At 43.0% G+C, this 144,179-nt stretch overlaps 1 protein-coding gene across 1 annotated transcript; it reads left to right on the top strand.

Moving 5' to 3' along the window:
* The first annotated feature begins 32,619 nt into the window (after positions 1-32,619).
* On the top strand, positions 32,620-108,451 carry LOC126207568 (CLIP domain-containing serine protease HP8-like). The gene is made up of 7 exons (XM_049938883.1): positions 32,620-32,624; positions 38,651-38,865; positions 60,925-61,047; positions 70,819-70,921; positions 87,579-87,784; positions 96,226-96,324; positions 107,926-108,451. Exons 1-7 carry the CDS (start codon positions 32,620-32,622, stop codon positions 108,318-108,320), a joined length of 1,146 nt encoding a protein of 381 aa, XP_049794840.1. The 3' UTR covers positions 108,321-108,451.
* The last annotated feature ends 35,728 nt before the right edge of the window (positions 108,452-144,179 follow it).

A 144,179-nucleotide genomic window follows, 5' to 3' on the forward strand; every position in this document is an offset into this window, starting at 1 on the left:
TGCATCTTCATTGGTCACTGTATCTACCCATCTAATATTCAGCATTCTTCTGCACCACCATATTTCAAAACATTTTTCTGTGCTCTTGTCTTCATTCCAGAGCTATTAACATTTCAGTCTATATTCATATTAATAAATCTGTCTTCTTCAAAAGCTCTTTTCTTGCTACTGCCATTCGACATTGTAATCCTCTCTTCTTCTTCCATCATCAGTTATTTTGTTGCCCAAATACCAAAACTCATTTACCACTTTTAATGTCTCGTCTTCTAATCTAATTCCCTCAGCTTCACCTGACTTACTTCGACTGCATTCCATCATCCTTGTTTTGCTTTTGTTGATGTTCATCTTATATGCTCCTTTAAAGACACTGTCCGTTCAGTTCAACTGCACTTCCATACTCTTTGCTGTCTCTGACAGAATGTCATAGGCAAATCTCAAGGTTTTTATTTCTTCTCACTGGACTCTAATCCCTACTCCAAATTTTTCTTTGGTTTCTTTTACTGTTTGCTCAATTTCAGATTGAATTACACCGGCCCAAACCTTGTCTCACTCCCTTTTCAACTACTACTTCCCTTTCACGCCCCTCGACTCTCATAACTGCCGTCTGGTTTCTGTACAAGTTATAAATAGCCTTTCGTTCCCTGTATTTTACCCCTAGTACCTTCATAACTTCAAAGAAAGTATACCAGTTGTCGTTGTGAAAAGCTTTCTCCGAATCTACAAAGCTATAAACGTACGTTTGCCTTTCCTTAACCTACCTTCTGAGATAAGTCGTAGGGTCATTATTGCCTCGCATGTTCCAACATTTCTCCGAAATCCCAGCTTATCTCCCCGAGGACAGTTACCACTAGCTTTTACATTGTTCCGTAAATAATTCCTATCAATATTTTGCAAACTGATAGTTCGGTGTTATTCACGCCTGTCAATACCTGCTTTCTTTGGAACTGGAATTATTAGATTCTTCTTGAAGTCTGACGGGATTTCGCTTTCTCATACATCTCGTATACCAGATGGAATAGTTTAATTATGACTGGCTCTCGCAAGGATATCATCAGTTCAGAGGGAATCTCGTCCACTCTGGGGGCCTTGTTTCTACTTATGTTTTTCAGTCAAATTCTTCTCGAAGTATATCACCGGACTCATTTTCATCTACGTCCTCTCCTCTTTCTATAACATTGACTACAAATGAATTCCCCTTGCACAATCCTTCTATATGCTCCTTGTACCTATCTGATTTCTGTTCTTTCTTAGTAATGGATTTATATCTGAGCTCTTGTATTCATGGCTGCTTTCTTTTTTCTAAACATCTCTTTAATTTTCCAGCAGCAGTATCTATCTTTCCCCTAATTATATACGCTTCTATACCCTTAGGTATGTCCTCTACACATTCCTGCTTACCCATTTGGCATTCCCTGCGAACCTCATTTTTAGCAGTTTGTGTTTTTTTTCTTTCGCCTGCCGCATTTGTTACATTTTTATATTTTCTCCTTTCCTCAGTTAAATTCGATGTGTCCCTTAATATCCAAAGATTTATACTAGACCTTTACTATATCATCTCTCAAAGTTACCCATTAGTATTCTACTGTATTCCTTTCCCTTGTTTCAGTCAATCGTTGCCTAATGCTGCTTCTGAAACTTTCAACACCCTTTGGTTCTTTCAGCCTATTCAGGCCCCATGTCCTTAATTTCCTACCATTTTGTAATTCGTTCAGTTATAATATACAGTTCATAATCTGTAAATTCTGCTCAGTATCCACATCTGCCTCTGGAAATATGACGCAGTTTAAAATCTGGTCCTATAACAAATCGCTGTGTTCACAGTTGGGCGTTCGGATCATTTTGAATTTATAGTAGAACTTACATCTTTTGCTTTTGCCATGAAAATCTTTCATTACACTGCAGTTTAATATAATTACGATCGTACATTACCAAGATACACCGCTGTCTAGCGACGATTTCTATGCCCGACTTTCATCAGAGTAGGAAAATTGAGGTAATCATCTGTACTCAACAAGGCGGGAAGTTTATTTTAATCATTAACATACAGCTCTGTGTTATTCTTATCCTATCCTGCTGCCGTCAACGCGATGTTGTACTCCTGGACAACCAACATTCAAAATTTCATTTTATCATTTTATTTATTTTGTGGGATACATTACATTCCGAAATCTCTGTCTTACCGTTATACACTCCTGGAAATTGAAATAAGAACACCGTGAATTCATTGTCCCAGGAAGGGGAAACTTTATTGACACATTCCTGGGGTCAGATACATCACATGATCACACTGACAGAACCACAGGCACATAGACACAGGCAACAGAGCATGCACAATGTCGGCACTAGTACAGTGTATATCCACCTTTCACAGCAATGCAGGCTGCTATTCTCCCATGGAGACGATCGTAGAGATGCTGGATGTAGTCCTGTGGAACGGCTTGCCATGCCATTTCCACCTGGCGCCTCAGTTGGACCAGCGTTCGTGCTGGACGTGCAGACCGCGTGAGACGACGCTTCATCCAGTCCCACACATGCTCAATGGGGGACAGATCCGGAGATCTTGCTGGCCAGGGTAGTTGACTTACACCTTCTAGAGCACGTTGGGTGGCACGGGATACATGCGGACGTGCATTGTCCTGTTGGAACAGCAAGTTCCCTTGCCGGTCTAGGAATGGTAGAACGATGGGTTCGATGACGGTTTGGATGTACCGTGCACTATTCAGTGTCCCCTCGACGATCACCAGTGGTGTACGGCCAGTGTAGGAGATCGCTCCCCACACCATGATGCCGGGTGTTGGCCCTGTGTGCCTCGGTCGTATGCAGTCCTGATTGTGGCGCTCACCTGCACGGCGCCAAACACGCATACGACCATCATTGGCACCAAGGCAGAAGCGACTCTCATCGCTGAAGACGACACGTCTCCATTCGTCCCTCCATTCACGCCTGTCGCGACACCACTGGAGGCGGGCTGCACGATGTTGGGGCGTGAGCGGAAGACGGCCTAACGGTGTGCGGGACCGTAGCCCAGCTTCATGGAGACGGTTGCGAATGGTCCTCGCCGATACCCCAGGAGCAACAGTGTCCCTAATTTGCTGGGAAGTGGCGGTGCGGTCCCCTACGGCACTGCGTAGGATCCTACGGTCTTGGCGTGCATCCGTGCGTCGCTGCGGTCCGGTCCCAGGTCGACGGGCACGTGCACCTTCCGCCAACCACTGGCAACAACACCGATGTACTGTAGAGACCTCACGCCCCACGTGTTGAGTAATTCGGCGGTACGTCCACCCGGCCTCCCGCATGCCCACTATACGCCCTCGCTCAAAGTCCGTCAACTGCACATACGGTTCACGTCCACGCTGTCGCGGCATGCTACCAGTGTTAAAGACTGCGATGGAGCTCCGTATGCCACGGCAAACTGGCTGACACTGACGGCGGCGGTGCACAAATGCTGCGCAGCTAGCGCCATTCGACGGCCAACACCGCGGTTCCTGGTGTGTCCGCTGTGCCGTGCGTGTGATCATTGCTTGTACAGCCCTCTCGCAGTGTCAGGAGCAAGTATGGTGGGTCTGACACACCGGTGTCAATGTGTTCATTTTTCCATTTCCAGGAGTGTATAATCAGTCTGGCGCGATCTGGTGTCTCCATCTCTCTTCAACGTACACAACATTTTTTGTGGTTCCTCAGCCAAGTTTTGCGATGATTAAATTATGCTCTTTGCAAAATTCTACCAGGCAGTTTCCTCTGCCATTCTTTCCTCCAGTCCCTATTCACCAACTATTTCTCCTTCTCTTCCTTTACCTAACATCGAATTCCACTCCGCCAACACAATTAAATTTTAGTCCCCGTTAACTGTCTCAATAATTCCTTTTATCTCGTCACACATTTCTTGAATCTGCACATCATCTGTGCAACTTAGCATATCAACTTGTACTTCTGTGGTGAGTTTTGGCTTCATGTCTGTGTTGGTTACGATAGTACAATCACTGTGATATTCGCAGTAGCTTACCCGCATTCCTATTTTTCTTATTCATTATCATAACTACAATTATATGTCGAAACATTATGACCACTGCCCACAGCGGCGCTGGATGATGCCTGGTGACGTTCAGGCACGTGACCCGGTATGAAAAGTATGTAAGCGTAGCAGAGACAGGTGCGGGATCATCCTAGAGAAGACAAGGGCTGCAAACGTCGAAGGACAGATTAATATTACGCAAAGACTGTGATCAGGAATCTCGAAAATGGTGAAGCTGGTAGAACGTTGACATGATACTAACTTGAGCATCTACGGAAAGAGGTAGAAGGACAGTGAAACTACCACTAGCGCTAAATGGTTGGACTTCCACAGCTTTTCACAGAAAATGGTTTCTGTGGTTGTCTGCTCTTTAAAGTAAGATAGATGGTGATCTGTGGCACCTCTGCTGAAAAAGCACAATTCTGGTGCCCGCATATGTGTTTCAAAGCATACCATTCATCGTACATTGTTGAACATGGAGCTCCGCTGCAGACCACCCCTAAGTGTTCTGACCGTCACCGCCCTCTTGTAGTCCAAAGTGATTTATTAATTTTGAGTGAAGTTGCGACTGGTCACATTTTCACAGCACTTGGCACACTGAGATAGTGACACACTGCCGAGAGAGGTAGCGACGGTAGAATTTGAATGAACAGTTTTCATAATACGCATCTTTTATTTTCTTCTTTGTTGTAAGTTGAAGGTTCGTAGTCCATTCTAAAGTATAACTTTTTATACTGCTCTAGAGTATATTTGGGTTCATTCTATTGAATAAAATGAACACTGGTGGACTTTCTGGTGTTGAACACTTATATTTTCGGTCATTTCACTTCATAATTCAACTCAGTACTTCTAACTACTCAGAGACAAAGATTTACCTCTAACAACATGTAGCAAAGACAGTACTGTCGTATATCGGACTATTTGGATCGCATCATCATCGTTTAAGACTGATTATGCCTTTCAGCGTTCAGTCTGTAGCATAATCCCCCTTGTAAAATTCCTCCATGATCCCCTATTCAGTGCTAACATTGGTGCCTCTTCTGATGATAAGCCTATTACTTCAAAATCATTTTTAACCGAGTCTAGGTATCTTCTCCTTGGTCTACCCCGACTCCTCCTACCCTCTACTGCAGAACCCATTAGTCTCTTGGGTAACCTTACTTCTCCCATGCGTGTAACATGGTAACCAGGTAACCAGAATCCACCCAGCTTTCGCTCCCATACAACAAAGTTGGTCGAAAGATTGAACGGTGCACAGATAACTTAGTCTTGGTACTGACTTCCTTCTTGCAGAAGAGAATAGATCGTAGCTGAGCGCTCACTGCATTAGCTTTGCTACACCGCGTTTCCAGTTCTTTCACTATGTTTCCATCCTGTGAGAATACGCATCCTATTTGGATCTATTTGTGTAAAATCATCTTCGGAACATACATTTCATAAATAAAATACAAATAATTCGTTATCTTATTAAGCTGTCCATAATCACGATCATAATTACATTAAGTGTTTATACATGTTGACGATTATACGTTTTGTATAGTTATGTGGTAGTGGATTTCTGAGTTTGGAGTCTTCAATTTGGAATCGGTCATTTCAAACAATCCAAGATCGGTTAGTACATTTATTTCATCATTTTTATTACAAGTACCTTCAAAATTTTTTAAAAGCGTAAAATCCTAGAAATATTTTGATACAAGATAATAGAACTGGTTATGGCAACAAGATATGGGGTATAACAAAGCAATATTCATAAATTATTCATTACATGATACACAACATTTTGATTACCTTTACTTCATTACTTCATTCAAATGAGGACAAGAGCATAATTTCACTTTACAGAATTCTATTATCGCCAATTTTCTGAACAATTTCAAAGTCTGCCCTTTTACCTACTCTGTAGCTCTCAGATTATTTCCAAATATCATATAACAAATATGGGATAAGCAAAAGATGGTACACTTATCAGAAGTGTCTACTTGTACCTTTGCTCTTTGACATAAAGCCACATTCATTGATTTTTTTTCATATTGTCATGACAGTAGAACCTGTGTTTCATGAAAATATCTGTAAGCATTTTGAGAAACCCAAAAATACTATGATCAACAAATGTCTATTAGTAACCACTACACAAAAACATTTTCCTTATAGTCCCTCCTATCACCACAGTACACATTCATATTACCAAACTCAACAGTCGGCTCTAATTTATTATCCATAAAAGATACAAGATTCTTCTTACTTCCAAATTTAACTTTCACGCAGAACATTGAATTCTCAACACATAAAAATATGCTAAACAAAATTTATTATAAGAGCTACTTTGCAGGAAACTTTTTTATGCTTGATATGGTGCATTTGGAAGGATATAACTGTTAGTTCACCTCATTCACAGAAATTGTGGTGACATAAAATACAATAGAACCCAGACAGAAAAGATTTGAAAAAATAATTGAAGAGCACAGGGGGAGCAGAAACTGGTTAGGAAATAGAATAGAGTGCAGCAGAAATTAAGAATCAAGCTAGGAAATGCACCACTCGCAAAGTGGTGTGCCTAGAAAAGTCAGTAGACCCTCTACCTTAATTCTGGGTGCAAGACCATCAATTTTACCACTCATTTTCTTCTGTAGTCTCTAATTGGTACAATAATTTTGCATTCATTAGTTTTCATGCAACATAATAGATTGTACAATAAATTACTAAAAATTGCGTTTCAAATCTTTGAAATTATGTTACAAGATGAGACAACTAGCTTATTCTTACATGTTTTCCTGAAAACTGAATTATTTAGTTACTTATGTAAAAAAAATTGGCCATATTTTATGCCAAAAACGTCAATAACACTGAAATTTGCTTAGCTGTTCATTAACTATTTGTCACTGTCATATTTAAATTCTTCTTTCACGTCTACTTAAAGTACACGGATTCAATGGGGCAATATTAAAGTTCAATACACATACAAAAATAATATTAAACGTCAAAAAATATATATCATAGTAAACAAAAATTATATACAGCACAATAAATTGCAATTATGTTGTGAGAAATAGTGTGGCGCTTTCCACACACCTTCCAGAAACTAGTACACAATAAATGTCAAAGTTTCATTAGATGACAAATAATTATACCAGGAAAAAATGCTCAAATCGACATTTCTCAAATCTCAGAGCCTTTTAACACAAATATCATGACTAAAAATAACATGGAAATGTCACAAGCATTAATTCATTATATACCACAAAGAAAGTCATATTAAGAACTGAATAAATGCTCAGAAACTAACTGAGATTTGTACTTAAGGCTTCAGCTTCTGAAATGATTAGTTAGTTAAAATATTATTCTAAACACCAACAAATAACACAGTATAAGAACTAATTTCTCATGCAAGAACAGAATAAAATACAAGTCTTGGCTTATTTACAACCTGAAACACAGAACAAGCAAAAATTATATGTTAACCCTTTTGAGTTGTTAGCTCAAAAATTTATGAAAAACTGTAATTTCCTAGTTCTTTGTACATGGTAGATAATATTTTGATTCTACAAATTTTTAGGATGTGAATTATGAAAATTGTTTATTCAAGTTCTGCTGTCACAGTCTCTGTCTGCAGTGTACCAAATGCTTTGAAAATGTGACCAGCTGACAAAATCAGTTAGTTGCTTCAAAATTAATAAATCATCTTTGGGCTAAAAAGCGCCGTGAAAGTCTGTAAATGGTACCATCGTCCAGTATTTTCTGAAAGTGAAGTGTGAACACTAGGTTGGGCTATTTTTCTTGTTACAGATTAAATAAGTGTATGGTGTGAAAATCTTATACGAACAGTCAGATAAGTTATGAGCAACTGTTACAAAACAATAATAATAAAAGAAAAAGGAGATCGCAATTATCAAGAAGAAAAGGATGAAAAACGAAGAGTGAGGTGTATAATTAACAATGGCGACGTCTAACAACAAAGTTATATACTAGAAACATTTTCTTCAATTTCTCATCTTCATTTCTTTTAGTAGTGAAGTGGTTCATTGAATAATTATTAACAATGACAGTCATTGAACAGGAATCTGAAATAATGGAGGCTAATACAGACTAATCTAGCCTTGTAACGCTAACCAAAGCAGCCTTGCTGTGCTGGTACTGCAAACGGCTGAAAGCAACAGCCATAATTTTTCTCGAGGGCATGCAGCTTTACTGCATGGTTAAATGATGATGGCATCTTCTTGCGTAAAATATTCCGGAGGTAAAATAATCCTCCATTCCGATCTCCGGGCGGGGACTACTCAGGAGGACGTCGTTCTCAGGAGAAAGAAAACTGGCGTTCTACGGATCAAATCCCTTAATAGGGCAGGTAGGTTAGAAAATATTAAAAGGGAAATGGATATGTTAAAGTTAGATAGAGTGGGAATTAGTGAAGTTCGGTGGCAGGAGGAACAAGACTGCTGGTCAGGAGAATACAGGGTTATAAATACAAAATCAAATAGAGGTAATGCAGAAGTAGGTTTAATAATAAGCAAAAAAAATAGGAGTGCGGGTAAGCTACTACAAACAGCATAGAGAATACATTACTGTGACCAAGATAGACACGAAGCTCACACCTACTACAGTAGTGCAAGTTTATATGCCAACTAGCCTCGCAGATGACGAAGAGACTGATGAAATGTATGACGAGATGGTGAAAGGAGACGAAAGTTTAACAGTCATGGGGGACTGGAATTCGATAGTAGGTAAAGGAAGAGACCAAAAAGTTGTAGGTGAATGTGGAATGGGGGTTAGAAATGAAAGAGGAAGCCACCTGGCAGAATTTTGCACAATCAAAGCTATCACTTGGGTCAAGGATCAGGAAGGAAGGTTGTATACATGGAAAAGGCCTGGAGATACTGGAAGGATTCAGATAGACTATATAATGGTAAGACAAAGATTCAGGAACCAGGTTTTAAATTGTAAGACATTTCCAGGGGCAGATGTGGACTCTGACCACAATCTATAGGTTATGAACTGTAGATTAAAACTGAAGAAACTGCAAAAAGGTGGGAATTTAAGGAAATGGGACCTGGATAAACTGACAGAACCAGACGTTGTAAAGAGTTTCAGGGAGAGCGTTAGGCAACGATTGACAAGAATGGGGGAAAGAAATATAATAGAAGAAGAATGGGTATCTTTGAGGGATGAAATAGTTAAGGCAGCAGAGTCAAATAGCTAAAAATACGAGGGCTAGTAGAAATCCTTGGGTAACAGAAGATACATTGAATTCAATCGATGGAAGGAGGGAATATAAAAATTCAGTAAATGAAGCAGGCAAAAAGGAATACAAGCGTCTCAAAAATGAGATCGACAGGAAGTGCAAAATGGCTAAGCAGAGATGGCTAGAAGACAAATGTAAGGATGTAGAGGCATATCTCACTAGTGGTAAGATAGATACTGCCTACAGGAAAATTAAAGAGATCTTTGGAGAAAATAGAACCGCTTGTATGAATATCAAGAGCTCAGGTGGAAACCCAGTTCTCAGCAAAGAAAGGAAAGCAGAAAAGTGGAAGGAGTGTATAAGGGGTCTATACAAGGGCGATGTACTTGAGGACAATATAATGGAAATGGAAGAGAATGTAGATGAAGATGAAATGGGAGATATGATACTGCGTGAAGAGTTTGACAGAGCACTGAAAGACATAAGTTGAAACAAGGCCCCAGGAGTAGACGTCATTCCATTCGAACTACTGACAGCCTTGGGAGAAACAGCCGTGACAAAACTCTACCATTTCGTGAGCAAGATGTATGAAACAGGCGAAATACCATCATACTTCAAGAAGAATATAAAATTACAATCCCAAAGAAAGCAGGCGTTGAGAGACATGAAAATTGCCGAACTCATTAAAAAGTCACAGCTCCAAAATAGTAACGCTAAAGCTTTACAGACGAATGGAAAAACTATTAGAAGCCAACCTCAGGGAAGATCAGTTTGGATTCCGTAGAAATGTTGGAATATGTGAGGCAATACTGACCCTACGACTTATCTTAGAAGATATATTAAGGAAAGGCAAGCCTACGTCTCTAGCATTTGTAGACTTAGAGAAAGATTTTGACAGTGTTGACTGGAATACTGTCTTTCAAATTCTGAAGGTGGCAGGGGTAAAATACAGGGATCGAAAGGCTATTTACAATTTGTACAGAAAACAGAGTGCATTTATAACAGTCGAGGGCCATGAAAGGGAAGCAGTGGTTGGGAAGGGAGTGAGACAGGGTTGTAGCCTCTCCCTGATGTTATTCAATCTGTATATTAAGCAAGCAGTAAAGGAAACAAAAGAAAAGTTCGGAGTAGGTATTAACTTTTATTAAGAGAGGAGAATTTTACAGCTATGTAAAATGAACTGGGCGGACCTCACTATAGCAAACAGGAATGTGCCGTACACGCGTTAAGCCTATTGAAGGCCACAAAAATAATGGCAATAAAACACTGACCAAATTAAGAAATATACGAGTACATGTATGGCGTACAGTAATCAGCCACCAGAAAGAGAAGGAAATGACGCTGGACGCTGCTTCAAACGAGAACAGTTATTCAACAGGACTGCGTGCTTAAGAGCAGTTTGGTCGTTCAAAATGCCAGAAGGATCACGGCAAATTTTGCGCATGTTTTCTGTTTCCTCTATAATGTTTAAAACCGGGCCTAGACGTTGAATATGTAGAATGCTGCAGTTTGTGTTTATATTTGAAATGGAATGGTTATGATACTTCAGGTGGTTAGTGAGAGCGGATTTGGAATTGCTAAGATCCTGATTTCCACTGAACCGTATGTTAAAGGAGCGGCCAGTTTGGCCTGTGTATGCGGAAGGGCACTCACTACACTGAAAGTGATAGACGCCCGATTGTGCGTAGCGATTGTCTTCTCTGGTTTCGTGGTGTTTCAATAGGTGCCCGACCATATGCGCGGTGTAGAAGGCGGGTATAACCCCCTCTTTTCTAAGCCCTTTTCCAATCCTGTGAGATGTAACACCTACATAAGGGATCCTACAAAAAATTTTTAGAGTTATCATTATTAGTAGATGACAGGGTAATTCCATACAGATCGTTGGAAGCGGCTTTCGATTGCATTTGCTGATGAAGAACATCAACAACATTTATCTGGTAGCCATTAGCATGTGCTACGAATTTTATGGTATTCAACTCGCACTGGTAATTTTCTTTTGAGAGTGGGACTCTGGCCGCGCGGTAAAGCTTAGCACGAAGAGCTGCCATTTTTTGCTGCTTTGGATGAACTGAAGAGTAATGAATTATAGAACTAGTCGTAGTTGGTTTCATAAATATGTTAAAGTGAACTTTATTGTCCTGTAACGATATTTCCAGATATAAAAATCGATTGTAAAACCAAAGTGGTATTCTATCGTACACTCAATCTTGAGTTGCATTTTGTTAAAGTTGCAGCTGGGCGTCGGTCAAGTTATACAAAAGTATGATGACATGACGTATCTTTTGTAGCATACTACTCTTGGTGTTGTGAGTGGGTTGAAAACAACTGACGTTCAATGTGATGTAAATATTAACTATTATACTGGCAATGGTGGATCCCATGGCTAAAAAGTTGGATTCACTAATAGAAATCACCTCTTTAATAGGAATATTCGTGTACATGCTTAAGATTTCGAGACTTGCTACATTCGTATCACTGGTTACACTTACACGACTGAGGTGTGTAATTAACTCCTCTCTGTTCTTGATGGCATGATCATAGTGGAAAAAAGTAGTGCTTAATGAGGAAACTTTGCAATTCCTTAGCCTATAAGTAATCTGGGGCATTAATAGCATCGATAATTGGCCTTAAAGCAGCCTGTGGCTTATGAAATTTCCCAACGTCCCTGAAAGTGGACGTTCTCGAATTCAGCGGTATTGAAGTTTTTTAAGAAATTGGGTGAATAATGTGTCTGTTTCTTTAATTTCTGCTACGAACTTGGCTGTGGGGTTAAATGAGTAAGTTTTGAACATAGTGCTAGAGAGGAAGTCCTGTGCTTTTCGTACGTAGTCGGCCTGGGATAGGACTACTGATGTGTGGCCTTCGTACGCCCCCACAATTTTGTCTTGCTTCTTCTGAAGCTTCCTGTTAATGTCGCGCAAAATGTATTGACCCGCGCATAGACATACTTCTTGTGGGGATTCCCGTGTTTCTGATTTTTATGATTTACTGTGGCAAGTTGTATTGCAATGGCTTTCTTCAGTTTTTGACAGACGGAGATTTTTGTGGGGTTATCCGATTTAGCCTGATCCAGGTTAGCCCTTTGTTTAGAAAACACATTTCCTCGAGATTAAAAACGATGCTAGTTTGGTTCCCAAACATGTGGTAAAAACTAAAATTACATTTAGGAGCTACTTCCAGAGCCGAGTCAAACCTCACACCTAATCTTTCCAGCTTCCTGATATGAGAACTAGAATATTATCCTTCAGACAATTAATGATATACGTAAAATGCGCATATGCGTCGTCAAGGACATCATATATGGACAATCTGACGGTTTAACCAGGGGATCCCCCATTGCCAGCACAATAGCTAATGTTTACGTCACATTGAACATCAGTTATTTTCAACCCACCCACAACACTTTCAAAGAGCAGTATGCTACAAAAGATACATCGATAACATCATACTTTTGTACAACGGGACCGACGCAGAGCTGCAGCTTTTTCAACATGACTTTAATAAAATGCACCTCAAGATTGAGTGTACAATAGAATACCACTTTGGTTTTGCAATCGATTTTTATACCTGGAAATATCGTTACAGGACAATAAAGTTCACTTTAACATATTTATGAAACCAACTACGACTAGTTCTATAATTCATTACTCGTCAGTTCATCCAAAGCAGCAAAAAATGGCAGCTCTTCGTGCTATGCTTTACCGCGCGGCCAGAGTCCCACTCTCAAAAGAAAATTACCAGCGCGAGTTGGATACCATAAAATTCGTAGCACATGCTAATGGCTACCAGATATATGTTGTTGATGTTCTTCATCAGCAAATGCAATCGAAAGCCGCTTCAAACGATTTGTATGGAATGACCCTGTCATCTACTAGTAATAATAACTCTAAAAATATTTTGTAGGATTGGAAAAGGGCTTAGAAAAGAGGGGGTTATACCCGCCTTCTACACCGCGCATATGGTCGGGCACCTATTGAAACACCACGAAACCAGAGAAGATAATCGCTACGCACAATCGGGCGTCTATCACTTCCAGTGTAGTGAGCGCCCTTCCACATACACAGGCCAAACTGGCCGCTCCTTTAACATACGGTTCAGTGAAAATCAGGACTTAGCAATTCCAAATCCGCTCTCACTAACCACCTGAAGTATCATAACCATTCCATTTCAAATATAAACACAAATTGCAGCATTCTACATGTTCAACGTAAAGGCCCGGTTTTAAACATTTTATAGGAAATAGGAATCATCCACAGCATTTGCCGTGATCCGTTTGGCATTTTGAACGACCAAACTGCTCTTAAGCACGCAGTCCTGTTGAATAACCGTTCTCGTTTGAAGCAGCGTCCAGCCTCATTTCCTTCTCTTTCTGGTGGCTGATTACTGTACGCCATACGTGTACTCGTATATTTCTTAATTTGGTCAGTGTTTTATTGCCATTATTTTTGTGGCCTTCAATAGGCTTAACGCGTGTACGGCACATTCCTGTTTGCTATAGTGAGGTCCGCCCAGTTCATTTTACATAGCTGTAAAATTGTCCTCTCTTAATAAAAGTTCGCATGTTTTACGTTTTATCCTAAGACTATGGCGCATTATTGTGCTGCGTCATTATCTGTGCCCTCACTAATTAAAAATGTACCTGCCTTACATGATGTAAAATGCGTCTCAGGCATCATCTTATGTAAGCCTCGATTACTAGTCGGCTGTTGGTTAGCAGGTTTTAAATTGACCCCACTTTTAATGTGTTCTTTTAATGCTGTTGCTGCTAGCCATTAATTGGCATATTACTTTCTGACAGTATAAACTCTAAGGTTTCGCTACTTTCCCTGTTGATCGGTAACGAGAACTTGTACATAGGAGTGGCACATGCGTATGTTCTTTTAACTGATGACTGTGGCACGTTGTTTCACGTTGCCACTTACATCTACCAACCAAATTAAAAACTTGTTTGCCACTCATGTAAAAGAAAAGTTTCATTGCGCTTTATGGTTCACTTAATAAGTTCATGTCGCAGCTTTCACTCAGTTTTACCGCAGTTCTGTACTGACCTGTTCAATACGCTCTTTTACTACGCATAATGCACTTTTAACTTATTTCGTGCATTTTTGGTAATTTTTTGTTTTTTCTTCATTTTAAATGTAAACCACTATTTCAAATTGTAAACGGCCGGGCTAGTGGCCCCGAGTTCTTCCCTCCGTCTATACATGGCAGCACTTTTGCCACTCTGATTTACCAGTTTGCTTCATCTTTCGCATCCGCTACTCCCTGTTCTGCGTTCATGGTAGCACACCGCGCCTAGTACACGTCCACTGCGGCGCTCGGGGGCGACTGCACCAAATGTAAGTGTCCTGCTATTATTTGTATACTTCCCTACCCAGGCAGTCGACTGTTCTACTGTCTGGAGTCACTTTCGCACTGACATGGGTTCACAGCACCTAGCCCGACCGGCAGTTCTGAAATGTTTCTTAAAATATTTTAAAACTTTTTATGGAATTATTTGTTTTTTGTGGGTGTTGCTGCGTGTGAAAATTATCTCCCGTATCTTGCTGTTTCCAGTACGACACGTGAAGATGGGCTTAGAAGAGACCGAAACCGGTCGTGTGATAACAAAAGAACTTTACAACTGAAGCGGTATCTTCAACCTCTGGTGTAATGCTCAGTTGCGGATGTTCCTCCAACAGCATTGTTTAAACACACGCCAATTGTATGCATAACTGTTGTGCAAGACAAAAATTACTTTAGTTTCAAATCTGAGTGCTATTAGGGAGGTGAAGTTTTAGGTGGAGAATAACAAAACATATAATGGTGCATGGGATTACGCCTATTGGGAAGCATGAGTTTCACTAAGGATGCAGATAGGACATGATGGCGACCGCTTTCAGAGACATATAACAAACACGTCTAAAATTACATCTCCTGTTATTGAGGAGAACCACGGACATAATATGTGGGTAAAATTACATACTAACAAAGTGTGAAAGAAATTACACAGATTTGTTTTTCATCCAACTTAAAAGTAATTTCGCATCTTCGTTAGCACACAGGACACTATTTTCAAACATATTCTTTTTCTTCTTCTTATGGATAGGACGTTTTCAATAGCAGCAAACTTGCTAAACTCATGCATCCATGTGATTTTCCCCTTGCCTTTGACGTAGATGATGGTATCGATGTGATCAAATAATCGAAGCAACGTCACCATAGTTTTGTAGCGTATACCAGGATAATGCCAGTGACTTCCACGGTAGTAACGCCTTACCCACTTTTCACTCTTATGTGTTTTAGCGCACATCATCTTGTTGAAGGACCACAAAGATGCAGTGCTTTCTGACAATGTCTCTATTACACCAGCATCTTCTGTGTATGCTATGAATACAACCTCTTTAGAGAAGAAGCTCATCGTCATAGAAAATCTGAGCATTTGCAATAGTGATCACACCTTGAGATGACATTGTGAAATGCTCTTAGTATAGCACACCACATGTTTCTTTATACAGCTTATTGCACAACACCAGTGAGTGAGCAGTAGTTAATCACACGGTCATGTAGAACTAGAGCATATGCTGCAGTGTGTTCGGGGAAATTTACTGAAGATTCAAATTCAATTTATACATCTATCGGCCCTGATTTAATTATTTCAATCTCCTTTGAGCAGTATATTACGATGATGGGCACCAGCTCCTTGAATTTCCTTGGACTTAGTAGACACTCTTCCTCTTCACAGTAAGAAGCACGGAACGCTGCATACACGTCAAATGCTAGACTATATACATATCCATCCCACAGCGGATGTAGATTATCATAAGGGTCAACTTCTTAACTCAGGTAGACTCTGGCATTAATTAACCTGCAACTGTCAAATTTGGTGCACTCATTTCCTATATTCCCTCTTCTACTGGTCTGAAACGCAAGTATGATGAAATTAGGCATCTCCAGTCGAACAGAAGTTTTAATAGCCCGCATTTGTCCGCTAGGAGTCGGTAATACTGGGTACTCAAAAACCTCCCATGAACGGGATGTTAATAGTAGAAATACAAGAGCAATCAGAACTCTTAAAACCTTTAAATGCTACTCATATGATACAGTGATTTGTGGTATTTCCCATACTATTTTATTTTTGGCGGCCCTGTTTTCTTCTTGAGCTCTTTGAATGTATGGTTTGTTATCCATTACACACTGTGCAAGAATAAGTTCCTATTTAGCATTCACAACAATGCCCATAAGCAATTTTAGAGATATACATGCAGTAGATCTCTTGTACTATTCTACTACCCACTGGCTCGTCTATAAACCACCCACCATTTTCTAAATCGTTCAAATCCGAGGGAGAAGCAGAGACATATGTTCTAAGAGTTGATGCTATGCCTACACTGCGTGTATGGTCAATCTCAATCCCATTAAGGTCGTATCATATCTCCTGAAAAGCGTAAGGTTCGATGCCACTCTAGCAGAACAATCTCTTATCATAAATGATCATCAAGAACTATGAAACTCTTGTATGGAAGGGTGAATTTCATCGTTCTTGTAAATTGTGCCTGAATGGTAAGTTTTATGTGAGAGGTACTCCTACATATAATTCACTCATCATATTCTGTGAGTTACTTGTGTTGAATGATGTCATTGTGAGGTTTCACACCTACTGCTTTAAGAAACTTGTAGTCTGCAATTGGTATAACATTTTTGTTCTATTCTGAAGTATCATGCTGTGAGTTCTTTGAGGTGGTTTTATACCTTATTTTATACGTTACACTCAGCCTGTTTTCATTGACAGTACGGTGCACAGACAGAGGGATTCTGCAGGCTGCTGTGAGTTCCAGCTGGTTGAAGGCCACCACTGCTTCTGGTCCAGTAAGTTGAGGGTCGTTGTCGTCGCTTCTGCCTTCGACATTTCGTGACTGGCTGACGCTCATTCCCGCTTCCTATCCTGACTGGTTGAACTTCGTTGCAACCTCTGTCAGGTTCCCGTACGTTTGAGGTCACTGCTGGTTCCACTTTAGATGTGGTCGTACAACGATTTCCTCACCATGAAAGTCGATTATCCTCCTCCACAGTACGCTGCTCCAGATAGTCCAATGCCTGAACTGTTACTGAGAGATGTATAGCGTTGGTAGGAGTCTCAACGATCATATACCCAGTTCCGACTGATGAGAAGAATCCGTAAATTGTATGTATCGATCTATTGTTGAAATCGAAGATTGTTGCAATGTTACAGTCGACACGGATTGTACTGACAGGAAGTATATCCACTGACTGGTCAGGTCTGTAAAATTTATTAGGGTCCTTCTTCAAAACCTGACCGTTGTGAAACCATGTAGTCATCGCACTGAATCTTTCTGGTTAAAGTCAGTCGCTGCATTCGCTGTATTTATTTCAGTTTTAAGTGTATTCATGTTTGCATGTAGCAGCATGTAGCACAATCCAGACCGTCTTAGAACGTCATTTAAATCGCCAGTATTTTATGCGCAAGGTTCTATTTCTACAATTTTTTTTCTACCATTAATATCCAGATGAAGTTTATTGTTTGCCTCTGTGACATTCAGCATGCTGTTGTTTGTCTCCAGTCCAATCAGGGCAATACACTACTCTCCACTTCTTACATCAATCGGTCGGAAGTAATTCGCAAGTAATACTGACGTTCGATCTTCTACAGCTAGAATACACAACATCACATTTGAATCACAACTGACGAGTGGATACTTCATACACCTCCTTATTTTTTCTTCTTCATAAACATTAGGAGGAACGTGATATGCAGATATCCGCACAGGTGAGTAATAAAGTCTTCGTAGTAATGAAAATTGTAGAACACGTTTCTTCTATCGGGGAAGTATCGTTGTAACTCTTATGGTGGTTGCATGTCTGGTTCCCCAGCAACATCTAAATCCACATTTCGACATAGTCTTCGGTAATGTGTCCCGCATACACACAGCGTAGAATCTTGAAACGCTGATTTTTTTTTTCCTGGCGAACTTGAGCAGATCTCTATTTGTATCCGGTAGGGTAATTGACCTTTTTTTTATTTATGAAGAGACCTAGTCCCTTCTTCTATGGTTTCACGTGTACTCCTTTCCTAGTGGCAGCTGCTTCCATCATGTGGTTATGTCTCCTTGCTCCCTCTAGCTGCTCCTGGGAGTTCTATGTTTTCTTGATTGCTATGGCAATAGCCGCAAAGCCGCAACACCACCAACCAGTGAATCCTCTGCGACGGCTAGAATGAGAAAGGAGATGATTCCAAATCCGCCTGATGGCTTGGGTATCGGGAGAACCACGGTGCTTTAACCAATCCTTTATGCGTCAGGGTACTTTTAATAGCTTACATCGCTGTCAGGATACAGATTTTTAAACACTCCTGCCCTGGCTTCTTCGTCTACATCTACATAGATACTCTGTAAGCTACCGTAAGGTGCGTGGCCGAGGGTACCCTGTTCCACTACTTGTCATTTCCCCTCCTGCTCCACTCACAAATACAGCGAGGGAAAACGGCTGTCTTTATGCCTCCGTATGAGCCCTAATTTCTCGTAACTTAGCTTCTGGTCCTTACGTGCGATTTATATTGTCGCGAGCAAAATCGTCCAGCAGTCAGCTTCAAATGTCGATCCTCTAAATTTTCTCAGTAGTGTTTTCCGAAAAGAACGCCACCTTCCCACCAGGGATTCCATTGGAGTTCCCGAAGCATCCCCGTAACACTTAAGTTTTCTTCGAAATTACTGATTAAAAATCTAGCAGTCCTCTGAATTGTTTCAATGTCTTTCTTCAGTCCGACCTGGTATGGATCCCAAACACTCGTGCAATTCATCATTGTTGTCTTCTTCTTCTTCCGCAGTGACCGACGTGTGGCGTTCATAATTTGCTTGAAATTCACACCCGTGCCCAGATTATTTTCATCATGCATGGTTTTATGAACTATAAATGCTCCAATGCGCTGCCCTATGCCAATACCCTTTCGAATACGTATTGCCTCAACTTCATCAGCTAAAACTCGATCTATAGTATGACATCCTGGAAGATACTTACGTTTTGCGTTTTCGAATACACCTCGTCAAACGGGTTAATCTCTTCTCACCACAAGCTAAGGCTCGTAGCAATTATACCCTGCAATGTGCAATTCGACTAGAAGTTTGTCGAGAATACCACGACCTCCTATGATGTATCTCTTATCGTGCATGTTATGCTACTGTGTTGATTGTGCTCTGTGCACCCCATTAGATAGCAAATCGTCACCATCAATCCCTCTGTTTTCTGTTGCAGGAAAACCAAGTCATTTAATTAGTGCTCTATTCCCTCGATGTCTTCCGACACGTTCTATGAGAAACACATGTCGTTCTGAGCTCTTTCTACAATTCCTCTGTGGAAAATTATCATAATATTTCAGTGCCCCTGCTATCCTTTAAGATATAAGTTTGGGAGTTTGTTCTTTGCATTTTGGAAACTGCAAATGTCTCGTTCGTCCTGTTTGGGAGGTGTGTCTTCTCGAATGCTATCTTGTGTTTTTAGATATGCATCAAATGACCCACATAAATTTCTGTTTATGTGAGTCCAACATTTCAATTCAACAGTATACCGTATCCATGAATCCATTATCACGAACATTGATTGCTCTCATTTTTATTATCCTATGACTGATACGATTATACTGTGGAGTTATTCCTGTGAAGATTAAAATCGATCCACATTTGAGTTTTTATTGTCCTGTTCAGACATTCCATGATACTCATATTCGGGTGGGTGAAGGTTGGATGATGCTGATGTATTCCATACCGCTGCGTCACAGTCTTGAAATACCTATAGTAAAACTCTCCACTATGATCGGTTTTGAGTTTTTTTGGCCATAGATTTATCCCTGGCCACAGCAAACGCTCGAACACATCTGCGATATCTCTCCCCATTTTTGTTTTAAGGGGGTTATGCACAGACAAATTTATAGCATGTATCAGTGACCATAAAAGTATGTTTGAATCCATTATTCGCCTGTGAATATTTCTGTATATCTATAAGATCAGTCTGCCATAAGTCATCTAAACCTTTACTCATAACATGCTTATGAGGGTATGTTTTGCTTGATGGTTTGTGCAGTTCCTGAACTATACTCTCTATCCTTATTCGATTATATGTCTCTCTCTAAGTTCGGAGACAACTGAAACAGCCTCATTCGGATGAGCAGTATTATCAGCAGCAGCTGATCCCATGAGAAGTCATAGTCCATCTATTAAGTCACTGGGATCGTCGTATTATATATATTTCGTGGGTCGATTGCTGACTATTTTATGCTGGATGTCGATACCATGACCAATGCTATATCGAGAATATAATACAGGTTTTATAATGGTTCTGTATTTTGCACTGCACCAATTTCCTGCCTTCCTGTGTAATTAGTCAAATATAGTGTTTGAACATACATGTCCAGATCCTTGGGTGAATAATTCACTGTTTATCTGGGATTTAGAAAAATCATATTCATTAGACCAGTTATTTTTGAAATTCCATGTAACCTATCTTTACCGTTTTTTCTTTTAAAATTATAAGCTGCAAGCACAACATGTATGGGTTTTCACCACTGTTTTGCCTATCTGAGCATTGCTATGATGGTTAATGAAATCAGCAAAGCCGTTATGGTTTCGTAATTTCGCTGAGAGCTCATCAAGACAGTCAGTAGCTGGTTTACAGGTTTCTCTGAGCGTCTGCTCTCGGTCCCAATGTCCTAACCTTAGCAGCCGTTACTTCTCTTCATCAGCCGTCCATGCTGCAATGACCTTACACTTAGCCGACAACTTGTTATATACCAAGTGAACTCCTTCAAGGGATTCACCTTATACACATTACGTCATTCCTATCAGCCTTTACAGTTAAGTCTCTTGCATTCTTTTCAAGAGAATTAACCCTAGCAGCTAATTCGTTGATCTGTCTCAGAAGGGTACACAAGGGTATCAAAAAACATTGATCGGCCAGAACATTATGACCACCTACTAACTGCCAATATGTCCATCTTTGGCACAGATAACAGCAACGACGCATCGTGGCATGGAAGCAATGAGGCCTTGGTAGGTCGCTGGAGGGAACTGGCACCGCATCTGCACACACAAGTCACCTAATTCCCCTAGATTCTAAGGACGGGGGGGGGGGGCAATGGGCAATGAACTCTGACGCCATATTTAACCATATGTGCTTGATTGGGTTCAGATCTGGCGAGATGGGGTGTCAACACTCCAATTGGAACTCGCCACTGTGTTCCTCAAACCACTCAATTACATCCTGGTCTTGTGACATGGCGCATTGTCATGCTGAAAAATGTCACTGTTGTCGGGAGACACGATCGTCATGAAGGGGCGCACGTGGTCCGCAACCAGCATATGATACACATTGGTTGGGATGGTGCCTTGGAAGAGCTCCACTGGCCTCATGGATGCCCACCTGAATGTTGCCCAGAACATAATGGATATCAAGGAGCCGTTTCCTTGGAAGACGACGGATTCGCGATATCCCATCAGCATGATGAAGAAGGTGTCGGGATTCGTCAGACCACACAACGTTCTGCCACTCTGTCAGTGTCCAGCTCCAATGTTCATGTACCAATTTCAGTCATAATTACCGATGTCACGGTGTTAACATTGACACATGCATGGCTCATGAGCTGCGGTGCCCATCGTTAGGAGTCTTCGGTGGACTATATGTTCAGGCACACTTGTAGTCTGCCAAGTATTAATGTCTAATGTTAGTTCTGCCACATTTCGCCATCTGTCATGTTTTACCAGTCTTCCCACCCTATGTCATCTGACATCTGCAATGAATGGTGGCCGCCCAACCCCATGACATCTAGACATGGTTTCATCTTGGTTTCACTGTTTGTTGAAGAGACTCACCACAACACTCCTCGAACGACCGAAAACTTGTGCAGTTTCCGAAGAACACATGCTAAGCCTCTGAGCCATCATAATTTGCACTCGGTCAAACTGAGATAGATCACGTGCCTTCTCCATTCTGCACACACACCGACAGCACGCTCACTGATACTACATGCAGTATGCATGTGACTGAATAGCAGTCATTCCTCGCCATTTGATGCTGCTATCGCCTGGGCGAGATTATATTGTTAGCAGGTCGGTGGTCATAATGTTCTGCCTGATCAGTGCACATCTCTAGATACCCAACTTCAGATTAGAGAGACTCAAACTTTCCATCTATGTATAGACGAATTGTCTGTCCGTGTATACCCATTGCCTTCGTTGGAGTGCCTTGGATACAAACAAATTGGTACTTATCTCTTTTGTAGATGTATAAATACAAACACCTGGAAGTTGTATCTATTCCTACCATCATTTAGTTTTCTTATTTTATCAATAACAAGAAACCAGTACAGAGTATTAGTCCAGCAATCTACACATATCTTTACAAATTCATTGAATGACAATGTCAGTTCCACGTGAGCTTGGTAAATGAGCTTTAAATTCAAACTGTCTTGTTTGATGGCTATAATAAGGCTTCCATTATCCCTCACAAACTGTTTCAGGATTCTGGAATATGTTTTACTCAAATAAAATATGTCAGCACCCACATGACGACCAAAACAGAGATATGATAGAATTTGATCCTTGTTTTTCACAGCGACATCATCAAATATGAACTCAGTGTTTGGCTTTACTTTTTCTGGAAAAGGAGATTTCACTGCTTTGACTCAATGTCGTGTATATTACGCCATCTACATTTTGCAGTCTCTTTTGCAACAGCTGGTACTTGGGCTGAAACAGCGTTTTTGAAAATATACACACATTCTCTTAATGTGTTAGCAGTGGCACAGGAACATCTGTCTTGCCACAGCTGGATGAACCCACAGTTATCACCCTATATTATCAGGTAGGAGTGTCCCATTCTTCTTCTTCTTCTTCTTCTTCTTCTTCTTCTTCCGGTCTTCTTGCGCACCATCAAAGGACCAGTTGTTTATAAGAAAGTCATTGTGTTGAGAATGCTTCACCCATCCCACCAAGATACTGACTACATCAGGTTTTGATGTGCAATGGACTTTTATGGAATATTCCCTTCTCCCAGTGCATATTTATCTACGATTTTTCCTTCTCTTCCTGTTCCTACTATAAAATTCCAGTCCCCCATGACTATTAAATTTCCATCCCCCTTAACTATCTGAATAATTTCTTTTATCTCGCCATACATTTCCCCATCTCCTCCTCATCTGTGGAGCTAGCTGGCTTATAAGCTTGTACTACTGTGGTGGGTGTGGGCTAAAATGGCTGCAATAATGCGTTCACTATGCTGTTCGTAATAGCTTATCCGCGTCCCTATTTTTAATTCATTATTAAACTTACTCCTGCATTACTCCTATTTGATTTTGTGTTTATAGCCCTGCATTCACATGACCAGAAGTCCTGTTCCTCCTGCCACTGAACTTCACTGTATCTAACTTTAACCTATGCGTTTCCCTTTTTTCTAACCTACCTGGCCGATTAAGGGATCTGACATTCCACACTCCGATCCGTAGAACGCCAGTTTTGTTTCTCCTGATAACGATTTTCCTCAGTAGTCCCCTTCCGCAGATCCGAATGGAGACTATTTTAAGTCTGGAGCATTTTACCCAAGAGGATGTCATCATCATCTAACCATACAGTAGAGCTACATGCCCTCGGGAACAATACGGCTGTAGTTTCCCCTTGCTTTCAGCCGATCACAGTACCAGCACGGCAAGTCCGTTTTGGTGATGCTACAAGGTCGGATCAGCCAGTCATCCAGACAGTTGCCCCTGCAACTTCTGAAAAGGCTGCTGCCCATCTTCAGGAACCACGCATTTGTCTGGCCTGTCAACAGATACCCCTTCGTTGTGGTTGCACCTAAAGTACGACTATCTGTATCGCTGAGGCACGTACTCCTCCCCACCAACGGCAAGGTCTATGTTTCATGGGGGGAGGAGACGAGGGATAATGGGTAATAATTGTAGAGGGATAGAAATCTCGACTACAGAGTGCCCTATTAAAGTGTTTGCAGGTTGCAAAAATTAAACAGGAATGAAGGAACTGGCACAGGACAGGCTAGCGTGCAAGAGCTGCGACAAACCCATCTTCAGAATGAATACCTCGACAACATGGCACTCTAAGCGAAAACGATAGTTCTCGTTGTATTATATTACATTTCACAGACTATCGTGGTCTATAGAAGTATGAATTAAGTGAAGTATTTGACAATGAACTAGAGAAAGAGACGAATTTATTCAGACATTCACAACACACGTGAAATAGTTCACAGCCTGTCCATACCTAGTTAACATCCATTAGAGCCCTAAACAAGCAAGATATTTTCAACAGAATGTCCAAGGATCCAAAGCCAAATCGTCGTACGCAATAGCAATGCCCTCTAATGTAGTAATGCGGCACGTATCCAAGTTCAGGTTTCCTCGATCAAACCAGGCGATGTCACTAGCTGCTTTATGGTCTGAAGTGCTTTTCCACAGCCGATACTTGTAACTAGGGCTGCGATGGGTGCTAGCATCTGCTAGCGCTTATAGTTCAAATGGCTCTGAGCACTATTGGACTTAACATCTGGGGTCATTGGTCCCCTAGAACTTCGAACCACTTAAAACTAACTAACCTAAGGACATCACACACATCCATTCCCGAGGCAGGATTCGAACCTGTGACCGTAGCGGTCGCGCGGTTCCAGACTGAAGCGCCTAGAACCGCTCGGTCACTTCGGCCGGCTTGCTAGCGCTTATGTCTGTAATTGTGCTGCATCGATAATGATGTCTGCGTCGGAGCCTGAGTTGCCGTCAGGCCGGGATAGAATATTATTCAAATTTTTGTGGGTATTGAACACACATTAATCAACATTTTATGCCAAGTTTTGAATGAAATTAGCTGCTAAGTATTCGTTAGTTTTGAGTTGCCATTTTGCTGCCCTCTCACATAAACTGAGAACAGAGCGTCGAACTATATCAATCCCCATTAACTTGGCTGCCGGGATATATACTTTGTTTAATGATATTAATTGTTTTTGTTTTCAGTTTTCAAATAAGATTGCAGTATGGCATTAAGACCAAGTGTACTTACGGTGCCATGTCCCTCAGGAAAATGAACACACAAAGTTACAGGATTCTTAGTGGCAACTGAAGGCAGGTGGTAGAAACTTGCCACCTCTTTCCGCTTAAAAAAGCTGAGAGCCTGGCATGGGTGATGTTCCTGGGTATATCGCTTGACATGTTGGTCACGACAAGTAGAAAAGTGTTCCTGACTGTGTGCTGTTTCCTTACAACCTCAAGACATGTAAGGGACTGGTACAGTCTCTTCTCTCTCATTTCCATCCCTCGTCTGATGCTGCCATACTCCCTTATAAAGTAAATTCGTTACGCTGATCTCATACTCACTGTGATTTACAGTCTCAGTTCTTTTCCCAAGTTTCTTCTTTAATTAACTGTTCGGTTTATCACAGTCAATCATGGTTTCGGGAGCGAAGATGATGCAGTCCGTTCACACATGTCGACCAATATCACACTGAAATTGGCCAGACAACTTAAAATTTGACCTATTCCACGAAAAACTCATATTATTATTTGAAAATAGCTTTCCACAAAATCTAATCAGAAATGAGATCAAACAGCCTTGTAAACACGATGGACTACTAGACTGATTAAAGTATCTTGTGAACGGAAAAGAGAACTCTATTTACTGTAAAAATAGAGATCCTGCACTAGTTGCACGCTACAAAAACTACTCTAAATTACTAATAAAAGTTATTAAAAAGTCAAGGAACATGCATATTACGCAAGGAATCAGCAATTCCAACAACAGACTTACGGCTGTGTGGAATGTAGTGAAATGATACAGGACAACCAGCCATCTCTATTGTACTAAATGATGAAACACCTGTAACAAATACATTTAATAATCATTTGTTGAATATAGTAGAAAGTATAGGAAGAAACATTTCAAGAGAAAAATCAGAGCAGTTTGTTGAAAAAGCAACTCTCGTTGAATTGAGTCAAATGAATATATCAAAAACTTCTCCTTCTGAAATTAACAAAATTATACATTCTCTCAAAAATTAGTGTTTGTCTGGTTTTGGTAATGTTTCCAATAGAGTACTAACGATTTGTTGCCATATAATAAGGCCTCTGAAATATGTAATCCATCGCTAAGACAAGGCGTTTTTCGAGATAGGTTGAAATGTGCCCTTGTCAAATCCATCCATAAGGAGGACGTCAATAACTACTGATCTGTTTCATTGCAGCCATTACTTTCCAAAATTTTTGAGAAGGTGATGTGTTCTAAAATCGTACCTCACTTGAGCAACAATAATATCCTCAGTAAACCATACTTTGGATTTCAGAAGAGTTGTTCTACTGAAAATGCCATTTGAATGTTCACTCTCCAAATTTGCAAGCATTAAATAAAAAAATAGCGCCAGTTGGTATTTTCTGCGGCCTATCTAAGGTATATGACTGCGTGAATCACAATACTCTCCTAGATACATTGAAGTTTATGGGATTGATGGTATAGCCAATCAGTGGCTAATGTCATATATGACAAAAATAATGCAAAAAGTTGCACTTAGAAATTCGACCAATGTAGAATGGAGACATTATCCTGATTGGAGAGATATCAGGTTTAGGGTTCTGTAAGGCTCAATCTTTGGTCCACTGTTATTCCTCATTTATATAAACGATCTTCCGTCTAATATACAACAAGCAGAATTAGTTATTTTTGCAGATGACAATAGTTCTGTAATCAATACAAGCAAACACACAGAAACAGAGGAAATAGTGAACAATGTTCTTAAAAATGTCGTTGACTGGAATAGTTTCACCATCAGCCTAAAAAAAAGAAAAAAAAAACGTATTCATTTCTGCACATCTAGGGTACACACCAATGGTAAGTGTAACACATGGTGAGCAAATAATAAATAGGTTGGAAACTTCAAAATTCTAAGGTTTCCATATTGATGAGAATTTAAAATCGAAATAGCGCACTTTGGAACTCCTGAAACAACTTAGTCCAGCCACGTTTGCCTTAGAATCGTTTCAAATCTTGGGGAGAGACAAAGAAGTAAGTTGATATATTTTGCATATTTTCATTCAATAATGTCACAGGGCATAATGTTCTGAGGTACATCATCTTTAAGAAGGAAAGTCTCCATTGTTCAAAAATGTGCAGTAAGAACAGTATGTGATGCTCAGCCACGATCATCTTGTAGAGATCTGTTCAAGAATTTGGTCATTTTAACTGCTGTTTCTAAGTATATTTTCCCCTCATGAAATCTGTTGTAAATAATCCACTACAGAGCAACAGGAGCAATGAGCTATACTTACAGTACAAGAAAGAAAAAGGACGTTCATCACTCCACATCAAAGTTGTCTTTAGCACAAGAAGGGGTGTACAATGCTGCAGCTAAAATTTTTCATAATTTAGTCAGTGATATCAAACGTCTGACAGAAAAAAAGTAAAAATTTTAAAACAATCTGAAAAAGTTTGTCCTTGACAACTTCTCGTATTTCTTGGAATAATTTCTATTATTGCAGTGCGTAAAAGGTGGTGGGAAAGAATTACTAACTCACATCTGTATATTAAAATATATGTTTAGTATGCAGCTATGTTTAAAAATTAATTTGGGATTTGCATGTAAAATGACTCGTTCCACATCATTACAGTTTATATTACAAATGATGCATGGAACATGAAACTAGGAGAGGGGCATGCAACCGCCAGCATGGTCGGCATAGGTGCAGCTCCTGCACTCCTGTAGTCAGTGGACAGTGCATGCTGTGCAGTCATGAGTGCATGTGACTGGAAGTTTTTTTTCACCAGATATGTTTAGTGGAAACGGTAGTGGGGAGCGTGCTTGTGTTCTCAACTATCGGTACGTACAAGCCCTCAGATATATTTAACACTACAGTCTATTTGTGGCGGAAATTTAATTACTTGATTTGCAAAATGTATGATTGTGATTCATATATGTATTGATATGAAGAAGAATCATTGTAAGGTGGTTGTGAGTGTTTTAAGCGATCTATTTGACTCCTGTAAATTGTTAAGCAATTAATTTGATAGAATAGCTCAAATGGACAATTCATAGCCATTTTTGATATCGCAGTTGTACCAGCTCTCCCTATTGCCCCGTTGCATCATAGGAGTGTACAATTTTTCCCCACCCAAACAAAGAGAACCACAGCTCAGCGTTTCCCACCAGTTTAATTAATTGATCTGATTAGTGTTTAAATGAATAAACAATATATTACTCAAATTTACCACCCATTTCGTGTCTTGATATCCTCCTAGTCCAGCTTCTCAACACAGACTGAGCTTTTCCCACCAGTTCACAGGTGACAAAGGGGGAGGTGACAAACAGGAAGTAACCACTTGAGTGAGAGAGAGAGAAAGACAGAGAGAGAGAGAGATGGACAGACAGAAAGTGAGCCACCTGAGAAAGGCCCTCGTGTAATCACCTTTTATGTACGTCGTGTAATCACCTGTTATGTACTTATAAAGAAATTTACCTAGATCTCTTTGTGTACTATCAGTGACAAGCTAGAACAGGCTTGTAAAACCAGTATCCCTCCCTCTGGGAGGAGGAGAGAGAGGAAGGAAGGAAGGAAAGGGAGGTAGGAGGAAGATAAGACTGGTTCTAAGCTGGTTAGTCTGTATCTGAACATCATGGTGAGCACATACGTAGCACAACCACTCTCTCCTGTCGAGGGCCAGTTCTTGCAGAAGCTGTATTATTACAATGATTTTTCTCAATTCCCAGTGTGTGTTTTACGTTATGATACATTTTTTATGAGTTGTGGTTCTTTTTCATGACAACTTCGATGTGTAATTAGAGCAGTGAAGCATTTTCTATCAGTTGTGGTAGCATGTATTGGCCTTCCTAGACTCACTGATAGTTTTCTATCCTGTCCCTTCTTACCATATATATATATATATATATATATATATGTATATGTGTGTGTGTGTATATATATATATATATATATATATATATATATATATATATGGGGGGGTGAATGGGTAGATGGGTGTGTGTGTGTGTGTGTGTGTGTGTGTGTGTGTGCGCGTGTCTGTGTGTTTGGGGGGGGGGGGGGGGGGGTCGGTGGTTGGGTTGGTGGGTGGGTGGGTGTGGATGTGCAACTTCTTCAACAGCTACTTCCCTTATAGGTCAAGATGAAGTAATTTTCTGGCAGTGGCTGTAGAACAGTTCCCCGCCAATTCCAAGTGGTATTGTGGACTAGAGCAAACATCAAGGTGAACATATACACACAAGTGATTGGAATGGATAGCAAAACCCGTTTCAAGCGCCCTCATTAGAGCCCCCTACACAAGGCGAGCACCTCTGGTTCACTCAGTCTGGGGTAGTTGGATAGAACAAAGTTGTCTCCTGCACTGTGGACTGACTGGCCACTTCAGAAAACACAAACAGCTCCAGCACACACAGTAGTCCCTATGAGGTGTGAAATGCATCCTACTGCATCGCTATTATTTGCTGAAAATTACTGGCCCCCGCGAGATGCATGTGCTCAGCGCTCCACCTGGGCCCAGCAGTACTCACCTCATACATACAATCCAATCTCTGTGGTGCATAGATACACACACTTAGCGCTCCATGACCTGGCTGGTAGACACATACATGCAGACGACCCAAAACTGTGGCTAACAGATCGCACTTTGCTCCATTTCTCGGTGCTTACAGCTATTACATGATGGAAAGTGGAGGTGTGGGGTGTGCAGATGTGAGCTCTATTGAAGTGGGGGAGCCTTGTCTCCCACTAACTGATTAAATAAAGAATATGCGAGTTGAATTGAACAGTACATTATCATGCCAACTGACATTGATTTGAATCTCGTGTTGTGAGATTCTACTTCTCCCGCAGCTCAGTGCAGATTGAGTCTTTTTCCTGTCGGTTTATAGATGAGGATGGAGGGGGAAGTGCAGAAGGGGAGGGGAGGGTTGGAGGATTTCGCAAATGGGGAGGCGGTAAATTATTGATCAACTTAATTAATTAGTCAATTGATATCAAAAGTAGGGTTGTATTGGCAAAGGAAAGAAGAGACTGGACAATTTCCAGAGGGGTGGGGGTTTCTTATAAAGAGGGTTTATCCTCTGGGGGATCACAAATCAACCCCCAGGGAGTCATAAATTAAGTAGTGCAACAAAAGTTCAAGTGGAGGGAGTGGGCAGTAATTTGCCCCTGAATGTATACTTGTCCTGAATGTATGCAACTGGCACAAAACTTAATCCTCCAGACACTTCTTTGCCTCACAACTGACTTGCATCTCTATCCAGTGCTCAGTCGAGCTCGATGCCAAGGTGTGTTGCAAGCTGTTGTTTGCTGATAGAGGTGGCAGCTCTGTGTACCTATTTTGCTCCCGGTGTTCCCCCAAATCGCCTACAAATTACAAATTTAATGACTTTGTCTTCCTGATATGTGGTACTGCATAACCCACAACAAATAAAATTTCGGTATTTGCTATTCTTCTTGATGTTGCAATTTTAATGGACAGCAGTATTCTGTAGCTGTAAGACAAGACTTAATACATCCCAAAGCTTGGCTGCATCTAAGCACAAATCCCAACTTTTCTCTCTCTCCTCTTCAATTTCAACTTTTCGTTTGTGGAACAAACTACCCGTTACTCTACATGCGTTTGCACAAAAGCCGCTTTTAAGGGAAGCCGAAAAATTCAGCGTATATTTACTCTCAGTATACACCAGATGTTTTCTCCTGACCAAGAGAAAACCAACACTTTTCTTAGAGTTCCAGCACTTCTATCAGCTTGCGTTATCCCTATCTCTTGCTCTGTCTTTATATTCTGACCCCACTGCTTTCTCTTTCATTACCTCTTCTATTGACACTCTCCTAGCCTTTTTCTCTCCGCCACTGAGCAAGTAAATCCATTTGTATTCCTTCTGTACCACTGTTTATTTCATTACTCCTAGTTGATAGAGACCTTATGTTACAATAAATCAAAAGTGTTGCAATAATAAAGTGATTTTATATTGAAAGGCCGCCACTTAAGAAAGAACATCTTATCATTCCTGCTGAAACTACAATTCGCATTGTATTTGTCACTTGTTTGGTCCGGCTGTCAATAAGTGTGTCTACTACAAAACGCTGGAGTGATTCATCTTCCCTTGTCCGAAAAAGTTTGTAAATTTGTGATAAGGACTATGGGACCAAAAACCTGAGGCTATCGGTCCTTAGGCTTACGCACTACTTAATCTAACTTAAACTAACTTAGGCTAAGGATAACACACACACACCCATGCCCACTCGAACCTCCGACAGGGACAGCTGAGCGAAACGCGACAAGACGTCCTAGGCCACACGGCTACCCATCGCGGCTGCTTGTCCGAGAATACGGTGATCTCTTCTGAGACGTTAAGGCATTTATAACCCGAGAAAGCCAGTAGGTTTACTAGGCGGTAGTTTTCGCTTGTCCCAGCCACGCGGTTCGCAATGTACAAAGCTGCTACTTCTTGTCTGGTCTTCATTCGGTGCGGACTCTGACCTCGTCGCCATTTTCAGCACGTCATATCAAGCTCTTATTCAGTTTTTTGTCTACTGGACAAGATGGAGCTTTTAAGCAAAACATTTCGATGTAATATGGTGAGACGCATATCGCTGCGAGCATTGCATTTAGCTTCCTTTCAACAAAGATTTACAGGTTTACGGCGATTGTAATTTCGTGTGCTAAATGTGGGTCTTTGTTCGAGTTAGCACTTCTTCTGTACAACATGTGATACGAAGTCCATTTTAATGATAAGCATCCTAAACCTCAAGTCACTTAGACTTACACGCATCTGTCTCACTTAAAATGATTCGTTTCTTCCATGTGGAATATTATTGTTGTAATGTAGTTTTGAGATACTGTTCAGGAAGCCTCAATCTATCTCACCGTGTGAACGCAGCCACCAGAACTGAACTGCATATTTGATTCCTTATTCAGTTGTAGTATTAGTCAAATTAATTTGCCTACTTTGATTGATTTACTTCACCTTTTCCTTTGAAGCACGAACTTACCACGTGACACAGCATCCATATTACTCGTATAATTTTGAATGATTACGCTCAGCGAACTCATATAATGCGTAGAACATAATATATAAGGGACACTTTGTACTATCGTGTTGCCTTTGATCTTATCTTTCGTTAATGATTTTCAGATCGTAAGATAAGTTTGAGGCTCCTGCAGCTTCTCCGAGATCTTCAGGCGGTGGAGACGAACGACTTGCACTTATTAATACTGGTCAAATAGCGTAGACCTTCAGGTTGTTAACTATCAGTTGCTAACTGATTTTAAAGCATGTTTACAGAGTTTACAGAATCCAGTTTTGTGCTATTCGTTATGCTTTGAGATGTAGAAAGTAGGAGCTCACACTTCATAATTCATGTTTAATGACCAAAAAGACATTACTAATAAATGATTTCCCCTGCTGCTGTTATGCTATGGCGTAAGCTTGCTCCCACTGCCACTCTCACTATAACTACTTAACTTCGCGTCCTTTAAAATGGTTTCTTCTATTTGGGACCATATTTCAGAGCAAAGTTAATTATTGTTGGTACCAAAATTTCTCCACACTGACGCACTCCTACTGACAGAGAGCTCTTGTTGTTCAGTTTCGAGCACTTGAAAGTGACCTAAGGGCCTAATGGATTGTGGAGAAATTTTTCATGCAAGTGGCACAGCGTTTCAATCTAAATTTATGAGCTACTAAAATCAAAGGCAGATTATTTTCAGTTTTAATCTCCGCTTCCAACAAATTTCCTCTCTGTTTTTATTGTGGCAACTACCATAGCCATCTGCAAGACTTTCCATAGTTCTGCTGACATTCCTTTGTTCCTTTTTGCATTTATAATGACTATTGGTATTGTATGAACACAAACAGGACGCCACTGTCATTCTCATAGTTCTGTCAGTTGAACAAAATTAATTCGCCAGAATCTTTAGACGTGAGGTGTCGCCCAAGGGGATTGCCTTGTCAACAACCCTTGCGCTGTAGCTAGTATGAAGATGCACGCTGTCAGGACAACTCGCTGACGTTGTATCATGTAGAACGCATTGTCCACTAGCCATTCTCTAGCATTAAAAAACTAAACTCCATCCCAACAGGCCTTGGAAGGCCCAACGGCACCGACCGGCCGTCGTGTCTTCCTCAGACCACAGGCGTCACTGGATGCGGATATGGAGGGGCATGTGGTCAGCACACCGCTCTCCCGGCCGTATGTCAGTTTACGAGACCGGAGCCGCTACTTCTCAATCAAATAGCTCCTCAGTTTGCCTCACAAGGGCTGAGTGCACCCCGCTTGCCAACAGCGCTCGGCAGACCGGATGGTGACCCATCCAAGTGCTAGCCCAGCCAGACAGCGCTTAACTTCGGTGTTCTGACGGGAACCGTGTTCCCACTGCGGCAAGGCCGTTGGCATTTTCTAGCGTATTTTGAGCTATATATTTGTAATGCGATTGTTTGTCGACAGATATCAAATGAAGTACCAGTGGTCTTTCAGCCATTGAGCCACGTCCGATCTTCTGATCATGCCTTATTCTTGCAATCTTCTATTATGTACGTCATAGACTCTACTGCCTGGAGCCCTATCACACTTGCAGTTAACAACGAAAGACCCTCACATAGTTTTTTGTCTCGGCAGTTGATCTTGGAACCCTCACTGCTTAGAGATCTCCAATAGTACGATATTTCTGCGACGGCTCCGTTGACATCGTGCGCTTATACAAAAAACGTGGAGTTTAATATTAAAATACGGACTTTTAATGGTGATAATAAAAATAAAAGAACGAGAAATTAACCAAACCTAGTGTTGCAAAGCCCAGTTTGCATAACAGTACCAGAATACAACAATAAACAACAGAAAATGTAGAAGTGATGCTATAAACAAAATTACATGGTTAGTCAGTAACAACTTCTACATATGACTTCACAAGCTTCTGAGTTTTACCTGGGTCGTTGTTTTATTTTTCACGATATTTGCCAACTTCTCTTGTGGTCTTCGTCAGGCGTCGAGAGCAGAGTGGTTCGAGTCAAAACTTAATTTTTTACTTTATCAAAGTCTTTTTCCTTTATTCCCAGATTTCGAACTGAACAAGATGCATTCGTCACGTCGAAATCTGTAATAAAAGTAATAAATACACTATTTGATCAAAAGTATCCGGATACATATTCTTGGGCATTAATATGAGATTTGTCCACCTCTCGCCTTTATGACGACTTGAACTCTGCTGGGGGACTTTCAATAACCTGTCTGAATGTCTGTGGAGGAATGGCAGCCCACTCTTCCTCAAGAGCCAAAGAGTGTGGAGAAGGAAGTGATGTCGGACGCTGGGGCCTGGGGCAAAGTTTACGTTCTAACTCATCCCAAACGTGTTCCACTGGGTTCAGGTCAGGACTCGGGCAGGCCAGTCCATTTCACGAATGTCAAGAAAGCACTGCCTCCAAAATTCTGCTTTATCGTAGGGTTCACTGTCATTCTGATCTGAACAATCATCATGTCCGAGCTGTTTCCCTACTGCACGCAGCACACAATGCTGTAAAATGTGTTCACATCCTTCCACATTTGGGTTTTTCTTACTCCAAAATAAGGGGACCACACCCTAACTACGAAAAACACCCCCACACCATAACACCACCTTCTACATAGTTCACATGATGCCAGACACCAAACCCATCCATCGGGTTGCCACAGGCATTTGCGTGATTCATCGCTCCAAATCACTCGTTTCGAGTCATCCACTGTCCAGTGGCGTCGCTCTCTGCACCACCTCAAACGTCGCTTACCGCTGACTACAAAAATGTGTGGCCTTTGAGGAGCTGCCCGACCACTGTACCACATTCATGTTAACTCCCTAAGCACAATCATTGTGCTAGCTGGGCTGCTGGTAGCACTTTGGAACTCACGAATAATTCCTTCCATTGATTTTATGATCATTGGTTTTATGATCACCCTCCGCAGTGCTCAATGGTCCCTGTGCGTTAGTACATGAGGTCTGGCTGGTCTTGCTTTGGCTATAATTCTTCCTTCATGTTTCCTCTTCACAGTCACATCACGGAGGTCTCCTTGGCAGTTGTAGGAAGGTTGTAATGTACCTGCTGGATCTGTTACTCAGGTGACATCCAGTGACTAGTCCACATTCGAAGTCAGTAAGCTCTCCTGACCGATCCTTTCTTCTACTATTGCTTCTCTACTGACAACACACCACTCTTTGCCTCCTTTTATACTGGGCTCTCATGATATCTACAAGCCAATTCCGCATTAATAGGGGTGATTAAAGAGATTGTAAGGACCCAGACTATGTTTTCTGTAGTTATTGAAATGCAGCACACTGCACAGTAACGTTCTTTTATGTGCAGCACAGTCGCTGAAACACGTCATGCTATGCATGAAAAAATGTATCTGATAGAGTGTTTTACATTTAAATGATTAATGACACAAATGCGTGCCTTTTAAAACCTCATTGTAATGAATAAAATTAAGATGTTTTCCTTCATTAGATCCTAATATTAATTGTCAGGTAAAACAAATTTACAGGGGCAGAAATATGTAAGATCGAATCTGGTTCAAAATGGTTCAAATGGCTCTGAGCACTATGGGACTCAACTTCTGTGGTCATCAGTCCCCTAGAACTTAGAACTACTTAAACCTAACTAACTTAAGGACATCACACACATCCATGCCCGAGGCAGGATTCGAACCTGCGACCGTAGCAGTCGCACGGTTCCGGACTGCGCGCCTAGAACCGCGAGACCACCGCGGCCGGCTCGAATCTGGTAGTATCTATCTCACAGAGGACTGCAAAATGTGGTATAGAAATTTTACTGATTACTAATATAACAGTAAGTCGTCGTCCCTACGCTGGACTATGAATAAAACAGGTTTGCTAGTGTTCTTTGTAATGTTATGCTATGTGATATAAAATGGCATAAACAGAGGACCCGATAGGTTATCTACGACATGTACAGTCACAAGAGTCGGAGGGCATGAAAGGGAGCCAGTAGTAGAGAAGGGAGTGAGACACGATTGCAACCTTTTCCCCTAGTTATTCAAACTTTACATTGAGCAAGCAACAGACAAAACCAAAGAAAACACAGAAAGAGAATTAGAAGTCACAAAGAAGAAATAAAGCTTTGAATTTTGTCAGTGACATTAATTCTGTCAGAGACAGCAGAGCACTTGGAAGGTCAGTTGAATGAAGTAGATAGCGTTTCGGAAAGAAATTATAAGATGAACATCAACAGAACCGAAACAAGATTTAGAGTGAAGTCGAATTAAATTGTACGATGCTAAGGGATCTGGATAATTAAGAAATGAGATGTGATTCTTGAGTTTCTCCCGGCGTATTTGATAATCAAAATATTAACGGGTGTACTGCCGGTCTACATTGCCCAACGGGCACAATATTTCGGTGATCATACATGTCGCGATCATCAGGTGAACTGACGGACTGAGCTCCTGTGAACGTGCCGGCACGCAGATCCGTACGCTATGGCTGCTCAGAGGGAACTGGGTTCGGTCGCGGCGGCGGCCGATTTAAATACCCTCCGCCCGCGGCGTGCTCCCTCCGCCGTCCGCGCCCCGCGCCCCGCGCCACGGTCGCGCGGTGGAATAGATTGCGACGGCGTCTGAGATGACGTCTGTGTGATGGCTCTGTCCCCCGTGGTCGTCACAACTATACGTTTGCTCGATTTACTCTTGATTAACCCAATCGCTGGTTCCCAAGCCTTGCTAAGATTATAGCCACAGTCACGGTTTATGAGGTCGTCATTGGTGCGAATTTCGATGGCCTCTCTAACAACGCTGTCCCAGTATCTCGACGTCTGTACCAGAATCCTCGTGCGGTCATACTCCATGGCGTGATTTTCCGACAAACAATGTTCAGCGACCGCCGACTTGCTCGGATACATCAGTCGAGTGTGCCTCTGGTGTTCACGGCATCGATCCTCGACGGTACGCATAGTCTGACCAATATACGACTTGCCACATTGACACGGAATCTGGTACACGCCGGCCTTCCTCAAACCGAGGTCATCTTTGGCGCTCCCCACCAGTGCACGATTTTTATTCGGAGGACAAAACACAGTTCCGACCCGGTGTTTCTGCAGAATGCGGGCGATTTTCCCCGAGAGTGCGCCTGTATATGGAATAACCGCAGTGCCTACCTCCTCCCTCGTGATTTCATCCATCTCCACAGGTTGTGCTGTAGTGGTTGGGCGGAGAGCACGTTGAATCTGCCACTCTGAGTACCCACTTTTTCGAAATACAGTTCTCAGATTTTCCAATTCCTGGGCTAGACTCTCTGCGTCAGAGATAGTGCGCGCCCCATGTACTAGAGTTTTAAGTACCCCATTCCTCTGTGAAGGGTGGTGACAGCTCTCTGCGTGCAAATACAGATCAGTGTGCGTTGTCTTCCGATACACCCCATGACCTAGGGTGCCGTCAGCCCTTCTTTTGACCAAGACGTCAAGGAAAGGTAATTTACCCTCCGTTTCAGTCTCCATAGTGAATTTGATGTTGGGGTGTATGGAGTTTAGATGTGTAAGGAAGTCAAGGAGTTTATCCATACCATGTGGCCAGATGACGAACGTGTCGTCCATGTAACGGAAAAAGCAAGTAGGTTTCCATTCGGATGACGACAGGGCTTCCTCCTCGAAGTCAGCACACATCCTGAGGATTTAACGAATACTTAATTTGATAGTGTTGGGAAGTGTGTGTGTTGGGGGTGGGGGAAGGAGGAAGAATAGAAATTGTAAAGGAAGATCGCTTGACCAAAGTGAGCAAGTACTTTGTGATTGTAATTAAATTGCAGCTATGCATGGGAGTCCAGTGTGAATTAGAATTATCGCATGGCAGTGAAACCTGGTACATATTCTGATGTGTTAATGTGGAACCGACTTCTGCTACTAAAAATATGTTCCAAAGTGGGTCACCAGGTGCAAATCTACGCTGTGAATGCAAGAAAGACGTAAAGAATGTTTCCATATGTAACGGATTGGCAATAGGACAAGTGGGAAAAGATTTGCTTACACCTGTGACAAAAATGGGAACTAATATTTTTTACAGCGGAAATCCGTCCCGCATTAACGCATTCGAATATCTAGCAAGTTTCGCTCCCATACGATACCTGCAGCCAACACTGGATCTCTGTTTTTTTTTTTCCTTTATTGTGATTTTGGTACCCGTACAACAGGTAGGCTGGCACCAGCACCTTACGCCGCTCTTCAGCCGCAGAGTTAACAATGATAAAACATACGGAAGACACATGAGAATTGGATCTCTGTGGGTAGCTGCACTTTAATTGTAACCACTTGGTACAAGTGGGTGTGGGTTGCAGTATTTATGAAGACTTGAAGAGGCTTGAACAGGACGTGGAAAACCGCGGACCGAAGACGCAACAGCAGCGGTGTACGGGAGTTCGTTCTTGCTGCGGTGAGAGTTTAGCACGCGTTGAGGTTACCGTAATTCCCCGCAGCGCTCCTGTCTCGGCCAGCGGCTGCTGCTACGGAACCACACTGCCAACTGCCGGCTGTCAGCTGTCAGCCGGGGGACTCACCGGCAGAGGGCAGGGCGGGCGCGCCGGCGGCCGCAGCCGCGCCGCCGGTCCAGTGTGCGGCAGCATGGCGGCCGGCGCGCCGCGGCTACTGTGCGTCTGCGTCTGGCTGCTGCTCGCGCCGGGCTCGCTAGCGCGTAAGTACAGCTACCCGCCGGCGCTCTGCGTGCGTGCTAGGAACGTCACAGTCCAACAACTCGTCGAGAAACTGGACTTTTATTCTAATTCGATAAGGAAGGCGATACAGGAATCATCCTTGTTTTAGGATGAGCCATATTCCTTGACTTCCGGAAAGCGTTTGGCTCGGTACCCCACTGCAGACTCCTAACTAAGGTACGAGCATACGGGATTGGTTCCCAAATATGTGAGTGGCTCGAAGACTTCTTAAGTAATAGAACCCAGTACGTAGTCCTCGATGGTGAGTGTTCATCGGAGGTGAGGGTGTCATCTGGAGTGCCCACGGAAGTGTGGTAGGTCCGCTGTTGTTTTCTATCTACATAAATGATCTTTTGGATAGGGTGGATAGCAATGTGATTGCTGATGATGCTGTGGTGTACGGGAAGGTGTCGTCGTTGATTGACTGTAGGAGGATACAAGATGATTGGCCAGGATTTATGATTGGTGTAAAGAATGGCAGCTAACTCTAAATATAGATAAATGTAAATTAATGCAGATGAATAGGAAAAATAATCCCGTAATGTTTGAATACTTCAGTAGTAGTGTAGCTCTTTACACAGTCACGTCGATTAAATATTTGGGCGTAACATTGCAGAGCGATATGAAGTGGGACAAGCATGTAATGGCAGTTGTGGAGAAGGCGGATAGTCGTCTTCGGTTCATTGGTAGAATTTTGGGAAGATGTGGTTCATCTGTAAAGGAGACCGCTTATAGAACACTAATACGACCTATTCTTGAGTACTGCTCGAGCGTTTGGGATCCCTATCAGGTCGGATTGAGGGAGGACGTAGAAGCAATTCAGAGGCGGGCTGCTAGATTTGTTACTGTTAGGTTTGATCATCGCGCGAGTGTTACGGAAATGCTACAGGAACTCGGGTGGGTGTCTCTAGAGGAACGGAGGCGTTCTTTTCGTGAATCGCTACTGAGGAAATTTAGAGAACCAGCATTTGAGGCTGACTGCAGTACAATTTTACAGCAGCCTACTTATATTTCGCGGAAAGACCACAAAGATAAGATAAGAGAGATTAGGGCTCATACAGAGGCATATAGGCAGTCATTTTTCCCTCGTTCTGTTTGGGAGTGGAACAGGGAGAGAAGATGCTAGTTGTGGTACGAGGTACCCTCCGCCACGCACCGTATGGTGGATTGCGGAGTATGTATGTAGATGTAGGTCTTTTATGACCTAGGAAAGACTACGGAAAACCTAACCCAGAGTAGCCAGATAGTGGTTTGAACCTTTTCCCTTTTGAACACAAGTCCAGTGCTCCACCAGGAAGCAGAATTCACTGTTGACTGACTGGATATTTATTACACCACCTGCCATTTTTAACTATAAAAAGACTGGCTACGATACATTAGAATTCGAAGCGCTTTGTGTGAGTTCAACTCATCGTCGTGTGTGAGAAGTACATTAAATTAAATATTTCACTGAAACTGAATCTTCATAATAAAATCGCCCAGCCCACACATCTGTATATAGTTCGTTAACACTACCACATTATCACCCATGCAGGCCGCACTGTGGCAGCCAGAAAGAAAAATACGCTGTGCCAGTATCTGGAATCGTGGAACTCCTAACCACTCAGGCCCCCAGACCTCCTTCCTCCCTCCTCTACACCCGTTATAGCTCCTCCAATCAGTGATTTGCTACAAAGTTTTAGTTTCAGCTGTGTCATTTTTGTGCATTATACACCTTATAATCGCCGTTCAGTGTGGCCGAGCGGTTCTAGGCGCTTCCGTCTGGAACCGCGCGGCCGCTACGGTCACAGGTTCGAATCCTGACTCGGGCATGGATGTGTGTGATGTTCTTAGGTTAGTTAGGTTTAAGTAGTTCTAAGTTCTAGGGGACTGATGAACTCAGATGTTAAGCCCCATAGTGCTCAGAGCCATTTTTTGAACACCTTGCAATCAGGCAGAACTCTGACTCCAGCATGACTCACGTTTTCGCGTTATTATTAATCCAGTGTTATCACAATGGTGGTATAACGAATAAAAAACCTTTTAATTAAAACAGTTCACTTGTGGAGCTCATATTCTGCCGAAATAGTGTAACATCGTAGATAATCCAGTATTTTACAAGGGAACCAGAATCATCAAAAACGAACCTGGAAAGTATACGGGCATCTCCGGTGTTCGCACACTGTACAGACGAGCCATTAGGTAACGTAGAGTTGTTTCTGATCTTGATAACTGTAAATAAATACATAATAGTCGAGAAAAACATAGGAACACACACAGGAGATAATACAAAAAAAAACATATACATAAAACTGGTGATCGGTTTCGTCATAATGAAGTCAATTTTATATTCTGCCATACTAGAAAGCTCTGTTGACTGGAATAGGATAGCGTATTACTGAAACATTGTCTACAACGTTTGTGAACGACCAGTTTTGTAAGTACTATCCGGGTGCCTGCCTCAGTCTTGTCATCACAGAGAAAGAGACTAGAGAATTTACAAACAAGCTGTTGTATTTGTAACTGGTCTCTTTTTCTCGGAAGTGATGTATAATTCTCGGTAATTTTTGGAGAGCAATGGTTAGAGGGAAAATTCAGAGCTCGGTTAACTGACGTAAACTTGACGACATTGTTCGCCTTACCATCACCAGATATGTCACTATTGTCTGAGGTAGGCATTTTACAATGTGTGTGAAGATTCTTTCAGCTGCGTTCATACAGTGCTACGCCTCCCACTTTTAAAGGTCAGGAGCCACAAATGATGTATCAACCAGGCGCTAATGTGTTGTGACTCTAATTCCCAGAAGATACGAAGTTATCGAAAGCGAGGAATAACAGCGTTCAACGTGCTCGTACAATTGGACGATCACACTCAGCGACCTTCTGAAATGCCTAGGAAATGATTTCCTTTCCATATATGCGATACGTAGGTTATACAGGGTGAGTCACCTAACGTTACCGCTGGATATATTTCGTAAACCACATCAAATACTGACGAACCGATTCCACAGACCGAACTTGAGGAGAGGGGCTAGTGTAATTGTTTAATACAAACCATACAAAAATGCACGGAAGTATGTTTTTTAACACAAACCTACGTTTTTTTTAAATGGAACCACGTTAGTTTTGTTAGCACATCTGAACATATAAACAAATACGTAATCAGTGCCGTTTGTTGCATTATAAATGTTAATTACATCCGGAGATATTGTAACCTAAAGTTGACGCTTGAAGCCTCCCACGTTCAGTTGCCTGTTGTAACAAACAAGGGCCACGGTCGGCGAGCAGCATCTGCAGGGACATGTTTACGATGACGACCGTGTTTACGAGTGTGGCTGTAGTGCACTGTTGTGTTTTGGTCTAGCTGTCGCAGTGTCCGCATGTAGCGCTTACTGCTATTGTTATTCTGCATTCGTCTCCGCACGCAGACCAACTGTAGTACACCGTGTAACCAGACGTCTGTGATAGTGTAGTGTTGTAGGAACTGTGACCATGGTGTATTCGAACTCTGAAAACGCGGAGATGATACTCATCTATGACGAGTGTCGACGAAAAGCAGCTGAAGCCTGCAGTGTGTATGCAGAACGGTACCCGGAAAGAGAGCATCCAACGTGCAGCACATTGCAAAACATCTACCGCCAACTGTATGCAACAGGTATGGTCGTAGCACGCAAACGGGTCCGTAACAGGCCCGTCACAGGAGAAGCGGGTGCAGTTGGTTTGTAGCTGCTGTTTCCATGAACCCACACATGAGAGTACACGGGACATTGCAAGAGCCGGTGGGCTGAGTCAAAGTAGTGTCATGCGCATACTGCATCGTCACCGCTTTCACGCGTTTCATGTGTCGCTCCATCAGCAATTACATGGTGATGACTTTAATCATCGAGTGCAATTCTGTCAATGTGCATTAACAGAGAATGCGTTGCGTTTCTACCTGTTTACCGATGAAGCGGGTTTCACAAACCACGGGGCAGTGAATCTGCGGAACATGCATTACTGGTCCGTGGACAATCCTCGCTGGCTCAGACAGGTAGAGCGACAGCGTCCGTGGACTGTAAATGTATGGTGCGGAATCATTGGCAACCACCTCATTGGTCCTCACTTCATTGCAGGGGCCCAAACAGCTGCAACATACATCGCGTTTCTACAGAATGATCTGCCAACGTTGCTCGAAAATGTCCCACTGGAAATGTGGTATCAGCATGATGGTGCACCTGCACATTCCGCAATTAACACTAGGCTGACCCTTGACAGGATGTTCGACGGACGTTTCATAGGACGTAGAGGACGCATAAATTGGCCAGCCCGTCCTCCTGATCTTACACCTCTGGACTTCTTTCTGTGGGGTACGTTAAAGGAGAATGTGTACCGTGATGTGCCTACAACCCCAGAGGATATGAAACAACGTATTGTGGCAGCCTGCGGCGACATTACACCAGATGTACTGCGGCGTGTACGACATTCATTACGCCAGAGATTGCAATTGTGTGCAGCAAATGATGGCCACCACATTGAACATCTATTGGCCTGACATGTCGGGACACACTCTATTCCACTCCGTAATTGAAAACGGAAACCACGTGTGTACGTGTACCTCACCCCTCATGGTAATGTACATGTGCGTCAGTGAAAAAGACCAATAAAAAGGTGTTAGCATGTGGACGTAATGTGCTGTTCCAGTCTCTTCTGTACCTAAGGTCCATCACCGTTCCCTTTGGATCCCTACGTAATTCGGTGCTCTCCGATACACACGATCGAACAGCGGAGGAGTGGTACTCAAGCGTCAACTTTAGGTTACAATATCTCCGGATGTAATTAACATTTTACAATGCAACAAACGGCACTGATTACCTATTTGTTCATATGTTCAGATGGGCTAACAAAACTAACGGGGTTCCATTTAAAAAAACGTAGGTTTGTGTTAAAAAACATACTTCCGTGCATTTTTTTATGGTTTGTATTAACCAATTACACTAGCCCCTCTCCTCACGTTCGGTCTGTGGAATCGATTCGTCAGTGTTTGATGTGGTTTACGAAACATATCCAGCGGTAATGTTAGGTGACTCACCCTGTATATGTATCGTTGATTTAGTACCGTAGGGCTACTACGCTTAGCAACTAAACAAATGCAGCAGAATGCAACTTTTAAAAAACTCTCAGTTTTAATTATTCTATTTTATTCCACTGTGCAACGTTTTAATGAGACAAGAGCATACAGCTCGTCATTATAAATCTTGAACTCTTTGAAAGAAAAGTCAGAAATTGCAAAACGTTAAACCAGTGGTAGCAAACCTGGTACCCACCGCCCAGTAGTACACGTTCCAGTTTTTATGGTGGGTGGCAGGCAGTTTGGGATTAAAGATATTTTCATTTGGTTTTCATAAAATTTTGACGTAATTGTGATATGATTTAATTTGCTGCAACTCAGCTTTATAAATTTTATAAAGTAAAGTTACTTTCATACTTTATAAATCACCATTACTATGGAACTGATGGGCGGTAAGGAACTTCTACTACTAACACAGATACAGAATTGAGGGTACTTAAAAGAAGTTGAGTATCCCTGCGTTAGACTATGAAAAGCCGAAACGAGTCCATTTGTTGGCCTGGAACAGGATGGCGAAACCACGCAAAAGTCCAAAGCAGTAGGCCCAGTCAACTGAACAGGCCTGAACCTTATTTACATAAGCAATTATTTCTTACTTTTCAAAATAATTTAGTAAGCTACGGTTGCAGTTACACTGTAAAGTGGACCTGAAGTGTTCTTGAAGGGCATAGTTTGCCGGAAAAAAGCCCTTGACTCTGGATGTGAAGATCTACGGCTTGTCACAGCATTCAACTCTTGTGGAAGTCAACTGAAAATTTACTCCTCAGAGTACTGCACACTGCTTCGGATGGTGCTTGTAATACAACTATTGTTCCTCCGTTTTGTGTTCACGGAATGGATACTGTTATTTTTAAGACAACGGATTTATGTTTTTAACCTTCTGTCTATTAAGCTGTGCTTCGTCGTCAGTGTAGAAATTCTCACCCTATTAGACATCTACTAAAGCTCAGAGGATGAATAGACCAACTATGGCGGGTGGCTGACTTTGTGGCTAAAAATATTCTTCCTGCCTAAGATGAGTTGCTCCGAGACATTACTCTGTGTGACAGAAAGGTATAAAGTTTTCAGTGTACCACTATGGGATGACTGTGGACAATATTCTAATCGAAAATGTATCCACATTCAGTCTGTTTGGGAGATCGTGAATATTGTTTTACCATCTACCCACAGTTTCAGAGACCCGGTCACTTTTGTTTCACTACTGGTATCATCAATGTAAGAGAATTGCATCTCTGTGCAAACAGAATTATGTGACAGAAACAGCACGTATTGTGTTTCATTGCCGCTGAGTCACCTTACTAAAACAACGCAGACAGCATGATTGCTTCCCGTAGGTCAAATGTTATTTGCTTACGGTAGTGGAAGCAGGGAACCACTGAAAATATCAGAAATGTGCCGAAGTCAGTTATGGCTACCAGCAAAATAAAACAAAGGTGTTCAGTGGTAACAATAAAGTGTTAGATTTTAATTTTCTAAATGCTATTCTGTTATAATTATAAAAGGCCTCAGTTATCTGCATATCACCAATATTAGCTGCTTTCATGTTGTTGAAGTTGATACTTATAATGAAAGACGATGACATCATCAGATACCTAACCTTTTCTCTAGTATTGTTATATGAAATTTGCTGTGGTCTGACAAGGAAGACGCGAAAGATTAGAGTTTGCCATGTAGGTCATTGGAGACAGAACACAAACTCACATTCCTCAGGAGTTTATTAGGGAAATCACAGTAAACCTGCATTACAATGGCTGGGAGGAGATTTGAATCAAGACAAGATCGTCGTGTTAATCACTATACACTTGAGTTATTAATCAAAATATCCACGGGTGTGCTGCCGGTCTATAGTGTCCAACGGGCACAATATTTCGGCGATCATATATGTCGCCATCATCAGGTGAACTGACGGACTGAGCTCCTGTGAACGTGCCGGCACGGAGATCCGTACGCTATGACTGCTCAGAGGGAACTGGGTTCGGTCGCGGCGGCGGCATATTTAAATACCCTCCGCCCGTGGCGCGCTCCCTCCGCCGTTCGCGCCCCGCGCCACGGTCGCGCGGTGGAACAGATTGCGACGGCGTCTGAGATGACGTCGGTGTGATGGCTCTGTCCGCCGTGGTCGTCACAACTATACGTTTGCTCGATTTACTCTTGATTAGCCCAATCGCTGGTTCCCAAGCCTTGCTAAGATTATAGCCACAGTCGCGGTTTATGAGGTCGTCATTGGTGCGAATTTCGATGGCCTCTCTAACAACGCTGTCCCAGTATCTCGACGTCTGTACCAGAATCCTCGTGCGGTCATACTCCATAGCGTGATTTTCCGACAAACAATGTTCAGCGACCGCCGACTTGCTCGGATACATCAGTCGAGTGTGCCTCTGGTGTTCACGGCATCGATCCTCGACGGTACGCATAGTCTGACCAATATACGACTTGCCACATTGACACGGAATCTGGTACACGCCGGCCTTCCTCAAACCGAGGTCATCTTTGGCGCTCCCCACCAGTGCACGATTTTTATTCGGAGGACAAAACACAGTTCCGACCCGGTGTTTCTGCAGAATGCGGGCGATTTTCCCCGAGAGTGCGCCTGTGTATGGAATAAATGCAGTGCCTACCTCCTCCCTCGTGACTTCATCCAGCTCAACAGGTTGTGCTGCAGTGGTTGGGTGGAGAGCACGTTGAATCTGCCACTCTGAGTACCCACTTTTTCGAAATACAGATCTCAGATGTTCCAATTCCTGGGGTAGACTCTCTGTGTCAGAGATAGTGCGCGCCCTATGTACTAGAGTTTTAAGTACCCCATTCCTCTGTGAAGGGTGGTGGCAGCTGTCTGCGTGCAAATACAGATCCTCCGAATAAAACTCGTGCACTGGTGGGGAGCGCCAAAGATGACCTCGGTTTGAGGAAAGCCGGCGTGTACCAGATTCCGTGTCAATGTTGCAAGTCGTATATTGGTCAGACGATGCGTACCGTCGAGGATCGATGCTGTGAACACCAGAGGCACACTCGACTGATGTATCCGAGCAAGTCGGCGGTCGCTGAACATTGTTTGTCAGAAAATCACGCCATGGAGTATGACCGCACGAGGATTCTGGTACAGACGTCGAGATACTGGGACAGAGTTGTTAGAGAGGCCATCGAAATTCGCACCAATGACGACCTCATAAACCGTGACTGTGGCTATAATCTTAGCAAGGCTTGGGAACCAGCGATGGGGCTAATCAAGAGTAAATCGAGCAAACGTATAGTTGTGACGACCACGGCGGACAGAGCCATCACACCGACGTCATCTCAGACGCCGTCGCAATCTGTTCTACCGCGCGACCGTAGCGCGGGGCGCGGACGGCGGAGGGAGCGCGCCGCGGGCGGAGGGTATCTAAATCTGCCGCCGCCGCGACCGAACCCAGTTCCCTCTGAGCAGCCATAGCGTACGGATCTCCGTGCCGGCACGTTCACAGGAGCTCAGTCCGTCAGTTCACCTGATGATGGCGACATGTATGATCGCCGAAATATTGTGCCCGTTGGACACTATAGACCGGCAGCACATCCGTGGATATTTTGATGATCAAATACGCCGGGAGAAACTCAAGAATCACACTTGGGTTATTGATATGGTGTAAACGTTTAATCGTAGATTAAATCATATGCACTGTTGTTTCTCTAGACACAATGAGGAGACCCTCGAGGATGTGGAGGATGTCAGAAAAATAAAAATACAGAATGCTTATTTATAAGAGAACCGACATGCTAACGTTACTTCCAAAAACGTTAACTGAGGTGGTCCTCAGGGACCTTGAAACAGTCACACATTTTACGCATTTTTTTTCTTTTACACGTTAAAAAGTCAACAAACACATTTCGGTGTATATGCATGTAAAAGCAGAAGATAACTTCTAGATTATTGCAGCAAAGCATTGTCAAAAATAAATAAGACGTATAGCTAACATTACTGCACTCAATCTGGGTGAAAATCAGGTATTACATAGCATTTCTTTTAACTATTAGGTCTATAATTAATTATTCATTTGTTTGCTCTGCTTCGAAATTCATGATCTCGCCACAAACATATGCGCTTTAGGTCCCTCTCATACTATACAAGTAGCTAAACTTTTTAAGCTTTTTGAAAAATCATTGAACATTTGTTCCTGAAAAATGGACAATTTTCTGGACTCCTGACTTTAATAACTCTTCATTAAGACCGTTCTTATTCCTTCCACTGACTCCATTTTGCGAGAGATATACATCATTTATGACAGTTTCCATTAAGCAGTAAATGTACGAAGAAGCACTAGTCAATAGGCCACGTCTTTCAAGAGTGTTCTACAAGAAGTTCTTGAATACATACCATAAATTACTCGCATTACCCCAGAGAGGGCACAAAAAGCTTGAGCTTGTCTAACTTGTATAATGTCATGGAGTGAAAGCAAGCAAAGTAAGTCAGCTCTTTAATGTTTATACTACTTATGTTTGAGACACAAATAAGTTTTTTAGGCGTTTTGCCAGTTATACATTATGCTCCTCTCAACTGAATTCATTATCAAATGGTTATTTGAGTTCATTATCAAGTGATAATTTCGAGATATCAGCTCTGGCACACTCTTGTATCCTCATATTTTATGTGCACTACTGGCCATTAAAATTGCTACACCACGAAGATGACGTGCTACAGACGTGAAATTTAGCCTACAGGAAGAAAATACTGTGATATGCAAATGATTAGCTTTTCAGAGCATTCACACAAGGTTGGCGCCGGTGGCGACACCTACAACGTGCTGACATGAGGAAAGTATGTTTCCAACCGATTTCTCATACACAAACACCAGTTGACCGGCGTTGCCTGGAGAAATGTTGTTGTGATGCCTCGTGTAAGGAGGAGAAATGCGCACCATCACGTTTCCGACTTTGATAAAGGTCGGATTGTAGGCTATCGCGATTGCGGTTTATCGTATCGCGACATTGCTGCTCGCGTTCGTCGAGATCCAATAACTGTTAGCAGAATATGGAATCGTTGGTTTCAGGACGGTAATACGGAACGTCGTGCTGGAAACCAACGGCCTCGTATCACTAGCAGTCGAGATGACAGGCATCTTATCCGCATGGCTGTAACGGATCGTGCAGCCACGTCTCGATCCCTGAGTCAACAGATGGGGACGTTTACAAGACAACAACCACCTGCACGAACAGTTCAACGACGTTTGCAGCAGCGTGGACTATCAGCTCGGAGACCATGGCTGCTGTTACCCTTGACGCTCGTTCACAGACAGGAATGCCTGCGATGGTGTACTCAACGACGAACCTGGGTGCACGAATGGCAAAACTTCATTTTTTCGGGCGAATCCAGGTTCTGATTACAGTATCATAATGGTCGCATCCGTGTTTGGCGACATCGCCGTGAACGCACATTGGAAGCGTGTATTCGTGATCGCCATACTGGCGTATCACCCGGCGTGATGGTATGGGGTGCCATTGGTTACATGTCTCGGTCACCGCTTGTTCGCATTGACGGCACTTTGAACAGTGGACGTTACATTTCAGATGTGTTACGACCCGTGGCTCTACCCTTCATTCGATTCCTGCGAAACCCTACATTTCAGCAGGATAATGCACGTCCGCATGTTGCAGGTCCTGTACGGGCCTTTCTGGGTACAGGAAATGTTTGACTGCTGCCCTGTCCAACACATTCTCCAGATCTCTGAGCAATTGAAAACGTTTGGTCAATGGTGGCCTAGCAACTGGCTCGTCACAATACGCCAGTCACTACTCTTGATGAACTGTGGTATCGTGTTGAAGCTGCATGGGCAGCTGTACCTGCACATGCCATCCAAGCTCTTTTTGACTCAATGCCCAGGCGTATCAAGGCCGTTATCACGGCCAAAGGTGGTTGTACTGGGTACTGATTTCTCAGGATCTATGCACCCAAATTGCGTGGAAGTGTAATCACATGTCACTTCTAGTATAATATATTTGTCCAATGAATATCCGTTTATCATCTGCATTTCTTCTTGGTGTAGCAATTTTAATGGCCGGTAGTGTATATATTGGACGGAAATTTCTTGCAGGTCCTGAGCTTCATATAGAAAGCTTTTTCTTTTAAAAAACAGTTTAATGCCATTAAGTTAGTTAGAAACCACGTGTTACTGATCAACATAATTTCATAAACCCTTCTTTCTGAAACTAGTCTTGGTTTACTACTTATTTCTCTTTGTATCATCTGAAATGCAAACAGACATAGCCTCTGGTAATGTTTTCGTTGAAAAGTCATTAATGCAAAAACGTAAGGGCCCTAAGATGGAAGCTTGTGGGACACTACATGTAATTGGTTCGCATTCATATGAAGATCAACACCGTATATCAGAACTCTTCGTTATTGACATCTTGTGTTCCATGCTAGAAACGGTGTGAACCATTTAAGAGAATTTTCTGCGGCACCAAGACCTAATTTATTTAAAGGGATGTTGTGAAACTGAAGCGATCCTTCCGGCTCGTCCACGGAAGTTCAGTGGTCACGGTCGGAATCAGCGCCGGGCGTCACGCGAGACAGCTCTGCCTGCCGAAGACGTGTCCGCCACCTAAACTGCAACACAGGCACCTTAAGAAGAATACCACATCTGCACACAGGAACGCACTTGCAGGCTCTTTTAAAGCTTAACGTACTGACAAATCAACTATATTGATCACACGTGATACAATCGAGACACTTTAATCAATCAGCTACGCCCCGCATAGCCCACGACTCACCGTCCGTCCTCGCGAAAAATGTGGACAGACTCTCGATTTAGGGAGCTCCAAGAAATTGTCTTACATCCAGGCTTTCCTGTCAGTCAGACTCAGGATTAACATGCAGGCAATTTCATTCGCGGTGTAAAACACTTGCCGTTTTAGAACACTCTACCTTAAAACAATATAGTAGGCGCCAGTCACAACCCGTTTAGAAGTATTACGGGAAGGCCGGCTCAGCATCTCGAACCTGGACAAAGTCTCCTTCTACCGGATACCATCTAGGGCATTCACAACTGCCGACGACGCAGCCTGCCGACACGGCAGCCAATATGTTACAAAATGTTACTGACAGATAAAAGAGTATTCTGGTCACGTATCACTTATTGTCTAATGAAGCAAGTACTTTCTCAATCGACATGTAAGGAGCCTGCTCAATATCAGAACCCTTTAAATTCAGTGACTCTGACATTTTGTTATTCGTAATTAGAGGTTACTGGAAAACTATTATATTGACGATCCTAAGCATTTTGTGAGTGCTGACAAAAGTAGAAAAATAGGGAAGTTTGATGAAGTGTGATCAAACGAATACCGACGCCTGTCAGTGTATATTAGTATGGGAAGTGTCCACCCTTCACATGTGTGACGGCCTGAATTCTGGTGCGGCACTTTCCGTGAGGTGTCTGAATCTCTGTGGACGAGTGACAGCTGATTCTTTCTCAAGAACCGAAACCAGAGAAGATGTGATGTTGAACGCTGGGATCTGGAGCGAATCCACGTTCTAACTAATCCCAAAGGTTTAGAAAAGGTACCCAGTGTTGTTCAGTTTCAGGAATGTCACCGTCTACAAACCACTGCATCACAGATGCTGCTTTATGACAGGGTGTATTGTCATAGTGATAGGCCTACAGCCTGTCATCGTCTTCGAACTGTTCCTCTGCTATATGCAGCACACAACGTTGTGAAATGTCCTGGTATCCTTCCGCATGTAGCGTCTTCTTTAATCCAGTAGGCGACCACTCCTAGCCGCTACAGACACCCACAACCGTATCTCCGTACTTCAGTATTGGCGCTATCCTTAATGGCAGATAACGTTCTTCCAGCATTCGCCAAATCCGAACCCTTGAGTCAGATTACCGCACGTTGTAGCACGTTTCATCAGCTCAAATCACTAGTTTCCAGTCATCCACTGTCCAGTGGAGTCGCCGTTTACAGCACCTCAAGCTCCGTGTTAGCGTGCACTTCAGAAATGTGTGTCTTATGAGGAGCTGCTCCACCACTGTACTCCACTGTTTGTAATTCCCTACACACAATCATTGCGCAAGATGGACTGCTAATAGCTCTTCGGAACCTTTCTGTTGTTACTACTTCTCTCCTGACAACAAAATACTATCCGCCTCCTTTTATAAGGAAAAGTCCGCCACTTGTGACATCTGGAGGTCAATTCTGCTCTGGTTCAAATGGCTCTGAGCACTATGGGACTCAACTGCTGAGGTCATTAGTCCCCTAGAACTTAGAACTAGTTAAACCTAACTAACCTAAGGACATCACAAACATCCATGCCCGAGGCAGGAGTCGAACCTGCGACCGTAGCGGTCTTGCGGTTCCAGACTGCAGCGCCTTTAACCGCACGGCCACTTCGGCCGGCGTCAATTCTGCATTACATGCTTTTAACCAGACAGTATGTCCATTTTTTCACTTTCTTAGAAGGGGGCACTCATTGTCGAGTCACGATGTATTAACTATTACACTGAGTCAGTTTTCGCCTATAGCTCCGAATGTAAAATAATCGTATTGTGATGAGATAAGAAAGATTTTTTTGGCGTCATTCAACATTTCGCCACCTTTCTCTTAAGTGCCAACATGGTGAATGTGTGACTGAACCGAGAGCTGAGGAATGGTGACTTTGTTAATGTACGTTCGCCGGCCGAAGAGGCCTTGCGGTTAAAGGCGCTGCAGTCTGGAACCGCAAGACCGCTACGGTCGCAGGTTCGAATCCTGCCTCGGGCATGGATGTTTGTGATGTCCTTAGGTTAGTTCGGTTTAACTAGTTCTAAGTTCTAGGGGACTAATGACCTCAGCAGTTGAGTCCCATAGTGCTCAGAGCCATTTTTTAATGTACGTTCACAGTATATTGTCACTGACTAATTGTATAACAGCTCTTGAAGTGAAAGTTTATTTTCTTCTATTTTTAGACCTGTGTTGTGTTTACTGACTTATACTGAATCCATGATCCACAGCCCATGCCCATAATGTCGCTTTTAGTTAAGAGGCTCCACCGTGCTGCTCTATTGAAGGTAGTATGTATCAAATTGGGCAATAGGGGGGGGGGGGGGGGGGGGACTGTGCCCGGTGTTCGGAATGACGTCTCACATGTTCAATTATTTCAGTCGTTATGGAAACATATGCTGTATATACAGGAAAACACAGGCTAAAGTTACCGCTGTACCATCCGTAAGCGCAGTGCAGCAGCAGATTAAGAAACAAATGTTTCGCAAGCAATCAGACTGCTGTAAAACACCGTCTCGACGCGTTGCGCAGCGCAGGTTCTGCCATGGAACGGCGCCTCTCGAGTAACAGCTGAAAGTTCAATTCTACATATGTAATGTACCTTATAGACATTTGCCCATCCACTCATTACTCGCGCACGCTTTGGCGATTCCCGTAAGAGTTTGGGCAACCTGTGCTCATTCGCACAAACGAAGGTCGATGGCTGGGTAGCCTTTAACTATATATGTGAAGACAGTAACTGTTCTGTAAAGAACAGAATACTGTTGATGACCGTGCAGCTATTCCTTGGAACAAATGATGACTAACTGAAACCCTCAGCTGCCGACAGGTGGACAGTTGGGAATGTGTCTGCTGGGAAGCGTGCAAGGGATAAGTCCCTGCAGTCGCGCTATTCATCTGTGTCCTCGGTGGCTCAGATGGACAGAGCGTCTGTCATGTAAGCAGGAGATCCCGGGTTCGAGTCCCGGTCGGGGCACACATTTTCAACTGTCCACATCGAGGTATATCAACAACACCTGTCGGCAGCTGAGGGTTTCAGTTAGTCATCATTTGTTCCAAGGAAGCGCTGCACGGTCATCAACAGTATTCTGTTCTTTCGAGAACAGTTACTGTCTTCACATATAAAGGCACATTAAGTAAAATAAAACAAAAATTAGGCTAAGTTTTCAAATATTTTTGCTCTTACAGGGCCTTCAGTTCGTTCCTGCTTTGTTCACATTTTAAAAACGAACTTACAGCTTCTGAAAATACATAGTTATCCCATATAACTTTTTGCTACGGGTTTCAGAGTGTTCTGTGTCATCTCTATATGTAGAAGGGCAGTAAAACAGATTCCTCATAGAAGAGTTGTGAGTAGAAGCACTTCCATATGATTCTGTAATCACTGAAGTAGTAGTATGACGTAACTTACACTATTACTAGGTAAATGATTATCAACTTCTAGTGTATTTATAATGTTTATAATCATTATTTTCTTTTTTCCATAACCTCCAAACATTTTCTTGAAAACTTTGAAGGTCGGTCTAGGCATCTCTTTGCTCAGAATCAAAAAACACACGTGCTGAGTTATTACTGTAGGAAACAACTGAATGCAAGACAAGAAAATATATAGCCAATAGCTGGATGCTCAAAACAATGGAAAAAAAATTCCTCAAGGATAATGAACTCAAAGATCATAGCAAGAGAAGTCACAGAGCAAAAGTGGGTGCGCCTCATTCTGGAATCTGCCATTTAAAGCGACATTCACGACCTTTATCTATGGATTTGGCCTAAAATTCTTTTATACTCGCACAAAGCATACTACAAACCATCATAATAACAAATAACAAAATTACGTATTTTCATCATTTCCAAGGTACCTTTTGCCCTGAACTCTAACTCTTAGTCCTGGCTGCTAGTGAGAGGACAGCCTTCAGGATTCGACCATTCTCAGGTCGGGAGCGAGATCGCATGTTCAGCCCTGGGGAAAGTAGGGGGATGTGAGACTGCCCCACTCACCGGCCTGATCTTTCCAGTTTTTCTCATTTTTTATTATCTTCTAAGTATTTTTTCAGATATTCGCTCAACTATTAGTTGTCAAGTCGCTTTTATTTGTACTGACGTCTCCTTTGTCTGTTTACAAGGGAGATGATACTGTACCATTGCTCTATAAACGTCTAGTGTTGGTTGGATGTCGGGCATGATGGCTGGGTGTTGAGCGTGTGACTCTTCGCAGATGAGCCTGAAGGAACCTCTTTTTACATCTTCTAAAACTGCTTTTAATTCTTAGTAATGTCAACGTTCAGGGCGTCTCTGTCGTATTTTGCGCCGGACATCGTAGCCCCTTAGTTGGGATTTACTTTTGGTTTGCAGTGCCGTTCTCCATGGATTTGTTTCTTGATTGAGGGACTGATTACTTCGTAGTTTGACTCCATAAACATCACATGCCCAACCAACCACATTTACCTTCTTACCCATCGTCATCTCCATCTTATTACGTTGAATATATGGTGTCATATCAAAATTTGTGCCAGACTTCGGCTCGAATCAAGATTTACAGCTTATCTCTGACAGTCACGTTAACTAATACACTATCTAAGCACGCAGTCATGGAGGCCCCGGTGCACAAACCAAAAGTGTCCCCCCACCTCGAGCCTAACTCTCCCACGTTCACGTTCCTAGCTAAGCAAAAGACAGCCCATACTTAAGCTCTCACACTCAGGTCCCTCAACCACTGCCGACCCCCCCCCCCCCCCAACTCACATTTACTCATCAACCCATCACTGTCCTACTATCTTCTATTAACAAAAAAACGCTTTCAAAAAATAGCAATTGACCTTTAATAGTTTAATAGAGTAGAATATAATATCAATATTTTCTCTGATATATCAGCACATGAAACAGCTATACTTTCCGATATCTTTGCACGTAACAAATACTGCCCTCCGCCTAAGGACCATTTTAATATAAGATAAAGGTAGTTGTTTTATAGAATTTCTTTAACCTTGTAGGAAACCTTTCTTAAATTCAAAATAAAAATATTAAAAACTAATCAATTGTAACACACAATAATATCACAAAAAAGGCAAGTAATACAGCATTATAAGACAAAACATAAGGAAAAAGTTAACCGAATGAATAAGCACGACCAGGTAAACGATCCTGCAGCATTATAGAAAAGAGCAGTTTTATTTACCTTTTTTTTAACTTGGAAAAATAAAGCTTTGCTTTTGCAATGGATACTGTTAGATGCATCAAGATGGCTTTATTTACGTCACGTTATTCGATACCAATGACCTATGTTTTACCTACAACACCTCTGCTAACTTTTGTACACCAGACGGTTTCGATACTTGTATTTTAAATGAAGTTCTTATCAGAATAAGATGTGCTGGAAACAGAGGAGAAATGTCGTCAACGCATGCCATTATAAACACAAATGATACATTTTCAAGATCGTCCTCACAGGCGATAGATATGAACAATGGTGGTATCGTTCTATACGTGTGTATAACTTCTTTCATTCCTTAAAATACCGTATTTTGTTACAAGAAAATGATGTCCTCATTAGGCAGGAAAGTGACACTCCAAATAGTTGCCGGCTCTGTCAGACTCGATCTCGTAAAGCTCGACGAAGTGCTTCTTTACTGCTTTTTATTTCTTTGTTCGAACATTTACTCATGCGTTCGATATTTCACATAAGTTGAAGGCTTCCTCAAGCAGTCTGTCCAATGATCCTTTGATTTTTGTCAGCTCCATTCCTAAGAGGTAATAGGCCTATGCAGCTGCGCCGTCCATAGTCTTAGAATATATTGCTTTAGATGCTATACTGTTTTTTATCTGGAACTTTAGACTACGAACATAAGACAGCTGTAGTATTACGTTTTCTTTTTAAGACCTATGTCTACAATTCCGTAATAAAATTTCTTGCCGCGCGGGGCAGCCACGTGGCCTGAGGCGCCTTGTGTCACGGTCCGTGCGGTTCCCTACGTCGGAGGATCGAGTCCTCCCTCGGGCATGGGTGTGTGTGATGTCCGTAGCGTAAGTTAAAGTTAGATTCAGTAGTGTGTAGGCTTTGAGACCGATGAGTTCAGCAGTTTGGTCCCATAAGATCTTACCACAACTTAAATTTAAATTTCTTACTTGAAAGAATTATACTTGTCAAAGCCTTAAGAAAGTCAACGAATCTGTAAGAGCATGGATGCGCCGTACCATCTCGCTCAACGTGTCTGGTTCAGCTGCTTTAGCTTTAGCTCGGCAGTACCCCGCGGAACAATTTTTTAAATCCCGACTCTAAACGCATTGTTGCTAAAAAATTAGTAGATGTTCTCAACTGTTCCGAAAACGATGCTATTTCTTGAGTAGCCTCTAGAGCGTCTTTACGGATTATATTCAATTTGTGAATCGCACAATGAGCAAAAGCGATAGGATGCACTATTTTTTTTTTCACCATAATGTACGCCACTCATAATGGAAGCTCTGTCATAACCTTGGCGTCGAAATTTGATCAGATTTAGTTCCTTTCGTTCTGTACATCCAATTATTTCATGTTTCTATCATAATGTGTGATACTCTTTGATGTGACTAAAGGATTTCTATTGTCATCTTTGATTATTTGAAAGTAGCAAAGATTGACGGCCATTAATTAGCTGGTTTTACTTATGCTTGAGTAATATAAGATGTGATAGAAAACAACTGTGTGCTTTAAATGTCTTGAATTAATTCTCGTGTGACTTCTCCTAACCACCAAGAAGTAATTTAATTCTAGGTTACGAGACTGAGCTACTTTACAGAGACATGTGGTTTCTGATGCAATCCTTTCAGTGGTGAATGATAATTGTTAAGTAGTTGAATGGTGTACAGAAAGTTATCCTTGTTTAAGCACGTGATATTGCTGGTTGTCCCAGGTAAGACTGCTTTTTGCTCATGTTTATGGGACATAATCCATCATTCGACGACTGACGCTGGTGCACCTCCTCTTCATAACCAAGAGTCAGGTATCACTGAAGCTTTACGTATTCCTCTTTCAAAAAAAATGTTCAAATGTGTGTGAAATCTTATGGGATTTAACTGCTAAGGTCATCAGTCCCTAAGCTTACACACTACTTAACCTAAATTAGCCTAAGGACAAACACACACTCGCGGTGGTCTCGCGGTTCTAGGCGCGCAGTCCGGAACCGTGGGACTGCTACGGTCGCAGGTTCGAATCCTGCCTCGGGCATGGATGTGTATGATGTCCTTAGGTTAGTTAGGTTTAAGTAGTTCTAAGTTCTAGGGGACTGATAACCACAGCAGTTGAGTCCCGTAGTGCTCAGAGCCATTTGAACAAACACACACACCCATGCCCGAGGGAGGACTCGAACCTCCGCCGGGACCAGCCGCACAGTCCATGACTGCAGCGCCTTAGACCACTCCTTCCTCTTTCCTATTAATATTATTGGCATGTGTAGTAATCGCTGTATTGCAAACTACACTAATCAGGACGTGGCTGCCGAAACCTGTGTCTTAAAAATGAGAATCTTGCGGTTCCGTTACTTCAAAATGTGACCACTATAGCTGATTTATCGATTTCCTTCCTTCGACAGTTTCCTTTATGCTTTTTTTCGTTTTTGAACTGTTATCTTCTTAAACAAACAAAGCTCTTGTCCACCAACATAATACGGGCCTTAGCGAACGAATATCGATGCATGTCGTGTTTTCTATTTCTCCACTTTTCGCTTTCTTTTTAATTTTTCTTTTGTTTCTTTTTCCTGTCTGTGTCTGCGCGTCAGAAGTCCGGTTTCCTCAGCCTAATTACGGTCAGCTCAAATTTTCATCGTCACTAGACACAACACCAAAATTTCTCCCACGGGACGTGTGGGATTGGTGCTACTGTGGAAACGGATTTGAATAATAGTGACTTACTCTGCCAGGAGGTTTACACTCTATATGAACCGAAGTAAATGCACTGAACTGAAACGAATATACAGACATTCTTTGTGACAGAGTATGCCGCTATCCGTTAACCCATGTGTGCTAACCCCATACACCCCATCGACGGACCGCTAGTGGTAGTGTTCGGAAATCACAGACAGAAACGTCAGTGACGGTGGAAATTGGGCTCAGACCTCGAGGCATGGTCAAATACTACGTCGCAATCTTTTCATACCTCTTGGTAAGCAGCGCAGAACGTCCTTGGCCCACCTACCACGCATTCATCTGACATGTCCCACGTCATCCACTCCACTCTGTTTCCTTGTCTGTTTGTTTGTTTGTTTTCCTACCTCTCCTGGTAATTCACATCATGCACTTTTCATTACTCGCTGAGTAACTTCCAGTGTTTCAACGACTTTTTTTATTAAACGACCAAGTGTCCTGCCATGAAGTGTTAATAAACAAACATTACCAACTTCCCATTCCACACACATATGAACATGCTTTTGAAAGTCCGATTTATTTTATCAAAAGCCTCTCCTGTTTATTTGTATGGGTGCCGTCATTGTCTTCAGCTATCCTAAATGCAAGAAAACCATCAACCACAGTGACAACTGCGCCGTCTGACGCAGTGCGCTGACACATGTGCTTTTCGCGCTATTGTAGATATCGCGGTATGTCGTAAGTGAATCTTCTGGCAACTAATGCCAACGTGTAAAAAAGAGGAGCAGGAAAATCGAGTGAGGCAAATGATTGACTTTACTTCTGTACAGGCATCATCTGTTTCTTCTACCATAGCTCGCTAGTGTACTTCAGCAAGACCTCGGCCGATTCTCATAACATACACTGACGGAAAGGAAATCACAACACCAAGAAGGAGTTGGATGATTTAAACGAATGCTGGCAGGCGTGTTTCCACATCTGAAAGATGATATCTAAGCAAATTTCGCGCCAGTCGCATAAGACTGGCGCTAGCAGCGCCACTATGAGGATGCAAATCAGGTTTGCTTTAGAAACACGCTGTAACGTTTTCGAGTGCTGATTACCTTTGAGACTGGACATGGTGAGATGTCTTTAACGTGACAAAGACGCCATTATCAAAACCTCACAGAATTTGAATGAGGCCATGTACTAGGGCGGCGATATAACAGGTAGACTTGGCGGTAAATATAGCCACTGTGCTTGACTGCTGGCAGCTGTGGTCACGAGAATGTACGATCACAAGAAAATCAGGCTCCGGATGGCCACATGGCAGTACCTAGAGTGTAGACCATCGTGTTTGGTGTATGGTTCTGACGCATCGTACTGCATCACCAGTAGCAATCTGAACAGCAATTGGTACCACAGTGACACAAAGAACCGTTATAAATCGGTTACTTCAACGACAGCTCCGAGCCAGAAGCTCTATAGCGTACATTCTACTGACCCCAAATCACCGCCATTTGCAAATTCAGTGGTGTCAATCGAGCGCTTATTAGAGGGCAGAGTGGATAGGACCTGCAACCAACCAGTCTGCATGCTAGACACAATGGACCACCACCTGGGGTTATGGTCTGGTGTGCTATTTCATATGACAGCGGGAGTTCTGCCTTGGTGATCCCACGCACACTGATTGCAAATTTGTACGTCAATCTGGTGACTCGACCTGCTGTACTGCCATTCATGAACAGCGTGTAGGTGGTGCTTTCCAACATGATAACGTTCGCCCACATACTGCTGTTGTCACACAGCATGTTGTGCAGAGTGTTGACGTGTTGCCTTGCCTCCCCGACCACGAGACCTGTCTCCAATCGAGCACATATGGGTCATTATCGGACGACAACTCCAACGTCATCGACAACCAGCATTAAGTCCCGTTACTGACCGACCAAATGCAACAGGCACGTACTGCAGCCCACAAACTGACATCTGGCGCCTGTACAACACAATGCAGGCACGTTTTCATTGTTGCATTCAATAATCTGGTAGTTAAAGCGGTTATTAATGCACTAGCATTTCACATTAATTGCAGACAAATGTATTCCAGAAATTTCATTATTGTGCAACATTTTTTGGTGTTGCGATATTTTTCCGTTAGTGTAATAATATGGTCTCCATTGCGCATTTGTTCAAAATAAAGTCTGAACACAACAGGAGTTATCTGTGTGCGGGCCTGGTTACCAAATGCGCACTAAAGAGAACCAACATAATATAAAAGCAACTTAGCTATAATGCCTTATCTTCTTATGCTGTTCTGTGAATTCTGTTTACTGCTCTTCCGAAATTGTAGCATGTAACTGTGTACAGATGTCAACCTGGGTGTTCAGTGCTGACTGCTCCTGTTGCTCCGCAGAATCTTCCCGCCGTGCGCAGCGTCAGGAGTGCGAGATGACCGTCCTTGCGGACCGCATCTACGGCGGCGACAGGGCCACCATCGGCCAGTACCCGTGGCTCGCCCTGCTGCAGTACCGTTCCCGTGAGTACCAGCACACTATACTCTGCTACCTCGCTGTCTTCACTGCAATAGCTTCTTCAAATATATGCCGATATTTATGGTTCATTTGGGCACCGATGCCCGCATCTCGTGGTCGTGCGGTAGCGTTCTCGCTTCCCACGCCCGGGTTCCCGGGTTCGATTCCCGGCGGGGTCAGGGATTTTCTCTGCCTCGTGATGGCTGGGTGTTGTGTGCTGTCCTTAGGTTAGTTAGGTTTAAGTAGTTCTAAGTTCTAGGGGACTTATGACCACAGCAGTTGAGTCCCATAGTGCTCAGAGCCATTTGAACCATTTTTTTGGGCACCGTTATTACGTTGTCTAAGCATTTTACACTGAAGAACCAAAGAAACTGGTATACCAGACTAATATCGGGCAGGACCCCACGAGCACGCAGAAGTGCCGCAACACGACGTGGCATGGACTTGGCTAATGTCTGAATTAGTGTTCGAGGGAACAGACACCATGAATCCTGCCGGGCTGTTCATAAATTCGTAGAGTGCGAGGGGGTGGATATCTCTTCTGAACAACACGTTGCAAGGCATCCCAAATATGCTCAATAATGTTCGTGTCTGAGGAGTTTGGTGGCCAGTGCAAACGTTTAACCTCAAAAGAGTGTTCCTGGAGCCACTCTGTAGCAATTCTGGACCTGTCAGGTGTCGCATTGTTCTGTTGGAGTTGCTCAAGTCTGTCGGGATGCTCAATGGGCATGTATGGATGCAGGTGATTAGATAGGATGCTTACGTGTCACCTGTCAGTCTTATCTAGACGTATCAGGGGCCCCATTTCACTCCAACAGTACACACTCCACACCTTTACAGAGCCTCCACCAGCTTCAACAGTCCCCTGCTGACACACAGGGTCCATGGATTCATGAGGTTGTCTCCATATCCGTACACGTCCATCTGTTCAATACAGTTTGAAATGAGACTCGTCCGACTGTGGATATCATAACCATTTAATAAATCGTATTCATCTTTTGTCATTTTTAACATAGAATCCCATTACAAACTATGTGCTGTAAAATACCAAGATGGATGTAGTTTACTAGATTTTATACAAGTATCTCTAAAATTTTCAGAAATATCTGCCAGTATTAAAACATCAGATTTATTGTATAATTTTGTACACTTTTCTAAATTTTTAATATTGAATGTTTCCCAAACATGTTTTGCATGATTTAAGCTTCACCAGAAATGTTTTTTAGTCAAGTCTAGAATAAAAATAGTCTTTATTAGGTAATTTTTATTCTTTTAATTTTTCTGTACAATTCGTATATTCATAACATCTTTTTTAATCATTAAAACTAATTGTTCACCTTTAAAATATTTTGATGCTTCTCTAAATTGTTTGTTGTAAGATTTTTAGATAATTTAACAATGCTCAAGGCCATAAATTTAAATTTATCTAAATATATTAATGTTAATCCATCTTCAACATCTTTACTGAATGAAATATATTATTGGTCATTATTTGGAGTAGCATTAATGTCTTGATTATCTATAGTTAATTTGTTGATAAACAAATGAACATCGTAATTTGCTGCATTATGAATATAAACTGGAATAAAATTAGGATTTTGATAATAATGATTACAATCTTCATGTGGAGTTCCTTGATATTTTCCCTTTAAATGATAATTATTTCCTACCTTTTTTCCTCTTTAGTAAATTTTTTGAATTTATAAATTTATTTTATCTTCTTTTGTCATTATCATTGGAATATTTCTATCATATAATTCAGGAACTTCTCTAGGTTCTTGTTTTAACATTTCAATGACTTTTTTTGCTGTTTCTTTACCAGTATATGTTACATGTTCTTTATAATCATCATTAGAATATTTAACATAGTAATTAAATGAAAAATAGATTATGTTTTTGATATTTATTAATACCAGCTTCTTGAGCATTTGCTTCACATGTGTTAACATACTTTAAAAGATGTTCTAAATCTGTATAAATTATAACATTTAGTTGTAATGAATTATTGTAATTTCCAAATTCAATTTTTTCACCTTCTGCAGCCATATCTATTTTTATTTCTTTATGTTATTTACAATTGTTGTCATGATTGTCTATCACAAGGATAAATTTTTTCATTGTGTTCATTTGTTTGTGAACTAGGTAATCTAGGTAAATTTTTTATCCCACAATAATGTGAATTATTTTTATAATATATTTTTAATATATTTTTCTTGTTTATTTTTTGTATTGTTAAGAGAATATACAATAAATTTTTCATCATTTGTGTAAACATTAATTGAAATATTCTGACTTCTTTTTATGTCTTGGAACATTTGATAACTGAACTGGGAAGCTAATTTCCTCTTTTTCAAAAATTTCATCCAATTCTAATCCAATATTTTTATAATTTTTAACTTTTTCAACTTTTTAACTTTTTCAACAAGATCATCTTCTCGACATAAAGCTGATTTTAAAAGAAAGAAAATATGTCTGATCTGTACTTTTTAACATTAATTACAGCTTCTTTAACTTTAATTTTTTTCATAAATCGATATATGATAACCTAAAATTTGATTGTGTCTATTAACACTTAATTCTAAACAATTTGTAAAAAATAAATGCCAACCAGTTTTTCTTTTTATTTCTTCCATTTCAGTCAATAGTAAAACCATTGATTTTTGGCAATACTCTTCTAAATTAATTGTTCTTATTAAAAATTTGTAACTTGTTTTACAATTAAATTCTTATATTTCGTCTTGTCTTTTAAAGTAACAACTATCCTAACTTCAGTTATTCAATTATTCTTTGTATTAAAATATTCTTAAATTTAGTGGTTACCTCTTGTTTAATTTGATTAAAAAATTCTTGTAGTTCAACAAGATTATTGACAGTATTAATTTTGTGAGTTGTTATTCTAGATTTAAAGGCAGAAGCTTTTCAAATCATTCATTTAGGTGATTTAAAAAATCAGCATCAAGAAAATTCTGATAGTTCTTTTATTTGATTTCTTGATATTTATCTATAAGAAGTTTTTTATTCTTTTATTTGATTTCTTGATATTTATCTATAAGACGTTTTTTATAATAATTCTATTTTATAATAATTCTCATTATCAGTATTATTAATATTACCCTCAGATCTACTGATAAGATCAATTAATTGTTATTAACTTTAGAATTATTTTTTTTAATTTTTTGTTTTCCAGTTTTGATGAATTTCTTTCAAAGATTTTTTATTGAAATCTTTTCAGTATAAGAATTGTCCTCATATCTTCCAATACCAGCTATTAATTGTTTTTCATTAAGTTTTCCAGTATTTTTTAAGTTTTTTTGTTTTAGAGATTCCATGAAGATAATTTATTCAATTTGTTATCATTATTATTTATATTGTGAACAGGATTTAGAGTAAGAACAATTAATTTCTCTTTATTAAGCTTAGAATAATTTGTTCATGTTCTCGTTTTAAAAATTGTTCAAAGTTCTTTTTATGTTTTTATATCTTAGTTCTCCCTTCTTCATTTCTTTCATACTAAAATAAGCAATAAATCCCTCTTGATCTTGTCTAGTTATATTTGAATAAACTTCCACTTACAACTTTTTTCCAAATCGGCATAACTTAATCCACATTTTTCTTTACAATAATTTTATAAGTTTTGAAAAGCTGAATTTTGGAATACATTTTATCTTGCTTTTATTTTATAGAAAAAAATTTAACTTCTTATAAAGTTCATATGTTTATGGGTGAAATGTACCTTTGACGTTTTAATTAAAATTTCAATCGATGATATATGTAGATGAGGTTTGGGAGAGTTTATTTATACAGAGAAAAATTTGTTCAATTTTTATATAAACGAAAATTTGGTTTGTGGATGTAGATAAACATGATCTTGGAGAGCCTGTTTATGTAGAAAAAATTTATTAGATTTTTATTTTTTAAATACATGAAAATTTCATAGACAGTCTTGGAGAACCTATTTATAAAGAAAAAATTTTTAGATTTTTATTTATTAAATAAAAAAATTTGGTTCATGGATATAGAAAAATTTTTAAGTGCGGGAAACGACAAAACTAAAATCTTGGTTCATATCGAGACATTTTTTAAAAATGTTCTCTTTGGCCCAGCTCTCTCATAAATATGCTACTAGTGCGCCACTTTGCTCAGTAGTCAGCTGAAAATAAACCATCTACACATTTTATAAATTACAGAGAGCTGGCAGAAGTCATGGAATATTTCCTAATATTGTGTTCGACCTACTTTTGCCTAGCATGTTTCAGTATCTACATCTACATGAATACCCTGCAAATCACATTTAAGTTCCTGAATAGGGTTCGTTGAACCACCTTCACAATTCTATATTGTTCCAATCTCATATAGCATGTGTAAAGAACGAACACCTATATCTTTCTGTGTGAGCTCTGATTTCCCTTGTTTCCTCATGATGATCGTTTCGCCCTATGTAGATTGGTGTCAACAAAATATTTTCGCATTCAGAGGTGGTGATAGCAATTTCGTGAGAAGACTCCGCCATAACGAAAATGGATTTGTTTTATTTATATCCACCCCAAATCCTATATCATTTCAGTGACATGCGCTTCCCTATTTCGCGATAATACAAAATGTGCTGTCCTTCTTTCAACTTTTTCGATGTGCTCTGTTAATCCTATCTGGTAAGGATCCTGCAACACACAGCAGTATTCTAAAAGAAGAAGGACAAGCATAGTGTAAGCTGTCTCTTTAGTAGATATGTTACATTTTCTAAGTGTCTTGCCAATAAAACGCTGCCTTTGATTAGCCTTCCCCACAACATATCCATTATCTTCCTTCCAATTTAAATTGTTCGTAATTGTAATTCCTAGGTATTTAGTTGAATTTACAGCCTTTATATATGACTAATTTATCGAATAACCGAAGTTTAAAGGATTCCTTTTAACACTCATATGGATGACCTCTCACTTTTCGTTATTTAGGGTCAATTGCCAATTTTCGCAACATACTGATGTCTTTTCTAAATCGTTTTGCACTTTGTTCTGGTCTTCTGATGACTTTACTAGTCGATAAACGACAGCGTCATCTGCAGACAACCTAAAATGGATGCTCAGATTGTCTCCCAAATCGTTTGTATAGATAAGGAACAGCAAAGGGCCTATAACACTACCTTGGGTATGCCAGAAATCACTTCTGTGTTATCTGATGACTTTCCGTCAGTTACTACGAACTGTGACCTTCCTGACAGGAAATCACGAATCCAGTCACATAACTGAGAATATGCTCCATAAGTACGCAATTTGACTATAAGTCGCTTCTATGTACAGTGTCAAAATTGTTCTGGAAATCTATAAATATGGAATCCATTTGAAATCCCTTTTCAGTAGCACTCAACACTTCATGTGTGTAAAGAACTAGTTGTGTTTCACAAGAACGATGTTTTCTAAATCCGTGTTGACAGTTTGTCAATAGGCCGTTTTCTTCGGAGTAATTCATTTATTTTATAGAAAAGAACTTAACTTCTCATAAAGTTCACATGTTTATAGGTGAAATGAACCTTTGACGTTTTAATTAAAATTTCAATCGATGATATAGGTAGATGAGGTTTGGGAGAGTTTATTTATACAGAGAAAAATTTGTTCAATTTTTATATAAATGAAAATTTGGTTTGTGGATGTAGATAAACATGATCTTGGAGAGCCTATTTATATAGAAAAAATTTATTAGATTTTTATTTTTTAAATAAATGAAAATTTCATAGACAGTCTTGGAGAACCTATTTATAAAGAAAAAATTATTAGATTTTTATTTATTAAATAAAAAAATTTGGTTCATGGATATAGAAAAATTTTTAAGTGCGGGAAACGACAAAACTAAAATCTTGGTTCATATCGAGACATTTTTTAAAAATGTTCAAACGCAATATACCAAAATCCTGCTGCATATCGACGTTAATGATGTGGGCCTGTAATTTAGTGAATTACTCCTAATACCTTACTTCAATATTAACGTGAACTGTGAAACTTTCCAGTCTTTGGTTACGCATCTTCCGTCAAGCGAACGGTTGTATATGATTGTTAAGTATGGAGCTAATGCATCAACATATTCTGAAAGCAATATAATTAGTATACAATGTGGACCAGACGTCTTGCTTTTGTTAAGTGATTTAAATTGCTTCACTATTCCGAGGATATCTACTTCTGTTTTATTCATGTTGGCAACTGTTCTTGATTCGAATTATGGAGTATTTACTTCATCTTCCTTTGTGAAGGCATTTCGGAAGGCTGTGTTTAGTAACTCTGCTTTGGTAGCACTGTCTTCTATAGTAGCTGCATTGCTATCGCGCAGAGAATTCATTGAAGTTTCTTACCATTGGTATACTTCACATACGACCAGAATCTCTGTGGGTTTCTGCCAGGTTTCGATACAAAGTTTCGTTGTGAAAGCCATTATAAGCATCTCGCACTGAAGTTCGCACTAAATTTCGAGCTTCTGTAAAAGATCACCTATCTTGGAGATTTTGCATGTGTTTAAATTTGGAATGTTTTTTTCGTGGCATGTACTTAAGAAGCCGTTGAAAGTCCCCTGTAGAAGTATTGAGCCATGCTGCCTTTATAGCAGTGCATAAGCGTTTATAGCTGTCCATAAGTGCGAAAGAACTGCCGGAGCAGGTTTTTGTGCACGAACTGACCTCTCGATTTTTCCCATAAATGTTCAGTGCGATTCATGTCGGGCAATCTGGGTGGCCAAACCTTTCGCTCGAGTTGTCTAAAATGTTCTTCAAACCAAACACAAAAAATTGTGCCCCAATGACGTTGCATATTGTCACCCACAAAACATAAAACTTCCTTCGTTGTCTGAGAACATATCGTCCATGAAGGGCGGAAAATAGTCTCCAAGTAGCGGAACATCCAGAGGACCCAATGCATTCCTTGTGAACACAGCCCACACCATTATGCCATTATGGAGCCACCACCAGATTGCACAGTGCCTTGTTGAGCAGTTGAACCCATGGCTTTGTGGGGCCTGTGGCACACATGTACCCCCTCCATCAGCTCTTACCGCCTGAAATCAGGACTCATCTGACCAGGCTGCAGTTCTCGAGTCGTCTAGGATCCAACCGACATGGCGACGAGCCCAGGACAGACGCTGCAAGCGATGTCGTGCTATTAGCAAAGATACCCGCGCCGGTCGTCTGCTGCCATAGCCCGTTAACGCCAAACTTCGCCTCACTGTCCTAACAGATACGTTCGTCGTACGTCCCACATTGGTTTCTGCGGTTATTTTACGTAGTGTTGCTTGTCTGTCAGCACTGACAACTCTAAACATACGCCGCTGCTCTCGGTCGCTAAGTGATGGCCGTCGGTTACTGCATTGGCCGTGATAAGAGGTAATGCCTGAAATGTGGTATTCTCGGCACTCTCATGGCGCTGTGGATCGCGGAATACTATATTCCCTAACAATTTCAAAACTCGTGTCCACCTCCGTAGTAGCGCTACCGCCTCCCACACAACGGGGCCCGGTTTCGATTCCCGGCAGGGGACTGTGTGTTGTGTGTCCTACACAATAATTTTCATCATCATTGACATGCAAGTCGCCGAAGTGGTGTCAACTAAAAAGACTTGCAATACGGCTGCCAAACCCTGAAGGGGATATCCCTGCCAATAAATGCCATAAGATCATTTTAGTTTTTCTAAAATGGTATGTCCTATGCGTCTACCTCCAACTACCACTCCGCATTCATAGTCTGTTAATTTCCACCTTGCGGCCATGATCACGTCCGAAACCTTTTCACAAAAATCACCTGGGTACAAATGCCAGCTCCGCCAATGCATTGTACTAATGATTATAAATAATTTGCGCGATCGTGACTAATAGAAGATTATTTACAAGAACCTATAATTTTTAAAAATAATTTAATTGCGTAACCGGAACGCAATTGAACCCTTTTGTTTCTACCTACCAGAAAATTACATTTCACCCCTCATGGAGTAATTACCCCCAGATTGGGAACCCTCTCACAAGGTCGGAAACAGATATTCTTGATAACTCGCTTATTTCAGTGATTTTTTCATTAATTGCATATGTATGTTTAGGAGTACTAAAATAATACTGTTTTCGAATGAAACAAAATTTATTTTAAGCGTTGTCTGCCTTAATAGTTGTTGGTAGTAGTCAGGTTTCCTAATATAATTTGCACCTTAGCCACGTATTCCGCGCTGGATTTCCGTACTGTGTAGCTGCATTTACAGTTAGGCATTACTAATACGATTAAGGTACAACTATGATGACTTTTAATAAACGGAAAATGTTGTTTGTTCGAATCGACTAGGATACAGTCGACCGAAGGTTTTAACCGCTGGAAGTGTTCTGGACAACCAGGAAGATGTTTTTCACCTATATTTATCCGTTTTTAAGAAATCTTTCGTGAAATACTTTTCTGTCGAATGTATTTCAGCCTGTTATTATTGTTTTCTTGTAACTTATTTACATTCATTGTGTGCAATTTTATTTATATTTACGCTATTTGACCAAAAGTATCCAGCCACCAGAATGTAGCGCGGAACTGACCGCTAGATGTCACGAGAGGCGGGCCCGTCAATATAAAACGAGGTGAAGAGTTTTGTGTTGTCGCTAAAGAAGCAATAACAACAGAAAGCATCAGTCGGAAAAGCTGAGTGACTTCTAATGTGGACTACTGATTAGATGTCTCCTGAGTAAGAAATCCGTCAGGGGTATTTCAACCTTTTTAAAGCGGCCCAAGTCGATTGTTGGTGATGTGACTGTGAAATGAAAATGCGAAGGAACAAATACAGATAGAGCAACACCAGACAGGCCCACGTGTTATGGGCCCGAATCGTCGGCATTTTGGAGTTTGGTTGTAAATAGTTGCATGAATTCAGTGGAAGGAATCACTCGTGAGTTCCAAAATGCTACCAGCAGTCCAGTTAACGCAATAACTGTGCATGAGGTGAAATGGTCGAGCAGCTCCTCGTAAGCCAGACATTTCGGTGGTCAGTGTTAAGCGACACTTGAGGTGGTGTAAATAGCAAGGTCAGTGGACTGAACTGGAAACGAGTAATTTGCGGTGCTAAATCACGCTGTACCTGTGGCAATCAGATGGAAGGGTTTGAGCTTGGCAGATGCCTCGAGAACGTTATCTGCCTCCGTTTGTAGCGCCAACTGTGCACTAAAGGTGGGAGGATAAAAAATCATTTTACAGTACTGTTTTCTGTGTACAGTACAGGAACAGTTCGGAGACGATGATGGTTTGCACCTGCATGACGGTGTACCCTCGCATGAAGCAGTATCTGCGAGGCAGTGGTTTGTGTAAGTGACTTTCTGAAATGGACTGGCATGCCTGGAGTCCCAATTTGAACACAACGGAACACCTTTGGAATGAGTAAGCATGTCGACTTTGCTCAAGACCCCAGCGTCCAACACCTTCTCCTGTTCCAGCTCTTGTGGAAGAATCGGCTGCCATTCCTTCACCGAGATTCATACAACTCACTGAACGAGTCCCTAGCAGAGTCAAGCCGTCATAAAAGCGAAGAGTGAAAACACTCCTTACTAATGTCCACTAATAAGTGTCTGGATACTTCTGATCAGTTATACTGTGAATATTGTTTCCTTAGGTTCATAAGAAATTAATATTTCCACTTGTAACACGCACACACAAGTAGCCTCTATTAACTGTTACACATTTACACGATTGACAAATACAAATCGTTTCATTGCCGGTAACGGTATTGTTTACAGCGGGCAGCAGTGACAGTGGGCTCACTGTGTATGTTGTGTTGTGTTGCCAGCTGAAGGGGAGCTGGCGTTCCTGTGCGGCGGCGCGCTGGTCAGCCCGCGCTACGTGCTCACCGCCGCCCACTGCCTCCAGAGGAAGCCCTCCGGCGGCACCCTGTAAGTACCACATCACCGCACCACGTCTCTCTGCCCGCAGCCGTATCTCCAATTGCAATGAAATACGTTTTAACAACTCCTCTAGTTAAATGACTACTGGCATCGTGACGCCCATGCTAAACGTAAACCCCGACATAGGGAGACATCAGATTCGTAATAGTTCACTGTAAATTTACTTATCTTGATCGCGTTGCAAAGAAACAGTTAGATAACCTGCTTCATTGTTGAACAACCAAGTTCGTATCTATCTGCCGTAGCTCGTAGTGCAACTGGTACCAATACACATTCTGAAAAAACCGATAAGGTGCACTGCAAACAGCGTACTGTCAAGGCACTCAAAATCTGCCTAAAGATATACCACAGTGATAGTCATCCACGCAACACTGACCACTGCGCGTCCCTCAACAAATAGGGGTCACGCAGTTATAATCTAAGTGCAATATATAAATACACTGAAGAGACAAAGAAACTGGTACACCTGCCTAATATCGTGTAGTGTCCCCACGAGTACGCAGAAATGCCGCAACACTACGTGGAATTGACTAGATAATATCTGGAGTAGTGCTGCAGGGAACTGAGACCATGAATCCTGCAGGGCTGTCCATAAATCCGTAACAGTACGAGGGGGTGGAGATCTCTTCTGAATAGCACCTTGCAAGGCACCTCAGATATGTTCATTAATGTTCATGTCTGGGGAGTTTCATAGCCAGCGGAGGTGTTTAAACTCGGAAGAGTGTTCCTGGAGCCACTCTGTAGTGATTCTAGACTTGTGGGGTGTCGCATTGTCCTGCTGGAATTGCCCAAGTCCGTCGGAATGCACAATGGACATGAATGGATGCAGGTGATCAGACAGGATGCTTACGTACGTGTCACCTGTCACAGTCGTGTCTAGAAGTATTAGGGGTCCCTCCAACTGCACATGCCCCAAACCACTACAGAGCCGCCATTAGCTTCAACAGTCCCCTGTTGACATGCAAGGCCCATGGATTGATGAGGTTGTCTCCATACTCGTTCACGTGCATCCATTCGAAAAAATTTGAAACGAGACTAGTCCTACAGGGCAACATGTTTCCAGTCATCAAGAATCCAATGTCTGTGTTGAAGGGCCCAGGCGAAGCGTAAAGCTTTGTGTCATGTCGTCATCAAGAGTACACGAATGGGCCTTAGGATCCAGAAGCTTATACCGATAATGGTTCGCTGAATGATTCGCACGCCGACACTTATTGATGGCCCTGCATTGAAATCTGCAGCAATTTTCTAAAGGATTATACTTCTGTCACGTTGAGCGATTTTCTTCAGTCGTCGTTGGTCCCGTTCTTGCAGGTTCTTTTTCTGGCAGCAGAAATATCGGAGATCTGATGTTTTATCGGATTCCTGATACTCACGATACACTCGTGAAATGGTCGCACGGAAAAATCCCCATTTCATCGCTTCATCGGACATGCTGTGTCCCATCGCTCGTGCGCCGACTATAACATCACGTTCAAACTCACTTAAATCTTGATAACCCGCCATTGTAGCAGCAGTAACCGATCTAACAACTGCACCAGACACTTGCCTTATATAGGCGTTGCCGACCGCGGTTAATCGCCATCTGACATTAAGCACAAGAAAACAAACAAAGTAAAAGGAACTGACACTTGAATTTCAGAATTTGAGATCCCATCACAGGATGCAATCAGTACACTCGATAATAATATCAGCACGTTGATGTTTCACACGACGTAGGCCAGACTAGCACAGTAAATTTTTCGAGTCTATCGCTGTAGTCGAACACTCGTGTAACAAATACAACAGAGCGAGACGATGAATTCGGCAGTCAGCTTAGCGGGGTGACGTCGTACTCAGTTCGATGAAGTATCGCACAGTCGCTCGGAAGATCCTCAGTCCACAGTCCACTGAGACGGTCGACCTCTCATTAATCAGAGGATAGATATCACTCAGAAAGGCAGAAGGTTTTCTATAAGTGTCATCGATGTTTCCACATGAGTTGGTAGTCGAGGGTGATCTCCAAGTACTTTGCTGTTGACATCCAGAGGGTGGGTGTAGCGAAGAGAGTAACATCGACTGTGACACGGCATCTCTTTGTGAGGAGGGGCGCCCTGCTTTTGGCGGCATTAAATTTGATCAGTCACGTTGACGCCCAAGATTCGAAAGTCCAGCAAGCATCTTGAGGACAGCGTTGAATCGCTTCTCGTTGCTGGTGCCAACATAACAAGGCAGTTTCGTCGGCGTATGTGTATCGGCTGACACGAGGTGGCGATTGGAGGTCTCCAGTGTACGCAGAGTACACCGAACCCTGCGGGACTGCGGCGAGAAAAGGTCGCTCGTTGACGTGGCGTCATCGATCCACATGCGGAGAAGAGTTCCTCAAAATAGTTGGCAAGGAGGTGGACCAATGAGTTCGGCAGGCCTTGCGTAAAAAGTTTATAGATCATACTCCGATGCCAAACGCTATCGAAAGCGCGAGAGACATCATGCCTCAGCTCTCTCTGTTGTCGAAGGCTTGGATAACGTTTTCAATAACCCAAAACAACAGGAGAGGTGTAGAGTAACTTGCCCTAAATCCAAACTTGCTCAGCAGTCAACACAGCTTCGCTTGACAGATGTACAGAGAGCTGCGGCAGCAAAATTCCCCTTTCGGAGGCCTTGTTGAGATTAGAAAGTAGGTTAATGGGCTGTAAGCTGGCAAGATCGGCACGATTCTTCCCCAGTTTGGACACTTCGACGACGATGGCCGTCTTCCAGGACCCGGGAAAAATCTTCTGTGTCAGTGTCCTATGAAATGTGCAAGTATGAAAGTGACAACAACTAGGGCATTACCTTAGGCATCAGTGCACTGATGAGGTCAGGTCCAGGCGCTTTCCTATGGGGATTTGAAAGTTTCGCCGGACGTTCTGTTCTTTGATGGCCTCTAATTCCTGGGCGTCGTCCCCCGGGTCGGCCTAGAGATAACCAGAAGACTGTGACGGCTGTAGTTATACAAATGAGGGCCTCATCGACAATGGTGCCAGAAACAAGCGTATGTTCGACGATGCAACAGTGCAGCTGTCGGCAGTACTCTCTCCAGTAAGTTCTGGCAGTGTGAAGGCGACCTCAGGTGGGGGTAAGTCGTCCATCCATGGAGTACACTACTGGAAGACGGTCAAAGGGAATCTCCCAAACTGCTTCATTGTAATGAATCTTGGGTTCCTTTGGCGATGTGTGCATCAACGACATCTGGCTAAGTGTCATTGGCAGGGTAGCTGGCAGGCCCATTGGGAGGACACACGAGAGCCTGGAATGAACTGCTGCTCGACACAAAGCTTTGCCACTGCAGTTGATTGTCCTGGAGTGTCACACCACATGCTTTGCGTTCAAGTCTCTGGCAATGACGCACTTCCTCCTAGTTGGGAAGAGACCGAAGGCGTCCTCTTCAGCCAGGTGGCATTTAGGCGGTCTGTAAATGGCAGTGAAAGTGACAATGCCATGCCTGATTTGCACTGTGATAGAAATGGATCCCATGATGCGGAACATTGGCGACGGTGCTGCATAATGGCATAGAGAGCTTTTAACGAAAACAGCTGTTCCACCTCTGGCTGCAGGGCTGTCAGCGTGATAGCGTGTTCACTATGATGGCCTGCACCGCTGTCGGCTTCATGTGGGTCTTATGTCTCGCAGGACGAGCTCGAATCCGTTTATATGATGATATAAGCCATTGTCCTTCCAAGTCACAAAGATCATGTCGTCAAAATGCATACGCCTTGGTATGTCCAGTGTGAGTAGTTCCAGTGGCGAGAACAAACAAGCTTCTAACAGCTTCTTGCACAGTCACGGTAGCAGTGGCACCCTTGAGGTCAGCGACAGCCTGACAAAGCGAAAGTACCAGTACAGTGACTTCTGTTTGTTCTCCCATGGATTGGGGTACAACATAGGGCTGCTCTCCTAGTCCTTATTTCCACACGGCTAGCTGCGATGCATGCAGTGTAGTAGATGCTCCTCGAATCTTGTAGACAAATTGTTCTAGTCGAATTCAGGCCGAGTGGTGCTCCATAAGCGTGGATTGTGGCTGCTGATGGCCGTGGTGATGGCGCGGCGGAGCATATAAAAGTTTCGATATTTGGGCCGTAGCAGCTAATGTCTTCTGGGTGATGCCCTGGGTCGGAGTGGCGGGAGGCCAGCTTGCCGTCGCCGAGCATTTTGTGCTTGAGTCAGCCCCTGTAGCTAAAGGGGTGGCAGCCCTGGAAAAGGCAGCAGATTGCAGGTTTCTCACGTTCTAGCGGACAGGGACCTCCTTCATGAACCTGACCACACCTGGCGCAACGTGGCTGCATAATAAGTGGCGTGTAACGTGATGGCATTCCTGGAAATTATAGCACTGAAGAGGATCTCAGCTACAGATTCTCAACTTTGACGACAAGATGGTAAAATCGCTCTATATAGAAAATTTGGCGAGTCTGTGCCTGGAAGAATGACTGCTCGCCTTGGTGAGGTCTTCCCAGTGCCTGGAATCGTGAGCCAGTCGATTTCGTAGTGGCATATCCTTCTTCTGGAAGTTCCTCGTTAATGTCGTCGTCAGGGACGGTTCTGCGGATGCCTTTGATGACGGTTTCCACTCACTAGGCTTCACCATCAGGAGCGTATAGCACGGGATGCTTTCGGCACCAACTTTGTCAATGACTTTGACGTAATCAGCGGAAGTACGAAGCGAAAGCTTCAACTTGTCTCCACCTGCCTGCTTGGCAGTGAAAGGCACAGTAAGGTTCACCACGGCAGTGGAGGATGAAGCTTTCACAATGCCAGACACTCATGCTGACGAAAAGTCAGTAAAATCTTTAGATGAACGTCGGCCGAAGAACCCGCGACAGAAGTCAATAAGCAGTTTGTCAAGGTTCTTCTTAGTCGGGTTTTTAGCGTGCTATGATTCTCGTTGTATTGCAGCACCGTGGGAGGTATCTTCTGACCTTGTTGCTGCGGTTGTTCTTGCTGCTGCTGCTGCTGTTGCTGTTATTGCTATTGGGCCTTTTCAGTTGCGTCGTCTTCTCGGAGTGCGGAGGACGAATTCGCAGTTTCTAACACCAGCGGTGCAGGCGCTGTCTCAGCATTCGTCAAGCTCTTTCTTCTTGGGAGTACCATGAATCCCTCGCTGTTGCGATAGACTAGCAGCGCATCGCTCACTGTGGCCACTTCTCTTTTCCTCTTGGAGTCGTTGGAAAGACGCTCGACCTCCATAGAGTCCTTGTCAATAGCTACATCCTAATCGGAGAACCTCTCTTGTTTACTGACGATTGCCATATCCTCATACCTGGAGCGACCGATGAGGCCGCCGGCGAAGAAAACTTCGCCGGACGGCCATCAGCTGACTTAGGTGCGGCCGGCTCGGTGGCCGTTTATAAAGTCACCTTCTTACAAGGGGAGGACACGACGGAGGAATCACGTATTTACTTCAAACTTTGTACGCCTTTGGTAGGCCACTAAAACAACATAACGTGCAAGTAGTAAGGTGCACTACTCTCGCAATTCCGCGAAAATCGCATGAGAAGTTTTACGTGTCTGTTATGTGCGTTACGTATCTGTGTGTAGGTGACGGACGTTGGAGTCCATTGGTGGTCAAGTGACAAGAGTCGAGCTTCAGAAGACGCATGTGTATGAGGCGACGATTCGTCTCCCATTCACACTTAGTTATTAATCTATTTTTTCATCACTGCTCATATTATTTAATTTCTGTGTCATTTGAGAGATAATATAGTGAAAAGAAATATGTATTTGCATAAAGTATTTGCATGAAGTTTTAATTTATGTTTTCCATGTCTACGACAAATACCATCCTGCGACGTGTGATGTCGATAGCATATCCGACGAGTAACTGTACATTACTCTTGTAGTCTGACACATTTGACTTACTATACTACTGATTGTAAATGACGTCATTCGCATAATTATTTATCGAAGTTTCACTTGGGCTTTCCAAGCCTATCCCTTGTTCAAATGATGGTTCAAATGGCTCTGAGCACTATGGGACTTAACTTTGGAGGTCATCAGTCCCCTAGAACGTAGAACTACTTAAACCTAACTAACCTAAGGACATCACACACATCCATGCCCGAGGCAGGATTCGAACCTGCGACCGTAGCGGTCGCGCGGTTCCAGACTGTAGCGCCTAGAACCGCTCGGCCACTCCGGTCGGCTATCCCTTGTCCTTGTAAAAACGTTCAAATGTGTGTGAAATCTTATGGGACTTAACTGCTAAGGTCATCAGTCCCTAAGCTTACACACTACTTAACCTAAATTATCCTAAGGACAAACACATACAACCATGCCCGAGAGAGGACTCGAACCTCCTCCGGGACCAGCCGCACAGTCCATGACTGCAACGCCTTGGACCGCTCGGCCAGTCCAGCGCGGCTTGTCCTTGTAAATTGAATTACAAATAGCAAATAGTCAAATAACTCACGAAATTCACTACAACTTCGTCAAAATGCACGTGCGCTTTTTTCGTTGTATTATTTATCAGATGTCATATAAATGAAATAATGTGACCAGTGATGAAAGAAATATAGATTAAAAAGTAAACGGAAATAGAATTCGAACCGTCGCCTCTTCCACGACCTTCTTGCAACGCGGGAACGCTACCCGCTTGACCACAGTGACTTGTGTCTATTGATATCTTCCACAAATACATCTGTGACATAATAGACGCGTAAAACATCTGTTGCCGTTTCCTCAGAATTGCCAGAGTAATGCACCTTACTACTTGCACGTTATGTTGTTTTAGTGATCCACTAAAAGTGTACAGAGTCTGAAGCAAATTCGTGATCTCAACGTCGTGGCCTTCCATCGATAGTTTCCCATGTAGCCGACTTAAGTGACCGGTGGTCACGTGGCGCACTTATCCCGCTTGTGATGTTGATAGTCCCCGTCATTGTTGTGTCTTCATCCATCGATTGAAAAGATCTCAAGAAACTCCAAATTGGTCTGTTTGTAAATGAACTGGTAAAGTTATCATCACTGTTTCCTCTGTGTTGCAGCATCAGATTGCAAAGGGGTTTCTTGTGTTTTCATGCCCCACGTGGTCCAATTGGCTCTGATATGCTGTAATAAAAGCAGTTAGTTTCTGAATAATCCTGTTCACTAGCGATCACATGGTCTCATGCCCATGATACTGACAGGCTTTCCACCATTTGCGTTTTAGTGGACAAGCATATCATTTCTGTCTTTTACCTTTCCGTATAATTTATTGCAAAAAATAAATCCACTAACAACAACAGTCAGCCGAGTAAAAGGAAATATGTCTTCTTGTAGTTCCATGAGGACACTCTCCCGTGGACACAGATAAGTAGAAGTAAGCTCACCCGTTGCCTGCAGGCACCTATCTCCTCTTGCCAGTACTGACTTTCTCACGTTTTGCGAGATAGTCGGGCTATCTGCAGCGACAGATTGTCGCTAGCACAGCTGCGCCACAGCTGAAAGCATTCACTTCTGAAACGCAGATTTCCAGAAGAGTACAACTTCATACAAGATTTCCTTGTGTCTCAATGTTTCTACTTTGTCATTAACTGGTTTCTAAACGGGTTTGTGGTAGCTTCAGAAAATATTTTGGAAGATCATAAATTCGCATTCATTTGACGACACAACTCTTAATTTTAAGCGAAGACGTAACTTCAGTAATAAACGAATCTGTATACAGAATTCTTGGACCTCTTTTCGCGTCAGTTCTGGGTAAAACCTCGAGCTTTCGACGCTTACCTCCATCGTCTTCGTCAGGAGCAAACGACTGTCTAAACTGCTGTTGTTGTGGCCTTATGTAGCCCACAGATGACTTCTGATTGGTCGGTAATTACGCAGTGCTATCGCAGATGGTGTCAACGTCTGTGCTGGCCACCGCTCCCATCGTAACGTGAACATAGCGACGAATACCAGATGTAGAAGTATGAAACCGGAATTTGGTTGCAATAATTACAAGTATGTTGTTTGAAATTAATAAACAATATTTTATTCAGAATAATCTCCATTGCTACTTATACATTTCTCCCGACTCTCCGGCAGGCTATGAATGTCACGCCATAAAAACGGTTCTCCTTTTGAGGCGGACCAGCCAGCGAGCCATTTTCGTACATTTTCGTACGAATTGAAGCAATTTTTAGCGAGAGCGTGTCCCAGTGATGCAAATAGACGATAATTGGACGGAGCCAAATCTGGAGAACCATATTCCGGTCGTTTTTCACGTAATGATCGATTTAAATCGATCATTTGCTATTGGTAGCGATCGGTTTTAACGGTTTCACCAGGTTTTTGGAGCTCATAATAGATGACACCCTTCTGATCCCACCAAACACAGAGCATTGTCTTCTCTCCAATGCGATTTGGTCTTGCAGTGGATGCCGATGGTTTGCCTGGATTCATCCATGATTTACGGCGCGTAGTATTTTCAAAATATATCCATTTTTCATCACCTTTCACTATTCGATGGAGAAACGACCTTCTTTTGTATCTAGCGAGAAGCATTTCACAAGTGGTCTTTCGATTGGCTTGCTGTCTTTCACTCAATTCATGCGGAACATATTTTCCCACGTTCTGCACCTTTCCCATAGCTTTCAACCGAAGAGAAACGGCTTTCTGCGTCACAGTCAGTTGTTCCGCGAGTTCCTGTTGAGTCTGAGTACCATCTTCATGCAATAAGGTCTGCAATTCGTTGTCTTCGAACTTTTTCAGTGGTTTCCCACGCTCGTCGTTTCTCACGTCAAAATAATCACTTTTGAATTTTTTGAACCACTCGAAACACTGTGTTTTCCCAAGAGTATGTTCGCCAAAAGCTTCAAGAAGCATTCGATGCGATTCTGCAGCAGTTTTCTTCAAACAGAAAACCAATGCTGTCGGCAAATCTTAGTTCGTAGGCACAAAGCTCGACATTTTTACGGGTTTGAAACAGATACCTGTGTATGGAACTTGGGTTACTGGGTGTTGATATTCGTCGTCAACCGTTACAGGAAGCAGATGGCGCTGCAAACGATGTCTCTAAGGTCCCTCACGGACGTCTAACACCATCTCTAGGGAAATTCCGGTTACATACCTCTTCACCTGGTATACCTTCCTCTTCTCTACATCGAGAACTCGCCTCTGTGCACCGCTAAGTCTATGTCCACTGTCGCGGTTGAAGTTCTTCTCGCACGCTCTTATTTTTACAGGTTCTTTTAATACAAATTGTAGAAAACTGGGACAAATCTTCCGTTTCGTCAAACAGTATTTTGTGTTTGTTTGCGAAGCTGGGCTCAGCGACTGAATATTTCTCCAATCTCGATTTGTAATAAGTCTTGGATGTTCTACACAGCGGTCGGAAGCAGAGTGAATGGTCAGGCCGATTTAATTGCTTCCGTTCTCACAGGGGATGTCACAAATTCCAGGGATCCTGAGGCCAAGACTGTCCTTAATGGGCGTAGCATCTGCTTTATTTTCTTAGGAGGTAAAATAGAGTATTTTATGTCGTCTTCCCAGGACTCACCCTATTCTGTTGGACATAGCGCTGCAGAAAGGTAAAATACAATCGGTGGCTCATTAGGTAAATTTTCAACCTTTTCACGTTTCCTTTCTTTGGCGAACATTGATGTCATATCACGTGAACCATAACCAATCTTTCGGAGCACGTGCTTCAGGTAGTTAATTTCGGAATCCAAGTGGTTCTCGTCAGAAACGGAAACAAGTGGCGCCAAAGATGTAAGACTTACCATCAGTCACATTTTAGCATCCTGAAGTAGTCTGTTCTACCAGAGGACGTCATCATCAATCTTAGTGCACGAACTCCTAGACCTCGCAGGGGCTAAGGATTACCTGAAGTCCACAAGGCAAGTATTTCGTTGAGGCCAATCGGTAGCGCTCGTGGTCCTCCTACCTACAGGCTGGTCAAATATTTAACTAAGTTGATGACTCTGATAGCCGTCCACTGTGAACATCGCATCAAAAACTTTCAGATGTTCATTGAGAAATTAGATTAGAGTTGGCCCAAACGATATTTTAGTCTGCGAGGTTGTAGTCTAACTATATACGAAAGGTCCTTTGAAGGACACATTGAATCTGTTGACAGAGCATACTCCTCCTGAAGCAATAAAGCTGTTCAAATATATTATGAGAGCCACCTACTTCTTGTATGACGGTAAATTTTACCAAATGACTGACGCAATGGCTATTGGTTCTCCGTTGTCTCCAGAGTTGGGTAACTTTTTAATGGAATATTTTGAGGGACGTGCATAAAATTTAGCTTCCTTTCGTCCATCTTCATTCTATCCTTATGTTGATGACATGCATAGTCTGGCCACAAAGTCACTCGTCCGAACGTTGAGTACTTCCTTGAACATACGAACAGTATTCACCCAAGCATCCAGTTCAATATGGAGACAGAGAAAGAAGGAAGGCTGCCATTTTTAGATGTTTTGGTACGACGAAAGACGGGTGGGTGTCTCGGCAACTCAGCGCACCGCAAACTGACGCACACTGATTTATATCGTATGTATTTTCGTCCTCCAGTCCAGAAGACAGCAGTTTTAAATACACTGGTACACAGAGCAAAAACTGTTCCTGACGGGGACCACTTGGATTCAGAAGTTAACCATCTGAAGTACGTGTCCCGAAAGGACGGCTGTGGCTCACGTGATATGAATTCACCGTTCTTCAAGGTTGAAAATTCGCGTGATGAGCCACCGATTGTATTCTTTCTTTTCTGCGGCACTACGCCCAACAAAGTAGGCAGACTCCTGGGAACACAAGATATTACACCTATTTTCCGACCTCATAAGAAGATAAAGGAGATGCTACGCTCTGTTAAGGTCTCGGCCTCTGCATCATTGACAGTTATGACATCCGTCACGAGTGTGGATGAAATTACATCGATCAGTCCATTCACACTGTTTTCGACAGCTGTGTTGGACATTAACAGCATATTAAAAATCGAGAACTGGAGAAATCCTCAGTTGCTGAGCACAGCCTCACAAACAAGCACAAAATGATGTTTGAGGAAACAATAGTTCTGTACCAGTTTCCTATATACCGAGGTACGGTAATAAAAGAGGCTGTAGAAATACGAATGTGCGAAAAGAACTTCAAGCGCGACAGCGGATACAGTCTTAGCGAGTTCTCGATGCAGAGAACAGGCAAATATATTCGCTGGCGCCACCAGCGCAGACGTTGACACCATCTGCGACAGCATTACGTAATTACCGATGAATCGGAAGTCGTCTATGGGCTACATAAGGCCACAACGGTAGCAGTTTACACAGCCATTGGCTCCTGACGAGGACGATGGAGATAATCATCGAAAGCTCGAGGCTGCACCCTGAATTGACGCAGCAAGAAATCCAAGAATTTTTTATACCACATTGCGTCTCAACAAATGTATCTCTAAAATATTGTAATTATTAATTCCATTTGATGATAATTCAATTCTGGATCGAGGGAAAAATCTGGGCATCGAAACCAGAGTTCCACGATACGTCAACTGTCGGAGAACATTCAACAGGTTCCTCGGAAAGTTTTGCGTGAGATCGAGACTACGTAATTAGGGTACCAGAAGTTCCGTACTTGTTGGTTTCCAAAATTTATTTAGGAGAACCACAGTAGTGAACGGATGACTTCATCTCTGGACTCTTTTTCGTTAAGGTGCGGAGGGAGACTGTCCGCTGAACAGAATCGTTATCCGTGACAAGACATGGGTTTCCTATGCAAACGCGGAGACAAAACAGCATCACTATAGTGGAGACATACAGCCGCACACACACACACACACACAAGTATTTAATTTTGACTGTAATTTGATTTTGTGTGTGTTTCGATCGCGGACGAGAAGTACGGAATAGACAGTGTAGAGGTAATTATAATTTTTTACTGGTTGTAACTGTAATTAATTAAAAAATTAGATATTTTTGCCACGGTGACCTTTTCAGTTGTTAGAGGGCCCTTTGTGGAAAGTCTGAAATCTCTTTCGAGCATGAATACCCAAGTGAGGCCCCAGAGCAGCGGTTGCGGTCGTTAAAAGAAGCAAATGTTGGCAGCCTAATCTAACTGAGCCTGCCGAGGGCTGGGCAGATGAGGACAGTTGGTTTGGCTTTGAAAATTACAGCCTTCCGCGCTTTCGATCGTCCGCAGCAGGACTCTGCGTCATTGGGGTCAGTGTTCCTCTGCCGTCGAAACATGTTTCCGTGGCTGGTACAGTCAGTCTGCACACCACACGGCACTGCCATTAACTGCCTTCTACACTCGGAAAAAAAGTTAATGATCACGTTGCTCGCAAGCTACGCCAGTCAGATCAACCGCCAACTCGTAGTTATTACGATAGTATCCGGGCCACCGAAGCCTCACTGTCGCCGCGTTCTGCTGCCGTGTGCCATTATTAGACGGTATCTCTTTCGGTCACTCCCAAGTACATGTGTTATTTCTTCATTTTGTATGTGTGCTCTTACTACTTTTTTTCGTGATCGGACAAGCGTTGTCTTCAGGTCAAGTAATAATTACGTCATATGTGATCGCTTTTCATCTATTTCAGTGCCTTTCTATTCGGTTTAATAGTGTTATTAATGTGTTTGTGGAATTTTTATCAAAATACATCATATCTGAGTCTGTAGTCACTCTTATTTAAGTAGAGTTTGTGCTATTCACTTCCGTCCTCAACCTATCATCACGCTTCGTGTACTGTACTGTGACCATGAAGACAACACCGAATTACGCCTGTAGTAGGAGATGAATTCGATGCTTTAGGATAGATCGTGACAGGGAGCTCGTTCCAAGCAACACAGCTGTGAACCCGGTTTGACCTTCTTACATTGCCTCGCAGCGCTTTGACTCTGATAAGATGCCCTGCCGGAACGGCTGCAGTCTCAGGCGTAGAGCTGTATGCAGAATCAATTTTCAACTCAACAGATATAAAAGCTTACATCTGAACGTTGATTATGTGGAGAAGCAAGGAAAATGTGTAGGTTACAATAGTTTTCTCATAAATTTGGTTTACTAGTTTCTCCATGTTGGGAGGGTGCTGATTACGCAACTATATCTTCAATTAATGATATGCCGCTCCAATTGCTAATAAGAACATTATTAAGTCCTCGACTCTATTCGGCCCTTACATTAGGTAATTCTTAAGAGGCCTGCAACTGCCACCGTAGATGCATAAAATGATATACAAATATTCCACATAACAGGAGATGAAAAACGAGGCTTCCATATCTACATTTTAAGCACGGGAAGAATTTTTAACTTGCATTGTGCCGTAGAGAACCAACGGCAAACGACAAAAAACAAAATTAGGAGTCAGGTGGTTTTAAGAAGTTACGTGCCCGTGGCATCGTGAGAAAAATAGGCCTGCGTGATTATACTCGATCCAGTCACAATAATATGACCACCGCCTATGTCCGACGTCAGCGTGCAGTAACTACTCAGACGGCAGGTGTCAGCAATAGCAGTGTGGGTAATACAAAGCGTGTCGTAGGAACGTGGAAAACGGTGCAGTCGTTTTCGTATTGCAGAAAGGGAGCGATTCATCTGACGTCCAAAAGGGCATAATCATTGGCTTTTAGGCCAAGGATGAAAGCGTTTCAGAATCGCTAAGTTTGTTGCTTACGGCCGGCCGGGGTGGCCGAGCGGTTCTAGACGCTACAGTCTGGAACCGCGCGATCGCTACAGTCGCAGGTTCGAATCCTGCCTCGGGCATGGATGCGAGTGATGTCCTTAGGTTAGTTAGGTTTAAGTAGTTCTAAGTTCTAGGGGACTGATGACCTTAGAAGTTAAGTCCCATAGTGCTCAGAGCCATTTGAACCATTTTTTGTTGTTGATTGTTTTGCGTGCCACCGTGGTTAAAGTATACTGTGCATGGCAAAAACGCGCAAAACAGGTACCACAGGCCATACATAGATGACAGGGGTGAACGGCGGCTCCGGAGGTGTGCGCGGGCGAATAGACGTGCAACTATCAAACAACTGACGGCCCCTATGAACCATGGGGCCACTAACAGTGCCTCCTCAACGACCGTTCAGAGAACGTGGCTGCGTATGGGCGTCCGCTGCAGGTACCAACTTCATGCAAACCATGCTGACTGCTGTTCATCAGCTGCTACGGCTGGAATTTGCACGCCAGTACCGCGATGTAAGTCCACTGAGAGCAGCAGGTGACCTTTTCAGATGACTTACATTTTATGCTCCAACGGACTGAAAGCAAACACCGTGCAACAATCGTCGGAAGGGTTCATGCCGGAAGAGGGAGCCTTACGGTCTGGGGAATGTCTTGGTGACGTCCCCTCAATGTTTTCGTCAATCTAGAGGGTACAATAGATCAGCACACGTACGCATCTATCCTTAGGGACCACGTCGACTCCTGCCCGCAGTCTATTTTTCCTCAGCACGATGGCATCTGCAAACAGGACAGTGCGACATGTGGCACAGCTCGCACTGTACCTGCGTGGTTCGAAGAGCGCCAGGATGAGTTTACCGTACTGTCCTGGCCACCGAGTTCCCCGGGTTGAAACCCAATCGAGAATCTGTGGGACCACCTCATTCGGGTTGTTCGCGTCGTGGATCCTCAACCGGAAGACATAGCGCAGCTGGCCACAGCTCTCGGTACCTTCCTGGACCTCACTGACTCTGCTCCTGCACGTCTCGCAGTGGTCTGCTCCGAAAAGGGAAGTTATTGAGGCTTTTGACAGGTGACCGCATTAATGTTACTCGACTGAGGAAAAAATGTACAGGTCGACACATCAAAAGTATTATCATGATTTAAGAAGATGATGATAATGTTTCGTTTGTGGGGCGCTCAACTGTGCGGTCATCAGCGCCCGTACAAAGTTCCAGTTGTTCCACAGTCCAATTTTGTACTCAGTCCAGCCTATTCACTGTCACGAATGATGATGATGATGATGATGATGATGATGAGGATAACACAAACACCCAGTCCCCGGGATGAGGAAATCACCAACCCGGCAGGGAATCGAACCCGGGACCCTGTGGATCCAGAGGCAGCAATGCATGGTTTAAGAAGAGTTATTTTCTGACGTGTTCCAGAATTCCAAGTTTTGTGATTTAACAATAAAAGGCTAAAAGTATTTTTTTAGATTTACCAAGAATTTCAATTAATCCATCCAAGTGGAGTGTAAAGTTACGTCCTCTGGCGAGCAAAAGTTAAATCACAATTAACTGAAGCGGCGTTTCATTACTTAAATTTCTTTTAACTATTCCATTATGTTATACTACTGGCCATTAAAATTGCTACACGAAGAAGAAATGCAGATGGTAAATGGGTATTCATTGGACAAATATATTATACTAGAACTGACATGTGATTACATTTTCACGCAATTTGGGTGCATAGATCCTGAGAAATCAGTACCCAGAACAACCACCTCTGGCAGTAATAACGGCCTTGATACGCCTGGGCATTGAGTCAAACAGAGCTTGGATGGCGTGTACAGGTACAGCTGCCCATGGGGCTTCAACACGATACCACAGTTCATCAAGAGTAGTGACTGGCGTATTGTGACGAGCCAGTTGCTCGGCCACCATTGACCAGACGTTTACAATTGGTGAGAGATGTGGAGAATGAGCTGGCCACGGCAGCAGTCAAACATTTTCTGTATCCAGAAAGGCCCATATGTAGGGTTTCGCAGTGATTGAATGAAGGGTAGAGCCACGGGTCGTAACACATCTGAAATGTAACGTCCACCGTTCAAAGTGCCGTCAATGCGAACAAGAGGTGACCGAGACGTGTAACCAACGGCACCCAATACCATCACGCCGGGTGATATGCCAGTATGGCGATGACGAATACAAGCGTCCAAAGTGCGTTCAACGCGATGTCGCCAAACACGGATGAGACCATTATGATGCTGTAAACAGAGCCTGGATTCATCCGAAAAAATGAAGTTTTGCCATTCGTGCACCCAGGTTCGTCGTTGATTACACCATCGCAGGCATTCCTGTCTGTGATGCAGCGTCAAGGGTAATAGCAGCCATGGTCTCCGAGCTGATAGTCCATGCTGCTGCAAACGTCGTTGAACTGTTCGTGCAGGTGGTTGTTGTCTTGCAGACGTCCCCATCTGTTGACTCAGGGATCGAGACGTGGCTGCACGATCCGTTACAGCCATGCGGATAAGATGCCTGTCATCTCGACTGCTAGTGATACGAGGCCGTTGGGATCCAGCACGGCGTTCCGTATTACACTCCTGAACCGACCAATTCCATATTCTGCTAACAGTGATTGGATCTCGACAAACGCGAGTAGCAATGTCGCGATACGATAAACCGCAATCGCGATACGCTACAATCCGACCTTTATCAAAGTCGGAAACGTGATGGTATGCATTTCTCCTCCTTACACGAGGCATCACAACAACGTTTCACCAGGCAACACCGGTCAACTGCTGTTTGTGTATGAGAAATCGGTTGGATAATTTCCTCATGTCAGCACGTTGTAGGTGTCGCCACCGGCGGCAGCTTTGTGTAAATGCTCTGAAAAGCTAATCATTTGCATATCACAGCATCTTCTTCCTGTCGGTTAAATTTCGTGTCTGTAGCACGTCATCTTCGTGGTGTAGCAATTTTAATGGCCAGCAGTGTATTTATAACACAACAGAGGATACTTCCCAGACAGCCTTCGTATCCTCGTGGCCAGTTGACTACCGAGTGCTGCCAGTTTGGAACACTGTGCGCAGGGTGAACGTGCGGCTGGGCGAGTTCGACGTGGACTCTGAGTTCGACTGCTTCGAGCCGGACGTGAACGGGACGCGGGTGTGCGCCGACCCGCCGCTCGACGTGGAGCCGGAGCGCCTCCTGCCGCACCCCGGCTACCGCGGCCAGGACAACAGCTACCAGAACGACATCGGGCTCATCCGGCTCAACCAGGAGGTCATGTACACAAGTAAGTATGCCCCTGCAACAGCGGCACCGCGGCACTCGGCCGTTCAGGCAACACCACACATGGAGCTGGAGCAGGGTACATTAGTTGGACAAAATACACTCTTCTTATTCTTTTCCTTGTTCCTTTGTCCAATGTTTTCGCAGGGTCGGCATGGTTATGGCCGGATTTGGCAGGGTTAATTTAAGGGGTGGCCGGATGCCCTTCCTGTCGCCAATTGGCCATAATACACTGCCTGACAAAAAAGCAAACCACCCAGAAGTCATGGTCGGGTGCCAATGTAATTTAGTACACGAGCACACCATCGTTGGGTATGTAAATGACTAAGACTTAAAATTCTCCGTGACTGGTAGAACAGCCACCAGAGCGCATTAGTGTCCTTCGTGTGTAGTACTGTTACCAAACCTGGTAGGGTATATAAGGGACGTGAACAGCGTCAGATAACGAGTTATTACTGTGAGGGACACGGAGAAGCCCCGTACACATGTGAGACATCTTTATCAGCAGCTCATTGTAGGTTTTCGTTTGACGGCTGGCCGAACCGTACAGCAACCAAATTAGCGGGTTATTTGGGTGTAACAGTGGCCCGATGTTGGGCTGCATGAGACACGAGAGCAAGTATACTGGTCATCAAGGTTCCAGTCGAGCACGCCTGACCACCACAAGGGAGGATCATCGTAAAGTGCACCAGGCATATCGTAAACCCTTCACATCGGCGCCTGCCATCCGGCAACAACTGAAGAAATCCCCGCAACTTCCTTTGTCATCCTGAGACTAGCAGCAGCCGGATTAAGGAATCGCTGTCCCACGCACACGCTGTCGCTAACACCACAGCGCAAACATCTGCGTTTGGAGTGGTGCTGTGAACGGGAAGCATGGAGTACTGATGAATGACGTTGCATTGAGTTCAGCGATTAATCGTGGTTCTGTACTTCCCGCGGTGACCATTGTTGAGTGTGAGGAGGCGATCTGGGGAGAGGTCAGATCCTTCAGGTTATTCGGAGAGCCGCAACGGCGTTATTCTTGGCGTTAGGGTGTGGGGAATCGTCGGGTGATTTCAGATCAGGGCTTACAGTGATTTCTTCCTCCTCTGTGGCCTCTCTTTTTTCCATGGCTTCCTTTACCTCGTATAACCAGGCAACTTTCGGTCTTCCTCTTCTCTTTTTTACCTGAGGAGGGTACATCGAGGTCTTCCTTTGGTCATCTGACATCTGTCATTTGCATTGCATGTTCATACCTGGCGAGCTGCCGTTCTTCTGTTCTATCTGCAATGTTATTTTTATTCTTAGTCATTTGCAAAGTCGTTGCATTTCTTATGTGGTCTCGCCCGGATATTGTACACGATCTTCTGACATAGTCCATTTTTACAACTCTTATTTTGCTTTTATTTTTTCCAGTACGCTCCCACCACTTCCCGTAAGTTGTTATAGGTTCTACAGTATTTATTTAGAGCATCTTCTTTACTCTCAAACTTATCTTAGAAGACCACAGCAGACGGTTTACCTTCTAGATTGCTGTTTTTCCATTCACTACTCGTTGCTGTATTACAAAATTATTTGTTCCTCTTCCGATTTGTTGCTAGCCAAATATTTAAACGTTTTACGTGCCTTAACGTGTTTACTGTTTTAATTCCTACATTTTCTCCACTGCATCGGTATTCAATCTTTTGAAAATTTAGTTTCAGTCCCCACTATTTAAACAATGTAAGAGAAAAGCAGCACCCTGCTTCAGTCCCTTTCTGATTTTGAAAAGCATTGACGAAATTGGTTTCCCCACTTAGATTACACGCTCTGCAAACTTCTGTAGTTTGCATATACTTCTAACATGTCTTTCAAAGCCCAATCCCCTCAGGGCTTCAGCCGGCAGGAGTGACCGTGCGGTTCTAGGCGCTACTGTCTGGAGCCGAGCGACCGCTATGGTCGTAGGTTCGAATCCTGCCTCGGGCATGGATGTGTGTGATGTCCTTAGGTTAGTTAGGTTTAATTAGTTCCAAGTTCTAGGCGACTGATGACCTCAGAAGTTGAGTCACATAGTGCTCAGAGCCATTTGAACCATTTGAACCTCAGGGCTTCAAACAGTTTCTTCAGCGGCACTGCGTCATATGGTTTCTCCAGACCTTTGAAAGCTAAATGACTGCTAGAATTCCTTTTCAGTCTCTTTGCCATTAGTTGTCTTAAAGCAAAAATGTTGTCATTACTGTCGCCACTCAAATTCGTTTGTACGCCAGGCTATCTAAGCTGCTAGCAAATAAGCCTGCACTACGAAAATTTAAAGGAAAAGTTGTTTTTTAACACTGCTTCTTATAATTCTAAAATACGTAGACCGTGCTTATTTGGTATGGGTTTACTGGGCTTAATTTTTCAGTGGACAGCTGACATGAACGAAGCATTCATCTCTCATACCCTGGCGCCCGGCCAGACGCAAGGCTCTTCATTTCCTAACTGAAAAAGTATTTACGTACGCACCTTATCATAGAAACGCACAATTCAGACTGTCTCCCCCTTTCGGTGAACCATGGCGGAGAGTCGCAGTTATTTGGGAGGTCATATCGACATCACAAGTTGATAATGCAGTCACGCAGAAGGGAAAAGCTTCACGCAGGGCGTACCAAAACGTATTAGGCGACTCTTATCTATGTGGTCTTCCGTCCGAATGCTGGTTCGATGTAGCTCAACATATTAATCTATCCTGAGCAGGCCTCTTCATCTCTGCAACGTACAGCCATTTGAAACTGCTTACTGTATTCAAACCTTGGTCTGCCTCTACAATCCCTCCCCTCAACCCCCTGCCCCCAACACACACACATACACACTTACACTCCCTCCATTTCCAAACTGATGATTCCTTGATGCCTCAGAATGTGTCTTATCAGCCGAACCCTTCTGTTAGGCAAATTATGCCACAGATTTGTTTTTTCCCCAATTTGATCCTGTAGTTTTTTCGATCCGCCCATATAAATTTCAAAATTCTTCTGTTGCACTACGTTTCAAATGATTCTATTCTCTCCTGGTCTGAACTGTTTATCGTCCTCGTTTCATTTTCGTACAAGACTACACAACATACAAATACCTTCAGAGAAAGCTTCCTAGCACTTAAATTCATATTCGGTGCTAATAAATTCCTCTCAGAAACGCTTTGCTTGGTACTGCCAGTTTCCTTTTTATATTCCCTACACATCAGCTAACGTCAAGTGTTTTGCTTTACAAACAGTAAAACTCATCGACTTCTTTTAGTCTATGAACTCCTAATGTACACTCCAAGACAAAAGACGCAGCACGAAGGAATTATCCGCATGGGAGAGATAACGGTAGATGTGACGTACTTGTACAGACAAACAAATGATTACTATTTCAGAAAAATTGAATGCTTTATTCAAGAGCAAGAGCTTCGCAATCTGAGCATGTCAATAACGCGTTGATCCACCTCTGACCCTTATGGAAGCAGTTATTCGCCTTGGCATTGATTGATAGCGTTATTGTTATGTCCTCCTGACGGATATCGTGCCAAATTCTGCCTGCTTGGCGCGTTAGATCGTCAAAATGCCGAACTGGTCGGAGGTCCCTGCCTATAATGCTCCAAACGTTTTCAATTGGAGATACATCCGTCTACCTAGCAGTAGAAACTCTCGCCACTTGCGGGCGGGTGTTATCTTGCTGAAATGGTTCAAATGGCTCTGAGCACTATGGGACTCAACTGCTGTGGTCATTAGTCCCCTAGAACTTAGAACTACTTAAACCTAACTAACCTAAGGACATCACAAACATCCATGCCCGAGGCAGGATTCGAACCTGCGACCGTAGCAGTCGCACGGTTCCGGACTGCGCGCCTAGAACCGCGAGACCACCGCGGCCGGCTCTTGCTGAAATGTAATCCTAGGATGACTTGCCATGAAGGGAACAACATGGGGCGAAAAATATCGTCGACGTAACGCTGTGCTGTAACGGTGACAAGGATGACTGCCGAATGGGTCCTGCCATGAAATGAAATGGCACCCCAGACCATGGCTCCTGATTGTCGACCGTTATGGAAGATGACAGGTTGGTATTTCCCCGCCGTCTGGGGCGTCTCGAGACACGTGTTCGCTGGCCATCGCAGCTCATTTCGAAACGGTACTCATCACTGAAGACAATTCTACTCCTGTCGCTGAGATTCCAGGTCGAAGACGTGTCTGAAGACGCCCCAGACAGCAATCGGATACCGACCTGATTATCGCTCTTACAGCACAGCGGTACGTCGACGATATTCTACACCACGTTTAGTTGCCCTTCATGGCGAGCCATCCTGGGCTTGCATTTCAGCAAGATAATGCCCCCCCCCCCCCTCTCCCCTACGGCAAGAGTTTCTACTGCTTGTCTTCATGCTTGCCAAACCCAACTTTGGTCTCTTCCAAGTTTGGAACGTTTGGAGCGCTTCCGTTCCATTCCGATAATTCCTTCGTGCTGAGTCGTTTCTTTGTCTTAGAATGTACTTCCGTCACCATCGCCTAATTTAATTCGACTACATTCCATTATCCTTGTTTTGCTTTTGTTGATATTCATCTTATAACATCTTTTCAAGACATCATCCATTCCGTGCAACTGCTCTTCCAAGTCTTTTGCCGCGTCTGAGATAATTACCATGTCATCGAGAAACCTCAAAGTTTTTAATTTCTTCTGCCTGAGCTTTAATTCCCTGTCTAAGAATTCCCTTACTTTCCGTTACTGCTTGCGCTTTGTACAGATTTAACAATATCGGAGATAGCCTACAATCCTGTTTCACTCGCTTCTCAACTACTACTTTCCCTTCATGCTCTTCGAATCCTGTAACTGTGGATGATGATGTCCATTCACCAGCTCAGGCGTTGTTTCAATCAGGGTATTGCATGTGTGAGTTAAGTCTGGCACTCATTCAGTTGGAAATGTCGAACTTCAGTTCAGCACTTGCCACACCGAGCGAACTGACGCAGAGGCCAACACATTCGACTAGTATTCCGGAGGGCAACTGTTCAAATTTCCATCCGGAGATCCAGATTTACATTTTCTGCGACTTCCAAATGGTTCAAATGGCTCTAAGTACTATGGGACTTAACATCTGAGGCATCAGTCCCCTAGACCTAGACCTACTTAAACCTAACTAACGTAAGGACACCACACACATCCACGCCCGAGGCACAATTCGAACTTGCAACCGTAGCAACAGCGCGGTTCCGGACTGAAGCGCCTAGAACCGCTCGGCCACAGCGGCCGGCCTGCGACTTCCCTAAACCATTCCAAGCTAGTATCAGAATGAGTGCTTTGAAAAAAGTCACGGCCGATTTTCTTTCCCATCTTTCGTAATTCGATCTTGTGCTCTGTCTCCAATGACATCGCTGTCGACGCAACGTTTAACTCTTAATCTTCCTTCTTTCTTAGTACGTGTCACAGCATATGCGACACTGAAATACAATCTCTCTCAGTCCAAGTATCTATGTAGCCTTCACAATCCGATGGACTTAAAAAACCTGCCCTATTTCCTTTGTGTTTTAAATTGTCCACAGGAGGTATATATTGGGTGTAACAAAAATGTACGGCACAAATTGCTGGGCACATACCTCATAAGTAGACGAAGAAGTCATGTTATATGAACATTGATCTGGAAACGCTTTGTTTCCATGTTACAAATCATTTTCTCCAATTCATTAATCATGTGAAAAATACAAGAACAGAATGTTTGAATCACGGGGAACATGCTCTCTTGGTGACGTCTGGTTACGTTGTGCACCACCAGTGTTTTGTTTCTCAGGTCCCTGTTGCCATGCGACGTACATCTTTGCTTGTTTCAGAGATCAGTATAACAGTTGCAAGCACACGGGTTACTACGTAGAGTTAATGACATATTTGACTCTTGCAGTGACAGTGTACACAAATGCAGAATTGGCAGATGCCCATGGGTTAGCTGACGGCAATGGCGATCGCGCTCAACTATCGTACAGATCCGGTTACAATGGATAGGTAGCGACGGAGCAATTGACTGACCTCCATGCTCTCCGGACCTAAACACACTGGACTTTTATTTTTGGGGGCACTTGACTGCACTTACGAGATGTAGAAGTATGAAACCGGAATTTGGTTGCAATAATTACACGTCTGTTGTTTGAAACTAATAAACAATATTTTATTCAAAGTAATCTCCGTTGCTATTTATACATTTCATCCAACTCTCCGGCAGGCTATGAATGCCACGCCAAAAAAACAATTCTTCTTTTGAAGCGAGCCAGTCAGCGAGCCGTTTTCGTACATTGCCATACGAATTGAAGCGTTATTCAGCGAGAGCGTGTCCCAGTGATGCAAGTAGATGGTAACCGGACGGAGCCAAGTGTGGAGAATAAGCCGCATGCCCTAATATTTCCCAGATGAACGCCTCGATCGTTTCCCTGACCCGTTTTTCTGTGTGTGATGCGTTACCACGAAGCAATGTGACTTTGTGTTGCATTTTTCCATAATCCGGTCGTTTTCCACGTAATGCTCGTTTTAAATCATTTACTGTTGGTAGCGATCGGTGTTAACGGTTTCACCAGGTTGTAGCAGCTCATAGTAGATGACACCCTTCTGATCCCACCAAACACAGAACACTGTCTTCTGCCCAAAGCGATTTGGTCTTGCAGTGGATGTCGATGGTTTACCTGGATTCAATCTTGATCTACGATGCTTAGAATCCATTTTTCATCACATTCGATGGAGAAACGACTTTCTTTCGTATCTGGCGAGCAACATTTCACAAGTGGTCTTTCGATTTGCTTGCTGTCTTTCACTCAGTTCATGCGGAACCTATTTTCCCACTTTCTGCACCTTTCCCATAGCTTTCAACCGAAGAAAAACGGCTTTCTGTAGCACATTCAATTGTTCCGCCTGTTCCTGTTGAGTTTGAGTATCGTCTTCATCCAATAAGGCCTGCAATTCGTTGTCATCGAGCTTTTTCGTTGGTTTCCCGCGCTCGTCGTTTCTCACGTCAAAATCACCACTTTTGAATTTTTTGAACACTCGAAACACTGTTTTCTCAAGAGCATGTTCGCCGAAAGCTTCGACAAGCATTCGCTGCGATTCTGTAGCAGTTTTCTTCAAATGATAACAGAAAACCATTGACGCCCTAAAATCGTAGTTCGTAGGCACAAAACTCGACGTGTTTACGGGTTTGAAACAGATACAGATGTATGGAACTCGGGTTACTATGTGTTGACATTCGTCGTAAGCCGTTACAGGAAGCAGATGGCACTGCAGACGCGGTATCACTAGAGAGCCTTAGGTATCACGAGATCTGCACTGACGGCTAGCACCATCTGTAGGGGAATTCCGGTATCATATTTATGCATCTGGTATGTGTGGAAACCAGTACAAGTTGTTCAGAGTCTCTGTGCCCGTGTTATGGAGGGCTGCGAAACCATACGTAATACTCGAGGGATACATCAGTGCATCAGAGATTCAGTATGACGGCCGTTTAGCGCATGTGTCAGTGCCCACGGAGGGCATATTGAACAACTCCTGTGGGAAAGAGTTGTATGAGGTTTGCTGGTGCGTTCTGTTCGTATGTATTTCCCGTGATTAATGAGTTAGAGAAAATGACTTGTAACATGAAAACAGAGCCGTTCCAGACCCTTGTTCATACAACATAATTTCTTCGCCTACGTGTGTCCTGCAATTTGTGATGTACATTTTCGTTAGAATCTATATAAATTTTGAGAAGAAATATCTTTCCTGGAATAAGCTTGTTCTTACTGTTCAGTAGGTAGGCAACTCCTCAAATTCACTGGAAGCAGGTGTTATTACGATTACTTCAAGTTTTTCACCATTGACTGCTCAATTACGGCATAACTGTGCCTCTGAACAATTTTCTCCGTCAAAGAGATGCTAGGCTGTGTACAGAGCGTTAAGTTCTCTTTAGTCTAATAATTCTGCTCTGTCTAAAATTCTCATCTATCTTAAACGGAAATCGATTGACCTGTTCACCCGCGCATGCGCGGGGAAGGAGCGTACAACCATACCACGACTGGCCAGTGCGACATTTATCATACGACGCATTGCAGCATTTACGAACTTCACGCACATGTGGTCACGGCCTCTAGCATGTATTTTCAGTCTAGAGAAGTAACATACTTCGGAGCTAAGTCTCATTGCAGGTAAATAGTAATCGACATTGATAACAATTTTTGAATCATGGGATTGTGGCGAAAAGCTTTAGTGAACCTGTATAAACTCCATGAAGTAGATAACTGCTTTTTCTGTAGGAATCATAATATTAGATGTTGGGCACTTGCTGCTTCTCCCTTTTCCGCTATCTATCGAACCCACAGTGGTAAAAAAGACAACGTTACTTTTATGCTCACTGTTTATGAAGTAATGCGCTCTTGCTTTCTTCCTACCTAGAGCTAACAACTATTTCTCTCTTCTCAGTTGCATTGTCACACTAAGACAAGCACTTTGGTATTCCAGATAACATCCGGCCGATCTGCCTTCCGTCTCCACAGGATGTCAACGAGACCTACAAAAACTGGCAGCCGACTATCGCAGGCTGGGGTCGCACTGAAACGAGTAAGCAGCCCTTGTATTAGAACAAAAAGTGGTTCTCGCGAAATTGTGACATTTCCCAATATCGCAAACTTCTGACCTTAAATTAATACTTAACACGATGTACACCGTACTATAGAAGGTTTGGTCTGTGTAATGAAATAGTAGTCAGCCTTTTACCTACCTTAGACGGTTAATCCATTACACAAGTGTCAATCAGGTTAATGAAGAAGTGTCCCAAAATATCCACTGGTAAAATGAAGGAAATGGAGTATTGAGAAGAGAACCAATAAGACGCAAAATAGTCGTTAAGGTCAAAAATATGGATGGCCCTCCCCCACTTTTTCAGGATGTGGAATTGGTAAGGTTAAAAGATGGACTCCTAGAAAAAGTTCCAAGCAGTATATTGAACCATACTAACAATTTAAAGAATAAAACAGTACCACGGAAGCTCCTACATTGCTCTGTGGTTGTGAGTGTTGGGCACCAACACAGAAAGCTACGTCTTGAGTGCAGAACTGTGAAATGAAATTCGTAAGCGGAACTATGGAAGACAAGTTTAATAATGCTAATAAGAAAGAAATGAACGTAGAAATAGTCAACACAGGAATGCAAAAATACAGACGCCAATGGGCTTTCCATATCCATAAAATGGAGGACACCAGGCTACCAAAGGCAGCTCTGTGCTGTGTACTCAAATGATGAAGCGTGGAGAAACCAAGGAAAAAGATGGAAGTAAGCGCTATGAAGATGTAACATGCAGTATCCCTAAACGTAAGGAAACTGTTACTGAAGTTTGTCAGGGCTCTCTTGGGACACTATATATTTATAAATGTTTGTGTATGTGTGTGTGTTTTTAATGTTTTAATATGTATACTTTTTATTAGGCACTCCGTATTATTTCTTACGCTATCAATAACATCAAAAATCACGAAAAGAATGGCAGTGGTTAAATCGCAATACATCAATTACATCCCAAGAAACCGCAAGGCGACGACGATACTTGAAATAAACAAAACGCGCCGCTACTGCAAATCTGATATGCAAGCTTGAACCCCACATTTCTCGTAATCGCGATGTACTTGACATACTACGATTCAACAAACGGTGTACTTATTGATACACTGTTAAGTGGACTGGAAACAATACAGATGTCTGGCCATACACAAAGAAAAGTAAGGGAAGGGTTTGCTCATTCGTGTTTTATTGAACTTTACTACAGTATGGTACTTGAATGGACAAGACGGCAACGAAAATCCAAATATCTCCGGCCACGGTGAGCATAATTAACGGCTGACCAAGTATCTAACAAAGAGGTAAATAATAGTTGTACATTTCTGTGTTGTAGATAGTTGTATGACTGGATACCTGCATTGTTTCCAGTCAATTTAATAACGATGTAAATGACAATAAGTACAGCGTTTGTTGCATCATAGTACGTCAATCACATCGCAATTACGAACAGTGTGGGGGATTACACTTGCATCTCAGGATGTTCAATAGCTGCGTGTTCTGTTTATAAGCATCACTTTCGCCTTGCAATTTTTCGGGATGTGAATAACGTTTTGCGATACAACTAAAGCCATTCTTTCTGTGATTTTTCGTGTCACTGATTGCGTAAGAAATAATTCGGGCTGCCCATTACAAAAAAAACCATACGTTTTTGTTGAAAATAATATTTGCTTGCGATTTAGAATGTCTCATAGTATTTACTTTCATGAGCCCCTGCCTTACATTCATACTTCTTAAAGTCGTTTACCAACATCTGTTGTTGTTGCAGAGATATTTGCACTGAAACGTTTAAGTGGACCACCCTGCACATACACACCGATGAACCAAAACATTATGACCAACAGTTTAATAGCGTGTTGTTTCTCTTTTCGAACACAGTAGAACAGATATTCTGCGTGACGTGGATTCTATAAGTCTTTGACAGAATTCCAGAAGTATGTGGCACCAGAGGTCTACTCACAGGTCAAGCAATTCCCGCAAATTTCGGGATGGTTATTTACAGCCTAACACCTGGCACCCAATACGTTTTCCAGTGGGTACAGATCAAACACATTTGCTGGCCAAGACTTCAGTGTGAGTTCATTATAATGACCCTCAAACCATTGTCGTAAGATTCTGACCATGCAACACGGGAAGTTATCCTGCTGCAACATGTTACAGCCTTAGTGGGAGAGTTCAAGCACGAAGCGATGCAGGTGATCCGCAGTAATGTTCATGTAGTCCACTGCTGTCACGATTCCTTCGATGACCACCACAGATCCCACCGAAGCCCTACTCAATTTTTTCCCTTAGCATAATTCTACCCTCACCGGCCTAGCATCTGTTGCCTGATGCATGTTTCGTGCAGCCATTCGCCTAGATGACGGCGTGTAAGGACCCAACCATCGATATCGATAACAAGAAATGTGATTCATTCGACAGGCGACACATTTCTATTGATCCACAGTGAAAACTCAGTGATGCTGTGCTCACTGTAATCACAACTGATGATGTCGTTGGGTCAACACAGGAACACATAGGGGTCGCATAAAGTGAAGCTCCATGTTTAACAATGGCCTTTGAACAATCTGCTCCGAAAGACTTGTGCCTACGCCAGTATTGTACGTTGTCTTCAGATCTACCACAGATCACTTTCGGTAGACCTGAGTCCGAAGGTTGGTTTGAACATCTCAGTGCCTTTCTACGAGGGGGTCTCAGAAAGTAAGTTCCACATGTCGTCCCACGCCAAGATCAATGCGCAACAGGAGTGGTGCGTTGTCAGGAGTACTTGTTCTGGGGTTCTTGCAGACACATTTCTGCTTTGGTAGGTATAACAGACGCCTGTGCGAATGAAATTGAGCGATAACTGTAAACGTACTCCAAATTTCATTTATGCGGAAGAGTACGATTCTTGTGGGCGTAACGTCTCCATGAAATTCTCGTGATACACGGACAAATGTAATTTCGTATTCAGCCGTAATGAAATAGTGCCAACAGTTTGTCCCAGGACGCACAGATGTCAGTTCAAAAATGGCTCTGAGCACTATGGGACTCAACTGCTGTGGTCATAAGTCCCCTAGAACTTAGAACTACTTAAACCTAACTAACCTAAGGACAGCACACAACACCCAGCCATCACGAGGCAGAGAAAATCCCTGACCCCGCCGGGAATCGAACCCGGGAACCCGGGCGTGGGAAGCGAGAACGCTACCGCACGACCACGAGATACGGGCACACAGATGTCAGTGACGATGACCAGGAAGGAACGAAGGCCATCTACGCCAACTACAGACGGCAACATTCAGGCAATCGAGGAACTGTTTTGCAGCAGTCGTAATTTTCCGACGATCATGACGTTCACACAGCGATTCCCGAACGGCTGCGTTACGAAGAAGCGGACTTCTATCGTCGAGAAATTGAACGATGTGCAATACGCTGCGACCGTTGTCATCAGAAACTTTGCGGTTACATATCTGTATCACTTTAAAGTGTAGAGTTACCAGGCTTGGCTCTGAGCACTATGCGACTTAACTTCTGAGGTCATTAGTCGCCTAGAACTTAGAACTAATTAAACCTAACTAACCTAAGGACACCACACACATCCATGCCCGAGGCAGGATTCGAACCTGCGACCGTAGCGGTCGCTCGGCTCCAGACTGAAGCGCCTAGAAACCGCACGGCCACTCCGGCCGGCAGAGTTACCAGGCCTGCCATAATAACATGTAATTTACTTTTTGGAGTCCCCTCGTAAGTATGACCCTGTTGGAGGATTGCTTTGTATATTGTGTATTAAACTGTTAAACCGGGGACCTAGAAACGGCGCAGAGGCTTCATCCCGTCTTAGCCCTCAGTGGTTCACAACCCCATAACAGGCCACACAGCAGTCCACCCACCTCACCGCCGCCCCATGCCGAACCTAGGGTTATTGTGCCGTTCGGCTACAGTGGACACCCTCCCCCCCCCCCCCCCCACCGGGAACGTGTCATACCAGACGAGTGTAACCCAAAAAGTTTATGGTGTACTCGCACATTGAGACAGTGTTTGCGCATAGTGTAACTTTAGGTTGAATGAGGCGAACCAGCCCGCATTCGCCGAGGTAGATGGAAAACCGCTTTCAAAACCACCCACATGCTCGCCGGCACACCGGACCTCGACACTAATCCGCCGGGCGGATTCGTGCCGGGGTCCGGCATGCCTTCCCGCTCGGGAAGCAGCGCGTTAGACCGCGGGACAAGCCGGGCGGGCCAGGATTGCCTTACTCCGGCCTTTGAACTGACATACCCAGCTAGTTATGTGGGGAACTGCTGTTTAACATCAACTGCAGACCACGATGAAACTTGTCATTTTAGACATTATAAACCATTACCAGAGGTGAATAAAGAGGAATAAGTGACAGAAAAATCCTAGGACCAACAGGGGGTCGCACTCCAGGCGTTTGAGTTGTAGTTTGTCATTAAACGTGGGATGCCTTATTGCAGGTGACGATTACTGCTCCAGCTCGCCTCCATGCTGTTCAGAAAGTTCACCTCGTCGTCGGAGCTGAATCGCTTTCTGGCCAAATGTTCTTTTAACCTGGGGAACAGGTGAAAGTCACTGGGCACCAAGTCAGAACTATAGGGTGGGTGGGTGATTATGTTCCACTGAAACTGTTGCAGCAGAGCAACGGTTTGCCGAGCGATGTGTGGGCGAGCGTTGTCATGGAGAATGTGTACGCCCTTGCTCAACATTCCTCTTCTCCGGTTCTGAATTGCCCGTTTGAGTTTTTTCAGAGTCTCACAGTACCTGTCAGCGTTAATTATGGTCCCAGTGAAAGAAGAGGTTCATAACTTTCTGAACATCATGGCAGCGAGCTGGTATGACATGAGCATACAAAAACTACCACAGCGTCTACAAAAATGCATCGACAGAAATGGTGATTATGCCGAAAAATAGTTAAATGTTCAAGGTGTAAACTGATTTAAACCATTGTAGAAATAAACAGGTCTATGTACTTATAAAAAATAGGAGACCTTACTTTTGGGATTACCCTCGTAGGTTAGGATAATCAGCTGCGACAGACCGGGGAAACGAAACGCTCAGAGTAGTAGATGGGTTTTGCTGTTTGGGCGGAGAAGCAACTGACGACGGCGGAAGTACTGAGAATACAAAACTCCGTCTGGCAATGCTTTGTACAAATGATATATATGTTAACATAATATAAATTTACATGTTAAGAGGTTTTTTCCGAAAGTATTTTTGTGAAGTTTGGTGTTAAATGGAAGAAAACATGGACGACAAACAGGACAGGCACGCAGAGAAAAGAAGCTTTTGAAGTGTGGTGCTTCAGAAAAAGCCTAAAGGTTAGATGGGTAGGCGAGTAACTGTTAACGAGTTATTGAATCTAACTGGCGAGAAAAGAGCTTTATGGTACAAATACGTTGATAAGAACTTCCTGACGCGACAAGAAACCGTCAGTCAGAGTAAAATTGTACAAGGAGACAAAAACTTGACTGCAGGAAGCGGGTTTAACTGGATAGGGTACAGTGGCTGCGCTGATGTGAAAAAAACCTCACGTGTTAAACTGTTGTCTCTAATCAGTCTTAGGGCTGGTGACAACAACAAAAATAATGTCAGCGCACCGGACAAAATATTAGTCTCCCCCTTAAAGAAGCACACTGATCTCTTTGGAGCATTACAAATGGCGTGGAACTGGTAGCGGGAATTCACGCAACCGTGCGGCGCAGGCGTAAGGCACGGCGGTGTTGTGAATGGACCAACAGCTCGCTTGGATGCAGTACAGTAACATGGGTCGCCGTGGAGACCTGAGAAAAGGCTCAAAGTGCTGCCATGCTTGGGCGTGCCCATAATTTCACCGTGAGTGAAGCTGCCGGATTTGTTGGTGTACCAACGTGGACTATCAAACGTGTCCAGAAGGAATGTTACCACTTGCAGCCCTGTAATAGGAACAGGCTGTAAAAAATACTGATCGTGAAAAAATCCTAATCGGCGGGGACTGGAGACGAGTGTAAAAAACTGTCGGTTTCTAACTCGACAGGAATTGCTTCTGTCAGTGGATGCGAATCCATCTCATCCAGTTACTGAGAGAAGATTGGGAAGGCACCGGCGTGCAGAGGACGTTCGGAGTCGGATACCTCGCAAAAGGACATTGCTCTCAGTGTCACATAACGATGAACGTCCCCAAGGGGCAAAACAATGCAGAACCGGTCAGTAGCTGATCGGAGGCGTATAATGTTGTCCGAAGAGTCGCGATTCTGCCTCTTTTCAAGGCATCGAATTTACCGGCGGCTCAATCAGCAGTGTGTAGAGTGTTTAACTCAGGATGGAGATGGTTGTCTGATGCTTTGGGCTGTTTTTCGTACCACGACATAGGCTCACTGATTTAGGTTCTGATGAAAATGAACCAGAATGTTTGTTTCAGAAATCTTGATAATCAAGTTTTGTCCTTCCTGCTTCATCTTCATGATGGATAAGCTACGGGCACTCCCTTCTTGCAGGATAACAGCCGTGTTCACTGGGAGGTAAATGTACGATCCTGGTTTGACCAACAGTCAGCCACCGTATCACACCTCGACCGGCCCGCTAAACCATCTGATCCTGGCTACACACGAAAAAAGTGTGGGCTATTCGGAGCAGCGAGTGAAACATAGCAGTCAGCCCTGCAGTTGGCTCACTTGACCTCATATAATATTTAACTGCTGTTGCCGAACTAAAATTTACTTCTTTCATGTGGTCAGGGATACTTACCGTGGTGCAACAGCATGGAGCGGGGGAACGGTAGGTCCTGAGCTCCAATAAAGTAAGATTTTAATGCAATAATTTTTTTTGTATCCACAGGCCTCAACAAAAGTAATTTGGCACAATCTTGTAATAGACATATTCCATTTGATTAAATACAGTTTAAACAAAGCGCTCTTCATAAGGCATTAATTGATGTTAATAAAAAATATTGTAAAGATCTTGATCATTAAGGTTACAGCGTAAACTAAACAATTACAAATATCAAAGCACTTTAAAAGGAATAAAGTAACACACTTCAGTCACAGCTTTAAATACTTGCTTACTAACAAGACTGATACACGGAGGGGTTTCAAAAGAAATAATTCATAATCAACACATCTGTAGCAATGGCACCCAACCATCACACCGAAATAAACTCGGCCCCCTAGAGGTGGTGTGTGTGCCGTACAGTTACGAATACCACTAGCGCCAGTCGACCACCTAACTCAGTATAAAGAAAGGAAAATTACATACATGCCATACACGTGATTACGTAAGAAATATAAGCACCCAATGAACATTAAACATGAAAACGTGCCAAAAATAATCACTAGTTAAACTGAGCTTGACAGTACACCCGAAGGCATAAAAATCACAAGTTCATGTAACATCTGTGCCTAGTCAACTCTTACTTTACATTAATAGGCTTCTGGAAAGTAGCCAGAATCTAAACTAATTTCGCGACAAGAAAAGCCACTTAAAACAATGTTCGGCAGAAATACTTCTAATATGGCCAAAGCACGGCGACGGACAGAACAGTAACACCGGATCTCCCACAGAACAAGACACACTGGTTCAGATTAAGGAATGAAGGCAACACAATCTTGGTGCGCAGATGAGATGCCCGTAAGTCACCAGTGAATATGTCTCAGCAACCAGCAGCCAAGTTTGAACCTAGCAACGCAGAAATCTTCAACGCAAGCTACGCAACACGATGTCGGACGACGCTCGTAGGTAACACGGTTCCTCACGGTGCATCACGCTTCGATCAACAGCTGGTACGATCCGTCCACTGCAGTGCGTGGTGCCTCTGCACTCTACCACACCAGGTGGCAAGTGAAGACCCCGGCGAGCAACACTGTGTTTGACCACTGCCGTGAGGCATCGATAGGAGACGGCGAACGGCTCCGTCTCAATAAATCTTTAAATATTATGCCCGACATGTGAAAAATTCCACGTGATTGCACGGCTACGAGTTAGCTGATGGAAAAAAAAGGAACGTCCTAAATTATGATAGTTAATGGTGTGACACTGTATTCAAATTGCTTCTCTTCTCAGTAATCCGGTATAGACTGCGACCAACCAATCTATTCCAAAACGATTGCTTCAGATGAAAATTAGTTTGTAAGCTATTCCTTCAGTTCTCTGTAATAAAAGATGGTTCCAACACTTTTGTCCAGTATAAAAAATTGCTTGAAATTGTCCGTACCTTTCACATCGATCTTCTTACTTGTATTTACTTTTATCAGTTTTCTTCGTGTAACTCAAGTTTCAGTATTTGATTTCTCTTTTAAAAATTATGCCCAGCTTTAGTAACGTGTATCAAGAGTGCCTCATATTCACAGTGATATAACAGGTTTTGTGGGGCATGGCTTCCGTCATCTGATCCTGTAAAGTTTGATTTGAGAGTCCTACTCATTTTAATTTCTACACTGTTTTAGAGAAGATTTTTTTGAAACAATTAAAGTATTTCAGTCGGAGCAAGACGTCACAATGACTCACTTCTGATAACTAGTTAAACTGAAGATTAAGTTTTAATGAATATTAATGAATTGAAAAATCGATAAAGGTACGTCGACAATACTCGTTATACATGGTCCAAACAAAATCCAATTTCAGTTCATAATCACGATAGGATTTTGTTTGATTTTTATTTTGCATTCTTCTAGTGATTTTTGATTTTGGGTTTTTTTAATCTTCCACACCCTCTCTCCCGTTCGTTCTACCTGCTGCAATTACTATTTCATAAACACAGTTTACATGTGACCAAGCCCAGTAGTTTGTGAGAGGTTTCGAATCTCATTTTGAATCACTGAATTATCTATATACGTAGTAATTACTCATCAGCTACAGTTACAGCTACGTGAAACTTCGCTTGATTCATAAGACAAGTCGCAATCCTGACGTAAAAGTTGTTTGACTCCGTGTGAACGTTAACGCAACGCACCAGAGTAAAAGCTGCAGTCTAGACTGAAGGTGGACGGTAGTGGCAGGTGTGTGGACAGTTTTGGAGCGTCGAGTTGCTGAGCCCAGCGATTCCGATGTCTCTATCTTATTAAATAATATGTTGGCAACACTAAGACAGGTGCTAGATGTCTATGCATTTGCACCGAACAACTTTAAAGAAACATTATTCGATTTTTTTATTTATTATTTAATAGCTAAGATCACCTCAGACCTAAAATGGATCCTGGGCAGCCAACGACTGTAAAATAAGTACACAATGTGTCCCTGTCCGTTAATGCTGTGGCCATGAAAAATATAAGTCATAAATTAGGTTCACGAAACCAATGTATTTATTCAAAATAGTGTTTCCCTGAATCAAATCGCAGCTGAAATCGTTTTAAAAACATTTTGAAACAGTCACAGGTATCCTGTACTGGAAATGCATTTAGTATTGCGGTACAATTTTCTTGGCTGTTCTTAATTGCGTCGTAACGGTGTCCTTTCACTACAACTTCAATTAGGGAAACAGTCTTGGCCACATCCGACGAATACGGTGGGTGATCCCGCACAGTGATCTGTTCGCTGGCCAAAAACTCGTGCACCATCTTCAATCTGTTTGTTGGTTCGGGTGCTATCGTGAAGGGCGACCATGAACATGCCTCTCGGTATTTGGGGTAAATTCGACGAATTCTCGCCCTCAAACACAAAACTTAACACAAAACTTAATGTTGCCTCTCTGCACGACCACCATCTTCAAACGAGTGTTAGACACGCACTATTACGTTCGTGACCAAGATGCCTACTTCAGCAATGCTAGCGCTTTGACCTTCCACATGGCTGTTGTTGAAACTTCAAAGACCATAACGACAGAACTTGCGACGAGATAACTTAGCAGTCTGGAATTTCACAAAATCAGTGAAAACGGAAGTGGACAGACTGTGCATATCCGCAGGAACCGTGGATTAAGGACTCTGCTGACATGCACCAGCTTTTTCTTGATTAAACAACGAAACACAGGTAGAGCTGAATGTATATCTTCCTCGTGTATCACGTTATCAGAACAACAAAGAACTAAAAAAAAAACCTTGACAATGGCATAAAGTCCGCCCCGGTAGGTGAGTGGTCAGCGCGGAGGTCTGTCACGCCAAGGGGCCGGATTCGATTCCCGGCTGGGTCAGAGATTTTCTCCGCTCAGGGGCTGGGTGTTGTCTTGCCCTCATTATCATTTCATCATCGTCAGTGGAAGGTAACGGGAAACCACCACTGGAATCACTTCTCTAGACGCTCATGCGGTGGACCTCTCTGACGAGGCTTCCCCCATGACAAGACCTGCCGTAAGGCAGAACACAAAGTTTTTTTTTAATGGCATAAAATACTTAAAATACATTTTCATAGCTGGCGGGAATGCGACCTAAAACGCGGGAGGGGAATTCCGCCCTATTCAAGACGCTGCTTGTTAGTTTTGTTTTACGCGAACATGTTGCAGAACTTGGTACTATGTTCGTCAGGTTTTTATTTATTTTTTCTGGTAATTATTATTAGATGTCATCGTATTTTGGATGTGAATTTTTCGCTAAAAGTTATTAACACGAACAAAAGAGCGATTATTAGATGTCAAATTTTATGTTAGTGTACATTTATAGTCACAGTTACCGAGTTGAGTCATTATTTATTGTACACTTAAACACAGTCCTAAAGAATTTAGGTCTAAGTACCAATTTGTTTATAAGATGATTATACGTCAGTTCACATATCTTAAATGGCGCTTTCAATTATGCATGTTGGTAGTTTATATCTACCATGCATCCTACAGCTTGTCATCTGCAAAGAACAAAACGTTTACCATTCATCATTTGTTCTGGACTGAAAAGCGCTGTATTATATCTTGCTTTTTAGAGTGTTTCTTACGCGGTTCTTTTTGTGGTGTGCTCTTGCTTTCTTTGTTTATGACGCGTTAAAAAACGTATTCTTTTGTTATTGTCGTTTTTAGATTTTAGAGACGGATATGGTAGACTTTATCAGTCACCACTTTACACATTGACGTAGCTACGAAGTGCTCATTTGTTTCTTTTCGTGTTTGTATTGTTGCCCGCGATTTCGAAGTGTTATTGAGATCTGAGATTCTTAGCTTTTGTGTGTGTATGTGTGTGTGTGTGTGTGTGTGTGAGTGAGTGAGTGAGAGAGAGAGAGAGAGAGAATAAATTTCCTTTAATTTACATCTGTGGTCACAAACTGTTCACAGATTACCGGTTTCGGTCTATAGTGACCATCTTCAATTCTTTGTTTTATAAGTGAGTGTTAATGACAACATGACTCGTGCATATGCTATTATTTATATATATTTGACGATGCTGGTGCTGAATACGCATTTAACATTTGAGGATGCCACTATGGCTGCAGTACATTAGGAAATTGTTTTTTATAAAACACAGATCTGAAGATGGTCATTATAGACCGAAACCGGTAATCTGTGAACAAAAAGTTTGTCACCCTAAACGTAAATTAAAGGAAATTTATTCTATATACGGGTCACTGTTTTATTCACTACAGTGACGCAGCTTGTGAAAGAGAAAGTGACAGAGAGAGAGGTAAGGTGAATGGTGTGGATTTGGATAAACAATAAACAATTTTTTTTACGTTTCGACGTTACGAGTAGCATCAGTGAGAGTGTGGGTGCGTCGTCTGCCTCAGAGAACTGGAGCCCGGTGGTGCTGCAGGCGATGGTGCCGGTGGTGGAGGGCGGCGCGTGCGCGGCCAAGTTCGGAGCCGAGGCGTCGCTGCGCGTCGACCCTCGGCGGCAGGTGTGCGCGGGCGGCGAGCAGCGCGACTCGTGCCGCGGCGACTCGGGCGGCCCGCTGATGGGCACGCGGCCGGCCGACGCCGTCACCGTGGCCGTCGCCGTCGCCAGCTACGGGCCCGACCCCTGCGGCAAGCCGGGTTGGCCCGGCGTCTACACGCGCGTCGACGCCTACCGCTCCTGGCTACTCCGCAACATGCGACTCCGAAGCCGGCGTTCCCACTGCCACCACCCGCCCACATTCACACACCTACTTTTTGCGGAAAAGTCTCTTCCTTTTGTTCCCTAGCACTCCGACTCATCTGGCGGAACCTTGCCAGATGTGTAATGCCATCTTTTCGACTACCTCATCTTACATTTTGTGTGAGGATCACGACGTACCTTTTAAGATTTGCAAAATTATATAAAATAAGACACATTTATCGTTGTATTTTCTCAAAGTACCTCCACAAAACTTACACTAAGGTGACAAAACATATGGGATGCCTCCAAATGTCATGTCCGACCATCATTTAGCCGTTCTAGTGCAGCAGCTCAACAAGTCGTTCGAAGTCCCTTGCAGAAAACTTGAGCCCTGCTGTCTCTATACTCGTCCATAATTACGAAAGTGTTGCTTGTGCAGCATTTTGTGCACAAACTGACCTCTCTGTTATTTCCCATAAACGTTCAGTGAGTGCCCAAATCATTCGCTCAAATTGTCTAGAATGTCCTTCAAGTCAGCGACGAACAATTGTGGCGCAGTGACATGGCGCAATGTCATTCATAAAAATTCCATCGTCGTTTGGGAACATGAAGTCCATGAAAGCCTGCAAATGGTGTACCAGTAGCGAACATAACCACTTCCAGTCAATGTTCGTTTCAGCTGGACCAGGGAACACAGTCCATTCAATGTAAAAACAGCCCAGACCATTAAGAAACAACCACCAGCTTGCAAAGTGCCATGTTGACAACTTGGGTCCACGGCTTTGTGGGGTCTGTGCCTCAATCGAACTCTACCATCAGCTCTTACCACTGAAACCGAGACTAATCTGATTAGGCCGCGGTTTTCCAGTCGTCTAGGGTCCAAAGGAAATGGTCACGAGCTCGACAGAGGCGCCGCAGCCTATGTCGTGCTGTTAGCAAAGGCAGCTGCTCCTATAGCCCTCCGTACCACATTTTGCCGCACTGTCCTAAAGGATACGTTCGTCGTACGTCCCACATTGATTTCTGCGGTTATTTCACGCAATGTTGCTTGTCTATTTGTACTGACAAACCTGTGCAAACGCTGCTGCTCTCGGTCGTTAAGTGAAGGCTGTCGGCCACTGCGTTGCCGTGGTGGCAGGTAATGCCTCATACTTCGTATTCTCGGCACACTCTTGACACTGCAGATCTCGTAATGTTGAATTCCCTAACGATTTCCGGAAATGCGTCTATCTCCAACTACCATTTCGCGTTCAAAGTGTGTTAATAGTCGTCGTGCGCCCGCAATCACGTCAGAAACCTTTTCACACGAATCACCCGAGTACAAATGACAGCTCCGCCAATGCACTGCCCTCTTATACCTCGTGTACGCCATTCTACCGCCATCTGTGTATGTGCATGCCGCTATACCATGACTTTAGTCACCTCACTGTAATCCACCCTTCTAAACCAGTTCTGAAAACTGTTTTTTTCCTCATGTTCATCAAATACTGTAAACTCACTGTTGTTGGCGTCCACAATTTCGATTGCACACGAAATTTTTCTACACGTGCAAGTTTTAACTTCAGAGGACACGAAGGAATCACATAGCGTCTGGAAGACGGAAGACGAGATATGTCTTTGGCTTCCGTGGACCCTAGAAACTGAGCGGTGAGATTAGATTTGTTCGCAGACACTTTTTCTCTTAGGTTCCTACTGGCGTATAAAATGGTCGAACAACTTAGGAGAATAGAGCCGGGTCACGTCCTCAACAACAGCCGAAATTTCTACAGGTGCACACACCGCCGTTTTCGAGGCGAAAATGCAACGAGAGAGTGCTGTACAAGGAAATTTAAGACATCGGTTTGTGAACAAAAACCAAAGAATCTCATCTGCAGGAAGACTGATTTCGCACTGTAAACAACTTTAGCGACGACACAACCAAAGATGACCAACATCATAACTTGCCGCTAGTGAATAATAATTACTAATGGTTCAGCAAGTAGTATTAACTCTGTCCCTCTGTTGTTTGACCAGACAGAGAACAGCACTCCATGTACAATTCAAGCAAATATCTGCCTCTTTAGTTACAAGGTTTCCAAATGCCAAATGAGCTGACCTCTCTTTATCGAATGGTACAATGATCTGCATCATCTGAGCTGCTCAGACGCTGATCGTTCCCAACAGAACTCAGGTGCTCGATAAAAATGTTATACAATGCATTTCAATTAACGCTATAAACAAAGGACGGCCATAGTACTGAGTCTTGTGTGTGTGTGTGTGTGTGTGTGTGTGTGTGTGTGGTTGTGTGTGAATTCCTAATGGACCAATCTGCTTAGGTCATCGGTCCCTAGACTTACACACTACTTAAACTACCTTATGCTAAGAACAACACACACACCCATGCCCGAGGGAGGACTCGAACCTCCGGCGGGAGGGGCCGCGCAGCCCCTGACACGACGCCTCAAACCGCGCGGCCACTTCCCGCGGCACTGAGTCATGAGACTGGCATTTCCATAATTCAGTATTAATAGACTGCGTGAAAAGGATTATCTAATTGTAAAATCAAAGACTTGGTCGATGTGAAACAAATTTATTATAAAGGAAATAAACAATGTACACAGATTAATAACGGACTCTGCTTCGAAATTAGTCAAACACATGACAAAGAACACCTAATTGAAACATGAAAGTAAGTTTCAATAAACACTGATATGTTTGACAAAGTTATCTGCAACGAATGAGATCTGTAGTAACTAGTTTTCTAATATATTAAAAAAATGGTTCAAATGGCTCTGAGCACTATGGGACTCAACTGCTGTGGTCATTAGTCCCCTAGAACTTAGAACTACTTAAACCTAACTAACCTAAGGACATCACACACATCCATGCCCGAGGCAGGATTCGAACCTGCGACCGTAGCAGTCGCACGGTTCCGGACTGCGCGCCTAGAACCGCGAGACCACCGCGGCCGGCCCTAATATATTAATTTGGCACACACAGCTGCAGGTGGATCCTGCGAAACCGAAAAGAGAAACGAAATTAAACGTGCCGTTCTGCCTGTCCACCCGGTCATGGATGAGCCTGTATGGATTTACTGAAGTACTAGAAAGCCACTTGCTTTGTTCCGTCCAAACCAGCTAAAGCCGCCAGACATTCCCGCCACAGTTGTTGTGTGGCGACGAGTAGTCAGCGGGCAGTGCAGGTTCACACTACCAGAACTCATCTGCCGATTCGAGCTGTCTCACAAGGAACGAGGACTCTACGTGCAAGTACTATTTTCTGTCAAGTCAAGGGCGTTTTCGCTTCCTGTTGCATCCATTCAGAAGACCAGGAAGAAAATATGAGTTCACTAACCTTTCTCCCGTGTCTGCTTTGCACTGAGTCCGCATCTAAAAAAATCGCCAACAATGAGGAAAGAGCTCATCTACCCGTGGCCAATGGCATGAATATTATATTGCTCTTTTTTCTCCCACCAAAAACTGCGTAAAAGTCATTCTTCAATTTGCCAGCTTTTCACCTTTTTCTCTTTCAAAACAACTATTACGTTTCTTTCTTGCCTGCGGGTGGAGAAAAAGTCTTGTACCCCATCAGGCCTTGGTGTCTGTTTGTTGTGACACTCTCATTCAGTAGTGCAAAAAAGCACTTCGACGGAAAGGCACAGATGTAAAAACACCTATTTATTTACTAGCACGAGTCTTCGTGAGTCATCATTTCTTTGTATTCTGCTGGACTCTCATATTGTCTCCTGTTTCTTAGACCACACGGAAAAAGTGTGAGATCCTTGCTCTACCGAACTACTGGCTTCCTAAAACCTCTGCTGACACAGACGAAAAATCTACCATTACTTGCACAAAGAACCAGTTAGAAGAACATAGAGAAGAGGGTGGGTAGTATTACACTAATGAGTAAGGTATGATGCAAACAGTCAAATTTTACTCTCTCTCTTTCATCTATTTTTTATTTTGGCGCTTGGCCTAAAACTCAGCTCGAGATCCTTGCTCTACCGAACTACTGGCTTCCTAAAACCTCTGCTGACACAGGCGAAAAATCTACCATTACTTGCACAAAGAACCAGTTAGAACATAGAGAAGAGGGTGGGTAGTATTACACTAATGAGTAAGGTATGATGCAAACAGTCAAATTTTACTCTCTCTCTCTTTCTTCTATTTTTTATTTTGTTTGGTGGATGGAGTACCTGACCATTAGTTGAAATATGATCAGTTAGGATATGAAAACAGGGTTACTTTGGCAAACTATAGCAGCAACACAAAATTTTTCACTCACACATATGATTGCCACACAATTTGATTCATTCTTTTCGCCGATAATGTCACTTAAGGCTTTTATTAAAATGTTGCTATGATAATGGTAAAGCACTTCTTCCTTGAATATGCCCAGCTTGCAAAAACTAGTTCACTCTGAATTCAAAAGTTTTGCAATATCAGTTAAGCTATCCCAACCACTCACCTAGTTGTCAGTCCCCTTGATTAGTAATTTATTCCATTTGTCAATAACAAATATAAAACTCCCTCCTACTTAATATATATGATGTTCAGAAGACATGCATATATATAGTCCCTTGATTAAGTACATCTATTGAACCCTAATATAAAATACAAGGATATTTGATTTTTAGCAACTATAGTGAATGATGCAAAAACAACAGCCTATGCTCAAACAATAAAAGAAAAGCAAATGTTGGTACTTTACAAAGGGGAAAGAAAACGGGTTTATTTATTTTTATTTATTTATTGTTCCGTGGGACCAAATTAAGAAGAAGTCTCCATGGTCATGGAACGAGTCAATACATGGAGTTATAACACGATAGTAGAAACAGATAAAATGAAATATAAAAAACATATTCCGGGGATAAGTCTTAAGTTCAAATAAAGAAAATCAACAATGTAACACTGGAATTTGCTTAATTTTTTAGCCCTTCCAGGAGCTCCTCGACAGAATAGGAGTGAGCCATGAGGAAATTCTTCAGTTTAGACTTAAAAGAGTTTGGGCTACTGCTAAGATTTTTGAGTTCTTGTGGTAGCTTATTGAAAATGGATGCAGCAGAATACTGCACTGCTTTCTGCACAAGAGTCAAGGAAGTACATTCCACATGCAGATTTGATTTCTGCCTAGTATTAACTGAGTGAAAGCTGCTAACTCTTGGGAATAGGCTAATATTGCTAACAACAAACGACATTGAAGAAAATATATACTGTGAGGACTATGTCAGAATTCCCAGACTACTGAATAGGGGTCGACAAGAGGTTCTCGAACTTAGACCACATATCGCTCGAACAGCCCGTTTTTTATCCAAAAATACCCTTTTTGAATCAGAAGAATTACCCCAAAAAATAATACCATACGACACAAGTGTATGAAAATATGCGAAGTAGACTACTTTTCGTGTTGAACTGTCACTTATTTCAGATACAGTTCTAATGGTAAATAAAGCAGCGTTTAGTTTCTGAACAAGATCCTGGACGTGTGCTTTCCACAACAGCTTACTATCTATCCGAACGTCTAGGAACTTGAACTGTTCCGTCTCGCTTATAATATACCCATTCTGTCTGATCAAAATGTCGGTTCTTATTGAATTGTGAGTTAGAAACTGTAAAAGCTGAGTCTTACTGTGATTTAGCATCAAATTATTTTCCACAAGCCACGAACTTATTTCATGAACTACATTATTTGATACTGTTTCAATATTACACACAAGATCCTTCACTACCAAGCTGGTGTCATCAGCAAACAGAAATATTTTTGAATCACCTGTAATACTAGAAGGCATATCATTTATATAAATAAGAAACAGCAGTGTGGCCCCAGCATCGATCCTTGGGGAACGCCCCACTTAACAGTGCCCCATTGGGACTGAACATCACTACCACTCTCAATATTGCGGAGAATTACCTTCTGCTTTCTGTCCTTAAAGTAAGAGGCGAACCAATTGTAAGCTACTCCCCTTACTCCATAATGGTCCAACTTCTGCAGTAATATTTTGTGGTCAACACAGTCAAAAGCCTTCGTTAAATCAAAGAAAACACCTAGCGTTCGCAACCTTTTATTTAATCGGTCCAAAATCTCACAGAGAAAAGAGAATATAGCATTTTCATTTGTTAAACCATTTCTAAAACCAAACTGTACATTTGACAGCAAATTATGTGAATTTAAATGCTCCAGTAACCTTGTATATACAACCTTCTCGATAACTTTAGCAAACACCGTTGGCATAGAAATAGGTCTAAAATTGTCAACATTATCCCTGTCTCCCTTTTTATAAAGTGGCTTCACTACCGAGTACTTCAATCGGTCAGGAAACCGACCACTCCTAAAGGAAAAGTTACAGATATGGCGAAGTACTCGGCTGACATACATAGAACAATACTTCAGTATTCTGCTAGGTACCCCGTCATGTCCATGAGAGTTCTTGGTCTTTAGTGATTTAATTATTAATCTCCCTCTTGTCAGTATCATGGAGGAGCATTTCAGGTAACAGTCTCGGAACACTTTTTTCTAAGAGCACTATGTGATTCCCTGTTGGGTCTAGGTTTTAGTTCACCTGCTATATTCAGAAAGTGATTATTAAATACTGTACATATACGCGACTTATCAGTAACACGGACATTCCCACTACGCACTGATTCTATATCCTCGACCTGTCTCTGGAGACCAGCCACTTCCTTTACGACTGACCATATGGTTTTAATTTTATCCTGAGACTTAGCTATTCTATCTGCATACCACATACTTTTTGCCTTCCTAATAACATTTTTCAGCACCTTACAATACTGTTTGTAATGGGCTGCTGCATTTAGATTTTGCCTGTTTCTAACGTTTTGATATAATTGCCACTTTGTTCTACAAGATATTCTTATCCCTCTAGTCAGCCACCGAGGCTGCCTGTTTGTGCTAGTACCCTGTTTTGAACGTTCTAACGGAAAGCAACTTTCAAAGAGCACGAGAAAAGTCTTGAGAAAAGCATTATATTTACCATCTATTTATCATCTACTGTATCAGCGCTATAAACATCTTGCCACTCTTGTTCCTTGATAAGGTTTACAAAGGTCTCTACAGCAACTGAATCAGCTTTCCTAAACAGTTGATAACCATATTTATCATGTGTTGCAGCACAAGAATCTTTTAGAGTTAAAATTTGTGCATCATGATCTGAAAGGCCATTGACCTTTTTGCTAACAGAATGCCCTTCTAGTAATGAGGAATGAACAAAAATGTTGTCTGTGGTTGTTCTACTGTTCCCTTGCACTCTCGTTGGAAAGAATACGGTTTGCATAAGATTATATGAATTAAGGAGGTCTACCAGCATCCTTTTCCTTGCACAATCACTTATACAATTAATGTTAAAGTCACTGCATATAACTACCTTTATGTATTTCCTATAAAGTGATCCAAGAACCTCCTCTAGCTTTAGCAAACATGTTGCGAAGTCGGAGTCTAGGGATCTATAAATAACAACAGTTAGAAGTTTAGCTCCATTGAATTTAACCACACCTGCACAACATTCAAACACCTTTTCAGTGCAGTACTTTGAAACATCAATTGCCTCAAATGGGGTGCCGTTTTTCACATACATGGCTACTCCCCCACACCGCAAAGATCTCCTAGAAAAGCTGCCAGCCAACCTGTATCCTGGTAAAGGAAGCCTCTGAATTATCTCCTTATTTAAGAAGTGTTCAGATATACCAATAATTTCAGAGTCAACTTCTATAAGCAGTTCACTAACTTTATCTCTAATACCTAAGCTTTGTCAAAAGTGGTTCCTTTGTTAGAGAGACTTCCCTTAAGCAGGAATACCTATCAGCTGACTTCAATCTAAAAAAGGTGCAGCTCTAACACCCACTACTGCAGGAATTTTCCCATAAGTGATTCCACCACCCCCACCTATGCTGTCACCTATAAGCTTTGCCAACCTCCTCTTCCCATACCTGTTGAGGTGCAGGCCATGTCTAGTGAAACCCGTCCTGCTGATAGACTCCACCGACACCACTAAAATGTGACTCATGCTTTCTGTCATCAGCGCACCCCCAAGTCTCATGTTATTAAGATGAGGCCGATCGTGACGCTGAAACAGTTCCATGAAGTGCACATTCGTGTTGCCAGTCTGAGTGGCAGTCTTTTCCAGGTCACCATCTATGTCATACTCCCCATCCCTATCAATACTATCACCAGCCCCACCCACAATCACTACCTCATCCTCTTTAGTAAAATCCCTACATAACCCCCCTACGTTAACAGTCACCTCAGCCAATCCTGCATTAGACTTCACAATGTTGGTGACCTGGTACTCACTCCCCAACACTTCCTGCAACTGCTGGTCTACACCTCTGCCATGAGAGCTACCTAACAGCAGAACCTTCTTCTTCCTCTTCGACTTTGCAACTGTCCTAGCCACCGTAACTGCTGAGGTCTGCTGCATACTTCCTACATCTACAGCTACTAAAGATTCCTCTCCACTAGACTCTGACAGTTGGTCATATCTATTGCAAACACCAATAGTAAAACTATCTGAAAATCTTCTTCTCCTAGCAGATCTCTTGCCAACAGCCAGCTCCCATTCTCCCACCCCCTTCTCCCTCCTCATCCTATCTAGCTCCTCCTGTGCGTTTTTCAACTGCACCTGAAGGGCACAGATCTTACGCTCCTGCTCCTCTATCAACTTAGTCTTGCTACATAACCTGCAGTTCCAGGAGAGGATCTCACCAGAATGCCCACTGGCTTCCCCACTGCATTGCCCCCAGTGAAAATACACTCCTGGAAATTGAAATAAGAACGCCGTGAATTCATTGTCCCAGGAAGGGGAAACTTTATTGACACATTCCTGGGGTCAGATACATCACATGATCACACTGACAGAACCACAGGCACATAGACACAGGCAACAGAGCATGCACAATGTCGGCACTAGTACAGTGTATATCCACCTTTCGCAGCAATGCAGGCTGCTATTCTCCCATGGAGACGATCGTAGAGATGCTGGATGTAGTCCTGTGGAACGGCTTGCCATGCCATTTCCACCTGGCGCCTCAGTTGGACCAGCGTTCGTGCTGGACGTGCAGACCGCGTGAGACGACGCTTCATCCAGTCCCAAACATGCTCAATGGGGGACAGATCCGGAGATCTTGCTGGCCAGGGTAGTTGACTTACACCTTCTAGAGCACGTTGGGTGGCACGGGATACATGCGGACGTGCATTGTCCTGTTGGAACAGCAAGTTCCCTTGCCGGTCTAGGAATGGTAGAACGATGGGTTCGATGACGGTTTGGATGTACCGTGCACTATTCAGTGTCCCCTCGACGATCACCAGTGGTGTACGGCCAGTGTAGGAGATCGCTCCCCACACAATGATGCCGGGTGTTGGCCCTGTGTGCCTCGGTCGTATGCAGTCCTGATTGTGGCGCTCACCTGCACGGCGCCAAACACGCATACGACCATCATTGGCACCAAGGCAGAAGCGACTCTCATCGCTGAAGACGACACGTCTCCATTCGTCCCTCCATTCACGCCTGTCGCGACACCACTGGAGGCGGGCTGCACGATGTTGGGGCGTGAGCGGAAGACGGCCTAACGGTGTGCGGCACCGTAGCCCAGCTTCATGGAGACGGTTGCGAATGGTCCTCACCGATACCCCAGGGGCAACAGTGTCCCTAATTTGCTGGGAAGTGGCGGTGCGGTCCCCTACGGCACTGCGTAGGATCCTACGGTCTTGGCGTGCATCCGTGCGTCGCTGCGGTCCGGTCCCAGGTCGACGGGCACGTGCACCTTCCGCCGACCACTGGCGACAACATCGATGTACTGTGGAGACCTCACGCCCCACGTGTTGAGCAATTCGGCGGTACGTCCACCCGGCCTCCCGCATGCCCACTATACGCCCTCGCTCAAAGTCCGTCAACTGCACATACGGTTCACGTCCACGCTGTCGCGGCATGCTACCAGTGTTAAAGACTGCGATGGAGCTCCGTATGCCACGGCAAACTGGCTGACACTGACGGTGGCGGTGCACAAATGCTGCGCAGCTAGCGCCATTCGACGGCCAACACCGCGGTTCCTGGTGTGTCCGCTGTGCCGTGCGTGTGATCATTGCTTGTACAGCCCTCTCGCAGTGTCCGGAGCAAGTAAGGTGGGTCTGACACACCGGTGTCAATGTGTTCTTTTTTCCATTTCCAGGAGTGTACTTCGAACAAGTCTCACACCGCAATCCACTACTCACGAACCTACGGCAAAGCCCACACTTCTCACTCATGGTAAAATTTTACACTTATTGGAACAAGGAAACTACTTATCTAAGTTCCGCTACTACAATAAGAAGATGTTAAAAACCTGACTACAATAATCACAGACTTACTCTACAAGGGAAGTAACTACTATTATTAACAGTATTAATTAACAACAAATGAGGATATAACAAAAGGCTAATACAGAAAGAGAATCAAACGTCTAATGACACAGTAACGAAACTGAAAACAGTTCCCAAAAGGTTCTTCTGAAATTATATCACCAGAAAACACCAAGAACACCGGTTGAAGACTACAATTAATTAGTACTTAGCTTTCGATGTGCCGCTACAGCTGCAACTGGTCAGTGCGGAATGTAAACACAGGTAAGAGGTTAAGTTGCTCGATACGAAACACTCACAAATATCAGGTCACAACACAAGAAAGGCAGAGGTGAATGAAGAAACCACTAATGAGGTGACTCCTCAAGACGCGATTGAAGGTCAACTTCATTATTAAACAATCATGAAAACTACATATAATAACACAAAGCAGTATCACGGGAGTTACCTAGCATTATGTAAGGAAACACATTTCTATACATAAAATTGTTAGTGTACGCACGTAAGAGTGTCTCTGATATACTATCAGTTGTATAAAGAGAAAACGAGAGCATACAGATACATAAATCGTATTACATGCTACGCCGGAAGAAAGGTAAAAATGATTGTTACTGGAGGATTGCAGCTTACTTGAGGGTGACACAAAAATGGTACAAAGATTTAACAACAATAATTGAAGACAATATGTCAGTTTCCTGTCTCGCATAGCCAGAGCTACAGAAAAGTATCTGACACGACAGTCTCTATTAGGAAAAGAAGGAAAAGGAAATAAACCTAATTACATTCGAGAACATTTGTCATGTCCAAGTTTGGCACACTAGGGAAGACCATAGACATTGTCACATGAGTATCTGTAAAAACGTACTTCAGTTCAAAGGAAGTTGCCTGTGTTCATTGATTGGTGGCATTTGCGTGCATAGCATTACGTTAGCTCATTAGTACGTTCTTTCATCGAACGACCCTCCTCCTTTCAATAGAAGAGTTGGCCAGACAATGTTGTCATTGGCATATTTCGATGAGATATGTTGGCAAGTGTCAGGGAGATGACAAGATTGAAGCTTCTTCTTCCAACCTGTCTGTATACCCTCTGGATTTCTTTGTTACTCAGGAACAGAGACTGTGTTCATCTGTATTTGCTCTACATAGTGTAACAGTGCGCATACAGAAGTTGGTACTTCAAGTTATATTTCTTGATTGTCTTGACAACAGGGAGAGGCAAAGGCTGCTCAACAGGATACAACAATAAAGAACTGTTCATGGAGTAGTGTTACCAGACATAGTATTGCCAACAATGGGTGTCGGTTGAATTAGGAGTGACGTCGACACTGCTTGTGCATGGGTGATAGTATGAGGAATTCTGCATTGCACACTCCATCAGTGTGTACAGAGCTGTATTTAATTTTCTCTTCTCTACTGTTGTGGATAGCAAATGTAAGACATTCATCACTGTGTCTCGAAGCATGTGTTTACAAGTGTCGACAACGTAGGTGTAATGCCTGCTATTCTTCTTGGCTGAAGAAGGAGTCTACCACCAACTGCGAGGTGATCCAGTTGCCTCCCTCCAAAAGTCGTCACTTCAGACTACCTGGCGCCGAGGCGGCTCTCCCACCCTTGCCTTGACAGCAAAAGTCGCCGCCGCGCGACCAGCGTTCTCCTGTCTCTCTTCTCTCCCGCCTTGCGTCCTCTCGGCCTGTCAGCACGCCGCCAACAGGTGGCCTCACTGGGACGCTGCGTCGTCGCATGGCTGTGTTCTTTCATCAGCTGCCATTCGACCAGTGATCACAGCCCTCATGTGCGCTTGTCTGCATAATTATCAGATTACACAAGTTACAATTTTATCTTAATTTTTGCAGAACATGAAAATTTTCATTTTATTTTACTATTAAACCGTCATTTGCTTGATCGGTCTCTTATAATGAAGCTGAATCTATAGGGCTTGTTAATCGCGCATTTAATTATACTATTCAACTTGCCTGTTGTTCACAAACTATCAGTCTGAATGATTAAAATTTACAGTAACTCTCATTAATTATAAATCACTTAATTCCTCTATTTTACTTGCATACACTGACAGAAAAAAATCTCAGCACCAAATAATAATTAATGTAAGTTAATGAAATTTTCGGACTGCATTTTTCCAGGTAACATTTAAGTGATCAACATTGCAAGATAACAGGTTGGTGTAAGTGCGAGACAAGCCATTGCAAATGTGAATTTCTGATACATTAACAACATGTGTCACCACTAGAATGTTGAATGCAAGTCATCAAATGCGCATGCATTGTGTTGTACAGGCACCGGCTGTCAGTTTGTGGGATGGAGTGCTATGCCTGTTGCACTTGGTCAGTCAGTACAGGGACAGTTAATGCTGTTTTGTGGCTGACACCGGCGTTGTCGTCCATTGATGTCCAGTATGTGGTCGACTGTAGACATATCTGGTGACTTAGCAGGCCAAGGCAACATGCCAACACTCTATACAACATCTTGGGCTACACCAGCAGTATGCAGGGGACCGTTATCCTGTTGGAAAATAAACCCTGGAATGCTGTTTATGAAAGGCAGCACAGCAGACCTGATCACCAAACTGACGTACAAATTTGCAGTGAGGGTGCGTGGGATAACCACGAGGGTGCTCCTGCTGTCACACGAAATCGCACCCAAGACCGTAACTCCAGATGTAGGTCCAGTATGTCAAGCATGCAGGCAAGTTGGACGCAGGCCCTCAACTGGCTAATCAACACACGGCCATCACTGGCGCTGAGGTAGAACCGGCTTTCACCATAAAACACAACAGACCTCCACAACCTCCTCCAAGGAGCTCTCGCTTGACACCACTGAAGTCACAAATAGCGATGCTTTCGGGTCAGGCACGCTAGAGCCCATCTGGCTAAGAGCTGTCCTTGAAGGAAACGATTTGTAACAGTTTGTTGCGTCGCTGTGGTGCTAACCGCTGCTCAAATTGCTGCTGCAGATGCAGGATGATGCAGCAGAGCCATACGCCAAACATGATGGTCTTCTCTTTCTGTGGCGCCACGTGGCCGTCAGGAGCCTGGTCCTCTTGCAACCACACATTCTCGTGACCACTGACCACTGCTGCCGTCAGTCATGTACGGTGGCTACAGCAATATCACAGAAGGAATATCCTGCTTCTTCTAGCCCTATTACTCGACCTCGTTGAAACTCATTGAGGTATTGATAATGGCGTCTTTAATGCATTCTTGACTAATACCAACTCACCACGTCCAATCTCAAAGATAACCAACGCCCACGAGCGTTACAGGGTGTATTTCAAGCAAACCTGATGTGCATCCTCAGAGTGGCGCTACTGGAACCACTCTCACGCGACTGACGCGAAATCTGAGTAGACGTCGTCTTTAAGGAGTAGAAACACGTCTACCAACTTTCGTTTATAACGCACGACTCCTTCTTTCTGTTGTGACTTTTTTCTGTCAGTGTATTTACTGATTGAAAAACTACTCCCCATTTCATTACAACATAGTCAAATAGTGAGCTTGACTGTCACAATATTCATTGTTATGTAGTTTATTAGATTGTTTAATGATCAGTTAAAGCATGCTTTATTTCTCCTCCATTCATGTAGTCAACTAGTTTATATATATGCCCTCAATCACAATGGTACCATATTTGTTATGCCAATGACAATTAACATAGCTGAGCAGTATAACCAAGAAAGAGAAACCACCACTCATACTGTGACGACATTCAACTACTGGGCAGCCTTTCCATTCTTACATCCTTTATACATCTTCCTATATCTCTTTTCCTGGACATACATCTTCCATGTATCATGGTATCACGGATCATCATCATTAATATTGGCCTCTCACTTTCATTGACATGTTGCACATCACATACATCAAGTCTGTAAACAATAGCTTTACAAATAATTACAGCTGCATATTTTCTTTCTACATAGACACATGGGACAAAGAACTAATAGAAAAAATCATTATACATTAATACCACTGCTGAGTTACTTACTCCTTTTCCTCCTAATATTACATTATCATTTTTCCAAAGACTTCCATTATATAGGATGTATCAAAAAGAATCATCCGATTTCAAAAAACCATAACCATTATGTTATTTGAAGTATGTGCGAGAACAACGTACTGTTGGAAAGATCAAACTCTCAAGTTTTACATGGTTCCCATTAGGTAGCAGCAGTGTGCACCCACTTCAGTTATAGTAAAATTATGTTGGGACGACAGATAGCGTTTTGTGTTCTACGTTATGCGCAGTGCGGGTCAGTAATAACTGTTCAGCGTGACTTCCGTACTGGGTATGGTGTGGATCCTCCTACAGTACAGAGTATTAGACGATGGCATGAACAGTTCCGAGAAACAAGTTGTTTGTGAAAAGCAAATCGCCGGACCGTCCCCGAGTGTCTGACACAGAAGTCGAACGCATTCGCCATAGTTTCACAAGAAGGCCGCAGAAATCCGTTCGCATGCAGCTCGGCAGCTCAATATGCCCCCAATGTCCGTCCGGCGTGTGTATCGTCGACGTTTACACGTGAAACCATACAAAATTCTGCTACTGCAACCTATTCGTAAAGGCGGCAAACAACAATGTGTGGAGTTCTGTAATTTCGTTCTTGGCAAGATGGAGGATAACAATTTTCTTCCACGCTTAGACGAATCAAGATTCCATTTAAATGGAAAGGTAAACCGTCATAATGTGAGAATATGGGGTATGGAACAAGCACATAAAGTTTTACAGCATGAGAGGGACTCTACAAAATTTAATGTGTGTTGTGCATTTTCGCGGGAAATGACGTAGGTCCATTTTTCTTTGCTAAGAACACTGTTATAGGAAGCACATATCTCGATATGCTTGAAAACTTTCTTTTCCACTATTGGAGATTTATTCGAATGACCTCCCTTGCCAACAGGATGGGGCACCGCCATTCTGGCATCTGGAAACATGGGAATTTTTAAATCGAAGGATTACTGAACGATGGATCTGTCGCACTGGACCATATGATTCAACTGTGGAAACTGTAACTCAAGACATGCTCGCTGCAGTGTGAGAACAATTAGAATACGGCACTGACATATGCCACACATCTCAAGGGGGGTCATATTGAACACCTATGAGAAGATATGAACCAAGCTTTTTGATTTTCCCGTTCCTGATCTCCACTGGTTTAATTTCGATAAATTAAACAGAAATAGTGATTGACTGTTGTTTGTCTTGTGTCTAATTGTACCTACTGCAGAATCTCAATTCCTAATGGTCCTTTCAAAACCACATAAGGCAGCATATATATCCCAAACTGTCTTCTGACCTCATGACATGAGCCCATACTTACCTTTGACATTGGTTAATATCTTCAATACTCCTACTCTCTCTCTCTCTTCCTAATTAAGTCCAAATCCTCTCTTTACAACATGGCCCTGTTCCTCCTTTGGGAAGGACATAAATACGTATTATCTCTACACAACTCTTTCCTCCAGCTAACGACAGTTAAACAACCTAGAAAAGACACTCACATCACCGCAATTAATCACTACTTCTCCTGTGAAATCCCTTATATCATCTATTCCTTTCGACGCTCAATTCGTCACAACTATCTCACACTTCCTTCATTTATTTCACTACTGCTTCTATTAATTCCCTTCACACAAATGTCTGTGGAGAATGCCCTTCACACGACCTCATGCTCTATGACACAAGACATGTATTTACAGGAAACAACATTGCTAGTGCTCACTTGTTGGAACTGCAATTATGCAGTATCTATTCTTTCATCGAATCTACTTAAAAATTGCTACTGATTCTAACACAACTTAAAATCGATATACATACACAATTACTCTAGACAATCACAAAAACTTCTTGTAAGATAATAACACACCACACTAAATAAGTATTACATGTTCAGAAAGAAATTATTGACATTGTCCCATCATCACTACACTATTCCTATTTGAGGAAGAGTTTTATATTTCTCACATGATGTTCATCATATGATTTTTTCGACTTGATGGTCTATAGTTCAACCACATTCAAGTGTGAACCCACTGAATTTGCAGTGATCTACATATTATACACCAAACAGAATTTGTGACACAACACCTTCTGTTTGTTTGAGAGCCTGTGGGACTTCACAAGGACCTTCTGCCCAACACAAAACCGTCATATTATGGCCTTCTTATTGACACACTCCCCTCTCTTCCTTGTGGCCATCTGGAAGTTCTTTAATGCCAGATTTGTCACATCTTCATGTCGCCATCTTGTCCACAGCAGAAAATCTACTAATTCCCTACCCTTAGCTGTCGATTTCTCAGTATCATAATCGGTGGAAGCAATATGGGAGATCATTCATCAAGTTCTGAAATTCTATTAAAAAGATATCCCGCAATGAATCTTGTTTTTCAGAGTAAAGTCTACAAAAGCTACCTAGTTCCCTCAATCTTCTCTCCACAGGATTTGATGATGGATGGTAAGTTGAAATATAGAAGGGCTTAACCTAGTGTCTCTTCAGTTTCACCACACACTGATGCAATCTGAACAGTAGCCTATTATCAAAGATAAAGCTGCCTCTATGTCTAACTTGCTTCAGGAAATCCTTTCCTAGTGCCTCAGTTACTGTCTTCACTTTTGCGCTCCATAGTAGGATCAGCATCACAAACTGGCATGTGAACTCGACCATGACTAGAATGCAGTGAAAACGACTTTTTGTCCTGGAAAGAAGACTTAGAAGATCTGTTATTGCTATTTGATGTAATCTTTTTGTTGCTGTAGGGTACAATAGTGCCTGGTTTCGTTTGATGGAGGACTTGACTTTCTGACATGGCTTAGAGATGAACAAAACATTGCATGTTAACCTCTCAGTGTTACTAAAGTGGCAAATCGACTTCAAGATCAACTTCTTGTCGGGTCTTCAGGTGGATCAAACTGTCATCTGAACAAAATACTTCCGTGGTCCATCTGGATACCATAACCAGGTGAGAAAAGCTAAGGTGCTCTCGCTGATAACTGATTCAAACCGTGAACGATGGAAACACGAAAGTGCATGCATTGTGGTAAAATGTGCAAGTGCTGAATTGTTGCTGGCGACCCCCGGAGCGAAAGGAGTTGCAGTGCCTCCTGTGGTGAATACTATCAAAAAACGATATATCATTAAACATTATTACTCTTAGCCGACCGATACAGATACCGTTGTTTCTTCATATCAGATAAAATAGGATTCCAAATTTTACTAAGTGGGTATCCATTATCAGGGATAATTGTATTACCTGTTAGTCAGATTTCGACAGATTCTTTTAAAAAGTAATCCAACACAAGATGTTTGCAGCCACGTGTGTCTCATTGTATAGCATCAACGTCCCTCTGTAAGACTGTGCTCAGCCACTGCGGATTTGTCAGGTTGTATTAATCGTGAGTGGCGATTATGTTCAACACATTTGTCAACGACAGTATGAATAGTTTGACCAATGTACATTTACCAACCTCACATGGTATTTTGTAAACGTCAGGCTTCCTCAAACCTAACGTGTCCTTAACAGAGCCAAGAAGTGCTCTAATCTTAGCTAGCAGCCGGAATATGCAGGTACATCTGACTTCACATTTCTTTAAAATCCTACCTATCTTGGCAGACATGTTCCTAGCGCATGGAAGGCCAGCCACAGAACTACACTCCTGGAAATGGAAAAAAGAACACATTGACACCGGTGTGTCAGACCCACCATACTTGCTCCGGACACTGCGAGAGGGCTGTACAAGCAATGATCACACGCACGGCACAGCGGACACACCAGGAACCGCGGTGTTGGCCGTCGAATGGCGCTAGCTGCGCAGCATTTGTGCACCGCCGCCGTCAGTGTCAGCCAGTTTGCCGTGGCATACGGAGCTCCATCGCAGTCTTTAACACTGGTAGCATGCCGCGACAGCGTGGACGTGAACCGTATGTGCAGTTGACGGACTTTGAGCGAGGGCGTATAGTGGGCATGCGGGAGGCCGGGTGGACGTACCGCCGAATTGCTCAACACGTGGGGCGTGAGGTCTCCACAGTACATCGATGTTGTCGCCAGTGGTCGGCGGAAGGTGCACGTGCCCGTCGACCTGGGACCGGACCGCAGCGACGCACGGATGCACGCCAAGACCGTAGGATCCTACGCAGTGCCGTAGGGGACCGCACCGCCACTTCCCAGCAAATTAGGGACACTGTTGCTCCTGGGGTATCGGCGAGGACCATTCGCAACCGTCTCCATGAAGCTGGGCTACGGTCCCGCACACCGTTAGGCCGTCTTCCGCTCACGCCCCAACATCGTGCAGCCCGCCTCCAGTGGTGTCGCGACAGGCGTGAATGGAGGGACGAATGGAGACGTGTCGTCTTCAGCGATGAGAGTCGCTTCTGCCTTGGTGCCAATGATGGTCGTATGCGTGTTTGGCGCCGTGCAGGTGAGCGCCACAATCAGGACTGCATACGACCGAGGCACACAGGGCCAACACCCGGCATCATTGTGTGGGGAGCGATCTCCTACACTGGCCGTACACCACTGGTGATCGTCGAGGGGACACTGAATAGTGCACGGTACATCCAAACCGTCATCGAACCCATCGTTCTACCATTCCTAGACCGGCAAGGGAACTTGCTGTTCCAACAGGACAATGCACGTCCGCATGTATCCCGTGCCACCCAACGTGCTCTAGAAGGTGTAAGTCAGCTACCCTGGCCAGCAAGATCTCCGGATCTGTCCCCCATTGAGCATGTTTGGGACTGGATGAAGCGTCGTCTCACGCGGTCTGCACGTCCAGCACGAACGCTGGTCCAACTGAGGCGCCAGGTGGAAATGGCATGGCAAGCCGTTCCACATGACTACATCCAGCATCTCTACGATCGTCTCCATGGGAGAATAGCAGCCTGCATTGCTGCGAAAGGTGGATATACACTGTACTAGTGCCGACATTGTGCATGCTCTGTTGCCTGTGTCTATGTGCCTGTGGTTCTGTCAGTGTGATCATGTGATGTATCTGACCCCAGGAATGTGTCAATAAAGTTTCCCCTTCCTGGGACAATGAATTCACGGTGTTCTTATTTCAATTTCCAGGAGTGTAGAAGAGTCTTCAGCTGGTTTAGGTATTACTCTAAACTCAAAAGCACTGTCTGTCTGTATAGCCGTTATGGTCAAACACTTCCTTAAGATGTTGCAGTTCTCGTAGTGAGCATCTGAGGTAACATATATTCTCTTTACCAAGGTCCGTAGAACTCCTGTATGTTGAAATGGTGGATAACAGCTGGAAGCATGTAAATATCTGTCAGTGTGTGTCGGTTTCCTATAAACTCTGTGTCCAATAGTTACGTCATTTTTTTTTTATAAACCAGTACATCCAAAACGGGTAATTTTCTCTCTTTTCAATTTACATCATAAAATTGATGTTAGATTGAAGACAATTAAAATGGTCCAATAACTGTGCAGGGAATCTATTCCATATAACCAAACAAGAAAGATATCGTCAACATACATAAAAAACAAGTAGGCTTCAAAAATGATGTTTTCAGGGCCACATCCCCAAAGTTCTCCATAAAAAAATTAGCGACTATGGGCAATAAAGAACTCCTCATAGCCACACCGCCAGTCTGTTCAAAATATTTGTCATTGAATAAAAAATAGGTGGACGTCAGTACATGATGGCAGAGCTTCGTCATTTTCATATCTAGTTTTCCATTAGTCAAAATCGATGACTCTTCAAGAGGAACCGAGTAAAAAGAAACACCACGTTTAAACTGACAAGTAAATCAGAGGCAGCAAGACGAAGTGACTTTAAACGCTGAATAAAATCCATGGAATTGGAAATATGGTGTTCACATTCACCCACATGAGGGCTGATGATCGACGCTAAATATTTTGCCAATTTGGCGCACCCAAATAGCTAACAATCTGGCATATGATTTACATAATCAGTCTTGAAGATTAAAACGGTAGCGTTGCCTTTGTCTGCTGGTAAAATTAATAATTCGGGATCCTCTCTGATAGACCGAATAGCTGACCGTTCAGTCGAGAAAGAGTTACTCTGTGAAAGCCGAATCTGACGCAAATGGTGAGAAACCTCCTGTCTGATCTCTTCCACCAGTTCTTCCGGAAGACGTGACACTGCTTGTTCATCGGGAGAAATGAATTCCATGATGGGAACACTTCTAGGCGTGTGTGCAAAGTTTAAACCTTTCCCCAATACTCAAACCGTGACATCATCCAGTTCTTTACTCGTAAGATTTATTACAGTCCGTCGATAAGTATCATTTCCCGATATCAAGGGTTGACGACAAAGACGTTGAAATTTAGAGAACTGCCTACTAACAGCACTCCTATGCACCCAGTCTGATAATGTCCAGGAAGAAAAGTGCTCTCCATTTCCACTGCGATGTCGGTGTTAATACGATGGCTAATACATAGTCAAATCGTGTTCAACTTCAAACAACACTACTTCGGACCGAAATGTGTGTAACCCAAGTGCGTGTACCAAATGACGTTGTTTATGAGGTCCTGAGGTATACTAGCAACCAGAGTCAATCGTCCAAGTTTCAACAGCGAAACAGTATCCCGTTTCTTAGCAGGCAGTACAGCCTGACAGCAATCTAGCTATTGTTCTGCCATCTGTTCGTTGTATTGATAAGCGCCGGATCCTCGTTTTGTTCCTTGACAATTTCCTTCATCATTGTAGTCAATAATTTTCAAAGGCCACATTTCTGAAGTAAAACATGCTAAAATGGTTCTTTTCTAAGTCTCCATCCAATTCTTCCACTAAATCAACTGGCAAGCGCTGTAACAGATCATTTACAGGCTACGACTGTCCGCGAGTGCTAGGTGCTATCGTGAGCAATGGCGCCAGTTTCCGATTGACCAGGGAACTGTGGCTATTCTCCAACCAGAAGTTAAAGACGCGGGTTCCGCTAATGTGGTTAATGTGCGGTGGGCTAGCCCAACAAGATGATCTTTAAAGGAGAGTGTCTTTCCCACAGAACTGCTGGTGTTTCCTAGTATCCTTTGGGGAACAAACTTCTGAAGGTGTTGGCAGTCAGCAGCACTTTACAGTAGTATGATAAGCGTTAACAAGAAATGGCCAATCGCGGTACCTGCTCTCTCTTCTGGAAGCTGAAATATCTGTATGTTGGAGCTACGAATAACTTCGAAATCGAGGAGTCAAATCAGTGGTCTAGGTAGTGTACAGAGCCGGCCGCTGTGGTCGAGCAGTTCTATGCTCTTCAGTCTGGAACCGCGCTGCTGCTGCGGTCGCAGGTTCGAATCCTGCCTCGGGCATGGATGTGTGTGATGACCTTAGGTTAGTTAGGTTTAAGTAGTTCTAAGTCTAGGGGACTGATGACCTCAGATGTTGAGTCCCGTAGTGCTTAGAGCCATTTGAACCATTTTTGTAGTGTACAGGAGAAAAGTCGGGCCCTCTGCGGTGGAGGTGGTGTCAGGGGCCAGTAGGTTGTTTTCGTGTATGGAAGGTTCAGAAAGTGTTCAGAAGTGCATTCCCTTTTTCGCTCGTGAGAAATGTCTATTGCTGATTTTTGATGTGGTTGTTAATGTTAGTGACATAGACGGACTATTAAGAAAGATATGAAGATGGCATCTGTTCTTTCGGAAATGTCCGGAAGAACAGATGCCATCTTCATATCGTTAAAGTCTAACCGGCTGATGACCCTCTTCAGTGCGGATGCACACGTATTGCCTGAACTCTTACGGGACTCGGTGGATTGTCTGCCCGAGTAATGGTTATAATGGCAGGGGCACTACGAATTTAGTGTGTGGACTATAAGTTGAGAATGTGGGTCTCACGGGGAGCGTGCCGGCGATAAATCCCTGCAGTCGCACTATCCTCTGTGCCCTCGGTGGCTCACGTGGATAGAGCGTCTGCCATGTAAGCAGGAGATCCCGGGTTCGAGTCCTGGTTGGGGCACACATTTTCAACTGTCCCCGTTCTTGTGTATTAACGCCCGGCAGCAGCTAATGGTATTGAATTAATTATAATTTCATGTTAAGAAAGAGGTTGCCTAACAGAGTGTGAAGCAACTGGTTAGCTGGAAGCGCTGTGTAATGAATGAAGCGGACTTGTCCATGGTTATTAGTACTATAATACATTGATCTGCTCCAATATAAATTTGAAGTGTAAAGTAACTGTGTATGTCCTTTCCCTCATTGACTTTAAACCGAAGCAAGAGACAGTCGAGGTTAACTACGTAAGGTTTGATTTGGTGTTTTGTTTATTTCTTATACATGACTGTTATTTAACAAGTACCTTAACTGTTCCCTTTTCAAATATCTTGCCTTTCTTTCATTTTTGAATGAGATCATTTACTAGGAACTCTGTTTTTTAAGCATAGAACTGCTCTCGAACAACAGTTGAGAAGCGTAGATGTGGCCTTTCTAAGCAACATCCAGCTAGCCAGTTTATCATCCATGTTACCTGAATTTTTCAGCTACAAGTTTTTCGTTATCTCAGTTAGGAGTAATGTCATCTGTCACCGAAAAATAGAGGGTTAGGTAATGAATGAATCATTTATGGTCTGCTATTGTCGGCGAGTGCTGAGTGCTACTGGGAGCGACAGCGCCGGCCTCCGAATGACTGGGGAACTGTGGGTATTCTCCAGTCGGGAGATAAAGCGTTGGTTTCCACTAATCCAGCTAATGAGTGGACGCCTGGCCTAACTGAGTGGTCTTCAGAGGATAATGTGTTTCCCATAGAATTTCTGGCATTTCCTGGTATCCTTTGGGAAACAAACTTTTGAAAGCGTCGGCAGGCAGCAGCACTTGACAGTATAGTCATTATACGACTATTACCAGGAAATGACCATCTGTAGTGCCTGCTATCTGCTCTGGAGGCTAATTTGCCAAAACGTCTGCTTGTGAAAAGATAGTGTTTCTTCTGTATCACAAAAGGACCAGTCTTCTTGAATTCCACATGCAGAGTCACTAAGTAATAGATTTAAATAATGCTTCAAAATCGAGTTGGTCGGTAGCCCTGGTAGGGTGTCAGAGAAAAGTGTGATCATTTCGGGGTGGAGATGTTGTGGAGGCATATTCCGGAAGTTTGTGGTCAGGGGCCAGTAAGGTTTTCGTGTATGGAAGGTTCAGAAAGTGTTCGGAAATGCATTCTCTTTCGTGCACGCGGGAGATGTCTTAATCTATTGCTGATTTTCAATGTGAGTGTTCATGTTAGCGAGCATACGAAGACTATTAAGTAAGAGGTCGCTTAACAGAGCTTGGAGCAACTGGATAGCTGTAAGGGCTATGTAACGAATGAATCGGACTTGGCGAGGTTTATCAGAAGAAGAATAAATTGAGTTGTGTCCCAATAGAAATTTGAAGTGTGAAGTTCTCGTTTACGTCCTTACCCTCGTTGACTTTAGACTGTGTTCCTGCATTGTTTACAGAAGAGATGGGGGAAACTGGTTGACAATGGTGTAGTTCTGGTGTTTGTTGTCCAATCTAGTGGTCGGACTGGGGAGCTTTTGAAAGTAGTCAGACGGCGCCAGGGCATTGACTAGTTGTATACCGGAATCTACAGTTTTAACCCTGTGTCGCGGATGTAAGCGAGGCTGGCGACCATTAATAGGCTTTATAGCGTGAGCAGGGCCTAGAAACTATCAATGTCCGCCAACAAACGTGTGGGAGGATGTCTAAGGAGCAATACTTTGCGTTGTTTGTCTCGTGCACCTCCCGGCTCTAAGAGTTCATGGGGTCTGGCCGGCAACACATCCGCGACAGAACTTCACCAGCAGCCACAGAATCTCCGAAAACACAAGACGAGGAGGAACACTGCAGCGTGTCAGCACATCCTCGATGATATTGGTCATCCCTGGCACTTGAGCAATCATGAAGTTGACCTCTTGTAAACAAGAAACCTATCTATCAAGTCGTCCACACATTAATTTTGTAGTTAACAGAAACTGCAAGGCTTTATGACTGATATAAATTTTGGTTCTTCGTCCAAACAAGAAATAACGAAATTTCAGGAAGCCTCATACCAGTTCGAACGCTTCCAGCTCTGTCACAGAGCAATTATTTTTACATTTCTGGAGAACACTACTTACAAATACTATGGTCGTCTTTATCCAATTTCCAACTTCCTTGTATTCCTGAAATATCCTTACCCTGCTCTAATCTTGGCACTATCTGCTCCCATTCAAAAATCCTTCTACAGATCGGGATATGGTAACATCGGGACAATTGCTAGGGCTTTCTTTAATGCCTAAAATTCACGCTCAGCTTCTGCATCCCATGTTCATGATGTCTTATTACGTGTTAACTCACACAGACAAGGCGTCAACAACGTCTCAACGCTTATGAAGCACTTTTAAAAGTTTACCAATCCAGGACTTCATCTCGTTGTTTCCATGTTTTGGGTTCCAGGTATTGAGTTATTGCCTCGATCTCATCTGGATTGGGTGAGATTCCCTCTCTCATGATAGTGTCCTAAGAATTTTACCTATGTGCGCCCAAAAGAACATTTCCTGATGTCCGCAAAGAACCCATGATTTTGTAAGGTGTCAATCAGTGCACTCAGAACTCTGATATTTTCCTCCGAAGAACTTTTTGCTATTAGAAGATCATCAACATAGCTCATCACACGTTGTCACAATAACTCGTTGAGAATGCTGTCTGGTTCTTGAATGAACGCTAACAAAGGCGAGAAAAGTTGCATACTGTCAGCTTGATGGCTCTTACTCAGTTTGCCATAACTCGACCGCAAATCAATAAAAAAGAAACCCCTTCTACTGTGAAATTTCTGCAGTAGTTCTTCTAATTTTTGCAACCAATCAGTTTCTGATACAATGATTCTATTGATTCGTAAAAAATCGAGGACTAAACGAATTGTGTTATCTTCCTTTTTCACCACTTGCAAGTGACTGTTATTTACATCAACATCCATCTACACCCATACTCCGCAAGCCACCTGACGGTGTGTGGCGGAGAGTACCTTGAGTACCTCTATCGGTTCTCCCTTCTATTCCAGTCTCGTATTGTTCGTGGAAAGAAAGATTGTCGGTATGCCTCTGTGTGGGCTCTAATCTCTCTGATTTTATCCTCATGGTCTTTTCGCGAGATATACGTAGGAGGGAGCAATATACTGCTTGACTCCTCGGTGAAGGTATGTTCTCGAAACTTCAACAAAAGCCCGTACCGAGCTACTGAGCGTCTCTCCTGCAGAGTCTTCCACTGGAGTTTATCTATCATCTCCGTAACGCTTTCGCGATTACTAGATGATCCTGTAACGAAGCGCGCTACTTTACGTTGGATCTTCTCTATCTCTTCTATCAACCCTATCTGGTTCGTGCTAAACCACACACCTGATGCAATTACTTTATCATCGAGTATCTACCTAAATTTCTAAAATACGTTATATTTGTGTGCCCAAGGAATTACATAAAGTGTCAAAAAATTTTCGTTGTTTATTTACTTCAGGCTTATATCGAAAACTCTTAATTATGCTGGGTTTTGGTAAAAGTACTTGCACATTATCTTCCAGTATAGTAGCCAATTCCTCCCTCTTGCAGGATTTGATAAGTGCATGCACCTTCCCCTGATTTTTTGTCCAGTTTCAAATCTCATTGCAAACTGTTGTGTCATTGGTTGTCTTGTTTGGTTACCAGACGCAGTTTCCTCCAGTCTATCACATCCATCATTTTCTAAGCAACTTGTTGGTATCTGCGCATGAACTGCCTGATCTTTGAAGTGAATGTGCACGTTTGTTCCTTTCTGTAAAACTTCGCCATATCCACAGTCAAGAAGTCTGACATCCATTTAGGAAGTCTGTACCAATGATTAAATGGACAGTGACCTTTGGTATGACTAGAAAATTCCATTCTAGTAATAGCCCTTTACATATGCATTCCACCCAAACCTATTGGTTCATCTCAGTGCTCTTTCTCACTATGGCTCCCTTAATTTTTGTCGTTTTCAAGGGTAATAATGACCAATGATTGTTGCCAATGCTAATCCCAAATGTTTTGACTGAGATCTCAGAAACCGACCTCTGCTGTCCACGATCCCTTTTAGCTGTACCTCTCCTGTTATTACTGTTATTATGGTGTGAAGATCTTATGTTGCGAATTACTCTTTCTCTTCCTATAATACTTCTACTATGTCCTCATATCTTATTAGATTTATTGATGTGGTTCCAATATAATTCACAGATCCTACTACAGCCACTCCCATGTATGTTTCTGATCATTGAGATGACAAGTTGCCTACGTTGTTGTTATCCCTCAGATTGGAAGGTTCTATTTTCAGTAATTCGGCTTGTGGTCTGCTCCTCTCTTGTTCATTCCATTCCTCTCCTGCTCTGATTTTGACCAATAGTTTGCTATCTCAACGGTATGGATCTCATTCTCGCCATGGTTTCGCCTTTCACATAAGCACATAGAAATTCGCGCTTATGCATGAATAGTCACATAGGCAGTAATGATTGGCCAGACTGAGCAATCCACATGCTGGGATGTAAGTTATTGCCATTATTCCTGAACACTTGAAATATGTGGACAAAGAGAAAATGTGTGAACTCAAACGATTCTTCCTCTCACAAACTTGACCTGTCTTCTGCTGGTGAGCCTCTTCTTTCTTTGATGCCTTATAAGGTAGGAAAATATCTTTAACTGTAACTATCCTGTAAATTATTGCCACTAGTCTTTCGATCGTAGCTTCTACTGAGTAGTACTAACTGTGTGCATCAATCCGCTCTTCTTGCCAAACCAACACTTGCACTATCTTTACTTTGAAGCCTGCCTAATCTTTATCCAAGTGGTCTCTCTTCTGCCATAGTCTGTTATTTTATTTCTCTTGTTTATCTTTGAAAGTAAGCGCTGCCTGTATCTCAGTGGATTCTGCAATTGATACCAGATTTGTTACATCTGATCCCTCATGTACACCTCGTACTTCCTGCTCTTCATAGTCGCTAACCTTTAATTGTTTTATAGCTTCAAACAGATAATTTTCTATTTCTTCTAGCAAATAGAAAACCTTCTCTATAACGTTAATGCGCTTGAAAGTCTTATTGATACGTTTCTCATGCTCCTCTTGTCAATTTTATACTGTGCTGAGGTTTAGCTTCAATATCGGAATCTGTTATAATTTTGTTGACATTTCATTTACTCATATTACTCATTTAGGATGTCCTGACATGTTTCCTTTCTTGCCTCTCCTGTTTCCTCCATTGTCTCTTTCAGTTCTTACCTAATTTTCTTAGTATTCTATCTCGTTAATCGGTCCTGCTCTTTTGCTTCCTCATCTCCTTTTTTCAGAAATTCAAGACTCCCAAGTTCGCGTTCTTTGATTCAGATGGTGTACTCAGAAATGTGTGGGCGAATTCAACTAAGCATTTCTCAGAAGAGAAGTATTCATTCTAACATTACCCTCTAATTCATAATTTCAAATCATCATGATCGTGTCTACGTGTTTTGATGCTGACATATTCTTTATTTCATTAACATAGCATCTCATCCCATCTAATTTCACTGTCTCAAATTCTCTATCCGTATGAGCTGATTCCTCCTTGGGAAACATCATCTGCTGTCATTCCCCTATAATCCCGTCCCTACCGTGATCTGCTTCCATGATTCTTGACTGATCATTACTTGCTAATTCTCTCCCTAACCTGGTTTGGCTCCTAGTTCACTAACCTGAACAAAAATATTTTGGTCGAACCTATGACAATTAACGCACTCCCTACTTCTCACATGAACATCTAAGACAAATAAACAGTGCGCCGTAAAGGAATTATCCAAACGGGATGAAAAATGGCAGACATGATTTACATGTACAGACAAACAAATGATTACAGTTACAGGAAATTTCCATTCAGGAGAAAGAGCTTCACAGATTGAGCAAGTCAGTAACGCACTGGTTCATCTCTGCCCCATATGCAAGCAATTATTCTGCTTTTCACTGATTGCCAGAGCTGTTGGATGTCCTACTGAGGCACATCAGGACAAATTCTGTCCAATTTCCACACTAGGTTGTCGAAATCCCGAGCTGGTTGAAGGGCCCCTTCAGACTTTCTCAATTGGGAACAGATCGAGCGACATTGCTGACCGAGGTAGGGTTTGGCAAGAACGAGAACAAACAGCAGAAACTCTTGACACATACGAGCAGCGATTGTATTGCTCAAATATAAGCGCAGGATGCAAGTGTGCCACACCGTTTTCCGAAGGTGCGGGCAACGCAGCGCCGCTGTGGGCTCCAACTGCGGGAAACGCTTGCGTGCATCGGGAGGAGTCTGTCCCGCACTTGGCAGCGATTTGCTTGTTTGGGGGAAGTCGAACTGAGGAGCAGCGACTACTAGGCTACAGATGCCAGGTCCTGATGGGATTCCAATTCGGTTTTACAGAGAGTACTCTACTGCATTGGCTTCTTACTTAGCTTGCATTTATCGCGAATCTCTTGCCCAACGTAAAGTCCCGAGCGAATGGAAAAAAGCGCAGGTGACGCCTGTATATAAGAAGGGTAGAGGGACGGATCCTCAAAATTACAGACCAATATCCTTAACATCGGTTTGTTGCAGGATTCTCGAACATAGTCTCAGTTCGAATATAATGAATTTTCTTCAGACAGAGAAGTTGCTGTCCATGCATCAGCACGGCTTTAGAAAGCATCGCTCCTGGGAAACGCAACTCGCCCTTTTTTCACATGATATCTTGCGAACCATGGATGAAGGGCATCGGACGGATGCCATATTCCTTGACATCCGGAAAGCGTTTGACTCGGTGCCCCACTGCAGACTCCTAACTAAGGTACGAGCATATGGGGTTGGTTCCCAAGTATGTGAGTGGCTCGAAGACTTCCTAAGTAATAGAACTCAGTACGTTGTCCTCGAAGGTGAGTGTTCATCGGAGGTGAGGGTATCTGGAGTGCCCCAGGGAAGTGTGATAGGTCCGCTGTTGTTTTCTGTCTACAGAAATGATCTTTTGGATAGGGTGGATAGCAGTGTGCGGCTGTTTGTGATGATGCTGTGGTGTACGGGAAGGTGTCGTCGTTGAGTGACTGTAGGAGGATACAAGATGACTTGGACAGGATTTGTGATTGGTGTAAAGAATGGCAGCTAACTCTAAATATAGGTAAATGTAAATTAATGCAGATGAATAGGAAAAAGAATCCTGTAATGGTTGAATACTCCATTAGTAGTGTAGCGCTTGACACAGTCACGTCGATTAAATATTTGGGCGTAACACTGCAGAGCGATATGAAGTGGGACAAGCATGATATGGCAGTTGTGGGGAAGGCGGATAGTCGTCTTCGGTTCATTGGTAGAATTTTGGGAAGATGTGGTTCATCTGAAAGGAGATCGCTTATAAAACACTAATACGACCTATTCTTGAGTACTGTTCGAGCGTTTGGGATCCCTGTCAGGTCGGATTGAGGGAGGACATAAAGCAATTCAGAGGCGGGCTGCTAGATTTGTTACTGGTACGTTTGATCATCACGCGAGTTTTACGGAAATGCTTCAGGAACTCGGATGGGAGTCTCTAGAGGAAAGGAGGCGTTCTTTATGTGAATCGCTACTGAGGAAATTTAGAGAACCAGCATTTGAGGCTGACTGCAGTACAATTTTACTGCCGCCAACTTATATTTCGCGGAAAGACCACAAAGGTAAGATAAGAGAGATTAGGGCTCGTACAGAGGCATATAGGCAGTCATTTTTCCCTCGTTCTGTTTGGGAGTGGAACAGGGAGAGAAGATGCTAGTTGTGGTGCGAGGTACCCTCCGCCACGCACCGTATGGTGAATTGTGGATTATGTATGTAGATGTAGATGTAAATGCAGTACGGTACTTGTTTTGTGCGCACGGACAGCAAGAGAACGGGTAATTCTTCCGATCTAATTATTGAAACATTCACCAGAAACGTCTGCATCAGAGGATGAGCAGCTTATCGAGATGGCATCTGAACAGCATATTTTGTGGAACATGGCTGACACCAAGTTGAAACACCAAATTCAAAAGGAATTGCTTTGGGCAGAAATTGGAAGAAAATTGAATGAAACGTGTAAGAAGAAATGTCTTTGATTACATTTAATGTAATACATTAGCAAATACATTTGTACAGAGTCTTTAACCACAATTATGATGGATTTGCTGTTATTGTGAATAGTATAGCGACCGACGATTAAAATTCGGTCCGTTGAAGTAATCAGTGAATCCGCTCCTCACAGTGAATCCCTCAGCTTTGGTGTAAATGCCGGCACCTAACAATGGTGTCATGTTGTTCTTGGACAGTTTATTAATTTTTAATACGTCTGGCTTATAAGGCAGTGGGAGCTGGCATTACTCTGCATCGTTGAGCACCTGTTTTGTTATTAAAATGTCATACGCACGTTCTTCTTCACAGTGTAAGAACATTTGTCTGACTGCTTTGCGCTTCCTGAGTACTCTTCTCAATGGTATTCTCTCTTCCTCATCTTCTCTAACTTTCATGTACTTTCGGAGCTACCTCCACCAACCTAAGTCACCCGACCGCCACTTCCTCCTACGAACTGGCGCCAAGTTTGAATTTTTGCGGTAAACAGAGGTCACTTGGGGTTTCGCTACCAACCTAAGAAAACTGCGTGAAGATAGCTCACTTGTACTAGCCTAAGTCATCCGACTGCCACCTCCTCCTACAAACTAGCGCCAAGTTTGTATTGTAAAGTTAGTGTGGCTTACATCATATAAAATGTGTATATATGGCATTGTAAAGTTACTATGGTTTTTGTTATGGCATGACTAGAGAGGATGACTGTGTGTTTTATCGTGAGGGATGTATAGATTCAGCACATCGATAACAATGAGCGTATGAGAAAGAGTTTTTACGTGGAAAATTATATGTGATGTAGATACTGAAGCACAGTCGCCAAGAGGAGACATTGATTCATGTCAGACTTTAGCAGCAATCGTAATATTTAATTGTAGTTACAGTGGTAAATATCTTATTGGTGTGCAATATTCTTGTGAATCTTGTATGTATTTAATAATGAGGAGAAACTTTGCGGGTTTAACTATCTATGCAATTTAGCGATCTGTGTAAAATAACCGCTGAAAGCCCCAGAAAGACTAGGTGGATGGTGCTTCGATACCGGTGGCATAAATAATTCGGCGTGAAATTCGATAAGAGCCCATCAAAATACTCAATTCATTAACATCGTTTGTGCTGGGATATAGGAGTCTCTACATAGTGCAGGGAACGTTTGCGTGTGTTGAAATCTGGAAGTGTACGACGTTAGGAACGCTGGGATGAGTGCATTCGATGTTGTTTTCATAAACAGGTTCTGCTAGAGTAGGAATTTCCGTGCATACAAGATGAGACATCTAGAAAGCGAGCGTTAACTATTTCTGGGTAACTATACAATTCCCGAGAGGTTGAGGTGGCTCTTTTTTTTTTTCGCTGTGAGATGCGGCGTGAGCCATGCTGGGGCGGGTACGCACTGCTGAACACGTCACGTATGTTCCATTAAATGGAAGCAGCCTGTGCTATTCTGCCATCCACAGAAAAGACAATGCTGGCCTGAGGTGTCTTAAGTATGGGGACTGCGCCTTGGAGTTCTGTGACGTCGGTAAAGGGAAACTGTATAGACGCAATTTTCATCTGTGTCGGTCGCGTCGACCGCATGCGGGCGTGGCACAGCTTGGAGTGTCTGCACTCTGTAAGTCTTCGCTCCCATCCGATCGCATCATCATCGGCGTCTAGGTGAACACGTATTTTGATAGGAATTTCTCTAGTGTCAAGTATGAAAAGGGATGTATCCGTGTCATGCCTGTGGACAGCTGTGTGTGGTTTGACAGCTTTCGGCCGTGTCACTTGGCGGGACTGTCTGTAGCCTCCCATGCGCTCTAGTGGACAGGGGGCGGTGTCTGCTTACATTGGTTGCGCCTCTGTTTCATTATTTTGTGAGCAGGTTGTAGGCTGTGCTATGCATTATTTGGACAGTTTACGGGTACTGAGCGTGTCTACTCATCACTGTGATGCATTATTTAGGAGGAGTCTGAATGCCTGTACTTATTTTATTTGGGTAAATTAGGAGTTGTTCGCGTGCCTCGAGAGTGTTATTTAGGAGTAGTTTACAGATCTGTGGGCTGTGTGGCGTTACCCCAAGCATGTGTTTTGTGTCAGTGTGATAAATATATTCAATAGGTAAATAAAATATTCGAAAATAAATAGAGTGCACTCCTTCCATGACTCTCCCCAGCAGCCCAGCGCAGCCTGAGTCATTTTCGCACCATTTTCGGTCCTACAGACCACCATCTGGGATTAGGTTATAGGAGGGATGACAGTACCCTCTGTTGGCGGTAATGTGTACTAGGTCAGATGGACACTAAACCTCATGGTGGAGACACTGCCTGCAAAATAGACTTGTGTTCAGAGCAGATATTTTGCCATTTCACCCCCCCCCCTTCTTGGATGATGTCATGTGCTGTGCACATTAGTACAGGTTAGTGCATGTTAGTGCACAATAGCACACGTTAGCCCACCAGCATGGGTCGGTAAGGGGACGTGGCGGTCAGTTGAGGATCGTGGTGGAGAGTTTAAATATTTCCTTCCAAGTCCAGGTGGGCATGGCATTCGCGAAAATTCATTCCATGTCCACAATAACACACTCTGGTGGTGTCAATATGTACTAGGCCTTGTGGTGAACATGTATGCAGTCATCTTGAATAACGGTACTTGCGTCATCACCTGACGTCACGACAGCGCCCTCTGTCAGTGGTGATGTGTACTAAGTTAGTTGGAGTCTGGAGCTCTTGGTGAATCCACTGGGTGTCGTTATCTTGGATTATGTCACAGATGAGAGAGCCATCTGGTGGTGGTGATGTATAAAAAGTGAGTTTGAGTCTGAAGCTCTTGGTGAATACACTGGGTGTCGCCATATTGGATTACATCACAGATGAGAGAGCCTTCTGGTGGGGCGATGTGTACTAAGTGAGTTGGAGTCCTGATCTTATGGTGAACACATCTCCATGAAATTGTTTAAATAAAGACTTATGTCAAAGTCCTTTTCCCACGAATCCTTAAGATGAGGTGTCGGTCTGGCGATTGAGGTCAGTACCTTTTCTTTCACGCCATTTTCTTAGCTTAGTAGATACAATGGAATTGAATTTTTTTTACTACCAAAATTAAAAGTTTGTGCCACTTCGTAGGAAGAGGTGGCGGTTGGGTGACTTAGGTTAGTGGAGGTAGGCCAAGTGAGCTATTTTCCCGCGATTTTCTTTGTGTAGTAGAGATAACAGCAGTGTGATCCATTATCCTGTTGGAATTCAAACTTGGCGCCATTTCGTAGAAGGAGGTGGCAGTCAGATGACTTACATTAGTACAAGTGACCTATCTTCATGCAGTTTTCTTAGGTTGGTAGCGAAACCCCAATTGACCTTTGTTTACCGCAAAAATTCAAACTTGGTGCCAGTTCATAGGAGGAAGTGGAGGTTGGATTACTTAGGTTAGTGGAGGTAGGTCAATTGAGCTATCTTCCGGTGAATTTCTTTGCTTAGTACATATAACTGAGGTGTGGTGAATTATCCTGTTGGAATTTGAACTTGGTGTCATTTTTCTGGGGGAGGGGGAGCGTTGCACTTTCCCGCCAAAATTCAAATTTTGCGCCATCTTGAATGACGTCACGGCCCCCATCATGGATTACGTCATCGCTGCCATCTTGGATACATGTGGCAACAATGTAGAGTGACCTGATGCTCCCCTTCCCTAATTTGTTTTCCGTTCTTCTGTATATTATTCTTTTCAGTTACTTGAATGCATGAGCTGTTAAGCTAATTGTGCCTAAATTCTCGCACTTGTCACGCTTGCATATTTGGAATTACGTGGATGATGTTTTCCGAAAGTGAGAAAGCCTCATATATTCTACATACTAAGGTGAAAAGTGGTTTTGTTGTCTCTTCCCCAATTATTTTAGAAATTCTGATGGTATGCTATCTACCCCTTTGCCTTAATGGGTTGTGTGTGAGTTTCGTATAGTAGGAGGTGTAGTTTCGAGTTTTAGTTACTGTAATCGTAAATTCAGGCAGATTGTAGCGCAGTCGTTAGGCATTTGTTTTGTTTTGGTACGTCAGTGGCACTTGTCTGTCTAGTAGGCTCTCAGAGACCTGTGTGGCCTGAACTCCCAGTTGGTGCACATCGACAGCGCAGAAAGATACGTATATAGCTTCTTTTCTGTGTTTACTTCGTATATTCTTACTTAAATTGCGTGTGAGTTTCGTATAGGAGGTGTAATTTCGAGTTTTAGTTACTGTAATCGTAATTTCAGGGAGATTGTACCGCAGTCGTTAGGCATTTGTGCAGGTTAGTTTATACATTCTTTGCGTGTTTCCCTTGTGTTATCTAGGCACGGAATCGTGTTTCAGTAACTGTTGTTCAACATCGATTAGAATGGACTGGGACTGTGATTGCTGTGTTCGGATGAGGGCTGAGTTGGCATCCCTTCGCTCACAGCTGCAGGCGGCGCTGACTTCGGTTGCACAGCTTGAGGCTGTTGCCAATGGGCACCACTGTAGGGAGCCGGACTTGGGTATCACGGGGATGTCAACCTCGTCCCATCTGTCCCCAGATCAGTCTGCCGCTGTGGTTGCCCCAGTTGCTACCCGCAGCGGGGCTGAGCCCTCGCCTGTGGTTGATTGGGAGGTCGTTCCAAGGCATGGCAGGCAGCGAAAGACGTCCCCGGAGGCTGATCAGAAAACCTTCCCAGTGCGTCTGACAAACAGGTTTCAGGTACTGTCTCTGGCTGAGCCAGATTCAGCTGCCTGCCCTGTTTCAGAGGATGATTCTCAGCCTTCAAGGTCCAGGCAATCGCAGAGGATGGACTTATTGGTAGTTGGGAGCTCCAATGTTAGGCGCGTAATGGAGCTCCTTAGGGATATGGCGGCTAAGGAGGGGAAGAATCCAGTGTGCACTCCATGTGCATTGTGGGTGGAATCATTCCTGTTGTGGAAAGGGTCCTTCCAGATGTCATGAAGAGCACAGGGTGCAGCCAGCTGCAGGTGGTGGCACATGTCAGCACTAATGACGTGTGTCGCTTTGGATCTAAGGAAATTCTCTCTGGAGCTATCTGATATGGTGAAGGCTGCTGGTCTTGCTTACGAGATGAAGGAGAGCTCACCATCTGCAGCATCGTTGACAGAACCAACTGCGGACCTTTGGTGCAGAGCCGGGTGGATGGTCTGAATCAGAGGCTCAGACGGTTTTGCAACCATGTTGGCTGCAGATTCCTTGACTTGCGCCATAGGGTGGTGGGGTTTCGGGTTCCGTTGAATAGGTCAGGAGTTCACTACACTCAGCTGGCGGCTACACGGGTAGCAGGGGCTGTGTGGCGTGGACTGGGCGGTTTTTTAGGTTAGAAGGCCTCGGGGAAAGTACGGGGTGGCCTGCAATCTCAAAGGGTGCATGGCAAATACAGGACGTGCTTGGATCAAGGAACAGTCGGAATTCTAATTGTGAATTGTTGCAGTTGTGCTGGGAAAGTCCCTGAGCTTCAAGCGCTAATAGAAATCATAAAAGCTGAAATCGTTATAGGTACAGAAAGCTGGCTAAAGCCTGAAATAAGTTCTGCAGAAATTTTTACGAAGTCTCAGACGGTGTTCATGAAAGATAGATTAGGCAGAATTGGTGATGGAGTGTTAGTGTCTGTCAGTAGTGG

The sequence above is a fragment of the Schistocerca nitens genome, chromosome 1, assembly GCF_023898315.1.
Source record: "Schistocerca nitens isolate TAMUIC-IGC-003100 chromosome 1, iqSchNite1.1, whole genome shotgun sequence".
Classification (NCBI taxonomy): Eukaryota; Metazoa; Arthropoda; class Insecta; order Orthoptera; family Acrididae; genus Schistocerca; species Schistocerca nitens.

Bases quoted from the DNA above. Each gene is read 5' to 3' on its own strand.
- LOC126207568 (XM_049938883.1), top strand. The intron at 70,922-87,578 runs GTAAGTACCACA...CACTGTGCGCAG, and splicing joins AAGCCCTCCGGCGGCACCCT to GGTGAACGTGCGGCTGGGCG. The intron at 96,325-107,925 runs GTAAGCAGCCCT...CGTCTGCCTCAG, and splicing joins CTGGGGTCGCACTGAAACGA to AGAACTGGAGCCCGGTGGTG.